We start from the raw sequence: 109,308 nt of genomic DNA on the forward strand, positions 1-109,308 counted from the left end.
CGTAATTCCCAAAATGTTGAATTATCCCTTTAAAGAGAGACATGAAATTCCCCATTTGATAAAAAATGAATCTGCTCTCACTAAATTATCATAAATAAAAAACAACTTGTGCCACTTTCTGACCTTTTACCCACCACTGACACTAGCTGTGTCCAACGTTCATGGACTGCAAGTACAATGAAAAGTTACGTAAATATGAACATGTGATAGGAGTATACAAATCAATAGTTACGACTCTAAGCTTTCCATTTATTTCTAAGAACATCCTGTAGTAAAAATAATGCATGTACAGTGCAGAGAATATAACTGAAACCTTAAAAATGTGGTGTCTCAGAGCAATCTGGCAGTATAAAATGTCATAAATGCCTAAACAACTCCACCTCCAAATTCACTACAAAGGTCTAATGATCAAAAATAGTCTGTTTGTTTTCATTTAAGACATTTAATGACTCAACCAAATTGACTGATTACACTTTTGTCTGAACTGATAAACTTCTAGTGAACATTTTTACCCTCTAAAAAGGAAATATTGAGCAATAACTCTGCCGTGCTTAGAAAACAGATTCTCAGCACTTGACATGACCTATGACTCAGGGAACGTATTTGAGTGCTCCAGAGAATGGGAAGTCCCCTTTTTCTGATAAAAAAAAAAAAAAGTACATTTACACCTAAACCACCACAGGGTTTCTCACCAGTTTACTTACCGTTAGTGTTCGGAGGAGATAGATATTTTTGTCTGTAATGCACTGATGTTCAAAGGTACCATGTGTAAATATTTGATATGGAAATAATAATTTATGTTCTATGAGTAAGTTATTGCATTTTTATTGTTCCGTTACAACTTCCAGACTGCATGAGTCACACATCTGGATGTTCAGGTTCAAATAAACACATGTGGGTACAGTTTTGGAAACGAAACGTGACAGCTATGATCTGGTCACAGACTGTGAAATACTGTTGTACGATCAGTGTTTTTGATGTATATAAATAGGAAATAATTATTCACCAAAAGAAAGAAAAACATAGATTTTTGTTTGGTGAATTTATTTTTAGGCTATGCAGTTGTTTAAAATATTAGTAACACATTTAAGCCTCTTATATTTTGTCATTATTTACTGGAATCTGAAAATAATATATTATACTGATTGATGCTGCCTATCAGAAAAGTGAAAGGATGAATCAGTGTTATGTCACAATACGTTTTTATTTTACTTCTATGGTACTTTCTGCAAAGAATATCTGAGCACAGTTGTAAACTGACAAATTATAACAGAGAAATTCATCATAATGAATGTTTTTTTTTCTACAGTGTAAAAAAATCAGTAAAATTGTTTAACCAAATGAATCTATTCTTATAAAATGTACGAACTGTAAGATATGTAGAGTAACGGGCAAATTAAAGTGTCTCAAACTATGTGTTCTGGTTGCACTGTTGAATTTAGTGACATCACATTGCTTTATACACATGTTTATGGTATAAAACCTTGGTGGTAGTTGCTATTAATTTTATCTCTTTTTTTTAAACTAGTATTAGGTGAGAAGCATTGTCTCCATGTGGTAACCTTTAACCCTTATGTCACTTATGTCACTCTTCCAGCAATCTTACCATCAGATAGTTTTTTATCAATCTACAGGTCAGGCAATAACAGTTTAAGTAAGACAGCAGTCTTAATTGTCCCACATTGGAAATCTGGATTGTACGATGGCAAAAAAGAGACATGAAAACAAACTCATCCATCACTAAAACTGAATAAAAAAGACAGTAGGTCAGTGAGTCAATCAGTCAATCAGAAAACGTAACAGGCAAAAACAGTGAGTGTGAAGAAGTAAAAAATGAAAACAGACAACTCTGGTGGTTACAAAAATAATAGTTGTCATGCAAATGAATTGATTTTAATTCATACTTGAAAGGAACAGCTGGGTCTACTGCACCTGAACTTCTCACCAGAACTTTTCAAATCCAGGTTACAAAGTGTTGTACAGCAAAACAAGGAATTTAAAAAAGTTAATAAAAAACAAAACATGAAGGAAAAAAATTGTCATCAATCATAATTTGATCATGAAAACAAGTTACCATAAATTAAGAGAAAGTCACAGGATAGAAATGAGTTTTAAGAAAGGATTTAAAGGAGTAAAATGAATGAATATCCACACTTGAGGGGTTCAGACAGCACAAGCTGGACAAGATGATTTGTGTATCTTTGTTTTTTGAATCTTATAATTTGAGATTTGTTCACCAGTACTGACCATTTTCATCAATGTGTTTGTTGTTGACAGTTAAAGGACCAGTATGTAGGATTTAAAGGCATCCAGCAGTGAGGTTGCATACTGAATAGACCTCCATCTCCTTCTCTCCCTCCCCTTCCCCTTCTAAGCAAAGAGGACCCACTCCCTATGTAGGGTTAGGGTTAGGGTTAGGGTTATAATTCATCATATGATAACAAAAAAAGCATAACAATTCTTATTTTCAGGTGATTATTCATTGATTAAAATACACATATGAAAATAATTTTCCATTAATGCCAAGTCCCTTCTGCTAGATGTCACTAAACTCTACAAACTGCACCTTTAAAAAAGAGACTAAAGCAGAACCAGAGATGATTCAATGCGCTCTCATGGTGCCTACACTACTAATCATGCAACGTGTCTTAATTCACTTGACTGTACAGATTCTGGTGTGTTATGCTATTGGCACTTCTTTCTAACTCTGCACCAACAGGTTGTTTTTTTTTCATTTTCAAACTTGTACTCTTCAACCTCAATCGACAAGTGACATCATCTGAGGAAATTTATCACATGTCACACCGTTCAGCCTGCAGACAACAACTTATACAACTTTTCAACACCTGCAAACAGACTTTGATGTGAGAGGAAAAAAACAACAGTTACCCTTTAAGCACACTCAGCACGGATCAATACAGTTGAGACAAGCGGTCAGGAACTTGTAGACTCATTCGTCTTCTTCTGTGGTGTTAAATTGTTAAAGGGATGAGCAGGGTGAGCAGCAGTTTGAAGGGTTAAAACGGGGTCAGCAGACAAGTGGAAAGAGTGCCATCTTTCATGGGTGGGCTGTGTGTGTGTGTGTGTGTTGGGTGTCAGGAGGGACTAATATGGGACAAACAAATTGGTAGGCAGATGCAATGATTGACCTCCCTTTAGTCTAGAGCCGTACCGGGTCCCCTGCCCCTCAGACAATAGCAAAGGAGGATCTTGACATCAGATTAAGGCAGGCTTTTCCTCACGGATGGTCAAAGGTCAAGTGGCCCATTGTCTCCAGGGGCTGTGGACATTAAACAACGTACACGTCCCCCGCCCTCCCCCCCCCCTTTAGAAAAGGGCAGCAATCAAGAGAGGAGGGAGGAGGGCGAGGGGTAAGGAATGTGTGTGATGCTTTCTGAGGGCCTCGCTGTCACTCCCCAAACAACAAGGTGAGATATAAAAAAGGGGCGGCCGGTTTTAAGCAGCTGCTCCGAGGAGCCAGTGGAGGACAAAAGACTGGAATGTACCGTCTCTATAGCGGCGTACGGAGGCGTTTCTGCTCTGTGTCTCACCGTGGCAGATTTGCTGTGAGATGGAGGAAAATATTTGCTGGGGAAACAAAGGCGGGTGTAAATCGAGTGCAGGATTCAGCTGTTGTTATCAGAGGGAAGGGGAATATAACTGGGAGCTCATGTTTTTCTGTTTCCTTGCCTGGGTTTTTCTGTGATGTTAAATGTTACACACATGTTCACAAGGGCAGCAGCAGAAAGCTTAGTCGGGATAAGAAATGACCACAGTGACAGAGATCTGGAACAAAGTATTTTGTGTCTCAGACAATCAGAGCAGAAAAAGAAAAAAAAAAGTTCTCTTGAAGTATTTACCCAACACATGTCACCCTTGTTTGCTTTTAGTCGGAGGCAAAAGTGATGTCCTGTCATCTTGACCTCTGTGTTTGCTCTGGTAAACGCAGCCTGTTGGAGGCTTTAAGGAGGATTTCCTCTGCGTGGAGTCAGATGGCAGCAGGCTCAAAGCCCTCAGACTGACATATGAGGGAAGTGACTTGTTAACTCCTTCTGTTAGTTAAGTAAACTTCTGTGTTTTATCCAGGAAAGTTTTTTAGAAAACAACATTCAGTTACTTTAATGTGAAGCAGGCACAGACCACACTTTAAAATATATATAATTTGATATAGAGTCTAAAACGTTGACTTTTCAACATAAGTCAGGCCTGTTGTGACCTATAGACACATTGGTGCTCACTGAGTTGTGTATCTTTTCTGGTTTCCTTTGTTTTTTTTACTAGTTTTTTTAAGTTTTTAAAACAGAAAACTAATGTGAGTGATAGAGGACAGTCTAAATGTATAACTGCTTGTGTTAAGTGTACAATTTAAACTTTTTACTAACTTGTAAATGCATGTTTTAACATTTTATCAAGATTAACATGATGATTATGATGTTTGTCTTATCGTTTATTGTTGCTCTGTGTATTAGGTTATAGTTAGGGTTTCATTTCCTTATCTTTCATTTCCTTATCTTGCTTGTATGATGGATATACAGTTGATGTATTATTGTACTAATGTTTGGCTGTTTCCCATTGCTCTGCAGGCCTGTACGCTGTCCTCTGAATGCTTATTTTATTGTTTTAGTGTCTTTACGGAACCTTTTTGTCCTCTTGTCTGTCTGTAATTTTTAACCATCACTAAACATCTCGCCAAAGGACCCCAGTTTTAGCCAAGAGGCTAACACTTGCACATTTACAGGGACGTGTACTAAATAAACTGAGGACCCTGAATCACACATCTTGGATGAAATCCTGCGCTGACAGTGATCGACCAAATATTTATTGATTTCAGTGATGATTTAGAAAAAATGTACAATAAAAAATACTTTTTGACCGTAATAAATCTATTAACTTTAAAAACACCAACTCAGATGTAATGAACTGAAATTTTAGAGAAATTCAATGATCTTCCTACTCATGCAAACTGATACAGTTAAGTGAGTAAACAAAGTGATAGAGGAGTAGGAAGATGAAGAGGAAGAGGAGGTCAGAGTAGCTTAATCTCACCTGGCTGATAGGTGTGTCTTCTGAGGATGCGTGCTGCTGGCAAGACACTTTCTCCCTGAATGTCTCTTGGAAAACAGAGTTTAGATTTATAAGACATTAAGTGACACATACTGTGCAGATTCTCGTTTTAACTGTGATGCAAATCCACACTGAAAACTACTATAAAACTAAATCTTAGAGACACATAAATGCTGACCGTGAACTATTTTGTCTGTCAGTGAAACATGAAGATGATTGAATGAAAAAATAAATACATATTGAACTTTCATTTTCTGAGATGCTGAAAAAGCTCATGTCAGAAGACATCCCTGCAGCTGGAACCGCTGTCCATATTTGTGGTAATTAGAATCAGCTGTGAGGAGATTCATTTCTTTTGAGAACAATAGCGTCTATCAACACTACATTAAAAAATAAAATTATTTTAGTTTGGATGCAGGATTTTCAAGTGTTTTTAATTTTCTATCATTTTCCAGAATGAACTCCCTACAAACTGAAAACACACTTATTTTGTAATATTTATTGTGAGAAGGAGTCCCTTTGGCTTTTGCTGACACAGTTCAAGGTTCAAGGTTAATGTTACGGTATTCTCAGGCTGCATTCACACCAAATCCGCCAATGTGTGAAAAACAGCGGCCCTCCTATTGATATGAATGGAGGTAGTGGATTTATGCTGTGTGAGAGGGGGGGGGCACGTACAGCTCAGCAGCTGTCCAGCAAGAAGTGGAAGAAGAACTGGAATCAACTTTTACATGCAAGTGCACATTCTTTGTAACATAAACACTTTATTTGACTGTTTACTTCGCGATCATCACGATGAAAGATAAACAGTTGCTGCTGTGAAAACTTCCCAGAGTAGTAAAATCCTGCCTGTGAGTGTCACAAACCACTAGTCAGAGTTTGGGCCTCTGATAAGTCCTTCAATGCATTAATCTGTAACTCCAATTTGACTTCCTGGATCTTATTTCAATGGCTCACCACTACTTCAAAAATCACGCCGCCACCACCAAAACCCCCTGCGTCGTAGCGCCGGATTGACGGATTTGGTGTGAATCCAGCCTCAAAAAATGCACTGTAGAGGCACACGAGCAATGTATCTAGTCCTCCTGGGATCTGTTAGTGCACACAAATATACAGACGAGATCTATTCATCAGAGGAATTTAAAATAGTCAATAATATAAGACTGAAACTGACACATAATTTAAAGCAGATAGATATTAGATCTTCACATTGCATCATATTAGTAGCTATATTTGAGTTTGAAGCTGTTGGATTGGAAATGTAGTTTGTAGTTTGAATTGTTGAGCTTTCTCACAGGAGAAGCTTTGACATGTGACAATATGAAAAGCTCAGGCATAAATGAGATAAGATTAACAATGGCTGGATTTCATTTAGTTGCGTCAGTTTCAGAGCCTGTGTATGTGGGTTCACTGTCACACTGTCATGACTACTGGGACACTTTAACATAATGAAGCCACCGTTCATGCTATGAGGAACACGTGAACTCTTCCTGCTGTGTGACAAGTCAAAACGTGAATGTGCAGTGTAAAAGGTCTGTGGTGACATTATTTCCTCTTTTCTCCTTTTTTTTTTTAATCAACACCTAATCAAAAAAAGAAGAAGAAAACACAGCCTGGGGTTTTGCAACAGAAGTCACAAAGGACAAATATTATTAAACAAAACTGTTAATAAAGTACATAAATCCAGTGTTCAGATTATCCAGAGTACAAAATCAATTTCAAATACTAAAAGTGAAGGTCTGCAATTGGAAAACAGGTCTATGGTGATGTTATTTTTCTTTTATCAGTAGGAATTTGGTATCATTAACACCACTTGCACTTCCATCAGCAGGACAACTGACACCTGTGCTGGCTGCTGTTGGACTCAGTCACTCACTCTGGTGTTTGGTTGGTTGTCACAGTGTTTTTTTAGTCTCCTCCTGTTTGTCCTGCTCTGTGGGCTGTGACACCCTGCTGAACTGTGGCAAGTGACACAAACTACAGTTTCACATTTAGTAGAGTAAAAAGCCACCTGAGCGGAGATCCGATGCACTAATAGAGGAGGTTTTACTTTATTGTGATGTGACTGACCATGAAGTTGCATTGCCTACATTTGTGTGGAAGGATTTTGTACCAAGCAGAAACAACTTTAACTTAAGGGTGAAACCAAAGTGAAAGTACCTTAAAGCTAGACACCAACTGACTGTTCAAAAGTGTCAATCACTCTCTAGAAATACTGAGTCAATCATATTATATTGGAAGTATTCTCAGCTGTTTGTTCTTTACATCTTCAATTAAAGGTAGAATATGTAGAATGAGCAGAACAACGCCATCTAATGTCTCGAGATCGTAGTCACAACAACCAAAAAGTAATTCCAGCAGTCGGGTTGCCAGGTCCGGTGCCGGATTTTATTTTAGCTCTAACTCTGTAAATATACCACTTTATCCACATGTCTAACCTTTTTAGGCGAGAAAGTATCCCTTTAGATCCACAATGTGACGCTAATTTGTCCAAATAACATCTGTTTAAAGTTTTGTTCCTGCGAATTCGGAGCCACTCAAGTTAGCCGTAGCGAGTAACGCACTTCCGGTCATTTTCACAAAATAAAACACCCGTTGCCTTTTATTATTAAGAAAACCATAACGATAGAGTTGGTGCTTTTATTTTGAAAACAGGAAGCGAACATACCCTCGCTGTAACTGACTTGAAACCACCGAGGTACATTACATTGTAACGCCAGTGGGAGTAGCAGCAATGTCTCTGCGTGTACTGCCTAATCCTAAACACCGATCGGTTTGTGTGTGGTGTCGTCAGAAGCAGAAGAGGCTCACGGTCGTAAACATCTAGTCACGTGTACTCTGAGATGGACGCGCAGGTCAGGAAATGACGTAAACGGACCGTATATGGTTTGTTATTTGTGTTATTACATTACGTGTTGGAGTAAATACATGTACATATTGAGGAAAATATTCCGGTTTTATGGAAACGGATTTCATATTTCACAAGAATGGATACTTGGCGAGCTGTACAGAAAGTCCTGTGTCATAAGATGATCCTTGTGGATAAAGGGAAGACTTTGAAGGTATGTAGGCATTATAGCTTTTCTCACTTAGCTGAGTAGCTAGCCGAGCTAATCGCTAATACTATTACGGCTGTGAGCAGCCATATAAGTCGTGAGTGGTCTTGAATGAATCAGAACAATCTAAGCTTTCCAACATACGGCATGAGTATATATGTTTGAGAGTTGGTGTTTAAAACATTCAGAAGAACGTGTGGCTACCTCCTAACATCCGTCCCGTCCCGTGAACGGAACAGCGTGCGTTAAGAGGTTAATGATCAAATATCAAAATCCGAATAGCGTCAGAAAGTCAACCCACTCTCCACATTTCCATTGCTACCGTTTTGATACTTCATGGTACACAAGCAAATAGCATCTCATATGAAAGCTAAGACCCTGGCGAGTTCAACAGTACCACTATTATTGAGCTAAAAACTCAGTGAACCAGCAGCCAAACAATACAAAGGTCAATAACCACTTATCTACAGCTACTAACAGATATTCTGTCTTACCTTCGAAGTTTTGTGATGAAAAGTTGTACTTGAGAGCAAAAAACGCTGGGAAGTCCAACACGGCCGTGTTTGTTTACAACTCCATTTCACCCAGTGCCTGCCTACAGTAGCTGCACCGGAACAACAGATAACCCTGGCAACCCGCAATTCCGGCCGCTAATTGGCTGGTACAATGTACACAGAACGTGTCAGAACGTCATTGTCGAACTCGTCAAAAAATTTTAAAAATATTAATTCAGACTAAATTTTTTTTTTTATGGAAAAGTAATACTTTCATTCTGTACCCCTCAAAACGCCCCGTGGCTGTATTATTTTTTTTTTAAATGTAGCTTTTAATAAATATTCTACATATTCAACCTTTAATGTGCCATTCTGCTTAATTTCAACAAACTGGTAAAATCAGGTGTTACCAATCATAACACCTCACTACATCCATTATTTATACTGTATCCAGTCTATGGGCTGCAGCCCTTTTACATATATTGAAATATTTTATATGCATTGTTTTTGTGCATTTTTGTTCTTTTTTGCAGCTATTTCTATATTGGTAATGCCTCTCTAGGGTGATATTGTGGATTTAAATGTGTTTTCTGATTGATATGACATCAACAGGATGTAATCAGTGTTGTGCCTTTATATATGTTGTACTTTGTCATGTTGGACATTTTCCTGACGAGGGAAATGTTGGACGAGGTCAAAAATGTTGGTTTTGGGAGCTTTAATCCAGCTTGCTGATTCCTCAAGGATCCAACAAAAACATCTGGCGAAAAAGTCTAATAATACCAGGTACTGTAGAGCTAATTCCACAGTATAACTAATTCTGCTTTTCTAACTCTTGTCATAACTAATTCATGCATTTTTTTTCTTTGAACAAGTTCTTTTAAACTTTTTGCTGCTGTAACATATAATGCTGTCCATCATTCAGCACTTAAATAAAGTAGCATAAGTAGGAAATATATCATTCATCTTAGGTAGCACTTCAGCAAGAAGGGCTCATTTGTTACATGTTGAAAAATGTTACAGACTGGCGTTCAGTAATTTCATAACCCTTTCAGGATCTTGGTCACATTAATCATATCTCTAATGCTTTTACCTTTTTAATCCTAAATTTCCTTTGTGATTTTTCTTAATTTATCCTATTTTGCAGTCTCAACAAAAACTAAATTCCAGCATGCATTTGTATGTATTTATCAGTTCAATCAAATGTAAATGCACCCAAGTTAGGCATCCTAGAATAATAAGAAATAATGCAGTATGTTCAATAGTTTAAAACATACATTGTTTTAAGTATTAAGTATCCAGACAGTAAAACCTGAACTTTTGTCCTTTTTTAAGTTCAAATAAAGAATCAGTTTTCACTTGTTAAAGCAACACAGACGTATTGTGCACTGATCCGATTCTTCCCCATCTGAGAGCTTATATCTGTCCTTTTCTGTCTCTTATTTCCCGTCGCTCTAACCCCACTCTCACCCTGTCTTTATCTGCCTCTCTCTCAGCACATGTACAGTACTCTGGATACACATGTTATGTTTCCGCACTTTGAACAAGATCCTCCAGTTGCATTCCCATACTTGATCTTTTCTGGTCTCTTACAGATTGTGGCCTCGGGTGAAGGTTTCATAAGAGGGCAGCTGGCTCTGATCCACATTTTTTGACATCTTAAAGACTCACATTATCCACAACATCTCATAATGGTAAAGTTTTATAGAGATTGGAAAAATCCTGATACTACTTCTTTTTCGTCTGTGATGCACCTGAAGGGAGGATGAATAGAGCCATGAGGGGTGACGGCTGACTGTATGGAGGGTAAAACAAAGGAGGAAAGAGAAGGTAGAAAAGATGGACATTTTAAAAAAAAATTTAAAAAAAACTATAAAAATGATCATGAAGAAGAGCGTCAGAGAGGAAGAAAGAGAGGAGGCAAAGAGGACAATGGATGAGAGACAACAATTAAAGGAAAAAGTACAGATGAAAGAAAAACTGAAGCAAAGTGAGGAAAGCGATGAAGAGAAAGAGAACAAGAACAAGATGAAGACAGTATGAAAAGGAAAAAGGAAGAGCCTAAAATATTAAGAATCAGAAAGAGAGAAGCATGGAAGCCAGACAATGAAATAAGAGGTTGGGATACAGGAGAGGAGATGAAAGGATGGAAAGATTGGAGGAGAAAGAAAACAGAAACTATGAGCCTTAGAGAGAAGAACGGAAGGAAATCCAACAAATAAACAGAAAAACAATTAAAGAGGAAGGATGTGAAGAGTAACAAGGAGCAGAAAGTGAGAGGGAGCGGATCCTGTCAGTGATGAATGAAGAAAAAAATCTGAATGAATGGATGAACAAATGTGCAGTTAATGCTTTTACATGTATCGCCTCAGAGGAGAACAATTCCTCTCAAAGCTCATGAATGTGAAAAATGATGTGATTTACTAAATACGCTGTCTCCTTCACAGTCACCTCATTTCAAAAGAACACCTTGAAGATGTTGGAGTGATTTTTGACCATCTGAGACAAAAGTTAACAATTGTGAGAGAAACATCAAATCTTTGATCGTCAATCCAAAATGGTGTCGTATCTCACTGTGAAAATAGTCCATCCAGTGCCGATTTGGAGTTTTGGACCAATTCGATGAGATTCACCTGGTTAAATAAAACTTTATTTTTAAAAAAAGAAGTAATAATCAGATTTTTAAGACCAAATTCTAATAATGTGGCTGCTATGACTCACGTAACAATACAAACAAATCAGTCAGAATAAGACATGAAATGACACACAACAGAGGTATTTTGCTGTTGAATTTGAATAGTTTCTAGAGCTGGGATTATAATTTAATCTTTGGCACTTTTAGTTTGTAGTCTCTACTGGTAGTCAGGAGGATATGTGTCAGGTTGATATAAAGGTTCATTCTCAGCCTTGGAAATAATTTGACAAAACAACCCTAACTCAAGGTCCGCTTACACATCGGTGGAGTTTGCTTAGTTGTCAACATGTAGTCATGACTTACATTTATTTTTTTTCACTTGATAATCCACTCAGTGTCAGCTTTGTTACAGTTTCATGATTTCATGGTTAGAAATAAACAATATTAACAATTAAACAGACGTGTTGAAAGATGGATTTGGTTTAAATCAATATAAAAAGCTTGTAGGTGGACCTCAAATATGTCAAGAATGAATTTACATTCTTAAAGGAATTCTTAAAGGGTTCACAACTTTTTAAATCAGTCTTAAAATAAAAGTCAGGTAACCATATGAATATTAAAATAGGTTTTTCTTGCCATAATCATTCCTCCTGTTCATACTGACCATTAGAAAATCCCTTCATAATGTGATGGGAACCAAAATCCACAAAAAATGTGTTTAAAAGCTTATCTGAAGCTAATCTGAAACTTAAGCCATCCATATAAGTGAAATCAAGTCGATATATTTCAACATTGCAGTCTTTATGGTACCAAATTCCCTCTTGTTGTTACTATACTTCCATCAAAGCCCTACAGGGAAACACAAAGAGGGGATTTAATGCATAAAAGACTATAAATGTGGCAGATATCCACTTGATATGACTAACTCAGACTGCTGAAGACTCATATAAGCTTCACATCAAATTTAAATGTACTTTTGCACAAAATGACTGTGTGAACACAGTGTGGGTTTTGGCCCCTATCACTTATACTGAAAGCACATATGAAGGGGGTTTTTAACAGCCAGTATGAGCAGAAGAAATTATTACAGCGAGGAAAACCTCTTTCACTGTTCAAATGGGCACCTGACTTGAAACATTGTGAACCTCGCCTCTAATTGTAGACTTTGTTCAGCCTGATGTGGCCATACTGTGACTGAAGGTCAAGCACATTTGAAAATGAACTTGAAAGAGAGGGTCGACAGAGAAAGTGAGAGGAAGTCTATCAAACACAGAAAAGTGCGTGTGCGTGTGTCTGTGTGTGTGTGTGTGTGTGTGTGTGTGTGTGTGTGTCAGCTCCCTGTCCCTGCAGCAGAGCCCCATCAGTCAGGCCTTTTGGCAGCAGAACAAACCGGGCAGAGTTACTTTTTAGCGGGTGTTCCCCTCTTCTCCTCTCCGCAGCCTTTTACTGTCACACGGGGATCTAAATGATGAGGACACGCAGAACACGCAGATGTTTGCAATATCTCTCTCTAATATGAACTCTCTCATACGGACGCACCTGGCTCTGATTTGTCTGAGATAGAGCATGTAGCGTGTGCACTTGACATCAGTTTTTATGTGTGCAGAAAGATACTTAAAGGAAAGAGAGAAGAGGTGGGAGAGGTGGTGGAGGTGGTGGTAGTGTGGTGATGGTGTGGGGAAGGGGGGTTGTAAGTAAAAACAGAGCAACTGTCGCTCACATGCCCGGCATAGAATGATAATCAGGGACCAGTCTGCTTTTGTACATGAGCAGCTTTGGTTTTGGGTGACAGCGCTGGTAGTGTTGTTTTACAGTCAGTCTGCAGTTGGAAATAAAAACCAGACGAGGCGGGCTCCTCGGCCAAAATCAGTCCCCCCGGTAATTAAAAGTGCCTGCTGAGAGCTCTTTACTACACGCAGCCAGATCACTGATCATCACTGCCCGATCACATCAAAAGGAAATGACACAGGACACAAGGCGAGCCATTAGTGAGTCGATTTCCCCAAAAAGATCACAGGCAGTCATTGGGCGGTTGATTACCTACAGATTGTCTGTTCTTTCTCCACCTTTCCACCCGCAGGGAGAGAAGCACATTTCTTAAAACGCTTCCTTTGTGATTTAATTTGATGCCTCATCATCATGCCTATATTTCAATTATATTTAGTCAATTAAAAGTCTAATTTTTTCTAAATAGCGGCCACTGTAGCCACAAGTGGTAATTTCAGGATAGGGGCACTTTGAATTTGCCTCCCTGTCAGACTACTGACTGTATATACATATGGACGGCATGTTTCCATGTTCAGCCGCTATGTAAAAGTGAAGCCAAAATATCTATTTTCCGGGAGCTGCCATCTTGCTTGTGTGACGTCATTTGGAGCCAGACTCTGTGCGGTAGAGTCAGGCCAAAAGGAAGTTTCAGAGTGGCTATCACAGCTGTCAATCATGACGTTACATCTCTGTTTTATAGCTTCAAAATAACTATTTAAAAACAAATGTATCAGAAAAATAAGCACATGGACAAACATGAGTGTGATAAGAACTACTTAAAATAACAGAAACTATCTTAGTACTTAGATTTTTTTGTTTGGTTCATGTCCGCTCCGCTAACATGGAGAAGGCAGGATTTATTTACTTCAGCCAGCCACCAGGGGGTCATTGAGATGTTTTGGCTTCACTTTTGGGCAGCTGTCATGTTGTCCCTTTTTCTATTTGTTTTGGATCATTTTGAGGGTCGTGTCTAGAACCCTAGATTTGCAAAACTGAGATTTGTACGTTTTGTTCCTTTGTCTTTTTTCCCTGTGCACTTTGTTTATCATTGTACAGTCTAATTATGTTTTATGGCCCGTATTACAGGTCTGGTTAGGTTTATGCACAAAAACACTTGGTTTGGGTTAGGGAAAGATCATGGTTTTGGTTAAAATGATCACTCTCACGAGATATTTCGCAAATCTATGGTTTCCCCCTAGACAAAACCCATTTGGAGGCCGTCCTCCCCATGAGAAACAACAGAATCAGTTGTTTCTGCAAATGCCCCAAAACAACATTTGTTTAGCAGCTGTAGTAATTATGGTTCTTGTCCGACAGGCGAAAATTATCTTTTGCAAGAAAAGAACAATCAAATATGTTCAAAGTTGTTTCCAAACGGCCACTCTCGAATGTGAAGCGTAAAGCCGTCATCATAGAAAGCAGGGAGATACGATAATTGTTTTAATATGGAGATAACAGCGCTCATTTTCAGTGAGTCTTTTCTGGAAGACATTAATTGTGTTGCATTCGGTTATACACATGAGAAGTGACAGAAATTGTTGTGTAACAATTGAAAAAAGAGAGCTGGAGAAAAGTTCAAACGCTGCTTACTTTCTCACATCCGCACACCTGGCCAATCACTACACGGTGCCCCCCCCCCCCCCCCCCCCCCTTTATCTGTAATCCATTGCAAGTCAGAAGTTGATAGTTCCGAGTCAGTATTCCCAATTTCCAATCTAAATGCGTCCCAGTGCATCTGCTCGGAAAAAACATGGAAGCCTGCAGCAAACTGATGTTTGGAGGGCCCTGAACATGCAGAGTTTGATTCCAGCCCAACACAACAGCAGCTGATCTAATAGATTAGCTCACTTTAAAAGAGACGGGAGGAGTAAGTCGCAAAAACTTTTATCAAGTACAAATAGACTGAATGGAAATGCTAAATGCTTCACATTTCACAACGCAGACACAACATAAAGTAAGAAATGGATGAAAAGGTAATCCTGCTTACTGTTCATTGTGTTCATGGTGTGTTTCTGTTGGTCAACTCCAGCTAAATGGATCTGGACCAAGTTTGGAATTCCAACTTGAATGACCACTCCACTGCATTTTTCCGTGTCGCAGATAATTTCTAGTACAATGGAGTAGCATACCACCAGATAAGCACTTCTGATGTGTACTGGCGCCTTTATTTAAGTGATGTCATTACAGAGCCATAAAGTAAATGGCTCGGTTACTCTTTTGTTCATTTATTATTGCACGGATATGTGTGGTGATATTCGTATAGTTAATATAAGCAAATGTTCACCTGAGTGGTAGGTGGTAAGAAAGAGAGAGAGGATGAGTGGGTCGTTGCATTTTTTTGACTGCTGTTTTTGTCTCTGATCACTGTGATTATTTTTGTAGTACGTCAGACAATCCACTTTTTTACAGTCACAAAGAGGTCGAGGTGAGCAAAACATCGGACTTCTCTGTTTCCTTACGTGTTTCCTTAACACTAGGTTATGATCATGAATGTCCCCTAACCCGTAACGAACTACTTATTTTGAGATATACCATGATCTTTCCCTAAACTGTAACCAAGTCGTGTTTGTGCCTTTTACAGTAAGTCACTGACAAACGGTCAATACAGGTCTCAGATCAGAAAACATTTACTGTATATGTTGTTCTGCAGGGCTGGTTGTTTATTTCCAAAGATGCTTTAAAAATATCTTCATCTTTTTAGATATCTCTACTTCATATATCAGCTGATCAGTTCTGTGGATTTAAATGACATTTTTAACAGCTTGGAAGGAAGGAAGGAAGGAAGGAAGGAACTTTTTAAAGTCTGAGAGTCAAACTTTCATCAAGTTTAAACCCTAAAACAAGGAAGAGTACATAGAGATAAAAACACATTTACTGCAGAAGAGCTGTATTTATATAGAATTATATGTATATACGTGTATATTTAAATACCCATGTACCAAGCATCAGTGATATTAGTGAGGTGAGGTGAATGCACAGACTTTACCCAGCCTGACCACATCCTGTTTATCCTTCTGTCGTACCAATAGACTACAAAGCAGCTACTTTCATCAGGCTGTGAATCTCCTCACTCATCTACACCACAATATAAAAATAATATATCTCATTATTTATTAATACATTTATATCATCTGTTTTTGTAAGTAGCATAAAGGAACTACAAACTACATTTTGTTTTTTTTAATGAATCTTGAATCTTATATTTATCAAAATTATCTCATGTTTAATATAAAATCTCTAAATACAGCCTTCAAGCAAAAAATGTCAATATTTCATAATTTCACAAACCACCTCCTCAGCAGAGGTGGAGATTTTTTTATGAAACTGTTCAAAAGTGCAAAATGAAACTCTATTCACTCAATCAATCACTTGATCAGACATTGTTTGTAAAGCACTTCTTATACAAATACAAATTAACACAAAGGTGCTTTACACAAAAAAACAATTACACACCACCATTACAATGACTATGGTGTAGATAAGGATTTAATAAAAACAGGAGCTGAGAAATGTAGCAGAAGACTCCTGAACTACCAGAAACTTTTAGTAAATGTGTAGGTGCAAATTAAAATAACTAATTAATTTAACAAACCTACAAACTTTGAAAACTATACTGTTCTGAGGTGCTGAAGGCTGGACATTTTTTAAACACCTCGTTAAATGAGTTGCAGGTGAAATCAGTGAGACGACACCACCTTCCAACCTCAGCACAATCGCCCTCCTTACTGTAATTTATTCCCCTTAAAGAAATGTGGGGGCGAGTGGCATTTGGGTCGGGGGTTGGGGTGTAGGGGTGGTTGGGGTGGTTGGGGTGGGGGTGAGTCTTTGGGTCAATAAAAATCAAAAAAGCAGTTATTGACTTTGAAGCCCTTTGCCGTTTGAGGGAAACCCAAAACCGGGCCGATTGTGGCGAGCCGGTCTGGTTGAGGCCAGAGAGGAAATGCAGTGTGACACTAACAGGCTGAAGGAGGAAGTGTTGATGGACTGAATTAAACAAGGGGGGAAAGGGGCTGAAGGGGGGTGGTGGGTGGGTTTGTGGGGGCATGACACTAATGTTTTCCATTGACAAGACGGAAAAGCCCCGCTGCTATGCCACACACACACACACACACACACACACATACACACAGACACACACACACAGAGTCATAAATTCATTCATTTATTCACAGAGAACGTCCACACAGACCCGGCAGCTGGGGCACTTTCCCATGCATACTTGCAAGAAATACATACACAAACATTTGGTTTAAACTGAAGCTTGAAGTCTGATTAAAGACTGACTGATCCTTCCAATCAGCATTCACCAAATCGCTGATTCTCAGAGCTGTGCGAAAACGAAACAGAGCTTTTATTGAAGTCCAAAAAATGTCCCTAATTCGCCTGGATCGAAAGGGGAGGAAAAAAATAAAGATTTAAACATATTTCAGGCTACTGTGACTCAGAGGTACACAAGCTGTCTGTTTCCAATTATGGCTTTTAAGCAGTTTGAGGAAATATGTGGTAACTTCAAGAGGAAATATTTTACATGTCATGGATGTAATAGTGGAGCATTGTACTTTGTATAAACTGTTGGATCTGGGTTTTATCTCCACAGAAAAATGCAGCCGTGAAAACAAAGACGGAGTAAACGTGGAGGGAACGTTGATGGGAAAGCAACCAGATGCTGAACTGAACAGAAGCACAAATATGTTTAAATGATGATTTTTCACCCTAAGGCTCCAGTTTTTAATACGTTTACACTGACTTGTAAAATGAGAGCGATAGTAAGAAGAGTGTGCACAGGTCAAAGGTCAAAGTTTCAATAAAAAGATGTAATTACTAACATCAATATGCAAGATGACAGACACTGATAGAAATACACAATACATCTGCACATAGTGTAGAAAACCTGAACCCAACACATTTTTTTCTTTTACATTTTACGAGGAAGTTTTTGGAAATCCTGTTTATGTATCCTGTACCTGTTTATGCATCTTAACTGGATTTTGTTCCTGCCGTGTGTGACAGTTGTATTAGTCTGTTTATGTTTGTATTTGCGGTCGTAAAGATGTTTATGCAGCTCTCTTGGCAAAGGACAGATAGCTAGATCTGCAAAGTATATTAAAGCACTGGGCCTGTGCTCCAGTTATTGTACACTGGAGGCTTGCAGAATAAAGAAATGTGCTTCATTTTCTTCAAACATATGAATGTGTATGTGAATGTATATGTGTGAATATCTGTGAGTGTCTTTAACTAAATGAACTCATAAACAGGCATATGAACTCAACCTAAATCCTTAAATGTGACCTTGTAGAAGCGAATCTAAATGTGGAAATATGCGTGTCTATATTTCTGAAAGCAGACATCAGACATTACCTCAGTAACCCTGCACCATTTTTATCACTGGTTTCCTGCCACGTTTCATTTTATTAAAGTAATAAATTAATTATCGCTCTTTCTGTCATGGTCAACAACCCGGTGTATGAGAATGAAACCCCTCTTTTTTTTAACATAATAAATTGGCACTTTTTTTAGGGCTGAGGTGACATTCAGTCAATTATGTCAATTATGTCTAATGATCACTTTGCACACGTTTTTTCACACTCAGACCTTTAGTAAATCAGGCTCTTATAGTGTAGTAATCAATTAGTCAAACCAGAGAGAATGTATCTTCTTTACTTTCTATTTTGATACATAAAAGATGAATTAAGTGATTTATTAAACATAAACACCAAACATTTTCTATTTCCAGCTTCTCCAGGGTGAGAATGTATTGCTTTATTCTGTTTATATAAGTGTTGACATCACTAATCAACTGGTTAATTGAGAGAATATTTTTAGGATAAATAAAAAAGATAATTAGTAGTTTCAGGTCAATAATGTATTTTTATTTTACTTTTTACTGACGATACAATGAACATTTTTGAGTGAGTAGGTGCTGTTAAAGCGACTCTTACCTTTCTTGCATTTCACACAGCACTTTGAAAAAACTTGAACAGCAACAACCCCTCCTCCCTCCGTCTCCACCTCCTTGAATGCACACTATATATGTAGTGGGTTTTTTTCCCTGTGGGAGCGGCTGGAGGTGGAAGCCGTGGCCCGCTTTCGTTGGTCATCGTCAGTCGCTATTGTCTGTTTACAGCTATCTCCGTGTATCATGGATGTATTATAATGCCATGGATCCACAAAAGACTCTCTTCCGGGTGGGGGTGCGTGCATGATTACGTAATGCGGAAGGGGAAAACAGGCAGGTCACTCATTCGGTCCGAATGAGTTTTCACTGAATATTATGAGAATGGAATAATGTTTTGTTTCTGTGCCTGGTGGCTCTCTCTAACATGTTAGAGTGCTATTACCTTATTAATAGCATTTTAACCTAAACAAAAAAATGTGTAAAAATGTAACAAAGGTAAGGGTAGCTTTAAGTCACATTATCATCTCATATCATATATGGTATACTGTATCCATGTATTGATTCATTTCACTGAACAGACAGTAGTTAATTCTCTCTCTCTCTCTCTCTCTCTCTCTCTCTCTCTCTCTCTCTCTCTCTCTCTCTCTCTCTCTGGATTTATCTCTGTGAGCGCTGTGATGAAAGCATGTTTTGATCCGTAAGCCACCATTCGTATCTGGATTTGGGAGGCACATGGCATGGGAGAGGTCAGCATTTGTGGGCATTAACACCAGAGTCAGACAGACCTCCCACAACGCGTGCATTCATCTAATAAAGCAGGTTTGCTCAAGGTCCTTCACTCTTCGGGCCTTGATAGGGTTGTCAATCAGCTGCACATTACTGGGGGTCCGCCTAGAAGCAGCAAGAGCAGCAGCAGCAGCATTTCTGAGGTGAAATCAGGCAATCAGAAAACTTAAGTACTAACAAAGAATTACAGGATCAGAATCTTTTATTAAGTCTTTTATCCTGCCTCTCTTTTAAGTCATGGCTTTGCTCAGTGTTATTCTTTGCTTTAATTAACAGGATTAAAGTGAACTTTGATCAATATCATTTGAAACAATGTCTTGTTGTTAATCCCTCCAAACTGTCAGATTGTATTACATCTGCTGACAAAAACTTGACCAGAGTGGATTTTAGAGCTGGCCTGGAGTCACACGCTGAGGCTCTCCGGCCAAAAATTCAACGTGTCGAAGGTGTTTTCAAATATTCTTGTTACCTTGCCACCTTGAAGAAGGAAATTTAATCTTTCTACAAACATGAGTTGATGTTTTATGTTTTGGAGAAGATTTTAAAATTAGATTTAAGTTCCAGTCTGTAATATTGAGGTAAAGACATGTAACTGAGTAGTTTTAGTCATACTGTAGATTTAAAATAATAATTTTGTGTGTTTCATAACTTCCAGCTGCAGCAGTGCTGCTATTAAAGCTCAAATTAAGTTGCACTGAGCCCCAGTTTCTGCCTCTCATGTGTTACCATCAATCTTTCTGAAAGAGAAACATTTTTAGTTATTCTGAATGAAAAAGAGTCATTGAGAATGGCCATCAAGATTGGAAATATTCTGTCTGCAGAACATTTTCGTGTCAAACAAAACAAGAATTGATTAGTTGCAGACCAATAAATTACCGCCAACTAATTTCATAATTGATTCATCATTTTGAGTCAGGAAAATAATCAGCAAATTAATAGCTTAATCATAAGCTGCAGCCCTAAAAAAGATCAGCAGGAAGTTAGATAACCTTGTTTGGTCTGTTACTTGAATTTAATGTCAATATATGAGATGTACAAAGTGTGGCTAGTTTTCAACAAACCCTGAAAAAACAAGGTCTACTGTTTCGCTTCCTTTAGTCATCAAGACTTTTATGCAGGGTTGACTGTGATCTCTACAGTAAAACAAACTACAAACATTGTCAGAAAATCTGAAATATATTAGTGTTGGACTGTACATTAAAATACATTTTGGAATGATTTTGGGACTTGTGCCAAGATGTTTTGTGGTGTGGTGACCCTTTTGTTCCCTTTTCACTGTAAAATCAAACACTTAGCTCCTGCTAATTCAACCTAGGAGACAAATTCCCTTGAAAAAGGTAATTACTTGTAACTATTACTAGTACCGCAATTTCAAGTTACCTTCTTACTTTCTTCTTGTTAGGTTTACTTACTTAGTTGATTATGCTTCATTTTGTATAACTTCTTCTTTCAAAGATACAAACCAACTTTACCATCTATATACAACTATATACACCAACTATATTAAAAAATGCACCTTATCTCATTCAAAATTCTTGGTGACACAAAATATTAGTAAATTACTTTGAAATGTAAAGAGTGCAACTTTAATCTTTGATCACATTGATTTAAAGAGAATGAGTAGCAGACTCCAGGTAAGGACTTCAGCATTTTAACCCATAAACAGGACATGGATCATTATGGAAGTGAAGCTTCGAGTTGTTCTTCTGATAAAAGTGTGTTTGTGCGGCTCGGTGGGTCCGAACAAAATGATCATCATCACCCCCCGATGGGATCAGAGCGATCTGGTGGCAGTGACCCCGGCTCCCCTCTTTCACCTTTAGGTGTTGATTGCTTTTAGAGCCCTAAGTCTAGATTGAGGGCTTTTCCCATGGAGATTAGACGATCTGGTTTAAAGCTGTTTCAACAGGTCGCTTGTGAGGGGTCAAAGTTCAATAACATAGTAGTGCCTAATGGTAGCAAATAACGTCAATCACCTTAAACGGACCAGTGGCGAGACTTGTGCCTGACTTTGGGCTGGAATGTGGGGAATCCAGAGGTTAAGCTGGTGCCAAGGAGCGACTGACCGCGCACGTATGCACTCACGCACGTACACACACACACACACACACACACACACACACACACAGACACACAGTTCCTAAACTTGAAGCTGACTGAGCTCACTCACCATCACCTACCATACCAGGCTATCAGTCCTGCAGTGACCTCATTCAAACTGCAAAACAGTCATTTAACTGAATTCATGTGGTCTGAAATTCTCAGAAAGTATTTCTTAAGTTTTACAATTTAAAAAAAAAATTCAGATGAAAAATTCAAGTGTGAGCTAAGAGGATTTAACCTGATAGGACGGAGGTCTTAATCTCTTATGCTCAGTAACCTAGAAGTTCAAGTTTGATTTTTTTATTTTTTTTTATTTTGGTGTCTGAACTTCATCGATCTAAATAGATTTTTGGACTTAACTTGAATTCAGAAAATGAATAATGATAACTGAAACTGAGTAAATTAGCTAGTTTATTTAGCAAACCCAACTACTCTTAACACTAGACACTTTTTAATTTAAAAAAAAATGAACTCTTGAACCTTAAATTTAAAAAAACTACTTAAAATCACATTTTTAGAATAGCATCACTTAAAATTACCTACTGGATATTTCAAGGACAATTTAAATGACATAAATTCAAAACATTTTAATAAAATTCTGTCATGTTCAGTTTCACAGTTACATACTGTATACAGTTGCCCCTCCTCTTCGTGCCGTTCCTCTTCCTCTTCACACGAGGAGTCTGAGGCGCGGTGAATGAGGACTGTGTTGGCACAGACGCCTGCCATTCACATTTACAAACGTGATTTGTTAAGGCTGTCCCAAATTGACTCTGTAATTAATGATCTCGCCTGGGGCACACAAACAAATGACGATGCTGTGTAACCATGACAACAGGGATGACTCATACCCACAGCGAGCTCTCACCTGGCCTGCCATGCTGTCTGTGCCAAATGTAGTTTTTCCTCTGCAAACTTCACAGTTACACGGCCAATTACTACAACACTGTAATGTTTTTGTTTGCTTTTCTGAGGAATCGTGGCTTAATTTTTTATATATTATCATGTTATCTGTAAGAGACCAGCACAAACTAAAAGTAATATTTTAATGAATTCTCCATGGGAAAAACACCCTAAATTGTAATAAAATTACATGTGGCAAGTTGAAAACAGTATTTTTCAGTAGTCCTACTAAGCCAAAACACCAGCTGCTTACAGATAATGTTTTACCATTAATAAAAATACCCAAAATCATGACTTGAGTCTACACCCATGCTAGCAGCTGTGCAGTGCTGAACTCAAGCTAAATGCTAAGATGTATGTCCAGCTGATGTCAAGTCTTTTTATTTAAAACCAAAAAGTTTGGGAGCCTGTCCTGTCATCAACCCTGAGGTGTTCCCCGTCACCTGATCATCACCTGTCAGCACACCTGGCCCTCATTCCCCTTAATTAGCCATTCAGTACATATTGCAGTAAAAACAAGGCTGCATTTGAAACCACTACCTGTATTAGCAGTGTGTATTGATACGGGCAAAATGTAGCATGCAGTACACCAAAAATACCAGGTTGTCTTAATGGTTAGGAAGAAATCTCCAGTATGTATCCAACCAGTCAACCTCACCTACTGAGTCCAAGCGCTGGAATGATCAACAACTGGTTACTTTTGAAATGGTGGACAGCAGCACAGAGATTTTGAGCCAGACTAAAAGCTGTTGTAATTTCGCTGTAGGACAGCTAATGTCATTTTATTAAGTTTTAATGTTTTGGTCACACAGTAACTATTCAGATTCCCAATATGTTTATCCGTCCATTTAACGAATGTTTGGAGATTTGGTCTGGTGTTTTCAGAGATGTGAGGAGCCGATGGCTGAGTGAGACCAGCTGGTCATCTCGACCGTTGCCGTTAGCCGTGCTATTGTTTACTTCCGCTTTCCAAGCCTAGAAACTGGCTAATTCTGGCCTAGCATACTGCAAATTAAATATATTTAAGAGTTTAATTCTGCGTACCACTATGAAAAGCAGTATGCAGTACATACTACTGCAGCCCAGTTGCCAGAATAAAGTGTTGTATGTTTCTGCAAACCACAGATACAATGAATCTCTACGTTTCAATATGTTTAGTATCAACATTCAAAGTAACGTCTATTCGAGCTGACTGTTGGAGGAGGATGGGTCAGGTATGGAAAGTTAGAAAAGCAGCCAAAAGCACTGTTGAAGACCACTGTGAGACGTAGTTGTCTTCCTCTAACACTAATAACTAGGTTTTGTGTCTAAATCTAACCAGATCTTAACCACAGTATCACATCATTGTTAAACTGATAATGGCCAACACCGAAATTTAGACATTCAATCATATCCTAGGTTTGCTGAAATGTACAATGCCAACATTTTACTTGTGATTGGTTTGACTCCCAACATACACATTTTGGAAATTCTGCATACTGCGTTCATCGGTCCAAGCTCTGAAAGCAGCCTAATTCTCTGTTAGATCCTCTGTTGTTCCACTACAGCTGCACTGTTCATCTCTGCCTGTTTCTGATTTTTTTTTTGTTCCCTTTTTTGGACTTGTTTGCCTTTGCTGATGTTTTTGTCTAAACATCAACGACTTAATTTGAATCTTACCTGCTCAGTCTGCGTGTTTCAACTGTTACCGATCTAAAAGAAATCCAAACACACAAATCAGTTGATCAAATATGCTGACAGTGCTCGATGATCTGAAAGCTGGTTATTAACTCATAATCTTTCATTTCTGAACTTCTCTGAGCTACAAGCTGAAGTTTGCACAGCTCTGCCAGCTGCTCTCGGTCCACCTGACTTTCAGTCACTTTTCTGGTTCAGTCTGCACGCTGGAGGGATTTTGACTGGACGCCACAGTTTCAGCCAGTAACAAATGACATCAGCTCATTGTTTTTGAGCGATGGATCAAACTGCACATTTATATGGTTCACCTTGTTAAGTAAAGGCAGAATTGGTGCAGATAACAGCCTGTAAACCATAAAAAAGATGTCAGTCGTCTTCAACGTTTGCTTTGCTGCTTTTCAGACTTCATGTTCAGAGCAGGACTGCCGCCAGGATTTTAGAAATACTGAGATCATGTCTGCACACCCAAAAGCTAAATGAGGCTATAAGTTGTACTTTTATAAAATCTTCATATGTTATTCATTTATTATTTATTCTGTAAACATGCCGTTATATTGTCTATAAATCATTATTGCTAAAATGAAGATTTAAAGCATGTTAATTTGCTTTAAAGCATACATACTATTAGGAATAATAACTGCCAGGAAATTCTCATTCTTATGTCTTACTTGTTTGTTTGTTTGTTTGTTTGTTGTTTTTTGTTATTGTTATTGTCCAAATTTATAACTAATTTATTGTTTGAAATAAAAATGCCAAAAATTTGCTAGTTTAAGCTTCTTAAATGTGTGCTGATTTCATGCTTTTCTGTTTCATAGACGTTGATGTTAATCTGAAGACATCAGTTTGAACAACAACATTTTCTAGACAAAACAACTAACTGGGAAGATAATCAGAAGATCAATTGAGAACTGGGAAACTCAGCAGATTTATCAATAGTGAAAATATTAGTAGCCCCAAATTTAAACAATTTAAAAAAAGAGATCCATCAATAAAATATCCTGCAATAGTTAGTTTGCAATCGTAATATGTAAACTCCCACCAGGTTGCCAAAATCTCCAGAAAAAGACATAACCTCATTGTCCCAAATGCCCCAGCCCCAAGTCAGAGTGTATCATAGTGTACATAATATTTCTGTTTTCATTAATTATTCTCTAATTTTATCCATCTGTCTAAAACTTCCTAAAAACAACTAGTGTCTAATTGGAGATGGATCACTTTCATTAACAAGTGTAATAAACGCAGAATCATTTCTGTACAACATTTGTGCAAACGTGTACAGTATGTTACAATGTGGCACAGCTCAGCGTCCCACACACACACTGTTTGTATGTGCAGGGTTTTGTTTCCATGCCTCCCTCGCAGTGAAAACTCTTCCGCTGGGAACAGCACACTGCAATCAGACCCGGTTTATGGCAGCCAATCTGCCATTCACTGAGCGCCAAGATTGATGACGCCTGTCCTGACTGACTGATACCCAGAGCGGGATGCCAGTGTCCGACATGCACCGCACACTCATAAACCCCAGTCCATCTGGTCGGAGACAAACAAGGAAATGTGTCCATAAATTCTTTGTTGCTTGAGATATTTGAATGTCGGACAAGTGAAGAAGAAAAAGGACCAACATTGTGCTTGGAGTCTGAATGATCAAACTGATGTTTATCTCAAACAGCCGGACACTACTGCACCTCCTTGTATCTTTCAGTCATGCTGCCCTTTTGACCCGCTGACCAGACTACTTACATTAACTAGTCACAATGTATTCTCCCATGAATGCAGCGTTAACCACCACAGGCTCCCATTGACACTCAAACGGAAGTATTTTTACGGCCTCCAAGCACCACTGAACAAGTTTAAAGCAGCTTAATTGCAGCATTGACCTGATTGGCAGCTACATGAATGTGTCTTGGTGGGGAAGAGGCCACAGACTGTTAACTGCAGCGAGGTGCTAAGAAGAAAAAAGGTTAATGAGCTAAACGCTGCTCTACCAGACCAGCTTTCAAGTTGGGATTCATTTCTTTATACAGACTAATAAATGTGTAACTGATAATTATGACGATTCTCTGCTTCGTTCTTCTACAAAGACACAAATTCAACAAGTGTTTTATTCAGGAGCTTCCATATACAGTCTGTGACAAATATATTGCAAACTTTCTACAAGTAAACCCTGAGATTCAAATGCATGTTTGGTACAGTAGTAACAGGAAATGAGGTAATGAGGGCCTCTCTGGGAGTGCACAGCATGGAGAGCGATGCACTGACCCGTGGCAACCCAGACAGGTCCACTGAACTTTAAAGGTGAATTGGATCAGGGCCCCTGCCCGGCCGCTCAGCCAAAAACCTCCTGATGAGGGCTTAGCGGCGGCAGTGAAAGCAACCTAATGAGTGACGAGTAATCAACACTATTACTGAGCCTCGCCAGCGCACCGAAGCTTCAGCCCAGCAGGCTGTAATGTCGTTTACAGCCAAACTACAGGCTGATTTGAGCAGAGAACGACTAATCAAGAGAGGGGAATATTGGTGAATTTAATGGCTTTAGTATAAATCTTTGCCATTGCTTGGCCAAAGGAAAAAAGGCTTTGATTAATGAGCTGAAGTGGATTTTTCGCCCGGGTCTGTAACCATCTGGGGCTCTACCTAAACTGATGACCTCACTGCATTTCACTGGCTGCAGTCCATCCTGCAACATGTCCCTGGCAATCAAAGAGCTGTGCCGATACAAAAGGCGAGTCAAGAGCAAAACCTACAAGGTCACAGTGAAGTAAGACACTAATTAGACGAGTTAGAGTCTGTGCTTTTCTATTTTCTTCTTATTGGTTTAATGGAACATGAAACTTGGTTTGAAGAATGTGTTACAATCCAGACACCAACACTGAAATCAGCATTTCAGTAAATAGTCATTCAACAATTTGACGCCTTTTATTCCCAGAGTTAAACACTGTTTTATCCTACCTGAAGTTATATGGATGCTAACTGTACACACATACTTTAAGAAGAAAATGATTCGACAGTTGATTTATGAGGGTGGATTATTCTTCTCAAATTTAACAGCGAACTCATGCTAAAAACGTTAAGAAATGTGGGATTTTCTCCAAATAACCATAAAGCAAAAAGGTATCACTTGTTGGATTTAGTGGCATCTGGCAGTGAGGTTGCAGATTACAACCAAGTGAATACCCTCCCCCTCCTCTTCTCAGTGTGTAGGACATCTTATGGTGGTCACAAACCAAATTAAAATAGATGACTTGAGCATTTCAGCCTTTATATCATTACTCAAACAGCACGGTTTGAGTAATGATATGGGCTACTGTAGAAATATGGCGGTGCAACTCTGTGGCTCTGTGAAGAGGATCTGCTCCCTATGAAGACAAAGTGCTCATTCTAAACTGCCACAACACAGCAATTCGGATTTCCAAACAGGCATTATTTGGATAAACTGACCACATATTCGGACTGTAAATGGTTACTTAAAATATTAAAACTTTAAAACTTAAAGGGGAGAGCTCATTGCCAGCTCTATATTTTTATTCTGGGACTCCACTAGAGTACATGATTCACAGTTCAGGCCCTCAGTTCAGCCTCTGTCTCTTAACAGGCAGTTTGAGCCCCTGTCTCTGTCACACCCCCTTCCCAATGAGCCCACTCTGTTCTTATTGGCCAGCTTTCTGAGAGAAGCAGCCATAAGAGTGTAGTTTCATTACCGCTGATTTCCTGCTGTAATCTTTCTTATTAATAGCTTTTAAATGACTTAATAATGAAGGGGGGGGGGTTCACAGGAGATGACCAGCACACCATTAACAGGTATATTACTTATTTTACTTTGCATTGCTGTGTAATCTAAAAGCACTCACAGCATACCAGCTCAACCTAAGTCATGGCTCGATGTGACTACCCCAAAAACTTTGGAAAAATGCCATTATGAGAGTGGAACGGAGCAGTGACCTTGTGCACTGTGCTTAGAGCAGATGATTATATAAAGAAATCCACCATGAGCTGATGTTAACTCTAAAAGTACAAAAGCAAATGTAAACCAAGCATTCAGAGCAGTCTGAAACCGGTGCTTTAGGCTCACGTGGAATACTTCTACATATGTTTACCTCATTATTTGGCTACTTTTACCATGGACATCCAACACTCTTACATTGTATATATAACTGAAAATAAGGAAAAGTATAATAGGTCCCCTTTAATAAAGTGATAGTAGCCTTTAGCCTGTCTCAAAATTTCCACCATCACTGATAGTTGGTGCAAAAAGCATTCTGGGATATTTAGCTGTCCCGAGCTTCGGCGGGGCTTCAGCCACCTTCAGCTTCCCATCGGTGTGACTTCATCACTCAGTCAGTGAGTCAGTCAGTGATGGACAGACGTTCGCACTTTTAGGGCTGGTCCCTGTGGTACTGGCAATAACTGAGTGCACAACGCCCCTGCTCATTACTAATATACACTCACTGAGCACTTTATTAGGAACACCTGTGCAACCTGATGCAATCTAATACAACAGTTCTGCCATAAATTCTTCTTTTATGAAGCTTTTACTTTTTTTTTTTGCTCACATTGTCAGAAAGGTGATAATTCTACTTTATGGTCATTATTGAGGCGTTAGTGGGTGGTCTTGGTGTATTGGTGTGCATTACATCGAGAGGTTTTCATAATATTTATCCCACCTTATGTATGTCAATGGGGTGTTCCTAATAAAGTGCTCAGTGAGTGCATAATCAGCTAATGTTGGTCACATAATGGCACCTAAACAAGCTCCATTCACTGAAGAAAGTTATGATAAGCTCCCAGAAAGAGCTAAAAACTGACCCTTGAGATTAGAAAATGTTATAACAGATTTATTTATTTATTTTTTTTAATTGTCACCTTGGTAAAAGCTCTGAGTGCAACACGTGTTGTCTGCACACGTTGTTTTGTGTCCTTACTCTGCATGCTAAAAAGTTGGCTAAACTCTTGTTGTTGTCACATGTTACACATTAAATTTTTACCGGAGGATGACAAACCCAGAAACAGTCCTCCACACACGCAGCTGCAACTGTAATTTCAGGCTCAAGTATGTTCTGTGTATTTTTTTGCAGGCAGGTACTGTCGTCTCCAGGCCGCCTGCACCAAACTAAGTTCAAAAGTTTAAACTCGGGCAGGATCTGTTGTTGGGGAACACTTTAAGCAACTTACGGACTTATGGAGCAATAATCCTTTGTGTGTAACTGATTTAATGAACAAAGTAAAAACAGAGGGTTGATCTTCTAATCCCTCAAATACTACAAGCTACTTGAAATACTAGTGCACTACATTTCTTTCCCTTGATGTTAATCAGGACTGTACATCCACTGATTTTAAGATTCTGACTTATCAATCTTTCAGGGCAGAATAAAACAAAAGCAAACTGCTCAAGGAGGATCTGTAATATATCATACTGCATACTTTTAGATGGAATCTCTGTTAAGTGGTGTGTGGGTTGGTGTGTGTGTGTGTGTGTGTGTGTGTGTGTGTGTGTGTGTGTGTGTGTGTGTGTGCGCTGAATTCTCCGGCATGTGAAAGAGATTGAGTTTCATAAGGAGATCTGGTCGTTAATTTGCCTGTTTATCTCGATTCAGGGCTCTGGACTAAATTTGAGAGTAATATATGATTCTCTCAGACACGTTTTATCTTTGCCGACTTCTTGGTCCACCTCCTCCTTTTTCTCCTGAGCTCCCCCATTCCCTCTCTGCCTCCCCATACCCCAACACATACACACACACACACACACACACACACACACACACACACACACACACACACACACACACACACACACATCCTCCTCCTCCTCTTCCTTGCCAAATACCTTCCAGTCGAAAAACACCCAATTTTGCTGGTTATCTGTCTAATGCATCATCACTCCCACTTCTCACGTTAACTGAGCTGAATCTAATCCATGTCTATCTGCACATTTGCCGCTGCTACCTCCTCTTAAAAGTTTCACAGGTGTTTTTGAAGCAGTTTGTCATATGTGCTTCAACAAAACAAGACACCACTTTGATTCAAGGCATCACTTTGGATCAGGAGGAAGCGTTGATGCTGTGCAGCTGCTGCAGATGTAATGGAGCAAGAAGAGCTGTGCCAGGTCTGGTTTCAGACTGCACTGATGGTTTATGTTGGCCCCTGCACAGGATCCAGAGTTCCCCTCTCAAACCTTATTCACAGAGCATTATTTTTTACTTATTCCTCACTCAGTACCAATTCAGGTATTTGTAACAAAGTGTTACAACCTGGAAAACATTTTATGGGTTTACAAGGGTTTTTTCCCCCTATTATTTACATGAAAGGGCTTCATTCAACCTTTAGTTACTCACAGGTGTGTAGTGCCATCTTGTGGTGGAACTTCATAGTTTAATTACAAATGTGCCCACAGGAAATATATGTGTGGCAATTAATTGATTAATCGCCAACTATTTTGATAATCAACTAAACATTTTGTTGTTGCAGCTCTCAGATGTGAATATTTCCAGGTTTCTTTAGTCCTCTTTGATGGTGAACTAACATCTTAGAGTTGTGGACAAAAAAAGACACATTAGGTTGCATCTTGACTTGATAATCATTAGCTGCAGCTCCAGAATACACTGTATATGTATGTGGACTTTTTTATCTGTTTGAACATGACAATGCACCTGTGCACAAAGGCACGCGTTTGTGGCTCAAGCCATAGAGCAGGTCATCCACTAATTACAGGGTTAGCGATTTGATCTCCCACTCATACTATCTACATGTTGAGGTGTCCTTGTCAAACAAGGCGCTAAACCCCAAATATCTCCCGATGGTCATGGTAGCTTCCTGCTATCGAGTGTGAGTAAATAAGTGAATGAGAGGCAAATTGGAAAGAGCTTTGGATAAAAACACCACTGTATATAAACTGCATCCATTTACTGATGAAGAAATGTTTGTTTTTTTAATTTGGTGAGGAAGATCATGACCTTACTAACACTCCTATGACTGAATAGGAGTAAATTCCTGCAGCCTGTTTCCAAAATCTTGTAGAGAGTCTTCCCAGAAGAATGGAGGCTGTTACTGCAGCAGATTAATACCCAATTTGTAATGTTCATACATCCACATACTTTAAAGTTCATTACCATTATAGAGATAGTAAGAACACAATAGTTTTATTGGTAGATACATGGCAAAAATCAACACAACAGAGCTATTATTACCCACTATAAAAATACATACTGTACATCTGTAGAACATGAAAAAATCCAACACACTATACATGTGACAGTTATCACTATTACATTCACAGAGCACCTTAACATAGCATCAGTTTTAATTTTGACTTCCTACCTTTCAGGCAGACAAGAAAGCATTCATATATTTGTTTAATAAATGGGTTATAACACACTATAATGTAACTATAAGCAGATGTTTGGACATTTTAAGTGTTAATGTGCAGTATATGTGAGCAATGATCATTTATCCAGTAAAGACCTGTTTTATTGTATTATGTTTGTCTGTATTGTCATTCATTATTTGTTTATACAGTTGCATAGTTGGCCAAAGTTAAAGTTATAGTTGTTGACAAACACACTACTGAACACAATTACATTATAGTGATTTATAAACCATTTACATCTACATACTGCTTATGAATAATACATTGGGGGATTAAAGTAAAGTTTTTCCAGTACAGTATGAAGTTAAGTTATTTTTACTAAAAGTTTGATATGTTTGTATGTTAATGATGTAACAAGCATCAGTTGTTTTGAATACTGAAACATAACACAAGAAATTATCAAAATGACATATAAACCCTTTCACAGCATCCACATTTGCAAATAATTAGTCCCCAGGGTTTCATTTTTGGACAGAAAATACATTCAGTGTTACTCCTCTGAGTCCTAAAAAACTGAGAGGCTGAGCATAATTAAATGCACAGCTAACAAGTTTTTAAAGGTGCCATGACATGCTTTGTGATTTTCTGTCATGATGTTAGATGTCTGTCAAACATGGTCAAAGTACCAAATCTTGAGGTGAACGTATGTAAAAGTAAAAAAACTGGGCTTCGTGCAGCTTGAAAGTTACCACTCCCCCCATCAAACTGGTGCCCACAAAAGGGGATGCTTTTTGACTAAATTGTCTCTCTTCTTTCATATCTCCCTGTCTGAAGAAGTGAAACACAGTATGTTACAGTATGTTATTCAAATGTCTAGTCTCTACAACTGTACATTGACGTTATGTAATTGCTGACTCACAGGAAACAGTAGTTTGAGAAAGATAGTGATGAGATATCAACTCAGTCTAAATTTAGTTGAAAAGAACATTTTTTACATGTCGAAGCTACATATGACTCGTGTTTCAACAGCATTTCAGTGTTAAGCAGGTTTTCACCACTGCACATAATACAATAGTCATTCAAATGCTAATAAAATGATGTATATATGTCATTTATTTGCACTTCACAACCAAATTGAGCCCAGTTTTAACCTAAATTTAGACTTCTTTTGCCCATAAATCACAAAATTTATGCTGACTGGGTTTTCTCAATCTAAACTGGTATTTGGTCTTACAGGACAGGTTCCTGGTCTCTATTATGATCCTACGTCATCATACTCATCCTCAGATGATGTTTCGCAGTCAGGGCTCACAGGAGAGTAGATAGGGCCATCATCTTCATCACCTAACAATCAGCCAGTGAAAAATGATCAGCGAAAATGTGAATCTGTGAACATTTTTAATGTTTTTTAGTGTTTTGTGACATTCACCTGAATTCTGCATGTTTGTTTGTTGTCCAGAGTACATCTGGTCATTGCTGAAGAAGAACCTTGGAGGATCAGGGGTACCGCTGACAGCGAATGACTGGCCTGGTCCTGGCTCTGTAATTTTGGAGAGCATTTAGTTTAGTTATTTATGTTAACTTAAATTTTGATCATGGATTTAATCTAAACTGAGAAAGCTTTTTGGTAAACTTGGTTTCTTTCGTATCCTCCTATCGGAAGAACTGAAACATGGAGTTTCCAGTCTGATTCTATTAAACACCCACAGATTGTGGGCAAGCAGTAACACTACTATAACAAGTATTACTAATACTAACTAAAGGGGGAAAATCATACTCAATTTATGTACACTTTAACATCAAAATTATTTTCACTGTGACTTCTAGAAAGTGTCAAATGTATAGCAAACATGTGAATATTCCAGCATCTCTTTGCTTTTCTACCTGTGATATCGTCAGGTTTTGTGTTTTCGTAGCATTCCCCAGATGAGGTGCTGGAGCTATCAAATGAGTCCTCTGTGATCTTCGACACCCGGGCATACGGATCGCTTATTTGACAACCATTATAGTTTGTAAAGGCTCCCATCATTCCATTTGTGGTTTCAGGGCCTGAAAATGTAAAATGAAATACAACGAATGACTAAAAAACAATATCTTGTAAATATATAATATCTAAACTATAAATATATAAATATACTTTACTTTAATTCAAATCTCATTTAAAAACAAATGATGTGTCTTTGTAATAGACATTCAGTACTTAATTCTAATAGTCTTTTAGACCACGGTGAATAAAGTGCATACTTATAGCAAACAGGGAGTAATTTTAGACAAACCCAAAACCCAAGCGTAACCTCACTGAATAATCAAACCTTTTTAGTAGACATACAGTTCAGTCTAATGAGAGTATTACTGTCAGTGTTTGTGATCTGTTGAGCGCGAAGTCTTTGTCCCTATACCACCTTTCTTCAAAAAGTGACTCACCTTCCTCACGTAGGCTGTTAAGACCTGAAGGTGCCATCAAAGAGTTCACGTCCGTTCTGTACCGCTGAGAATCTGCATTCAAAATGATGCACACAAGGTTTTTTTTTTCAATCACAATCCATTCCCTGCAAACATTCATTGCAAACAGCGTTGATCTGCAAACACTGTGAACAAGCACATGGCAGAGCAGCTTCAACCGCAAAATGCAGAGAGACACAGTGAGAAGCAAAGACTGAGACACAGAAGACATAAAGAAATAAATACAAATGGAAATAAAAGAACGTAGCTCACTCCGAAAGGTTGATAAAGGGACAGATGGGTGATTGCTTGGATCATACTGCTCATAGTCTGTATCTACTGATGTGCTGTCAACACTACTAAGCTGGGTCCAAAGATGCCTGGGATTGGAGGGGACTTTTTGAGACAAACACAAAGAAGGAAATGACATGATGAGATGACTGGGTGCCTTTAAGATGCTGCACAATTCTTCAACTTCCTCACTTCTATTAACGTGCTGTATAGAGTATCTATACTGTACAAATACATGCAGTATATAAAGAAAGAAAAAACACAGAACATAAGGCAGCTTGTCTATAAAAAAAAGTTTTGTAACAAAGAATTTAAGTTGATTTACTATGAAAACTGGGTTGTATTAGTATCAGTATATCAGGCACACACTTTCAGCTCATTTTCCCCATATTCTTGGAAATGTTCGAGTACTGACCATCTGTCTGCTGCGGGTTGGCAGTGACCTTGACGAGATTGACAGCGTCGTGGTAATCGTTGTGGCGATTTGCAGAGGAAGAGGAAAATGGTGTGCCGGAGCGTGTCTGCTGTAGTAAGAAAGCTGTGGACATCATAACGATAATATAAAGATTATTACTGCCCTACTTGAGCACTGCTCTCCCTAAATGCAGGCCTAGAATTTCCAGAAGTAGAACAGGAGACAGTCTTTGGCTATCAGTATCCTCCCTTATATATAGTATAGCTCCCTTTCTAAGTTTAAGAGTAGGCTTAAATCTTTCCTCTTTGATGAATTTTATTACGTAGTCATGCTGTTATAGGCCTGGACTGCCAAGGGACTTCCCATGATTCATTGAGCTCCTATTTCCTCCTTCCTCTCTCTATCTGCATGCATTCATGTACCATTAGAGCATGTTACTAACTTGGCTTCTTGGAGTTTTTGGACAGACTGCTGTCCAGCTTGATACCCACTGCTGCTGCTAGCATTATTATTAGTCACATTTATGTTTATATTATTAATGTTCCATGTCTTTTTCTCTCTTTCTCTCCTCTCTCTTTCATTTTCTCTTAACCCAACCCTTCAAGGCAGATGGCCGCCCACACCGACCTTGACCTAATTAGTGGACGACCTGCTCTTCCTCCTGAGCCACAACTGCCCATCATTAATCATTTCAGGAATGCTGTAATTTATGGAAAAGGTGCCTAACTGTGTTTGGCTACTGATGGACATACAGATGTTGGGGTTTTTTTTTGTGGGTTTTTTTTTTGTTTTGTTTTCTAATCATGTAAAAACTAAAAAACTACAAAAGATTTGGGGATGAATTTGGAAGCTTTTGTGCCACACATATGAAGAAAATGTATCAAAAACATTTGAGGTAATGAATAAAGTGTATGCTTTGGTTTGTTTCATGAGAATTTCCGTTCATGAACGGTGCAAGTTATCTGGAGCTGAATCAAAGATAATATGAAATACACAGAGACATCACAACAACTTGTAGTGCTTTTCTAACTATACTATGCTGCAAAAGTAAGAAACTAATAGACAGTTTAAAGTTACATATGAGCCAAACTAAGACAGACTAATATTTTAAAGATTTAGTTGATAGATTTGATCTTACTTTAAAAAGCACCATATGTTTAAAATCAATGCTTAGTGTAGAGATACTAAAAGGGATCTCTTCAGTTAAAATGCTTATTGAAGCAGAATTACTGGATGTAGGTTAGGGTTACGTATGTAGTGAGACATTAGGCGGGCTGAAGTCAGGAAGAACCAACCGTGTCTTCTTCTGTAATGGCAGCAGAGCACCGTGTTTGTGATCAGAAGCACGAAGAGCACCACACACAGAGACATGGAGGTGAGCAGCTCTGGAGACACTAAGAAGAGCTCTACAGGCGGACTGCTGGTTGGTGTAACTTTGGACGGACAGTTCAGAAAAAAATCAAATCATTACATTTCTCTAAAAACTGGTAGCTGATTCAACACTCACAACACTCACATTCATGAAGAGAACCACTGTATAGACCTATTTTGATCTTAAATAAGTCAAGGGATATTTAAAAGTAACATTTATGAATATAATTAGAAATATGTCTTTTTAAAAGGATTTTAAAAAATATCATAAATACCTGTCACTCCAGGGATAATTGTAGTTACATTAGCTGTGGTGAATCCGAGGGAACCTATAGGAAAAAATATTGTTTTTATCACAGTTTATCACCCACACGGAGGGATTGAAGAAGAGATCAGTCATTGACATTTTCACTCATCTATTTGTGCAGAATTAAATTGACACGAATGTCATACATATTTCTACAAACTATGATTCTTTGAACAGCAAAAACACACACACACACACACACACACACACACATATATATATATATATATATATACATATATATATATATATATATATATGAGAAATCGTCAAGAAGGATGACGTCAAGAAATGGAAAGAAACGATTCTCTGAAAGATATCTAATCATGACACAAATCTAAAACTTTTTTGCATTAAAGGGTCGTTTCAGAGAGATTTGCCTTATTCAAATCAAGGGTCTCAAGATAGTGATGTTGTATTGCTGTAAAACCTCCTGAAGCAAGATAGTGATTTCTGTTATTGAGTTGTACAAATAAAACTGACATGATTTCACCATTGCAACACTTTAAATGAACAACAAATCAAAATTAGATTTAGCGTAATTATTTAGGGCACAAATCTCAAATTTTATATCATAATTTTGGCCTTTTTTGTTATTTCTACCTTGGTAGTGTAGACATATGTATGCTGAGAGTTTCAATGGAGTTGGAAATGTGTTTCAGTCTCACAAGTAACTACAAACTTTAATATTTAGGGAAGAGTTTCTCCTTTCTTTCAGGACGTTGTACAGTTTCTAGTTGTACAGCTACCATACAATAAACAAAAGCTGTTTGTGTGAAGAAACCATTAAATACATTTTTGGCTAATTTAAAATTTTGTGTAAGAGTTTGTTGGGTTTTTTTTTTGTTAATTACTTATATCATAACTTTGGCTCATAGAAACTGAATAAGAGCAGCTCTTTGTGTTATATGACTTACTGTAATTTGATATTTTATATAAGAGCTCAAAAAATGCTGGAAACAAAATAAAATGATTGTATTAAAGGTATAAAATGTCACTTATAGCTAATTTTGATTCCTGTTTTCTTCTTTTCCCCATTTTATGAAAGTTAAATATGATAAATTAACCATTTTAGTCAAACTTGCCATTTTCACATGCTGTTCCCACAATTTTACTGTGTCTAAACCAAGTCATCAGGAAGTCAATTCAGAACCTATAACCCATATTACTGATTACAAAAAACACTGTCACTCACCATTGCAGATAAGATAAGATGCTTTCGAGGTGGAGCACACATGTGGTACATTGATGTACTCTTTGCACTGCCACAGGTTCTTGGCTTGTGAGGCGCATAGATAGAACCACAGTGTCCCATTGTTGTGTACTCGAGGAAAATCAAACTGGGTATATTTCAGAGCCGTCCCACACTGCAGCATGGAGCACACCATGGAGGCCATGTCGCTATCCCAGCAGGTATCACACACCGTCCCCCAGCTGCCATTACGATGGATCTCCACTTTACCAGAGCAGCGGTCCAAGCCTCCGGTCAGTCTGACTGCTCTCATCTCTACACACAGAAAATACAAACTATGAAACTATTACAGGAAAATAAAATCAATCAGCATTTTCTGCAGTTCTGGGTTCACAATTTCTAAAGTCCATCTTTAAACAATAGTCAGATGCCCAAATGAACACAGGTTCAAAATAAGCCAAAAATATTTGCATTGACTCAGAAGGAAATAACTCATAAACAATGATCATTACAATGTCAGCTCCTAGTGAATACTGATTATGTCCTCAAATAGATAGATAATAGATAGATATTCAGTTTACTGTCACAGAGGACTTTAAGAAACTAGAAAATATTCACATTTAAGAAGCTGGAATCTGAGAATTTAGAAACACCTTTCTTAAAAAATTACTCCAAACAATTCCTTGATTATCAAATAGTTGATTATCAAACTCAATAGTTGAAAACTAATCGATTAATCGTTGCAGCTCCAGTTTTCTGACTGTGTGAATGAAGTGTTTTATGACCTGAGCATACGACCCCGGCATCCTCTTTGTGTCCACAGTCGGTGTCATTGTGAGTGGCCGGACAGGCCCACAGGTTCCCCTCCTTGCCCGTACAGTTCAGCTCATCCAGGTGGATGGGCCCTCTGCCTGAGGGGAAGGGACCACCCTGTCCCGTTACATTGAGGGCGTAACCACAGCCGAGCTGGGCGCACACCACGTCAGCATCCCTCAGGTCCCACTGGTCATCACACACTGTGCCCCATCTCCCATCTCTCCATAACTCCACCCGTCCTGCACAGCGGTTTGTTCCTCCTGCCAGCCGCACAGCCTGATGGCCTGAGGACGACATCATCCTTTTATCCACCTAATATTAGCTCAAACTAAAAGAGCACCAATAATTAATGCAGGGATGAATAAAAATGCATTAATTGTTGTTCCCCACCTGCATTTGAATACCATTTCTGAGTGGGCTGATAATATGGAGGGACTGATTTATTTACCAGACAGAAGGAGTTAATGTTTTATTGCAGGGTGCAAAATTATTAATTTTTTGTCCACAGGATAAATCACTAGTAATGTTCAAATTTTACCAGCCAATAGTTTACCACAGTTTTTTGGCTGATGCTAATTTTGTCGTCCCTTATTAATATCTTATTATGAGGTGCCATCTTGTTTCAGTGCCTGAATCAAGATAGATTAAGGTCTTTATTATTTTAGTTTTTAATTTTGCTCACATGATGCATATTCCTTAATGTAAAATAAAAGAAGCAGTCATTGTTTGAAATGTAACTCAAAAGTCAAAACCACTGAGAACTCACATAGTTCTTGTATTTATTCCTAATTCCTCTTTTCTTTGAGGTGGAATTTTTTGTGTTGTTTTTTTAAAGGGATTTATGTAATGTATTATCTAGCTCTTTTTTTTTTTTTAAATGAACCCGCACATTGTTTTTGTCAACTCAATATCAGTCAATTAATGTATAACCACTACAACTTGCTCAAGTCATGAGAGCTCTATATATGACACTATATTTGTGTTATTTGTAAAACTGGTGCTATGAGAACACAGGATCAAACACAATACTAGCAAAAATGTTTCATTTATATCACTAAAGCTGCAAACCAAAGACATTAATGCTGATAACTTGTTGTGTTTGGTGTAGATATTTATCTACCCACACAATACCACAAATCAAATATCAAATGTAAAATGAGTGCTGCTGCAGGAGAGAGTTTGGGGGCTTCAGAGTTTGCACACTTTCCATTTTGTGCACAGTTTGCAAGTTTTTAAGTATAGAGCATAAAAGAGGCGACCTTACCACATACAGCCTCAGTGATCACAGTGCAGTCACTTCCCACGCTCTGTGAGCAGTTCTGCAGACGACCATCTTGGTACAAACAGTCATGAAAGCAGGTGGTGTTGGGAGGTGAGCGGGTTGTATTCACATGATAGACACTGCCACAGTCGAGATCCCAACAAACACGTTCAGCTAAATCTGTGGTATATGATAAGAGTGCCACCTTGCCACTGCTGCTGTTTCCTGGCATCCTGAGAGTCCAGCTGCATTTACCAGAGAGCCTGTGTATGAAAGGGTCCCCTGAACACAGACAGAGGCAGAGACAGAAGGATTTATATGAAGCCATTCAAACAATTGTGTGTGAATTTGACATACTTAGCTTAAGATAAATATATATTATGTTCGAGTTTACTGCCCCGTACTTGTTGCCACTTTACTGTTTTTTACCAGAATCAAAGAAAGTTTCCCGTACATGACTGAAAAACATATTTTCATTTTACTCTCCTCCACCTCCAGGTTACAGGTAATCTATCACTTTTTTCTCACCACAGTGTGAGGAGTACAAAGCTGCTGAAAGTACTAAGACATTTTCAGGTGATACTCTGCTGCACAGACATTTAAAAATATAGCTGACAATGCTTCATATTTTTATTACTGTGAACAAAACACACACTGCAAAAAACAGATGTGTCAAAAAACAACACACATGACTCTGTCGATAGCATTTTGACACATGTTGTATCAAACCATATTTCAAATTATATGTCAAACCATATTTTGACACATGTCAAAATATGGGAACAGTGCTGATAAACAACACAAACCCCTGACCTGGATAAGTGACAAACTGCACCTTTTAATGTACACTACTGTGCAATATATTTTTTCTAATCTATACTTATACTAAAAGTGAAATCCACCTATGTGTCTCCCTGTACTTCCATCAAGTATGTTCCAGAGACAAATGAACACAGGACACCAGCACCACACATAATGGAGGGACACAAGAAAAAATAAACATTTACAATAGAGTCAAGAGTGGAGAAGCATGGATTGTAAGTATATAAACTCAAAATTGGAAATTCGATCATTTTGAATTTTACTCAGTGTTCTTTGCCTTGGCAGATTGCAGCTTTGATATTGAGACTGAGAAAACATTTCCGGCCTGATTGGAGTTAAGTGTCTGTGGATTTTGCTTTTCTCTGTCCCCACCAGTTACACACTACATGATGAAAAGCTCATCGCCACTTTCCCTTCCTTGAGTTTTTGCATCAAAGGAAAAAGGGATGGATTTGTAAGTAACTCTGAAAGAACATATTAATTACTCTTAATATGATTATATTAATTACATATTAATTATTATTTCTGTCTCTCTCTCTGTGTTACTTCTTTCTGTGTCTCTGCATCTCTCTCTTTCTCTCTCTCTCTCTCTCTCTCTCTCTGTCTGTGTCCACAGCTCTGATTCTGCATTGGCAATCTGAGGAGCACAACAATTTTTTTGTTGTCGTTGTTTTCGAATTTTAAGAATTACAAACACCTGGTAATGTTTAGCACATTAAGTTGTAATAAAACATTAATTAGTAATTTCTGATTATTTTCAGTTACACATAATAAACACCTAATGTGTTACACATTTTAGTTTAAATTTACCTGACACAATGTATGTGTTAAAATGGCTCACACATTGATTGTGTTAAATCTAACGCAAGATTAACACACTTGCCACGTGTTAAAATCATTTTTAACACATCTCTTTCTGTAATGCATGAAAAGTCAAGTCAAATTTAAAACAACAGGAGTTGACCAAAGTGCTGCACAATAATAAAAAAAAACATAAAAGCAACATAGAAAAAATATGAAGGTGGTGGTAGACGAAACACAAAGAAAAGACAATTCTCATACTAAGTTAAAAGATAAAAATGTGTTTTAAGACAGCATTTAAACCTAGCTATTAAAACCTATTAAAAAATTAGGTGACATTTCATTTAAATGAGGCCTATTGACCATAATTTCTAAATATATATATATAAAACCTGTGGCAATAAGTTGAAATGAAGTTGGCTAAAAAGGTCTAACACAGAATTGGGTGATAATGTATAAACAGTCAAACAAGGTTAATTATGAGGGTTAAAAACAGGCAGTGTGGGGGCCAGCCTAACATGCAGAGGCAACTCGTCCCAGAGTTTGGGGGCAACAACAGAAAAGGCCCGGTCTCTCCTGTGGTTCAACCTCGAACTAGGAGCAACTGGTCAGCATGAAAAGAGTAAAACCAAAAGTGTGTTTCTCTATAGTTTATTTTTTTTCAACAGCTAGTCTGTGGCACTCAACCTCAAGATAATTTGTTCTTACTAATGCTGTAAAACTGGTCACAAATATATATATATATATATATGTGTATATATATATTTGTTTTAGAAGAGGCTCTGTAATTTCCTTTTAACAGTTTGACACACTTAAAATAAACTGCAGTGGCCATGTTCATGATAACGAAGGAAGGAAGGAACATGTCATCATGCATCATGTGTGGCTGGTTGATGTGCTTTTAGAGATCAGTGGACTTCTATGGCAGAGGGTTTCAAACTTTAAATTAACACAAATTAGACCATGGACTCACATCTGATAAGATATTTTGCTGGTTTGCTTATCAGTTGTTTTATTACAGAAATTGTATGAAACCTATGACCTAAATAGTCACATATTCTGTCTTGTGTTACTTATCGATGGAATTAGGTCTTTTCATTGGATTTGCTGACAATATCAAAAATATACAATACTGTGCAAAGGTTTTGGGCACTTTAGATGTTTTAGATTCTTATCCATTATGCAATACCATCAATACAGCGTCTGATTCTGCAGCATGACAACGAACCCAAACACACAGCTGGAGTTATAAAGAACTATCTTCAACAACAAGAAGAACAAGGAGTCCTACAATAGATGTTTTGGCCCCCACTAAGCCCTGATCTCGTCATCACGGAGTCAGTCTAAAATTACATGAAGAGACAGAAGCAGCTGAGATGCCAAAATCCACAGAAGAAGAATTGTAACTGCAACAACGACCTGCCGAGTATCTGAAAAATGATGCATGTTTCTGAGGAGAACTGCTGCTGTTTTAAAGGCAAAGCTGCTCACAACAAATACTGATTTCATTAAGGTTTATTCTGTTTACTGCACTTTCTATGAAGATCATTTTGTGCCAAAATCTTTTGCACAGTATCACACAATATCAGCAGACCTTTCCTTTTAACCTAAAGATCAGGCAGCAATTTGGGCTCGGTAGTCTATTTTAGATCAACATATCTACAGCCACACAAACATTTTGGATACTCGGGTTGATCACAAATATTATTCATGAATTGGAAATCCTCCTGACGTTCATGTTTCTTAAGGGGAAATGCTGAAATGGTCTCAGTCATACGGATAGAAACAGTATAGTATTTAATGACAGTTCCTTGTCTAAATAAATAACTCAGGTCGGAGCAAGTGCTAAAGTGAACATGACCTTTTTCAAACATTGTCTTTGTCAGGGTGTTGGGTATGTTTCATTTACGTAATAGCAGCAATTCAACTGTGTAAAAATACTTACAAAAATACAGTGTAGTTCTTCTATCTATATGAAAATGTTGTATTTTATAAATCGATTGTGTATTTTGTTTGTAAAATCATAATCAGCATAGCTGTCAAATACATGCCGTGGAGCAAAAAGTTTGAAGTAGAAAGTAGTAATATAAAACGTAAACACTCAAGTAGAGAATAAGTACCCTAAAACAAGAGCAGAACTAGCCAATGAATGTAAGGGTGTGTGTCTTTCTATTGATTGTGTATTATAACTTACTTCTGTTTTGCTGTCGTGGGTTGTTTTTTTATTGAACATTTCCAAAAGTTATATTTACTAACTAATATTAACTAATACTTTATGGTACTTTAAGATGTCCTTGTGGTTATTACACATGCCAGATAACCAGAAAATACAGACTATCAGCTTCAGGTTGGGTCTTAGAATAGAGTAGATCTTATTTGTCGTTGCAAGTATACAACAAAACTCTGTTTGAGCAGTATAATGCAGCATAACATTTTTTTTTAAAGATATAAGATATGTACACATAACACTGATACACACACACACACACACACGAGTCAAGCTAATCTCACCCATACCCATGACCAACAGAGGTGGAAAGTAACAAATTAACTTTACTCACGTTACTGTAATTGAGTAACCTATCCCCTTGTCCTCTTTGCACTACACAAGACCCCCTCCACACACACACACACACACACACACACACACACACACACACACACCTTGTTAAAAAAGTAACTAAGTAACATTTACTCAAAGTAAATTTTAAACAAGCTACTTTTTACTTTTACTTGAGTACATTTTTAGACCAGTAATTTTACTTGTACTTAAGTAAAATTTCATCAAAGTAGAATATTTCAGTACTCTTTCCATCTCTGATGACCACATATTCATACTCATACCCATACATACAGCCCCTCTCTCAGGCTCCCCTCATATTTCCTGTCTGTGTTTCCTGTCAACAATATATTACCAACATACGTGCTTAAAGCAACCAATATTTGCCTTTTGACAGCAATGTTTACCTTCATATTCATTTGAATACAAACCTCCCTTACTGAGGGTGCAAGTAAAGCACAAAGCCACACAGACAGCAACAAAGGCCGTTTGCAGAGCAATCCAGAGTCTGCGTAGGAGAATGCTTTGCTGTCTCACAGTTTGATTTGCACCTGCAAAATTCTCTGATATGTTTCACAAGCAGGTCACCCCACATCCTGTGACAAATATTCATACGTAATCTGCATCAGGGGTAAGAGAGGTTCCTGAATAACATATTCATACTGCAGGAAAAGATTAAACTTACTGTTAACTTCCTCTGGTAGTTCTGTGTTATTTCCATCTGATCTCACTGGGACATTCGTTGTTTGAGTAGATGAGTTTTGAGTAGCTGAATCAAAGAAGGCGGAAAAAACCCACATTAACTTCACTTCCAGCAGATGTGTGAGTGTCAGGCCACACACCACATCAAACTAATCTCACACTTGGAGCAGTAACCACTTGACCACCTAATTGTAGTCAATCCACATTTAACGCTTATATATTCTTCTTTTTGCAGAACTCAGCTTTGCTTCCATGTTCTATACACCCTAAGACCTATGACTTAATTTTATTAAAGATTCAAAGCTTTATCTATGAAATGTGAAATTCAACACACATTCCTAGTGTTGAGCTAAAATTTCAAATAATAATTCACTATTAAAAATGATAAATACATCTTTAAAAGTCACAAATCCAAATATGAAGCATAGTCTGTTATCCACATTTCTCCTGTTTCTCTCTTTTCAACTTTTGAATTATTTCTAACCTCCACAAAATGTACATATGTATGAAACATTTGAAATTTTTCATCAAGGTATTTTCCTCAAGTAAAAGTGTCACAAGTCAAAATGACACAATCGTAAACTTCAAACTTATGGAGAGAAAATTTGGCCTGAACAAGCTACTGGAGTACCTTGAAATACAGTGAATGTCCGATACTGTGATAATTTGTTAGGGTTGTAACAAAATATAATATGTAAATAATTTTACACCTTCATTACACACAGTTAGTTAGGGTTAGGGTTTTTGTTGTTGTTGTTGTTGTTTTTTGCATTACTCACTTTTCGTATGATAAATAATGGCTATGAATAGTAAAATATAAGACAGTAACTAAAACATATCATTGTTTAGGCCAAACTGGAGTCAATTTAAGTGAGAACCACTAATATCTACACATTTGAAAAATACATTTAAATATAGTTACAACTGCATATAATCACAAAAACATGTCATCATCTTAGCTGGTGTTATTGAAGCTACGCTGCTGACAGCAAATCTGTTATGAATACTTTGTTCATGGGTATCTTTTAAATTCAATGTTTTGAAGGTTTAAATGTACAAAAAGGTTTACATTACCTTGACAGAGTCGGCTCAGAAGAACAATGAACATGCATTTCATGAGCGTCATGTTGACAGAAAGGGGGAAATAGCTTCACTGGCCTCTGCTCAAAGTTGAAATGTGACTGCCTGCACAATGCTTTCTCTCTTGTTCCCTTGATGTCTGATTGACAGAACTTCCCATTTGCCACCGCAAAGTCTGGGGCTTTCTTACTGTACAGTAACCTCATGTTTCAACCACTTTAATTTTTACTTTTACTTTTAATAGTATAATTTACACTGTGAATTAATTATTTTATTACTTTAGCAAATTGTGATGATAATTTACCTTGCTTTGGCTTTAATTTTCTTTAGACGTATAAAGATGTGTGACTATCATGTACACTTTGCACAGATTTGTAAACCTATTATTAAATGTACTAAATTAACAATATAATATAATTTATATGTAGTAGCTGTATGCCCAAAAGAGTCATGAATTCAAGTCTAAATATGTAATTATAATACATTTCATCTTTTATTTGCTGTGAAATGCTCCATTTACAGTCATTATTATCTTAAAATTACAAATGACTTAGTAGAACTTTTATTATGATTTTTTCTACAGTGTGAATCATATTACATTAGGGTTCAGTTATTTGACTCTAATGATGGGAAATAATAGATGGAGAATAATAATCAATCAAGGAAAAAATAATATCAACATGATATGTGATGGCATGTAAACTGTCTTTTTATCATATTAAAACTAAGATGTAAGGACTGTTTCACTTAGCTCCAGTAAATCAGTCAGGTGATCTGAAGCCACTTTTAACCAGTTGGGGGCGACATTGCCTCAGTTCTAATAGGAGCAACTTTTGGGCACAAAGTTTGGAAGTACAGTATTGATGATGAGGCTACTTGTACACTCATTTTTTAAAATATTGAACATGTTACTGAATACATACATTGCAATATTTTTTATATTTTGTAAATACATCATGATGTGGGCTTAAATGGTGCCATAGTACCAATTAAGCCCATACCAGACTTTTGACTTGTTTCATAAAAATATCTTTATTTTATATTCCAAAATCTTCATGAACTAATGAATACTTTTCCAAATGAGAGCTATATCTTGCTTTATAAGAAACGATCTCCCATGTCAGGATCCGTAAAAAGTGGCTTAATGGGTACACTTACTACAGTTGAAAATATTGATTAGAAAATTAGAAAAGTAATCAAATGCAATCATTTACATTACATTGATTAAATTATTTAAATAGTTGCATTACTTATTACATTATAAACAGGGTAAGTAGTAATCTGTAACCTATTTCCAAAGTAACCTTCCCAACCCTGATTGTAATTACACATTAATTAAAACTTTTAACTTTAATTCTTCAGTTTAGTTGCTAGGTGATGCTCCCATGACGACATTTAGCGTCATCAACACTCGCCCTGACGCCCACCTCCCAGAAAACAAACACAAACGGAAGGAAGCAGGGGAAACGTGAGCTGAGACAGAAATTATAGATCCACAAGTGGAGAAAAAACGGCACTAACATGTGTAATTACACCCTGTGCAGCAGCACATGAGGCTATAAGCTGACGAACTAGCTAAAAGAGTGACCGCGAATTCAACTCCTGAAGAGGAAGAAGAGGAAGAAGCTGCTAACATTCATAGCAGATAAAACTTGGCGCGTTTTGTTTCAGCAGCTTAATTAACTTACTCTGACCAACAAAAATGGACTGTACAGCTGACATGCCTGCTAATGTTGTACGCGACTCTTCAGGTAGTTAGGTTACAACTTTTATTTTTTAATTATAGCTGTGGAAGCATACATATTATGTGACTGTTTTGTTGCTAACAGCTAGCTTCACATTATTGCTGCTAGCTTCTGTTAAGATGGGAAGGAGAATTTACATATGAATACACTGATAACAAAGGAGACTTTTGGAGTTTGCAGGAAATGCGCCACTAATATTATTTATTATTACTACTATTAATGGTAATAAAGAGTCCTGAAAAGTGTAATGTACATTTAGTCAAGTACTGTCAGATGTTATTTTACAGCTGTAGTATGAATTGTATGTAATAAACATTCATAACACGGTAATTAAATAGTCATCGTCTAATTAAATAGTTTGGGTTAGAGAGAATTCTTTGTACTCATTATTTTTAGTAGAAATGAGCTAGTTATTAGTAATTGCATCCACTCGTAACATCTAAACCACTGTGGATGTTTAGATGGTCCAGAGGTCTATGATACTCTATAGCCAGGACTTATTTGGTATGACTCTGGTGGAGAACCTTTGTAGATGGTCATTCAATTAAGTTTTGAACATTTATGACCCAACACATTTTAAAATGTCATGTCATGTGATTAAAATATTGGCATTCATCCCATTGCATCTCCGACTTGTCAGATAAGAACAGCTCCAGCTCTGACGACTTCATACCTCTCTCGAAGCTCTTGATGAGGCAACACAGCGAGGACAAACAGTCCTGTGAAAACACACGCAGCTCGATCTTCAGCTCCAACATTAATACAAAAAAGGACAAAAGTGGTGTGCACCACAGATATAAACATACTGTCAACAATGCTGCATATATGACATACTTTACCAAGCCAGTTTGACCCAGTTTCAAACTGTAATCTTTGAAATGATAAATGTGCTAAATTTTGCATGCTGATATCTTCTGCAGTTTTAACGTCAGATGATTCCTCAGATGATGAGCCACTGATAAGGATGAAGACAGCATCGGCTAAGAAATCAGAGAAAAAAGACGCATCAACCAGGTCTAATGGCACAAATAAGAAGAATGCAGGTCTGTATGTCACCAACCACATTTAATTTGTTTTGTGTTGAATTATTTCTGAAGTGGACTGCTTTAAAGTGCTATATGTGACTGTTTCAGACTTGAAAACAGATGATAGCTCTGACAATGAGCCTTTGAAAAAGATGGTGGCTTCCAAAACTGCAAAAAAGCCTTCCTCTGTGCCTCCAAAAAAATCTGTTGAAACAAAGAAGAAAGGTAAGATTATTTTCTGTGGATGCACCTGGAGCATTTACAGAAAGCTGTTATTCTCTGGTAAACTAATTCTTGACTTTGCTTTCTTACAGAGGCACCAGATGATGATGCTAGTTCAGACGATGAGCCTCTAACTGAAGTTGCCAAGAAAATAAAGTACCAACGCCAGGCAAAGTCACCTAGAAAAGCTAATCTGGTTACAAAATCCAAAAGGAACGCTGACAGGAAAAAAGGTAGGTGGGAAAAATGTGGAAATCAGAACTCATCTAAAGTGCTTTTCTCGTAGCACTTGTACCAAATATGTATTTTTGTCTTTTTCTAGTTAAATATGCAGAGTCATCCAGTGGCAGCTCAGATTATGAGCCACTGGCAACAAAGAGGAAGAAGAAGATAACTGCTAAAGAGCAAAAGTCTTCTGCAAATACCAGGAATACAAAATCAAAACTTACAGGAAAATCACTAAAAGGTAGGCGGCATGTACAAGTATGATGGACAGAGTGACCAGTGTATTTAAAAATTAAGTACACTAGCATGAATTGAATTACAAGTATGATAGTTCAATTACTAACCTCTTGGATTTTAAAAGACTCTTCGTCCTCAGACAACAGCTCGGATGATGATGTGCCCTTGGTGAACCTCATTGACAAGCCGAGAAACACGAAGACAACAAAAAGGGCAGCTGTGTCACAAGGACGCGTGTCTAAAAAGAGAGAAGGCATTGTATATTGTATTATATGGTTTCATGTCCATAAGTATTTTTGTACAGTCATGAACCAAAGTAAGGATAAAAACCATCACCATCAAGTATTATTTATTAAGAGATTAACACTCACTCTAAAACACTTTTATTTTTCACCAGAAGGAATCATTTCTAAATCCTTGCTGCTGTGTCTGTTTTTATGCAGGGCCGTCAGATGAAAGCTCGGACGACGAACCTTTGATTAATCTTGTGAAAAAGACCAACACAAAAACAAGGGGTTCAACCCCAAAGAAGAGGGCCACACCTGCCAAACAGCCAAGAAAGAAGACTTCAGCTGGTAAAGTTTGCAGAAATTAAAATGCAAAACATAACACCTGTAGTAGAAGTGCCGCTCAGCAAAACAGCTCACAAATTGAAGTAGTGGAGCTCAGAGTCATCTAAGAGTCATTGCTTAAAAAAGCTGAAATTGATTGTGTTGCATTGCTGGAAGCTGAACAGTACTGATATTCAACCAAGTCTAATGTTGCTGCAGGTGTAATCGAACCTACAACCTCATGTTTGCAGTAGAAATGCAATGCACTGAGCTAACATGTGACACAGCAAACAGCAAGCAAGACCACATTTTCATGCTTAGACTTTTCTTGAATAAAAAATAATGTGGCAGCTCTGACATTTTAATAATATTAAAAACAAAAACACTTTTATTTTTCACCAGAAGGAAACATTTTTACATCCTTGCTGCTGTCACTGTTTTTATGCAGGGACGTCAGATGAAAGCTCGGATGATGAACCTTTGATCAATCTTGTTAAAAAGACTCGCACAGACAAACGGCCCAATACACAACGAAGGGGCTCAACCCCGAAGAAGAGGGCCACACCAGCCAAACAGCCAAGAAAGAAGACTTCAGCTGGTAAAGTTTACAGAAATTAAAATGCAAAACATAACACCAACAGCAGAGGTGCTGCTCAGTAAAACCCCTCACTGGAAAGACAGATATTCTTAAGAAAAGTAGTATGTTTGAAGAATGTATCTTTCAGAAATGTATTTGCTGTTCATGCATTTATGTTTTTTTCAGATTTGTCAAGCAACAGTTCAGATGATGAACCCTTAATCAAAGCAGCTAGACACCCACAAGTGACCAAAATCTTGAGAATAATACTTGAGAGGTGTGATGTTGAAGAAGCCGGGGCAACAGGGAGCCCAAACAAAACCAGAACAGGTACTGATTACATTACCACGACCATGTTGCTGTGAAATCTGAACATAAAAGAGTAACATTATTCTTAATCTGTAATGCAGAAAGATAAATTGCTGAAGAACTCACAAAGGAGGAGTCAGACAGCTTTGAAGGAATCACCAGAAGAAGAAAGAAGAAGCAGATGAAACATAAATCTGCAACAATAAGAAGAAATTTCACCTTTTTTTTTTCCACCTTTCACCTTCTGGACGGGGAAGTTTAAACCACATGGTGGCTCAAAGAAAGATAGAGAGAGAAACTTCCCAAGGTATTTTAAATCCATTAGAGACACCTTCTAAATATCACAGTTAGTGTTCATGTAAACATAAACAGTGAGTTTTATATATGGTACATACATGTTAATTTAAGGGGTTAATATTTATACTCCAGTTTTAGTTTGGGACCAAATTTTGCAAGTTCCTGAAACATTTTATGTCTATATAAAACAGTCTATGATTTTATTTTAAGATTTGTGCCTGTTGTTTGCTTTTATTGTTTCCTGTGTGTTTTTAATTTTTCAAAAGACTAATTTAATGCAGTGATGTTACACAGTGATTTCTGCTTTGAACTGACTGTACACTCAGCATGTCACAGTGACAATCTATTATGTTGGAATAAACTGCTTTCACTATGAAGTTCACGTATCAGTGTCTGTTACTTTCAATCCAGTATGATTTTAACAGTCCAGACTTTCTGTGGGAAACAGGGTGTTTCATGCAGTTAAATTCACTTAAGATGTATCTTTATTCATCCCCTATGGGAGAAATTCAAATTGACATAGCAGTACAGTGGGAAAAAGTAGCAGTGTAAGGATGAAAGTGATCAAATAAAATACAGTAAACTATCTGTGTAAATAAATGTGCAATATGCAAAAGTTCTTGAGATTATATACATGTGTGCAATGTTCCTGGGATTTACATAGTTGAGACAGCATCAGTCTTTTCTAGTGGGAGTTGGAGGTACTGGGAGCTGTGGTGTTGTACAGTCTGATGACTCACTGTTAAATGGATTTACTTGTCACACCAGCAGGAATATGTTGTTACATCCATACATTTTTATTGGGCTGTAAAATACTTCATTTTAGACTTACATTTCTCCAAAAGTACAAAAGGTGTCACATTACAGGATACAACTATGGAAGTTGAAAGTTTTGTGAACATTTTAAAGTTTGAATGGAGTCTTTAGGGTAATGGATGTCTGAGCAGGTGAGTCTTAAAGTGACAAAGCTTCAAAGTTCAAATAGACAGCCATAGACAGCATTTTTATAAAGGTACAAGCAGTGGCGATTTTAGAACCTTTTTAGGGGTGCTTAAAATAAAGATGTTGAAGATGGAAAAGTGGTTTCCTCTTAAATTGAAAATATATGAAAATATGAAAAAAGGGACAATAAACGTTTCTCTTCCACATGTACCCAGACACCACAGGTCAAAGTAAATGTTTTATAACATGAAAAACACATTTAAAGCAGCACATACCATCAAGGCTGCATCAGTACCCCAAGGGTCCCCCAAACACTGCTGTTGGGTAACCTAACTCACATATTTTGTTTTGGACACACTAGGTTTCTGAGAGTGACCATGATTATCAGAAAACTTGCCAAGATCATTGTCATTCATACCATGAAATAAATCACAACATAGCAACACATCATCAGTTTTTTATCAACTCAAACATTTTTAATTTCCATCAGAAATTCATTAAAACCTAATATTCACTACATGGCCTTTTGCAGCAGGACAGTTATTGATAAGACTTTGCACGATAGCACCAGGAGGAATTTGAGTGACAGCAAGCGCAAATCGTGGCAGCGGCAGCTTCCGGTGGCAGCTTCCGGTGGCAACCTCACCTGCCGCGGCAGCTCTCGGTCTTTCAGTGGCAGCTTCCGGTGGCAGCTTCAGTTGCCACAGAGATGCCGCGGCAGCTGAGGCTGTTTGAGGCAGTTGCCAAAGAGCTGCCGCGGCATCGGAGGCTGTGTAGGCAGTTGCCACAGACCTGCCGCGGCATCGGAGGCTGTGTAGGCAGTTGCCACAGACCTGCCGCGGCATCGGAGGCTGTGTAGGCAGTTGCCACAGACCTGCCGCGGCATCGGAGCAACCCGGTATCATGCCAAAGCGTGTAATACACACGCTGGTCACCGGGTTGATCGGAGGCTGTGTAGGCAGTTGCCACAGACCTGCCGCGGCATCTAAAGCTGTTTGAGGCAGCTGCCACAGGATGACGTGACTGTAATGATAGTGTTATAGAAAATTATGATAGTAAAAACAGATTAAAATATTTGTTGATTCTCTGAATGCCAAAATCACCGGAAGAGGAGGGGGTGATTTACTCTGGAGTAAATGATTTACTCCGTAGTAAATCACAGTTGTTAAAGAAAAGAAAGCCCTGAAATTATTTTCTTTATTAGAAACATTTAAATTAATATGAGATTGCCCTGTGGTTTGTTTGTTTGTTTGTTTGTTTGTTTTTTGTATGTATGTATGTATTTTGTATGTATGTGTGTTAGATTACTTGTTTTTCACTTTATGGTATTTTTATATCATATTCTGGTTCAGGCTTTATGTCTCGTCTTGAGCTTGCTCAACCTAAGGCAGAATGTAATGATAATACATGGTTACATAATAACTATATGATAACAATGTTAACACAATGATAACTATTTATCTCAGAACAACAACAAAACAACACTGTGCAGAATTCAAGCAATTCTCATATTATTATTGTTTGGCTTACACATGTACTTGTCCTCTCTAAGAGAGGTTTGTGCAGTAGTTGCTAAATAAGAAATACTGTCCAGCTTTGGCTGCTATCACTTAGCTGCACGCTGTGTACGCCTAATGCAGTGACAACTGTCTGTTAATAAAGCTTACCTTTTGTTTTAGAACGGAGATATGTGTGGATGTACTCTAGATTTAGCCTGTTTAACTTTGTTTTACGTTAAGTTGTTCAACTTAGGGTTAAGAATGTGTGTGTGTGTGTGTGTGTGTGTGTGTGTGTGTGTGTGTGTGTGTGTGAGAGAGAGAGTGTGTGTTTGATTTTCCCTTTTTGTTTCATAGACTGTAGTTTGTTGTGTTGTTCTGTCAGTCTCAACAGCACAGTAATGAATTCACATCGGAAAATATCTGATGTGAACCTGTAAAGAACAATAATAATGTACATTATGTAATCAGCGCACCGTCCGTCAAGTCATTATTGTATCAGGTCAGTCTAATTAATTTCAGATTGTGTACTATGTCTGACAGATTTAATTTCATTTACTTGTAAAAGAGTGAGTTATGTTAGATACTAAGTAGTCATTATCACCTTCCATTTTCCAGACTTGTTTTTCATGAAAACAGACTAATCAGACCTTGATTGTTGATCTTGCGGGCCAAATCGCGTTGTTTTGCTGTGCGCGCATTTCCTATGCAGTACGGTAACGTCATGCTTTGTGGTTGACGTGTGACGTCTTGAGGATCGCTTTAGATACCTTTCTCGCTTTTACCGTATACTGTATAGTATACGTGTGCACCGCAAAACAACGTTTGGGCTGACTTCATGGATATTTCAGAGTGAGGGATGGCTCAACACAAGACCCATATCAAATAGACAATTTGTTTGTTTTACAGATGGTGATTTAGGCTACTTACCCCTGCCGTGGATGACTCATTTTCTTGTGATTAGCAAAATCGATGTAGGACTAAACACTATCACTTAAAGAAAAGTTATCAATTGAATTCTAATAACACAAAAATCATAAACAAAATGAAATATATCAATGAACACAACTGAACAATTTTAGACATCACGAATAACATTTGAGAAATGGTGAACAAATATAGGAATTATATTGGTCTAAAAAAATAAATATATTAATAAATATTTTAATTTCCTTCTACAAATTCCTTTATGATCAACTAGCCTATACATTTCTGAAAATATGATTATTTTAGTAGTCCCTACTTACCTTACCTTTGATGCTCCATATCTGGTAACCATTCAAAACTTATTTTGTCGATAAACTGAAAATGTAGGCCTATCAAAATGCATACCTTTTAAAATATTTACTATGGTAATGAAATGTTTTTCTTTTTATATATATATATATATATATATATATATATATATATGTATATATGTATATATAATTAAGAATGAAGACGCATTATTAAGCATTATTATTAGCATTATTAAGTCGCTATTACCTTGGTATAGGCTACAGTCATTACACAAAACGGAAAGATAAAGACAAATTAATAGTGACAGCCTCCTCCCTTTTCCGGTGATTTTAGCATTCTGACATTCAACAAATATTTTAATCTGTTTTTACTATCGTAATTTTCTATAACACTGTCATTACTGTCACTTCATGCTGTGGCAGCTGCCTCAAACAGCCTCAGATGCCGCGGCAGCTCTGTGGCAGCTGCCTCAAACAGGCTCAGATGCCGCGGCAGCTCTGTGGCAGCTGCCTCAAACAGCCTCAGATGCCACGGCAGCTCTGTGGCAGCTGCCTCAAACAGGCTCAGATGCCGCGGCAGCTCTGTGGCAGCTGAGGTTGCCACCGGAAGCTGTCACAGCCAGCTGCCGCTGATTAAATAAATTTGATTTTTTTGTTTTTAATTGAAAAGTAATTACAAACATACAAGGCATAGAAATGTTATACACAGACACATACATTTTGCCTTAGGTTGAGCAAGCTCAAGACGAGACATAAAGCCTGAACCAGAATATGATATGAAAATAGGTACCATAAAGTGAAAAACAAGTAATCTAACACACATACATACATACATACAAAAAACAAACAAACAAACAAACAAACAAACAAACAAACCCAATAAAGAAAATAATTTCAGGGCTTTCTTTTCTTTAACTAGACTCTGTGATGTACTCCAGAGTTTTAACTCATTCTTTCAATGGGAAACACTTACCAAAGTAGCAGCAAATTTTTATTATCAACAAAAACACACACAATAAAAAAAAGAAACTTCCAAACTTCCAAACAAAAAAAATACAAGTATTAAAATTAAAATTACATGTTAATCTTAAAAATTCGTTAGCTGATGTAATAAAGGTTTAAGGGGAAAAACGACTTCCTCTGCAGAGAGAGAGGAGGGGGGGTGGGGGGGGGTTGCCCCCCCCCCCTCTTCCGGTGATTTTGGCATTCAGAGAATCAACAAATATTTTAATCTGTTTTTACTATCATAATTTTCTATAACACTATCATTACAGTCACTTCATCCTGTGGCAACTGCCTCAAACAGCTTTAGATGCCGCGGCAGGTCTGTGGCAACTGCCTACACAGCCTCCGATCAACCCGGTATCGTGTAATACACACGCTGGTCACTAGGCCTAGTGACCAGACGCTAGATACACACGCTGGTCACTAGGCCTAGTGACCAGCGTGTGTATTACACGCTTTGGCATGATACCGGGTTGCTCCGATGCCGCGGCAGGTCTGTGGCAACTGCCTACACAGCCTCCGATGCCGCGGCAGGTCTGTGGCAACTGCCTACACAGCCTCCGATGCCGCGGCAGCTCTGTGGCAACTGTCTACACAGCCTCCGATGCCGCGGCAGCTCTTTGGCAACTGCCTCAAACAGCCTCAGCTGCCGCGGCATCTCTGTGGCAACTGAAGCTGCCACCGGAAGCTGCCACTGAAAGACCGAGAGCTGCCGCGGCAGCTGAGGTTGCCACCGGAAGCTGCCACCGGAAGCTGCCGCTGCCACGATTTGCGCTTGCCCTTACTGAGGAATTTACCACCGAACACTTCGGGTAACAAAATGGAGAGCGGGAAATCATCAGGCTTTAGATGTAACTGAAGAGGTGATCAATAAAGAGACGGCAGCAGCGGCGGCAGCAGCAGCAGCAGTCAGGTCCTTCAAACAAACCTGCCAGTTCCCACCTCCCAGCGTAAGGCATCGAGATGAAGAAAATCACAAAGGCAAAGCGACCGAGATACGTTTAAGAACAAGCCTCAGCTTCCCTTTAAGGCTGAAAGGGACACATCTGAGTTTTAAACGTTTAAAGTTCACGGATGTTTCTTTCTAACGTCCTGCGTCCAGTGTGTGATGTACATAAGTTGCTCCAGAGCACATAAGACATATCTTCTTCTTCTTCCTAACAAATATACTCACTGGCTGGCAGCAGACCCCAGAAATAATATGTATGAGCTTCATTTTTTTAAGTCAGTTTAGTATTGTGAGATGTGATGTGGGACAAAATCCACAATCTTCCTTTCATGCAAATATTAATTTAGAGGTTTATCTGAAGCTAATATGAGACTTCAAAAGATCCAAATTAGTCAAATTAAGTCAATATCTTTCAGTGTTACAGTTCTTTCAGTGCAGCTGAACAGGAAAACACTGTCCGTTAAAATACTTTTTCAGGTTTCAACCTGTCTCAATGTTTATCTGGAATCCGGATTGTTGTTTTAAGACATGCTGGAAAAATCAAGTGGGGGTCCTCTGCTCACACTTAGTTGCCCACTTCCCTTTAGCTGAACACATCAAACCACAGAAGGAGACGCCCCCCCCTCCATCAAAAGCTAAGCATAAAAGCAGCAGACATGTAAAGTATACAACACATACATACATACATACATATGGCCTGCATAAGTATTTTTGTCGAGAAACAAGAGCACGGAGTGACAGAGAGTGAGAGCAGCTATGCTTGCCAGTATTTAAGTCTTGACTATCAGGTTATCTTTAGATTTTTTGTGATCAGAATATGATCTAATATTTTTGATATAAACTACAGGTTTGTGGTAGCTTCTCATTGAATTAAGATTAAAATTACAGGACAAATGATATCTCCAAATATCAAACTATTTTCTCCTGATCCTGATTATTATATTATTTCAGGATATCAAATGGCAGTAATAATAAAATTATGGTTAATACCACAACTTAGTTTATCCTCTTGCATTTTTGCTATGTTTTATCTCTTTAGGCCAACAACAGTGACTTCCAAATAGTAAAGAGACATTTAAGTCAGGATCAAAAGACAACTTCATATAACTAAAATCATTATAACAGAGGTAATATGAGCCCTATTTGTTGTCTCAAGATAACGACACAAGTTGTCATCAAAAGAGAATGAGTCTAAAACAGCTGCTCCGTCCAAAGTAGACAGACATATTAACCTCCTCCTTCATTAAATGCATCGCAGTAACAGTAACAGTAACGCATGTCTTATAAAACTACAGTGCAGTGCAGTAATTCATATGGCATATTTCAACTACAACAGGGTCCGTTTCTGTTGATTTAAAACATTGTGCTCAGTTAATCCCCGTTGGTTCAAATTAGCAGTTTCACCATCTGCACTGCAGCATATAAGATTACAGAGCAAACAGTGATTTGACATTTTTCTGAGCACACGCACACACACAAACACACTGCAAAAGAACGATGCAGTGGCTTTGTGTTACTCTGTGGATATGAGGTGGAGAAGAGCAGAGACGGGCTCAGTCAAGTCTCAGCAGAGAGGAGGAGGAGGAGGCTGCTGTCAGTACTGAAAGGAGATGACAGAGTTCACTTTGTAGACGTGGTACGAACGGTTCCAAAAAACTCTGGTGAAATAGTTTGTGTAGGGCGAGTAGTTCATCTTTATCTCGTGGCAGAACCTCCCGTGCTTAGAGAAGGAGTAGACCTCTCCTTTGTCATATACGACCTGAATGGGACAAGAGCACACAGATCATGAATTAATATCTCATCTCATTATCACCATGTTCTCAAGAGTGAGGCATCTTTATGACTTTTGATCTATATTAATATTAAGTCTCTTTATTGTAATTAGCCTTCTGTAGAAATAAGAAGAGCATTTGCATGTCTGTCTGTGTCGTAACTGAAACTGAAATCCATTGAGGCTTTTACTCATTAAAGTAAAGCATTTCTCTCATGCTAAGAGAAGAGCAACTCACATGTCCATTGGAGATGTCCAGCAGGTCTTTGATCCTGCAGCCCTTATTGAGAGTGAGCTCATTACATATCGACTCTTCAATAATCACATAGTTTGTCTTCTGAGCGGTCAGAATCTTGTAGATGTCCTCCGCAGATCTCATTGCATACACCTGGTAAGTCTGTAAGAGGAGAAAACAGATATTAAAAAGAAACATCTATATTTAAACACAGATTAAAGCTAGAGTGCAGGACTTTTGTCTCCCCCCTCTGGCAGTGTGAGTAGAGGTGACGACACAGGCGTGCAATATGCTCTCATGTGCACCCTGAAAGACAGGCTCACAGAGAGAGCCGGTAAACACAGATATATTTTGGTGGTCCATTGGCCCACTGGGATTTGTCCCTGTATGCCTGATGGTCAGTAACCTACTGTAACCTGCTGTTGTGGCTGTAAAATGGTGGATACATTGTTTTAAATAGCACACAACCTCTACAAAATGACTTGTTTCTCTATCAGAGTTTGATCCATACATTTCGATAATATTTGGAAAGTTCAGAGGACACACATGATTAATAGCCAAATGACTAGCATAGGAATGTTGCGCCTGACATGAGATTTAAAAACTCGTTTGAAAAACTTGTTTGGCAAAGACTTGAATATAATGGATGTTCCACACTGCAGGTTTAACTACTTAATGGTAATAGACATTAAAATCTGTGGGGCCCGGTCATAAATGGTCATACTGTGTCTCTTGTTTTTCCTCCTAATCATAAATGTCTCTCAGCTGTGTAAGGCACTCACATCTTCAGTCCTCCTCAGCAGGCTGATATCTGAGTAAAGAGGTAAACTGGTCACCACCGAACCTGAACACAACTTCACTGTCCCCAGCAGCTGAGGACTGCCTGCAAACACAGCTGCTACTGGAACCTGAGTCCTGAAGAGGAGGATGGGATACATTTGATGTCACAACAAAGACTTTACAGATATGACAGGACAATACAGTGGATGTCAATGCAATCAGACAACTAAGGAATAAGATGTCTCACCTGATCCAGCTGACCAGCTCGACTGTATCAGGGTCATAGAACTCCTGCAGATCAGACAGCTCTGCTATGACTCGAGGACAGTACTGCAAGACAGAAGAGAGCAGACATAATGTGGCTTTAAATATGTGAGATAAAGAGCTTTGCGAGATAAAAAGCTGAATATCTCACCTCTCTCCACAAACTGAAACCAATGATGGTAGGAACGGCTGTGCTCAGGATCAGAGACTGGAGGGAAAAAGAGAAGCAGAAGAACAAAAACAGTATAAACAAGAACCATGATGATTTCACTTTTGGTTACATTATTCTGCTACTTTGAGGTACAGTGATGAAGATATGAATCACTTCTATTTTTATAAACTCATAATATATAACCCAATTAAGATAGTAAATAGCAAACATAAGGCAAATTTGACTACTTATTTGTCAATATGTTTAAATAGCTCATTTACCAGTGGACACTCACCAGTACAACAGGGTGTATGGTCCTCAGTTTGAGCCACTTGAACACAGTCATCCAGATGTCTGGAGAACACACACCAAAAGCTGTAAACATGCAGACGTACGGGGTCCATAAGTACTTCATCCTGCAGAATGAAAGAATACAGTCAGTTAAAGAATGAGTCTTTTAAAGACGACATATTTTAAAAATCTAACAACAAACATACCCATCAAACAGCAAAGCCAGGCCTCCAAAAAGCAATGTGTGAAAAACATGATAGATGACCTCAGGCTGCTCTCCTATTCTTCCATCTTCTAGTCGGAGGTTAGTTTTCATTGGCTGGCCACTGCAAGGACAGTTAAACGTTTAAAAGGGCTGAATGTTTATTTACTTCAGCTTCCAACACAAAAACCATTATCACCCTTTCATGCGAGTCACAAGCATCTAACCTGAGTCTTCTGTAAATGGTCTGCAGGGTGGACAGCAGGCACACTGAGAGCACCAGGAGGTAGAAGGGAAGGACTGAGGCCTGGGTGAGTCGTAGAAATAAGTCCTGATTCGGTGTCTGGAAACTCTCTTGGCACAGGAGGAAGTTGGTAATGAAGTCACTAACATAGAAAAAAAGATATATTGCTATTAGATTACTTTAGATTAGATTACAGAGGCGGAAAATTGTATATTCATCAATATGGCTACTGTTCAAAACCACAGAGGATACAACATGCTGCCCAAGTTCAGCCTGCATTGTATTGTATGTACATAATCTGAGCCTAAACTTTAATGTAATTTCTGTCACTCACGTTGTTGTGTTGAGACCAAATTTTACTTCAAGGAACTTCAATATGAAGTCACTTTCAGTTACAGGTAGAAGTTTCTGTAGATGGAAAAAACAATAATTAATATCCAGTAACGTAATATATACCACTGAGTGCGTTTTACCTATGTCCGTGTAGCTTTACCTTAACTAAATAACTGAAGGTAATCCCTGTGGTGAAGACGAGGTGGAAATGTAGGAAGAGCTTCATTACTCTGGCCACAAGAGGTCCCTTCTTCATTTTTTGCTGAAATAAGAAACATGAAACAGCACTGAAATAGTGTTCCTCTGATTGAGACCGATATTTAAATGATATGATAGAGAGAAATGTTGAGAAACCTAGTACTTAAGAAGGTTTCATTCAACCAGCCGAGATTCAATGCAAGTAAAAACAATAACCGTAACATTGTAATTTGACTGTGGGGGAGCAGCTAACTCTACCTGGAAGTACCTCGCGAGCACTGAGCCAATCAGTAGGCTGAGCAGAGGTGAGCTGAGTAGGGTCTGATTCTGAAACTGAAACAAGTAGGCCAGGAACAAAGAGCTGACGTACACCTTGTGAATGTCAGCCATCTGTCCACCAAAGAGAGAGAGAGGGAGAGGGAGAGGGAGAGACAGAGAGAAAGAGGAAGGAGAAAGAAAAACATATTTATGGAAATTGTAGGCAAAACTAAAACTGTATAAATAGGTGTAAATAGCAGTTTAATACTATTAATTATTTAATATTTTAAGCTCACTATCACTAAAAAGATACAGAATTGATCCTTCTCATTCCTGTCTTACATTTATTAACATGTTTCCATCTTACCTTACGTGGTGGCACAAGATCAAAAGAGTCAAGCAGGAAAAGGCAGAGGCCTTGGATGAAGAGCACATAGTGGCTGTGTTCCCAGACCAGGAGGAAGGTGAAGGTGGTGGCACTCATGGTAAGATAGCAAAACATCTACAGAGAAGTCAAGTTTTTCTTTTAGAAGTGTGAAAATGCAGTGTTAAATAAAGCTTTTTATTAAAGATAACTTCAAAAATAAGCATGATGAGAGGCTCACCTCGGTGGCAGAGCTGATGTTGTTTCTCAGGAATCCAGTCAAAGCTGCCACCTGACAAGAAAAGTATGGCAGAGCCCAGTTGTCCCGAAAAGGTATAGCATGGTCCAATTTGGTTGTATCTGTTCTGATGGAGAAATAAGCCACAGAAGAACCGTACAGTAGTGAACTTGAGATTCAGGAGGCATTTTTAAGCTTCACCACCCAGACTTTTCTTTACTTTTAAAGTCTGCTTTCACGTTTCCTAGTTACTTTACCAAAGTATGAGGTGTGTGTGACCAAACTCCTCTCACCTGTTGATAACATACCACGCCACGGCCAACATGCCAGCCACCCAGGTGCCACTCATCACCCAGCTACACACAAAGAGGGCTGTGACGTAGACCGCCTGGAGGCCAAAAACCGCTCCAATATAGAAATAGATTGGCTCAACAAAATCCTGAGGGCAGAGGAAGACAAAATATCAGCTGAGACCAATGATTTGTGAGTAAAAACATCAAAAGCTAATAGATTTTCTTTTCTTTTCAGTGCTACAAGAACAGTATATAAAAGCAAACACAATGTGTGCCTTCTCACCTGGCTGTCTGTAACTCTATATATAAAGCTTGTGATGAGCTCTGGGTACAGAAACAGACGCTCCACCACATTGATAGTCTGTCCTGAAACAGTCCTGTTATCTATCATCAGTTCATAAAAACCTGAAAAAAAGTAACCGCATAGGAAAGTCAATTGGAGAAGAAGAGAGTGAAATTGTGTCCATTTTGATGTCATTTTCAATTAGATGTTTATTAAAAGAGAAGCATAAATAATAAACGCACCTCTTTCAAAAGACGATGCTGACACCATGTGCTTGTAGTAATAATAATAGAGCCCACTGCCTCCTTGGAAGGTGATTTCACGCTCCAGATCCTGAGACAAAACACGTCAAATGTTTAAAGTGGATAATGACATCGATCCACTGAGCTGATCCAACCACCTAGATAAGAGTCACCCCCACCTGTCTAGTGGAAAACCAGAACTTCCTGTCATGGTACGCAGACAGATAGCCCGCATAAAGCATACCACAAGCCACTGCTGCCAGACACCCGAAGAACACCCTCACCACACGCTGCAGAAACGCCGCTGAGGAGCAGAAACATGCCAGTTAAGATCACTCATGTACACTTGGTGATATTTTAGTTCATGTTGGGCTTCAGTGATCTACATTTTCTAACATTTGTAGACCAAACAAATAGAAAAGAATTGACAGATGAATCAGAATCAATTTATTGTCACTTCTAAATATACTCTTAGCATATGAGGAAGCAAGATGCTTCTCTCAAACAGATCATTCATTTCCACATAAATATAAAAGGACATATTTACAACATACAAACATACAATCATAAATAAAGTGCCAATGTGTTTAATATTGGTTTAATTCAATGGTTCTGTTGCCTATTTGACAGTCAAGGTGACAGTCCTAGGAAAAAAGATCACGTCACTGACACTTACAGTATGGTGACATTGGGCACAGTGTTGAAAGTATACAGGAAGGAAATCAACTTACATGTAGACGAGCTTTTGCATTTTTTGACAGATGGCTCGTTTTTGCTCGATCCTTCTTCCTCTTTAGGTTGAGCATCCTCCTCTTTTTCACCTTCATCTTTCAGCTGCTTCTCATCTGCCTCACCGCTCGCCACAGTCCCCTGATCATCCTCCGTGTTCACACCTGCTCGACAGACAAACCCTGCCTGTATCAGATGCTTTCTAAAGTCCTAACATCTCTTTGGAAAAAAAGTTTGCACACAAAGTACTGAATGTTTCTGCACAGGGAAGCTAGCAGCATTGTTTAGCTAACAGCTAATCTAGCCAAACTTACCTGTGGTGTGTAGCTCATCTGATTCCTCATTCTCCTCTTTATTCCCCTCCACGGTTTCTGTTTTCCGACATCTTAACTCAGTCATGACGAGATAAAATTAATCCAAAAGTGAGATGTGATGACACAGCAGCATGCTAGCTGACGAGCAGTTAGCTAACCCCAAGCTGCTTTTAAGTCAACACACTGCGAGTTAAAACCGGCAGGTGACAAGTTGAGTTACCTCTCCTCTTAAAAAGTAAGTACCGGTGTTGTAAACAGTGTTCAGGGTGCTGGTATCTCCGCCGGAGGGCTGAACTCGGCACCGCTGCCGGGGACGTGACGCTAGCGGTCCTGCGTTGAAATCCTTCCCCGCAGATGTGTGTCTCCTCTGGCCCCGCCCCCCGGTAAACACGGCGACGGGAGCGCGCGTTCGGAGAAAGACATTAAAAAAACTCGCGCACGATGCTGCTGTGCTAGTACCTATGGCTAGTGCCCAGGGGCGATTCTAGGATCAAACCAGCGCCATAGAGATGGCTCTGTGGCTCTGGATCAGACCTGTAGGATTCAGCTCCTAATGAGAATTTGACCCTGCAAGTGTTCAAACCCCCTTCTCAATTTCTCATTTCACTGGATAACGTCAATTACGACAAGCAATATTAATACATAGTAGTGTGGTGTATAATAATGGTTTAGAATAAACAATCACAGATTTCTACAGAGGACTCCAAGATAATTAATGAACCCTGAGGGAAAGACAATATAAATGACAGAACTTAACTAAGTACATTAAAGCTGTTAAAATAAAAACCTTTTGAACCTGTAGCAAAATTGTTTGTCCCACCTCTAACAGACAGGCTTGCAAAAAAATAATTAAAGTTGTATAATACAATAGTAATTTATTTATTTTTTAGTAGTGCTGGGATCAAATTTAGAGGTGCTTAAAAGCTTGTTATATTATCCATTGTGTCAAATCTTCATCTGAAAAGTAACTTAAGCTGTCAATTAAATGTAGTGGAGAAGAAAGTACAATATTTCCCTCTGAAATGTAGTGGAGTGGATGTTTAAGGTAGAAAGAAATGGAAATACTGTAGTAATGAACAAACTACTTAAGTACAATACCTGAGTAAATCTAGACTTAATTAGTTACTTCTACTTATAATTAACTCAAACTGATACGCACATAAATGATGTTACTTTGGTAATTTAATAGGTTACAGATTAGTAGTTATGCTATTTAAAATGTAATAAGTAAAGTAACTATTTCAATTACTTAATCAAAGTAATGTAAATTATTACATTTGATTTAGACTACTTGTTCTAAGTATACCAATTAAGCACCAAAAACTAAATTCAAGTGTTTTTCATGGATACTGATATGATGTATAAGGGAGATAATTTCTTATAAAGCAAGATCTATCTAAAAAAATGTATTAATTAGTTCATGAAGATTTTGGAATATAAATGAAAAACGTTTTATGAAAAAGTCAAAAGTCTGGCATGGGCTTAATTGGTAAAGCCCTCATCATGATTTATTTACAAAATATAAAAAATATTGATTTCAAAGACTTAAAAATAGCAATATATGCATTCAGTAACATGTTGAATTTGAGGAGAAAAAACCCTCCTGACCAAAATCTTAAAGGTCTGACTTCAGATGTAACCATAGACTGTATATATGGATGTAACCTCCTTTGTAATCATCAACATTTTCAAAAGTAACTATAATTTAATTTCATTGCTACTGTACTGCTACTGCAACTTAAATGTAACTAGTTACTACCCAACACTGTTAACATGTTATAGTATATGTATAATATGTATATTATTATATGTTATAATCTGACGTTCACAGAGTATAAATATGCGTAAATGTGACGCCGCTGTGTGTCTCCTTGGTGACGGAACGGAACCGGAAGTGCGGAGCGGAGTCGTAAACGCGCAGAATGAAATATGTGAGAGTCAAACAGTGTGTGTAGCTCCAGCAGCACTTTGTCAGATTTTGGCGTACATTTAGCACTTATATATCTTTTGCTTGTTTCATTGTTGGCCTCTTAAGGTAAGACTATCCGACCTTTAGTTTGCGGGTCCGGGCTGTAGCGTTGAGCAGGTTAGCAGGAAAATTAGCCCAAACACAACAGAGAGAGGGTGGAAGAGGGGGGAGCTAAAGAAGGACAGATAAAATAAAGCTCTCCTCCAGCTCACATGCAATTAAACTATCTTTGATTATTAGCTAACTTATCTATCTACTTTCACTAACTTATTTAGTCAGCTCTGCGTATATTATAGATTTAAAGCGCCTCTATAATCACTTGCTTTACTATAACTGCATGTAAACAATGTGTGTCTATAGAATGTACATTAAACGTTATATGCTTCAAATAAGAAATGTGAACAACAAATGTATGTGAAGTGGTGGAAAGTAACCAAGTACATTTATTCAAGTTAAATTTAGTAAATGTATTTTGTTACAGATCTTATTTTTTTAAAATCTGTCTTTCTTTATGCAGCTAAGAAATGTTTTGTATTGCTTTTGTCAATGTTAATGACCCATCACCCATCAACCCATCAACCATCATGAGTCCAACAGGTTTGATGAGGATGAGGATGATGCTGATGATGATGTTGAAGTTCCTAAAATACAGTGTTGTGTCTCTGTTCATCAGGGGAAGATGAGTGCGGAGGCGGCGGACCGAGTCGCTGCTGTGACCAGCGGTCGGCCCAGCACACCACTCCAAACTTCCTGGTTTGAGTTCCTCCTGGATGGCTCCCTTCTGGAGAAACACCTGGAGAAGTCAAACCCTGGTATAATCTTTATTAGACTGTACAATGCCCTTACAGTGGCATCTTTATTACCTGTTTAATGACCAGAGTGAAGAAAATATCAAGCATAGATGTATACCACAGATTTTCCCCCTTAATAAATATATTTTAACTGGCTTAAAATGACACTAAATGATCCCTGACATGTGTGTTGGCTCATATAAAGTATATGTGTGTGTTTCCACAGACCCGACACCAGTGCAGCTGATCATCCAGTTCCTGGAGCAGGCATCCAAACCCTCAGTGAATGAGCAGAATCAGGTGCAGCCTCCAGCAGACAACCGCAGGAACCGCACCCTGAAGTTGCTGGCACTGAAAGTAGCCGCACACATGAAATGGGATCTGGATTTACTTGAGAAAGGGTAAGTGTGTGTGTGTCTTAATGGTGATTAGGAAGGATAAAAGCTAAATTACTTTACTACAAAGTTGGAGATGTAAAGTTGAAAATGTCTTACAGTCTGTTGCCTCACTGTATTTGATGATCTATCCTTCTTCCCTGCCAGCTTGACCATTCCAGTATTAAATATGTTACTGAACGAGCTCCTCTGTGTGAGCAAAGTGCCACCAGGGGTGAAACATGTGGACCTGGATCTGTCCACTCTGCCTCCCACCACGGCCATGGCTGTTATCATCTACAATCGCTGGTGAGTGAACCATTAGGACATAAAACTGTGGGGACAAATGGACCAGCTACTGTAGTTCATTGCATGTCATCCAGCATTCTGACAGGAAAAAGCTTAAATATAATAATTACACAAATCTTTTTTATATTTTGACCAGTATAAGAATGATTGTGATGCACACTGTTTGTTGATATCTGATTCTTGTGCAACATTCAAATGATGGAAAATAAACTCCACATGCAACAAACTTCTGGATCGTGATTCCCATCAAAGTAAATTCCTTACAACGTAGAATACTGATTCACCAGGATGAAACATTTAATCTTTGCTGCTTATTATTATTTTGATTAACTTGGCTGTTCAAGCATCAGTTAAGTACATAAATTGTAAGAAATATATAAAATCAGTATGGCACAACAAAGAAGTTTGAGTCTTTATATCTGTTTTTTCTTGTGTCTTTCACAGGGCCATCAGAACCATCGTGCTGAGCAGCTTTCCAGAGAAACAGACCAAACCAGGGCCTCACCAAATGAACATGTAAATTCTGCTAATTTTTCCACGTCATATTTCAAACAAGCTTAAGTTGTTGACAGAGCAAATAGAAGATTTGCTTGTGCTTTGCTGAAACTTTGTGGAAATGGCAACGTCCAAAATCCACAGCAAGGCTTTAGTGACTTATTTCTCCTTTGGTCTGCTTTAGGTTGAGTGTTGTGCAGCAGGAGAAAGAGATGACCGACAACATCCTTACTGTGGTGAGTGAACATGTTTTTGAAACCTATAGTGGAATTAGATTAATTTCAGTACACTTAATAACCTTAATTTTGTAAACACTGAACAACATTTCATCAAATCAGTGAGATTATCAGAGATTGTCTTTGTGCTTCCCTTACACTGGTACTTTCTTTTTGACATGATTTTATTCCCTCAGTTGAAGGAGCAGGCCACCGACTCCATCAGTGTCCTGGAGGGAGCTCTGCAGCTGAAGAAAGATTTCTACGTTCACACCCTGAGGACTCTGGATCTGCTGGCTGCTGATGCAGCTGCCAACGGAGAGACCGAGTCCTCGACCGCAGGGCTTCGCATCAGTGCTGATGAGTTACACTGTCAGGTTGGTGGCCTGCTTAGTTCTGTCTTACTTAGATTTTTCTATTTTTTTTATTTTTAGGCGTAGGTCATACGGTTATTCCAGGTAAGTGTGTGTAAATACAGCTCTTAAATTTGGCATTTTAAATCGGTTGAAACTGTTAGTTATCCTGTGTTTGATTTTCACAATGTAGTCCGAGTTGAAAATAATTGCACTGTAATAGGATATGGTAAGCTGAAACTAATATTTGTCCAATTTTCATGGTGTGTTTTTAGGTTCATTATGATTTGGGAGCTATTTTCTTCCAGCAAGGCTGCACAGACCAGCCAGCATTTGAAAAAGCAAGGGATCACTTCAGACAGACAAAGGAACTGTTAAAGAAGGTAGACGCATTGAATAATGTTGTTCTTTGTAACCTTTTAATGTTCAGATTTATCTTGTTTTAATTTAGTCAACTATTCCCATACAGATTTTAAGAAACTGAAAAATAAGGAGTTTAAGAAATCCTCAGTTTCAGAGTTATTCCTGTTTGTCTTTCAGCTGGACTCAACTGTACACGTTCACCTGGATGAGAAGCGTCTGGCCGGCTACTGGAACGCCTGCAAAGCTTTGACTGGAGACTGTGACTCCTCCGACTACCAGACCACTACCTATGACCAGATCAACAGTCTGATCAGGGCGCACAGCTACCAGGTCAGAGCGGACCCTGCACTGACATTAAAACTCTGAAAATGTAAAAATACATCTGGGACTACAATGTGAAGAGATAAACGATGGTGCAAATACACTGGAATTCTTCTATTCACCGTAACATACAGTATATGCTTTAGTCACATTTAAGGCTAGAGGTCATTAATCGATTAGTTGTTTAACAGAAAATAATTTGGCAACTGTTAAGATAATCAAAGAAATGTTTCAGTGATTCTTTTTTTAATTTTTTTTGGACACAATGAATGATTAACTAATTGTGGAAATAATGTTCATATTAATTGAATGAAAATAATCATTATTTGCCCTAATAAGGAATAATGTGACATTTAGTAAGACTTCATCTATAAACTGAAGATCATTGATTACAAACAGTTACTTAAATGTAGATATTTAATAATTATATGTAGTATTTTTTTATATGATGTAGAACTTGTGAATAAATTCAACTTCCTCTCTTTAAGGCTGTCATTGAAGCCTTCATCAAAGACAACGTGACCCAAATTTTGCCAAACAACTTCAGACGCTCGGTTCTCAGGGAGTTCCTGTACAAAGTCCAACAAGGGTGAGACGATTCACTAACATAACTTTGACTGTTTATAAGTCTATATATGTGTAATTACCATCTATACATGTTATTACCTGCATAGGCTGTCTCTGAAAAACAAATTATTAGTTAATCATTTAAATCAATATGTCTCATCAAATAATTAATCACCTTGGCAACAACCACTGTAGTCAGTAGAGTTATTTAAGAACCACAACAACCTGTGTCTGTGCAGAGAAACGGGCCTGGATGAGGTTTGCCACAAGCTGTGTGTTTGCAATGCTGTCCGAGATGCTCTAGAAGGAGACGTCCTCTGTGTGCGTTTCCAGCAGGTGCTTCTTAGGCCCAGTAAACGTATGGTGGACTTTATTTTAGAGGTAAGCTCAACAATCCTGAAATAAAAATAACCTTCTTGTTAAGATTAGGGCTTTGACAAAAGTTGTTTTTGATCTCAATTAAGAACAGACATGATGTGTAAAAAATATTTTTCATATGGAGTAAGCTAATCTGAAGTTTGAGGAGTTAAACATGTAACAAAGACTGACCTTAATTTGCCAGGTGATGGTAACATTTCACATTACTGCAAACTGAATTTGATATTTTGTTGTCTTGCAGGTGTGCACACGATCGTTGGAAAAGGAGCGTCCATCAGAAACAGCCAGAAGAAACATGGCCAGTTTTATGAAGTGAGTGACATACGGCAGAGTCTGAGTCACTTTATTTGCCACATACAACAAGCGGATGAAGAGCTAAGCAGACATTTCATGTGGTGACGTTACACACTGGTGCACTAGATACAGGAACATTGAAACCTGAATTAAGTTCATTAGAATTTAAGAAATCACAGCTTAGCATAGTGCTCTCTGCAGATCACTGTGCTGTATCTTCTGTACATTCTTTGGTAGTTTTCATTAAACAGCTTTTATTTGACACTGAACAGCTGATGTGTATCAATCACTGTTTTTAATTGAGACGATTCTCGTTGTGCAGGACTTTGTGTGAAAGACTGGAGGATCTGTCTCTGGTGTTTGTGGTGTCCTCTCATAAGCTCTTCATGGAGCTGCTGAAGGAGGAGGAGAGGAAGGTCCTGGTGGAGCAGATGAGGAAGAGATCAGCCACCATCAACCTCAGCGCCAAGCCTCTGCCCTCCTTCTATGACATTCCAGGTACAGTTTGTGTTTGGACACTCCCAGTAGCACATTTCAGCATGTGGACTTCTCTTTGTGATTTCATGCATTTTCCCTTCAAAGCTTCAGCGAGTGTGAGCATTGGGCAGCTCGAGCAACAGCTCATCCTCTCCCTGGAGCCACGCAGGATCAGGCAGATCCTCATCGAACTCCACGGCATGGCCGAACGACCCTTCTGGAGGGTCAACAGTAAGGTCAGAGGTCGACAAACTGATAGTGGAAGAGAAATAAACTCTCATGCTAATATTGAGGATATTCAGTATTTTGTATTCTACTTTTATACTTTAGATATTAAATGATATAGGAATTAGATATATTATATCTTAATAAGGGTGCCACTTTAGTTTTACTTAAATGCCCCTATTCAGAATTTCTAAGCAGTTTACATGAACATTTCCAACAAGACATTTTATATTATTACAGCAGTTTTACTTTATTTACTTTATCCATTATCATTATCATCATCATTATTATCATTATATAAACATTTAATAAAAGTTTATGCACTGCTTATCAATGCTAAAAGGGGGACTTAAAATGAAATGTCACCAAAAAATGTACTTTATTGTCAGATAAAATGAAAAAAACATACTGACACAATTAAAACATCATTTTCCTCCTGTGTGTGTGTGTGTGTGTGTAGTGGGAGGTTCCTCCAGACTACATTAACGTTATCCTTGGCATTAAAGACAACCTGACCAAGGACCTGGTGTACATCCTCATGGCCAAAGGCCTCCATTGCATATCAATAAAGGTATGATGACATGATCAGCATTCAAAACCTATTTAAAAATTGCATTTCATGGTAAGGGGAATTTTCTTCATCACAGTTATGCATCTAAATGTAAATGTTGAACAGTTTACTTTTGGTAAAGGTTGTTTTGTTTTTTTTCTTGCCACTGTTGCTCATGTGGGAATGTTGGGTCTCTTTTAAAGTTAAAACCTGAAGAGTTCGGTTTAGAACCTGTTCTATGTGTAAAGTGCCTTGAGATAGCTCTGTTGTGATTTGGCGCTATACAAATAAAGATTGATTGAGGTTTTGATGTCTGCTTTGACTTGTTGTGGAGCCAGTGCCTTGAATCAGTTTGTGAATATCACAGAAAAGACATAATAATGTTTTTCTGTCATCTCAGGACTTTGTCCATGCACGGCAGCTTTTCTCTGCCTGCCTGGAGCTGGTTACCGAGTTCTCCCCGAAGCTGAGGCAGGTGATGCTGAATGAGATGCTGCTGCTGGAGGTCCGTGCACACGAGACGATGGCGGCCGAGGGCAGCAAGGAGCGACCGCCCCCCGACCTGGTCAGCAGAGTCAGGGGATACCTGGAGATGAGGATTCATGGTGAGTGGAAGGAGACAGTGTGGGGTCATTACCCGGTCTGTATTTGCCCGTAATTTGTTCAAACCCTTTGGTGTTGCATGTCAAATTTCATCCCAAGAAGTGAGAAACTTCTGGATGCTCTGTTACGTTGTCAATTTCTATCTTGGTATATATTTATAGACTCAGACACAGAGGGATAATTTGTTCATTTTGGATATTTAGAGCACACAAAAAATGTGGTATGGGATCTATACATAATATTTTACTTTTGCAAAAGTCGAAGCAAGTCAGTATATAAAAGCTGTCCCTAATATTTTACATTTCACTTAACAGCCTAAAGCAGTTTAAACAGTATCAGCTCAGTGGCCTTGTTTTTTTGTCTCCAGATCTGCCTCTTCGTCAGGTGGTTGGTGAGGAGTGTGTCGCCTTCATGTTGAACTGGAGGGAGAATGACTACCTGACTCTACAGGTGCCACCGTCTTTGGTCATGAACAACCCGTACATCAAGGTAACATATCTCTGTTTTTCATCACTTTCAAGACCATTGCTGCCAAAATCTGTCAGGTTACTGGTCCAGGAAACATTTTTGTATGTTACAAAATAGTTGTCTCATTATTCTTTTATGGGGAATTTCTGTTACCTTTCATAAAGTGGTTGCTAGTCTTCCCTGGGTCCACAGGAAGCAGAAATGTTCTTTGATATAGTTGACTTACTTAACTGACAAACCACAGTATCTAAATTCCCTCGATTATCAACACACAAAGGCAAACATGGTTTAAAATGAACTTCGTGAACTCAAAGTGTTCACCTTAATATCCCTTTTTAAGTAGTTTACAAGTTACAAAAACATATTTACATCACATTATTTAAGCCCTATGATTGTTTTGAATGAAGTATTGTCAATTTTATTCCAAACATATTTGATACCTTTTGAAAACCTTGAGAGCTCCATTTTCAAAGTAAAGCTGTGGGTTCAAATACAAAGATTGAAGGATGGTGAGTCTGACATGGTTGACACAGTTACGACTTCTGTGGTTTTCATTTATAAAACTTGTCTCCACGTTTCCAGATCGGGCAGCTCCTGGCTTCCACATGCAAAGAGCTCCCAGGTCCTAAAGAGTGCCGACGCACTGCCAAGGAGCTCTGGGAGGTTGTGGTGCAGATCTGCAGCATGTCCATCCAACACAAGAGGAACAACGACGGTCGAGTGGGACTCATTAAACAGAGAGAGTCCTCTATGGGCATCATGTACAGGTACAGATATGTATACTAGTGCTTGTTTTCATGCTGCTTTTATAGTTTTAACATGTTTCAGAGCTGAATTAAAACTTTAAGCTCAAGGTGCAGTGTACAGTGTGAAAGAGTAATGCTAATTCTGGTATGTTTTTTGTCTAATCCGTTCAGGAGTAAATTCATCACTTTCATCAAGAAACTCAGAGTAAGTACACAATTAAGCCAGACAAAAACCTACTGAGGAAACAGATACAACAATTAGTCGAATGACAAATCAATCACCAACTAAAATTAACGAACGATTAATCAATTTGAGTATTTTTTTAGTGAAAAAAACGCGATCCTCTGGTGCAGCTGTGTGAATATTTTCACACTTTAGTCCTCTGTGATAGTAAATGAAAAATGTATGGGTAGTTGACTGTTTGTTGGAACAAAACGAGACATCAAGACGGGGATTAGTGATTAACATCTTTCAACATTTTACATTTTATAGACCAAACAATTCATTGTGTAATTGAAAAAATAATACAGATAAGTATCTGATACAAATAATTATTAGTTGCAGCCTTAGAAGTAGTGTGTCATTGAATGAGGTGTTTTTGATATGAAAGTAACAATTTCCATGTCTTTACAGGAGCCACTGGTACTGACAACCCTCATCTCACTGTTTGTGAGGCTCCACAGCATCGTGCGGGTACGTCTCAACTTTGACCTATTCAATTGTTGGATTTTGAACAGCATACTATAGTAACAGTGATCGCACACTGTAGAGTCTAAAATCATTCTCCACTAACCTCTTAGCAAAAGTAACCAATGTTTTCTTCTTCTTCAGGATGATATTGTGAATGAAGTGACAGCAGAACATCTCTCCATCTGGCCATCTTCTCTCGCCAAGTAAGGGCAAATTTTCTACATATTAATTGTAGCTATTTTACACATCAACTTAAACCATTAGATGTAATAATAATGATAATGATGACGATGATGATGTGTGTCCACCAGTATACAGGCAGTGGATGTGGAAGCCGTGGCTGTGACGGTCAAAGAGCTGGTGTCCTACGCTCTCACCCTGAACCCCAACAACCAGTCATGGCTCATCACACAGGCTGACATCTACTTTGGTACAAAGCATCAGAAGTGTTTGAAAGTCTTTTTAGGCTTTATTGATTGGTTTTTCTCCTGTGCCGCCTGCAGTCAGAAAGTATCCCATCAGTGAGGTTTCTGCAAACCTGGGTGTACCGGTCAAACAATGATGGGAAACCAGTTACATTTATTCACTTAAACACATTTTTCTAGTACATCTCAGCTGTGTGTATGACAATAATTTCTAGTAATATTATTAAACAATTGACTTGGACTCTGAAAATTGATGGATGACTTAACCAATTACAAAAATAATTGAACTTTTTTGATGAAATTGACTCTTGACCATGATGAAGTGATGAATTTACAAGTCAGTTTCATTTATATAAAATAAATTGGCCTTTACTGTAGCTAGCACTAACAGTGTTTGCAGGTCTGACATTGTTGACTAAAACTCAACAAAAAAGGATTAAACAGCAGCTTCCTGCAGCTCAGTTCACCGTTGCACCAGTCTCACCAGTAGTTCATAGACCTGGAAGCAGCTACAACAATTCAGGGAACATTTAAAAACACAATAAACCAGATGTTTTCTCTCTCTCTGTAGTGACCAACCAGTACTCTGCTGCACTGAACCTCTACCTCCAGGCTGGAGCCGTGTGCTCCGACTTTTTCACCAAAGCCGTACCACCTGATGTTTACACTGACCAGGTAGATCACGCAGAGAGGCCGCTCACAGTACTGATAAAACTTTACACCCAGTGCCTCTTCCATACCAACTTAAAATAAACTAACTACAGTTTATAAGGTTAAATATTAAATATATTGTGAATAGATTATAATCATAAAACATCAAATGATAGAAACTGAGTGGTGAGTTGATGATCCAGTCCTCTGTTTTACATGAAAGTAAATGAATGCCTGAATATCACTGACTGTTTTTTGCAGGTCCTGAAGAGGATGATCAAGTGCTGTTCGATGATGAACTGCCACACACAGGTCAGAGGTCAAACTTTTAACATTTGATTTCATAAATTTAATTCTTAAAGTGCTATTTTCAGTGTTTTTAAAATAGTCTCTCTCTCTTGTTCCCATCAGGTTGCTGTTCTCTGCCAGTTTCTCAGAGAAGTCGACTACATGACGGCATTCAAGGCTCTTCAAGAGCAGAACAGGTACGATTAAATCACATGACGCATTGATCAGTAACCGCTAATAAAGAGCACTTTTTGTTAACATCTGTAATATCTTGTTTCAGTCATGACTCCATGGACTCATTCTACGACTACATCTGGGACGTCACCATCCTGGAATACCTCACACGTATCCTTGCTGTTAATTACCCGTAAAAGGAGCAAAAACAAAACCACATCGGTCATCTTTTGGATAAATAAAAGTTTTGTTTTACTTCATTTTTCATAAACTTCAGTTAGTCTTAACAAGTCTTCATATTTTCTACAGTATTTACTTGTTCTCCCTTGACTGTTATATCAGATATTCACCACAAGAGGGGCGAGACTGAAAAACGACAAATAGCGGTGAGTAGTTCAAGTGCAGCAGTAAATATCTGGTTTATTTGACAAAACTTTGATTAAATATGGTTAAAATGTGTTTTTTTGTGATGTCAAGTCAAAAAAATGATCTAGGTCAATATTTGCCTAAATTTGGTTGAAAGGTTAAGTTTTTATACACAACAGAAGTTCAATATATATATATTTCAATGTATACAGCAGGTGAAACCTACTTTATACTGAAATATAGCAGATTAAATGCTGTTGGACCAGTCACCTAGAAATCCAAAAATATAAACAGTAACCCAATTTTCAACTACAATGTCAACCATAGTCTATATTTTTTTCCTCCAACATGTTTCCCTCAGATAAAGGCAATTGGACAGACTGAATTGAACACCAGTAACCCAGAGGAAGTGCTGCAGCTGGCTGCACAGAAAAGGAAGAAGAGATTCCTGCAGGCGATGGCCAAACTGTATTTCTAAAAGAAAAAGGATCATCAGTCAGACTGTTGGGGGGAGGGGCTTTGGGAATGTATATTTTATTTTGCGGTAAAAGTACAATACATTTCTAAATAAATAGTTGTTGATTTGTACACTTGTAATCATTTGTAATGAATTCTTAGCAAGAGTAAAATCACTGACCATCCATTGCCCTGAGTCACAAAATGCCTTGCTTAAAATAGCATGGAACAGATAACTAAACATGAATGAACTAGAAGAGTTTGCACTTTATTCAGCCAGTGTTGAATAAAAAAAACTTTCAGAGTTCACGAAGCGCAGACTCCTGCAGAACATTGTTTCAAAGTTATCTTTCACTATAAGACATCGAGAATGTTCTTGACAAGTGAAATAGCTGCAGTATAGTCATAAATATATTTATTTCATACCCTGAAGCATTTAAAATTACCTGTTAGCTATGCACATATTTAATATGCACAAAAGTCAACAATTGCACATCACATTCAGTAATGAAATATTTACTGGAAATCATTAATGTTACAGCAAACTTAAAAAAAACTTTTTTTAAAAAACATTTTTCTTTTCTGTATCAAAAAGCACCCACTTATTTAAAAAAAGCTAAAACTTTTTGGACAAAAAGCTTTGGCAAAAATGTAAGATTTAAAAAAAAAAAAAAAAATACAGGCGTGTTCCTGGATATCAGTCCTCACATCAGCAGGATCGGGATCCCCGCAACCGGCGGGAAATAAGCTGCCGTCAGACTCTGTACTCCTGTTAACAGTGGTCTCTTTTCCTGCTGGCTGTAAATAAGAGTCTATCTGTGAGAAATTAACCCTATGTCGACTTCTTTCACACTTTCATCTTATTGTAGTTCAGTAAGGGCAGAGTGTCTTCTCTGTGCTGTTGGGAGGAGTGGGGAACTGGCTGTTCGCCTCCTTTTGATTGACTGCCCCCTAAAAGAAAGAAGAAAAAGTGTCAGGAAAAACAATGTGGACAACAGTGCAGAATTTATTTATTTATATAGGGATACAGCTCACTAAAAAGCCTGTCAATAAAAGGTTGTGCATGCAAAGTTCAGTTTCCTGCTCTTAGCCGACGAGGGCACAGCTCTGCACAAAAACCTGTTTCATATTATCTTCTAACAGGAAATAAATGTTTTACCCACTTCAACACCCTCAGTTTCTGTACACCCAAAATACCAAACAAAGGAAGACATTTTTATTCTTTTGAGCTTATTGAAACCAAATAACACTTACCACCATAGTCAATGAATACCAAGCAGTAAAGCCAATTTAAGTATGATTCAAGCCAGATAACTACCATACTGAGATACACAGTTAAGAGTTTCTGTAAAGCCCAAACATGTTACTGAGCCTATTATAAACTAGATTAGTATGTACTACAGTAGATACTCAACGTTAAAACTATTTACATAGCTACATCTTTTATTAGGCTTTTGAAAGCTTGTCAGTGTCACATAATCAATATCATCCATAATACCTTAAACTTAATATCAAATCTGAACAGTCAGAACAAGAAAGTACTAACCAGCATGGTCATGTAGTCTGTGTGCGTCTGGATGTTGTGTCTGTCTTCTGATTTTATTGTAGCAAAATCCCTCAGCTCTGCTCTGCCACACCGGCTCACCAACTCCGCAGAGGGCGCCATCCAGTTGACACATGGCTGGATGTCTTCTTTCGACAGACCTGAGAACAGTTAAAAACACAGAGAAAGCTCAGTTTGGAAATCGTACATGGCCGTGATCACATACACTGAAAAACTCTGCTTTTCTTGATGTCGTACTGCATGTTTTAATCCAAAATTTGGATAAGCAATACTGACTGAAAAACCAATATCTGATTTCTTGATTAACTTAGATAAATACTATAATAGACACAAGAACCTCTGCTCCAGATATCAGGCTTAACAAATCTGGTGTTTTATATATGAGACTTTCCGAATTTACACACACATATATTTCTATTAATGTCATTGATCTCAATTCTTACCTGAAAGCTTTTCAACTGTTTCCTGCTGAATGAAGTGGCACAGGACCGAAGCGGCCAACACTCGATACTGGAAGTCCAGTGAGTTAATGTTGAGGATACACAGATCTAAAAGCTAGAGAAAAAAAAAAGAAACAAGAAAAACAGATATATGAACACAAGTCACAAGCCAAATTGGATGGATGTGCTTAGGTCTTTTCTTTCTTAACAAATAAGATTATAGGAACGTGAAGAAGAAGTGACTCATTACCAAAAAGGGGAAAAGTACTGAGACAGTTGTGTTATTTCATAAGAGGATGTTTCATTGACACAGCAGAGAAAGTTTCAGTACTTGATGACAAGGTTTTGCAACAGCATGAAATCAAAACAACAGCTCTGAAAGAAAACCCTTTGCGGGTGAGGTTTTATGAGGTTTCATTTTTGTTATGACAATGTAAAAACAAGTGCTGACTCAACTCTAGCACATGCTGAGGAATGTGTCTGTGTGTATACTTAAAAAAGTTAAATTCCATCCAAACACTCACTCGTGTCATTTGTACATAAGCGTCCTGAGGAAACTGCGACTCGAGCAGGTCAGAGTCGGAGTTCATTGATGCCATCTGGAAGTAAAGCTTGAGCCACGACACCGCTGTTTCAGGACAGAGGTTCCAACATAACGCCTGGAAAACAAAGTAGAAATATTAAAAAGGTCTTCTCATTGATGAATAATGAAAAATACTGAGACAAAATACTCATAATAGGAAATACCTTTAAAATTATTAACTCCATTTGAAGAATCTCGTGTTCATAGTAGGTACCAGCGGTCACGTAGGCCATCTGTGAGAGTTTAGGAGGACAGGCTTCCTACAAGGAAAGAAAATACTACTATAACTGACTAGAACTAACATATGCTTCAGATATTTACTGTGTACTGCTGCCATTAAGCAGCATTAAGATGCGTACTATTTCTGACCTGGGCCTCTTTAAGTCCAGGCTAAAAACCTTTTTAGGATAGTAGTATGACACTTTTATCTTATTCGATTTTGTTGTATTTTATTGCTTTCACTGTTATTTTATTGTTTAATTGTTTTTACTTATTCCTCTCTTTATTTATTACCTGCTGTAAAGCACTTTGGTACACCGAAAGGACTGTTGTGAAGGGCTGTATAAATAAAGTACATTTACATTTAAGCAAAAACAATATTAAAACCTCAAGATCTAAACCAACTGTTGTGTTATATGCAATATCTCACAAGTATACTGATATCTGCTGTTGAAGTGAAAGTCTCATTACCCTCCACTGCGCTGAAAAAATTAATTCCTTCACTTTTCTTCCTTACCTCCATTTTTGCTGCTATGAATAGACAAGTTATCCCGATGAGCTGCAGCATGCCCTTTTCAATGTTGTTCTGTGTCAGCATGAACCGGTCGAAGTAGTCCTGTGCCAGGTAGAAGGTCTGCCGGTGCAGAGTGTACACCTCGCTCACCTAAGAAAAAACATTGACAATACATGTTTTGTACATGTTTTTAAAATGTTTTTTAATAAGGAATCTAAACTTAAGAGATTGCATGATTTAACATTTCAAGCTGCAACAGCTAGTCAATAAAAATGTATCAATTAATTGTGTCATTTTTCAAGCAAAAATGCCCCGTTTACTTTAGTTCCAGTTAGTCAAATGCGACAATTTGCCACTTTTATTGTCATATATGACAATAAATCTAATATGTTTCATGTATATTAAGGTTTTGAGGTAAAGCAAGCAAACTGAAGACTTCAAAGTTGGCTGAGAAATTGTGAATTTTTTTAAACATTCAATTGTCTAAAATGAATAAAATAATCAGATTGACTGATAATGAAAATAATCTTTAGTTGCAGCCTTAATGATGTTTATATACAATTTAAATTCTTAAATATATAGAATATCTCAAACATGTACTGATATATGTCAAACACAACATAATAGTTCATTTGGTTGTAGGAGCCAATAAAATCATTATGCACCACTACCAGAAAGTTGCATCAGCATTTCATCAGCAGCACCCAAAAAACTGACAGATGAATGCTGAACTTAAAGCAAACATTATTAATTAAGCATGTGAGAGATATATGTGTACTGTAGATTAAAAATTACCTCAATTAACCAGTCGAGGAGGATGGATCTCATTCTGGGTTGTATTCTTGGATGCTTCAGCATGAAGTTCTTGCTGTGTCTGTAATTCTGCTCCTTGACGACCATCTTCACCCACACGTCTTCTGAAGATCCTCGTCTGTAACATCCAGAGAAGCTTTTACATTAAAACTGTCTCACTGTTGGTCTCAACACAAGTCAAACCGTGGCTGAATAATGTGTGTGATAATCACCCAAAATGAGGAAGAGGAGACGGCTGCACCAAAGATTCTCTGGAAGTGAGAACTATATAGCCGGACTCAAAGTCATCTCTCAGTGCCTTCTCAGGGGTCTCAATGAGAGTACAAGGCCTGGATGCATCTTCATGTACCAGCTGGTTCTGAAAACGGAAGTGAGAAAAACTCAGCACCAGGTTACGACAAACAAACAGCTAAGAATAGCAAGCTGTAGGCCTACTGTAACTGTACCTTCTCGCACTGCAGCTTTGACAGAGGCTGCACCTTTTTTCTGTTGCACTGCTGAAAAGAAAAAAGTCATGAATTGCATGTCAGACTACCTGGAAAATATTTGCCTACACAAAGTCACACAATTTGCCTGCACTTCAATGAATGATCTGTTTATAATAATACAAATTTAATAAATAAATAAAAAAGGGCTCCTACCTTTGCTTTGGATTTCTGCCCTGGAGAATTTTCAGATCTTTTCTGCAGGCGACTACTGCAGAGAAACAGATTATTTCAAAATGAAACCAGAAATATGATGTAAAACAGCTCATCAACGAATACAAAGTCAGTAAGTTGGGTATACACTTATAATTGATACTTGAAAGTTCATTACCTTCGTCTTGTCATGGCTGTGGCTGCTTTTGTCTGTAACCAAAAAAAATAAAATCAAACAAATATGCAGAAAATAGTTAATATTTGCTCAACAAATAAGCAAGAGGTTAGCTTTTATATGGAAATGGCGAAACCACCACCGGCTGCAGCTGTATCGGATTGCACAAAGCAAGCTTTCTACGAAAAGCCACAAAGACAGCCGATAAACCCGCCTATTTTTTTATGAATATGTATCATGCAGCTGTTGCAGATTGCACAATAACGCGCGAATATTATTAATGAGCGCGTAAACTGACCACGCTCTGCTGCCTCCATCCACTAAAAACCTCCCAAACATTTGAGACGTTCAATATCACACATTTCAAGCTTTAAGGTACTGTAGTTGCATGACAGAAAAAAAACCCACAAAGCAGCACAGAGTCACTGAAAGCCTCCCAGTGCTCCCTTTAATGCAGCTACCACACAAAAGGCTCAGGGAGGACATTTTGTAACAACTACTACCACAGACTCAATCTTTGAATTTCACCACAGTTAAGTCAATGAACAGTCGCGTTATCATCAACTATTAAACAATGCATTCGTTACAAGTTAGTTGATCATTTCTGTATTATGATCAGAAGCCTTATCGTCCAACTTTACCCCCGTCACCAAACCAGGAACAACAGAAAGGACACTGAACTTCCTGAAGCAGCTCCAAACGCTCAAAGTTACTAATTAAAGCTCACAACATGCAAACTCTGGTTCCCTCCTTGCTTCTTTATTGAAGCCATAACTCTCATACAACTCACACTACTTCTAGCTAGCAATAGTGAGCTAAACCGGCTAAACACAATGATATAAAATGAGCTTTCATTAAACTCACCGATAAAATAAAGAGCAACTTGCAGCTTAACGTGGACCTTCAAGCGACAAACTACTAATTAAGAAACGACTTGGAAAAGGTTGAGAGTTTGAAGTGAACTGAAATACTGAGCTAAAAGAGAAGCTATCTCCAGGAGCAGCAGTCTGTGCAGCTTACCGAGTTCCTGCGGCTTAAGGTAATATTTGTATTTGGCGCTGGCGCCATCAAATGATCGCTATGTGGCATATTGCGCATGTGTGTAAATACACCCAACCCTAAATTATTTAAATGCATTTTTTAAATCCAGGAAAAACGCTTAACCCAAATCTGATAAACTGTAATTATGTTGGTGTTGTTTTTCAGTATCTTTATACTCTCTTTGCATCGGTTTTAAATACCTCGACGCTTCAAAGAGTTTTTTTTTTAAACTAAACTTGCTACTAAAAGAAGAAAGAGTCGTTTTATGAGGGAGAATGTTTCTATTATAGGTATAATGTTGCCTTTGAATGGTATTGAGTATTTATTACATCATAAAAACACATTAAAATAAGTCTAATCTTGCATCAACTTTTCTGTCTCTGTCGTGGTTTTTATACGGCTCGGCAGGTGGTGGGCAGGGCTACAGATCTGGACAGCCAACAGGAGAGAGGCAGATCTGGTACAGCCAATAGGAGAGAGAGTTGAGATGAGCGCGTGCTCCAGGAACGGCATGTAAACAAAGCAGGGAGCTGTCAGGACTGTGACGTCACATCACAGATTGTGTGACAGCTGACTTTCTGTAGAGAAACGCTGATATGACTCTTATCTGTACTTTGAAAAAAATGTACTGTTTGGGTTCACTGAATATGACAACACTATTTAGTTTTATTTAAATGATTTGTTTACTATTTGACCAAATTCACAAATCCTTTTTTTATTTCTGAATGAACAAACGTAATGTGGCATAAATGTCACAATTATAGACAGAAAAGGGAAACTTTTTTAAAAAAAACTCATATAAAAGTAAAACATAATTATGGCAGTTGACAGCTCAGTTTTATTACACACATGATAAATACTCAAGCACTGTAATGTCTGACTAACAAGACATGATCATCTACCTGTACTAACAGAAATATGAGGACCTACACATATAAAGCTTCATTAGTCAACATAAAGTGAAGAAAGTGAGGACATTGTTGTGCTGTTCCCCAACCCCAAACCTCAGGAACTTACAGAATTACTCAGGAACTACTACAAGACAAATATGGAGGTTTTTTTCTCCTCCTTTGGTTGGTTGGCTGTTATTTGGTTTCTAACCATCCTCAGCATTGTCCAATGACATAATTTTCTGTTGTCCTGATCACATCCCTGAGAAAGTAAGGGGGGCAACTTGGTGTCTTCTCATCACACTCAGTCCTGCGGGGAATTCAACTTCTCACGCACATCAACTATTCTTTTTTTTTTTTGCCGTCTTAAATCAAATAACCGCTCTAAATCAAAAGTGCTAAATCACAGAAATACTCAAACATATCTAACCTTTCCTGCATATTATGTCACCAGTTGTACCAACGCATTAATCACATATAGAACAATACAAAATCATTACAGTTGTAAAAAACATCGGTAGGTAACTCTACAAAGAAAATGTTTTAAATATCACTGCAATATAATCTCTTAAGAGTTCCTTGGAGATTAAATCATATGCAACTGAGTTCACGATTAGACGATTTACCAATGTTTCATGCACCATATTTTCTCAAAATGAAGTGTTTCTGACCATCACAGAAGTGCTAAGTACATCATTCATTAAACAAATTTAACAACATCCTGCTTTCCAGCACAGCCGACCCAGGCAGAGCTGCACAGGTAATATCCATTATTCATGTCTTGCTACATTTTGTTTTTTTTGCATCTTGTCACCAACAAAGAACATTGGATTTTTGATTTAAATATAAAGTGTTTAACTTATCTTGTATGAAATATTTAGAGCCAGGCCCTGGAGAGCCCTTCTTGACCCCACTATTAGAAAGCAAGTAATGGCATCTTGCTGATCAGACACATTACAGTTCAGTGAAACATCATGTCAAGTGGAGCCATTATGGAGTCACAGCCCGGGTTCATGAATGCATGATGCATTGCTCTGTGCAACCCGTGTGTGTCCATGCTGGTGTTTTTGAGTGCTCTGGGACTGTAAGAGTTTACATAGCAGCCATCTTGCTGGCCTCTCTGACTCCGCTTAGGTAGGCTCCAGTCACAGTCTGAGGGAAGTGTCTGTTGGTGGCCTGGTAGCAAAGAAAAAACAGTAAGAATAAATCAGTAAAAAATAAAAGCATTCACAGGAATACAGTCTGCAATGTTAAGGACAAAACATAAACCAACTGTTCAAATCAGTGCTTAAAAAAGTGATTATTTTGTAGTCAATAACTCTTATGTGTGTATCTGAAGTGTCATATATTTGATTCTTCTGTGCTGTTGACTTTCGTTGTTGTCCAACAACTATTAAAACATGACTGAGGGCACACAGGTGGTCGAGTGGTTAGAGCGCATGCCACATACGCAGCCGACCCCGGTCCAAATCCTCTCTCTCCTGCTTCCTGTCTGTCTACTGTTAAATAAAAGGCGTCTGTGCTGAAATCTTAAAAAAAAAAAAAAAAAAAAAAAAAAAAACATGACTGAGCCACACCACTGCACTGGGTGACATGTTCCTTCACCACAAAGGGCATGTTAGTTTGTTTAGAAATGTCTCCAAAGACTAATGACTAATGTTAGTGCTGGGCAATATAGACAAAATCAAATATCACAATATTATTAAACAAGTACTTGGATATTGCGACAATATTGTAGGGATGAATATTGGTGCTTCCAAAAAATATTTACACAATGAGATTTTGTTATAAATACTCATCAGTAATTTGGATATAATGACTAAGGGAGTAAAGGTAAACAATAGAAGTGCTATGTCTAGTAACAATATCGATACAATATCAATATATTGGCCAGGTCAAGATCACATTTTCAGTCTCCAGATAGTAGTTTTGTGTAAGGCAGACGCCACCGAGCATGTGTAGGAATTAGGTTCAGGGTAATCAATAAAGAGCCTCAACTCTACATCAGCTTTTGGTTCACTGTGAAGACTGTTCGTTATCTGCCAAACTAGCCAGTCAGTTACTACTGGTTACTTGGTTTGGTTCTGCACATGAAATTTGTTGACAATAAGAAGAATATAGAAATTTGCCAGCATCATTCTTTAAAGTAATGAGTAAATCAGTAATGGATATGATACAGTAGACATTTAGTCTATGTCCAGGATCATAGTTTCTGTGCTAAATGGATCCTGGAAGTCATTTCAGAAAAAATTCAAATTCTTGTCCACTGAAAATAATGGGTTTTTTTACAGAAACAGTCTTCCTGTTCTGAATAAACTAAAGAGCACACACCTGCAGAAACCCAAACTCTACAGAAGACATTTTCACATGTCACAGTAGGAAAAGCATCGTTACCTCGCCAGCAAAGAACACTTTTCCCTGCACGTCTTCAGCGAGGATGTCGTAGGCCTCTCCGCTGCCTCCTGTTTTCACAAAGCTGTAGGACATCTGGGACCACATGTCTTTGCTCCAATGTGTAACAAAAGAATGAAGTGGCTCTGGGACCTCCTGTCAAAAACAGGAAGCAACATCAAAAATGAAACAAAAAAAAACCCAAACATGCACGCACACTCACAATATATCACAAGTAAAACTATAAAACTGTGTATGAACGTAATTGATGTGTTTGGTGCTTATAGAGAATGAGCTGTGTATTTCAAAAGGATCTCAACATTCAGTCAAGCATCCCTCAGTATTAAATAACAATCACCATTACAACTCTACAGAAATGTGTCACCACTTCCCATTATTGGTCAGAGTCATATGTCAACTTCATTGCTTTTTAGATTCAGAGGAATGTGACTTAATTTAGTTGCTGCTCCTGGGACATTTTGGTGTTTTTTTGGTGTGCCTTAGTAAGTTAATTTCAGAGTCAGTTAATTCTTACATGTCGTATAAATCCTGTAATCATCAGTTATCTTGAATAAAAGTGTCTGTATTTATCCAAAAAGTGACAGTGCAGGTGTGTTATCAGCTCTGTGACAGCATTACCTGTTCTTTGAAGAGCTCACGCAGGACATTCATGCACTCGTCTACCACATCCTTGTCCTCCATGTCCCGGAGAGAAGGAACGGCATCACCAGTGATAACAGACATTAGGACAGCCTGCTTTCCCTACACACACATACACACACAGTATTAGGTACATTATCATAGATATCAATGTGCATGTAATCAAGGGAATTTCCAGGTTCTTCTTTAAAGTCACTCTTCCACTTTTTTTTAATATTTTTGTGTCTTCTTGTGTGGTTGCTGGTTGCTACTCTCTTGCAATCCATCACCAATAGTTTACGTGGATCTTTAAGTAGGACAGGTGTCATTTCAGTTGAATTATACATGTGTAACTTTTTTAGCTGTAAAAAAAGTTGTTCTTTATTCTTAGTCTTGTGGGTAGAAGGAGAAAAACCAACCTGTGGATTCATGTCATAGAAGACACTGAACATGCCTCGCTTGTCAGGAGCCGGCGGGATGTGGCCAAAATAGTCCGCCCCTTGGATTTTGTTGTCCCAGAATCTGGAGGGGAACTGAAGAGCGATCTGTAGGAAGTTTTAAAAATGATACTTTAGCAATATAAGGAGAGAACTTACTCTAATCAGCAGCAGCAGCAGCAGGGCATTATGATTACTAGATTTTTTTTTACCTAAAAAGTGACTGATATAAAAGAAACGCTTTACAGATATGAATTTACTGATGTCTTCACTGTGACTTAAACACACATTTCTTTGCTTTTACATGCATTACCTTTTCTATGATGCCTGTTCCTAGACTGTGAATCGCTTTCAGTTTCCTCTCAGGAAGTGGGGGGTTGAACTGAATTAAGTTCTTCTGAAGTAGAGTCAACGGGACAGTAACAAGAACCTAGAAGAAGAAAAGAAAGAGAAGAAGAAAAACTGAATAATATTACAGGCTCAAGATGATATCTGTAAGTAAGTCTGACAGAACTCATAATAAGTGGTTTTACAATACAGATAATATTCTCAAAAATGAACTAAATTGAGGTCCAAATATAAGTATTGGAGATTATATATCAACATGAGGAACAGTCAATGATAGGGAACTCCTCTTTTTTTTTTAAAGAATCAACCCCAGCTGCATCATCACCCCTCTATTAAACACACATTTACCTTTTGCGCTGTCCACTGGGAACCATTGGAGGAAGTAACTTTGATAACGTCACCTGAGTAGTCAATGGTCTTAACCTAAAACAAAAATGCACATTTGATTTTTTACTTTCAGCTTCATCTATGTCATATACACCTTCATGTAGTAGAGATACGAGTAGCAGCTACAATTAAAAGGTTGAATTTCACACCTGACACTTTGTGCGGATGTCGAGGCCCTCGGCCAGTTTGTGGAGTATAGAACAGTAGCCCTTGGTGAGTAAAGTGTGGTCTCCTGAGAACTGGGCAAAAAATTCATTGTGGTCCCAGGATCTGGCAGATACCTACAGATAAAACATATATATACACCCCGAGAACATTTTTTAATCATGATTATCCAGAAGAAACAATATTAACCATCCAAACAACACACAGACAAATGTCAACATTTTCTGTGATAAAGGATTTCCTGATTCTACATGGCACAGGTCCAGATTTAGGGATGTTTGCAAAAAGAAATAATCCAGCATGAAATTTGAATGCATCAAAACATCTGAAATTCAGGTTTGACTTCTTCAGACCTGGTCTAGCGTGCTTCCGCAGGCGTACTCCAGGTTGCTGAGATGAAACTGAAGTACTTTCTCCTCCAGCTCACTGAACTGGATCCCAGACTCCTGAAGAAAGTTCTTTTTAACTTCTTGGACCTTTTCTATAAAGATAAAATACATAAAAATAAAAATAAAAACTTGTTGATAATAGACAGGAAATTTCCAGTATGACAGTTGCAGTAAAAGTGAAAATAAACACTCCCTCTGTGCATTTTTCTACTCTAATAATCCCCAGTTGAGAAACTATGCATTGGTTTAAGTGACTTTGAATGAATGTCAGAGAACCACACACACATTATATGGACATATCATGCTGTGTTTGGTGATAACAGTGAAGTACCTCCGAGCGGTGTGTCCTGGTTCTGGGATTTGTCCTTCCTCCATTCTGACACCACATCCAGGATGGCGTTGAAATGGAAGTCCATGCGCTTGTCGATGGCCGGATCAGTGACCTGTCCTCCCTCCTGAAATAAGTCACACCGCTCTCCCAATTTATGCATCTTGATTCCCATCTGCAGCAGAAGAGTGAAGACACAATTCAGAAAAAACACAGATGGCCAGAGTCACATTCTTCCTTTTCATATTTTTCAGCATGTAAGAATTTTACTCCACCTGTTCACACATCAGAGCGATGGGGTTGTTTATGCAGCCATTTACAATCTGAGCTCCTCGACCTACAGTGACGCCCAGAGAGGTGTCATCCCACACACGACCTCCAATTCTCTCCCTCGCCTCAAGCACCACCACCTGTAAACAAATGAAAACAGAGCATGTGAGGGGGCAGCTCTGTGTCCGGCAAACAGAGTAAAATAACAGGTGTATGAAGATGTACGACAGCTACCTGAGTGCCAAAGTTTTGCAACTGCCGTGCAGCAGCCAGCCCTGCAGCTCCGGCACCAATGATGACAACGTTCTTCTGCAAAAATGATCAAATATAAGATATAAGCCTGACCAAATAAAGGATTAAAAAAAATTGCTGTCTTAAAGTTTCATGATCAAATGAAGATGAGGACACTCACAGAGCGATATCTTTCAGGGAGCAGAGGACGTTTGACAGCCAGCACACCTGTGTTGATCAGACCCTTCCTGGTCATGAAGTGGAGCACCCGGTCCATCTCCTGCACACAGCGCACACGCACCAATCCCCGGACAATGATGTGCTGTGCACACTTCTGAGACGTCAGCACCTCCTTAAAGGTAAAAGAAGATTTCAATATTCGTTGCTTTAATTTCTTGCTGATTTTTGTCATAATAAACATAAGAGGAAATGGTAGAGAAATACAACAAGCTATTTCTATTCCTGGTACAGGTCTGCACTGTACCTTGCAGTTCTTGTGCCACGAGGCCAGGATAAGGTTGCGCAGAGCCAGATACATGGTGGGATCACGGGAAAATTCTGGAAACTCGTAAAGCTCATCTAGCTCCATCATATCCGGTCTCACACACAGTGCCTTGCCACACTCATTAGGCTGGTAAAAGGGCTGAAAGTACGGACACAGACCTGGAACTAAGGGAAAGAGTTAAGATTAATACATCACATCAGCATGTGTTTTGGACTGATATCCCTGAATGGGTTAATTAGTCCCACATCTCTCAATATATGGAGTAATTATCTGTCTTTATTCTCTGATACATGGCAGCAAAATATTCTTGTCTACAGATTTGTGTTGTTACTGCTGAATGTGTTTGAGTACATTTTTAGTGCACTGGATTGTAGTTCTGCCATTTCTCCCACAGTGACGCCCTTACTTTGTGGCTGGACGGCTCTGCAGTGATCTGCCCTCAGATCAGTTAGAGACACGTTGCTGGGAGAGCCTGATGGACTCATTCCAACGCAGTCAGGATAGTAAGCAGCGAGGAAAGGGCTGGCCGGGCTTTCTTTAAACAACGGCGGCAAAATCAGCATCGAATGCCACCAGCTGTCAGTTACCTCAGCCACTCTCTATGGGAATTAAATATGATTAAAGAGAGAGATGAACAATTAAATCACATTGGTTGCAGACTTTGCTTAAATGCAGTTTGTTAGGACTGCTTGTATCCCAAAACAGATCATAGCATGCAGCACCAGCTTACCAAGTCCTCTGGTTGGGAGCACTGGTCTGGTCCCTCACTCTGTTAGCAAACACAAACTATTATCATCACAAAAAAAATCAAAAAAGGGCACTTCATGAGTGGTTGGTTGATTATTTTTCTACTTCCTGTTTACCTTGATGTTACTGAACTTCATTCCACAGCGATATGTTGCTGCTAGGGAAGCAGTAAGTTGGATTTCCTTCGTCAGCTGACGCCACTTCCTACAGTCCGGTTTGGTACATTGAACCTGAATGAGAACATTTCAAAATGAACATTTCTGTATTTGTGACATCGAGAACTTAAAATATCCACCTGCAGCTGTTTAACAGGAACCTGAAAAGCTGCCTGTTCTTACCCAGAAAGGCAGCTGTTGATCTGCCATGAACGCTTTGAGACTGGGCTCACTTTTTCCATTACTAGTCCACACCTTCTTCCACGCAGCAAAAGTCTCATAGCCGTCTTTGTGACTAGCATTGGAAAAAAGAAAAAATGATCATAGATACATGAATTACTCAGGAGGAAAAGAGTGGGCATGCTGCAAGCATTTCAATATCTATAAATGTACAATATATAAAAACAATACTGTTTTGAGGTTGTGTGCAAGGTGGCTCTGGTAATATTTCTTTTACCTTCTGTAGTAGTGATCAAAACACTCGTTGCAAAAATGCTCGCCACATGACAGATGGTACCAGCGAGATGTGTAACCGTTTTTAGCACACCTGAGAAGAGACAGATGAGTCAAAACACACTGATAATGACCATCACATTCATCTGTATCTACAAAGAAGTGATAAAAGTAAGGTTGTGATTTCTGAATACTACCTTTCAGATGCACTTGCGAAACAAACAGGGTACGTAGCAGAACATCCAGCCTTCTCACACTTCCGGTACTTCTTCTCGCACTGGTCATCTTCCTCCTCTGTGTCTGTAGCTTTTCTTTTGCTCTAGAAACCAGAGGAGAGGGTCATTGCCAAACTAAACCTAATTTATAGAGTACTTTATAAATATATTTTATTTATAGGGATGCACCGATCCAATATGCCAGAAATGGTATCAGTAATGACCCAAAACTCAATAAATGCATTTTCTTTGTAAAGGTCAAATTTGGTGTTTCCACTACGAGTTACATTCATTCAGTCACGGCGGGCCCCTGACTCAGTTTGTAATGCTACAGCAATTCTTGGCCTCATCATAGCTTATATTAAAATTATTCCAGTATGAAGAATAATACAGATTTTAAACCTGGTATTGGATTGGTACTCTGAATTTGCAGATACTTTGAGTTGGGGTATCCGAATTGGTGGCAGGAGAGAAAAAGTTGGATCTGTGCATCTCTGATTTAAACACAACACAGTTAATTCAATGTGTTGTACAGTGCTGACAGACACTGAGCAAAAAAGAGAAGAGAAGATGGAAAAATAAAGTAAAAATCATATGTTTATGATCTCACACACAGAGACATCAAACTAAAACAGAGACAGAGAGAGCAAATAACTCCCGGCCAAAGGTTGGGTTTATATGAATATCTAATATATGAGGTTTATATATGAAGCATATCATCTTATGTTAGTATTCTAACTCATTGTACTCTGAAATTACTTACAAAAGGCCCCGAAAGCGCTTAAAAAGTAAGTATACTTCTACTTCAGAGGAATTGGTTTGGCAAAGATGTGAAGTGTGCAAGGAGTGATGAGATTAATACTGAATGATTAAAAATGTGACAGGTTACTTTATTTGAATTCAGTAGGTTTTTTTTAGGGAAAGAGGGGTAGACAAATAATACATGAGGTATGGCTGTGCTCAGCAGGGAGACAGCTTGGACATGCTGCAGGTTACCTGTCCAGGTGGAGGGTTGTTGGTTCGCTTCACACGGACATTAATTTGCCTTCCTGAGGAGCGCAGGGTCTGTCCGTCCCCCGGTGACTCCCCGGAGCTCCTCTTCTTGGCTCTCCGGGCACCAGAGGCATTCCCAGAATAGTCTAAACATCAGTGACCACATTATATATCTCTAACAGTGGACAAATGCAGTGCAGCTCGGTTGTCAAATGGGGCCTTTGTTGTGACTGGTGGCTCTTTATAATAGACAACATTATGCTCAAATGCAACTAAAACAACAGAGCTAACTACAGACTGGTAAAAGTAAATGACACGCAGGTGCATTAGCAGGTGAAAACAGACACAAATTGGACAAATGCACACAGCAGAGGGGCTGTTTAAACACTGTGAGCCTGTCACATTTAGCATGCAAGTGTTAGCGAGCAGCTGCAGCGTAATGAGCACTGACCTGCATCCGAGAGCATGGCACTCCGCGGCGTTTCTTTAAATACCGCGATTTATGGACGTTTTGACGAGTTTGTTTGACGGTTTTGTAATAATAAAACCCGTCTCTCTTTTATTGTTGTGGTGGTGGGGAGGGGATCAATGCGTTGTTGTTGCCAGAATACCACTTCCTGTGTTTGAAGAGGAAATGGGTGCTGTATTTCCCCTAGGACGGCAAAATTTTGACCCGCCCTACTCAGCTGCTGATTGGCTTACCCTGATAAATCCTACACTCACTCTAACCAATAAAACTCCTCAGGGTTAAATCTCACCAATCCAACCAACGAAAGGCAAGGAGTACTAGCCAATCAAAGCCAGAGTAGGGCGGCTCATAACTTCGCCATCCTAGGAAAAAAATTGATTAGTTATAAGGTTTGAGCTGAGCTGCTCTTCGTACTACACAGTAACCATAGCAACGGTTGTACGCCGGCAACATAAAAGGAGTAAAGAGGGAGATCATCGATACTTTTAGACGATTTTCACGGATATTTGACACGAAGAAGAACTTTAATTAAGGTTAAGTTTTCTTTTGGGATAGCTAGTTGTCATTACCTTACAAATATACCGCAGTAAAATAGTAAACTTGGGACTTATTTGTGATGTTTTAAACGATGTAGATGACCTAAAAGTGACATATCTACCACTGCGGCAGTTGAAGCAAGAAGTTTTTCTCGAAAATTTGCAAAATGGATTCAGGTAAAGTTGTGCACAGAGGAAAACCAGACATCCATGCAATCAGATCAAGAGCATCAGGCAAGACTCAGCATATTCAGGAGGTAAAGAGTTTGTTTTTTAAGTCACATACTTATTATACTGCTGTGGTGTCTCCTGATTTAGTATAATTAATGAGGATGCAGGCAGCTAATCTTCTTTGTTTTACAACTTTTTTGAGAGATTCAGCAAGTAATCAGCACCTTTGCATACAACTTGTGTCTAAAAATACACCAGGAGGAACTAAAGGCTGTAATATTAAAAAAAGAAATACATTAAGATATTGAAGAAGTGTATTGTTTGATATGGAGAAGAAAGACTGGGACTGGGCACTCCTAATTTACCTTTTTTATTTGCCACATTTACACACATCTACTATGTATTTCTTATGAATTGTTTGATATGGACACATTCTTGATTTATGAATACAGAATTTGGTCATAAATAGTAAATTAATTAAATAAAGCTGAGAGCAGAGATTCCTGTCATATTCAGTGAATCCAAATAATACATTTATCCAAAGTAACATAAAGTGTTCAGCAATAAATCATGACATTTTACTTACTCTTACTTTTAAGATAATATAGGATATTCCTTTATTTGTGCAGGCAAGACCAAAATAAATGTCTTTGTGTTGTGATGTTTCTCTGAGTTGGATAAAAGCCTGTGAAGCATCTTCAAAAATATCTATTCATGCTTTATTAGTCAAACAAAACTCATTCAGCAATAGCCAAACTCTTTCCTAACATATATGGGTGGCAGTAAGGATCAAATGTCATGCTTGAAAGTATTTTCAGTCATATGTCAAAATTGTCAATTATATAAAGTGTATTTTATAATGAGCATATTTATACCATAGACTTTATAAGAAATTCTTTATACCTATCATTTATATTGTAAACAAGTTACAGTTTGAACTTTTATTAAAACAGACAAAAGTCATGATGTCTAGTTTTACCATTAAAAAATACAATTTCACTGCACCGTATACATTCTATATAATTATAAATATTTTACAACAACCAGCTAACCTATTAAATACATACTTAATGAAGTATTATGAAGAAGAAACTACACTGAAACTAAGAAATATGCATTTTTAGAACAAGCAAGTCATTTCTGTACTGCTCTTAGTACTGAGGATGAGTTAAATGCAGAGACTGAATTTCACTGTACAACTGTATATGTGACAAATAAAGTACCTACCTACCTAACATAAATTATTCTTAGGCTTGTTTACTCCTTAATTTATTTATTTTAACTCCATTTAGAAACAATAGTGGATATAGGTGTTAAGTTAAAAAAACTATGATCCTGTGGAGTATCTTTTATTAATATTAACCACAGTAATGTCAGGACAGACACATGTGACTTTAACAGGAGCCTCGGCTGTGTTTTCTCAACAGGTCAGTGCTAAAAGTCTTGAACTCAACAAGGTGATTCGTCTTCTTGAAGATCCTTTAACAGTAAGTTACATCTTTAATATCATCAGACCTTTATTGTATGTTCACTTTTAAGTTTAATCTATTTTAACCTTGTTTTTCACTCCAACTTTGAATAAACCTTTTCTCTTATCCCCTCTTATTTTACTTATTTAGTTAATTTCATGTATTTAATTATTTATTTTTACTTCTTTTATTTCAGTTTTTAAACATTTTTATCATTTTTAATTTAATTAAATTAATTAAATGTTCATCTTTAATTAGATCTTTGTTTTCATTCCTTTTCTTTATGTTGTCACTTGTTCTGTCTCATTATCAGCTTATCAATCAACTAACTCTAAAGCACTTTGAACTATGCTTGTCTGTATGAAAGGTGCTATATAAATAAAGTTTGATTATGTTAATGTGTAATTATGCTTTTTCTTCAAGACAAACCTAAAGGAGCGACATCTTTTTGTACTGAAGAAACTACTGAAGAGAAGCCAAAATGGATTTGTATCTTTTCTTGTGAATTTAGTCGACCAAAATAAGCTGATAGCGCATACCCCACCCCCCCACCCCCTTCCCCCCTCCCCCTTTTTACCAAATAATGTCTCTCTGGTGTCACACACTGCAGCAGATTGTCAGATTTTCCTTATTACTGTCCCCTGGTGCTGTGATGGAAATAGATTCTGCACTTATGCAAACCTGAACACACAGCCAAACTCCCAGGGCTCTAATTTACTGCTGGATTGCTGAGTCTGTCAGCATTTTCCCCCCGCTCAGAAATAACCTCAGTCATCATGATGGCTCTCTGCCTCATCACTCCCCCTTCCCTCTCTGTGCTTTATCTCTTTAAGAGCAAACTCCAAAATGTTTAAACTTCTTAAACTTTTTCAAGCTGTTGAGGGAGCTCGCCGGCATCGCCAAAATCCTCAACATCTGTGCTGAGAAAGTGAATGATCATCCTCAATATGTGCCCGTTTTATGTGAGGCACTTCAAATTTGTAGGTAAGGGATTCAAATATTTCAATTATGCAAAGAAAATCCTTTTTTTTTTCTTGTGACATCATCTGAATAGTATTGTGTTGCTCTGCTTTCATCTCAGGTTTCCCTTCCTGAAGGAGAAGGCGTCTGATGAGCTGAACTACGCTCAGGACGTCACAGAGTTCCTCGGTCACATGGGTACACAAATCACTCACTAAAGGGTTGTTCATTTACTTTAACCCTTAAATACTATTCACAAGATTCCCTCATAATTAGTCTTCTGATCATTAATACATTGATGATTAATCCTTAGAGTTTATTCTTCAGTTTTTACACTTTTTTGTTAATGGAGAAAAAATATTTACATTTTTTTCAATTTATTGCGGTGTGGGTTTTGTCATATGTAGAATAAAATTAAGTCTTAAGTTTTCTTTTTTTCTAACGGAAGCCAATGTTGCTTCTATTTCTAGTTTTATTTTTTATTTTTGTTATACTTTTAAAATAAGTTTTTCATTTTTTAAGCAGACGTTGCTTTGAGAAGTGACTCTGACAGATGTCTTTGTGTTGGCAGGGCGTCTGATGAGGGTGTCAGATGTTGACGTGAGGCAGCAGTTAGTTGAATCTGTGAAATCATTCTACAGCTGTGTGGCTCCTAAACAGCTGCTCGATGGTACGGACCATCCCACCAAACCAAAGCCTTGGACTTTCCACTCTAACGACCGATTTTCTAGACTTTCACTAAGTGAGGCTCTCTCTCTCATGGCTTCTGTGGTGTTGTAGCTCAGATTCTCTTTTCTATTCTTTTTCGTTTGTTTTCTTGTTTTCTTTTCCTTTCTTTTTGCACTGGTTCCAGCAATCCACCATCAGTTAAGCTCAAATTTTTATATCTTTTGTATTTATTTTCTTTCATTGAAAACTCTTATTCTTCTTATCTCGTGGTCTAAGTTTGAGTAATAATTCAATTAACTTTTTTCTTTCCTTTTATTACTGTTGTATCACTTTCAGTTATCTGTGTTCTTGTTCCCCTCGTTTCCTCTTAAGAGGCACTTTGGTTCATTCTTACTGGGTTTGTATCTTTATTTTCTTCTTGTGTTGTCTTTTATTTGTTTTATTTTCTTCTTACAGTTAACATTTTCTATTTTGCTATATATCTTATCTCTACACTCTCTTTCTGCAGGGCTCCAGCCGACCTCTCCGGGCTACAGGCTGCAGCTGCTGGAGCGTAGTGACCTGACTCAGACGCTGCTCCTCTCCATGGCCGCTGTGGAGAACCAGCCTGCCATCAAGCTGCAGCTCCTGCAGACACTTCAGATCCTCTCCAGCTCCTCCGGTCAGTAACTGTTTTTATTCTGGATCCACGGAGGAGAAGGAAGGAGGGGGTCAGTCAGACATGTCAATCCAACAGATGACCTCCTTCATTAGATAAAGTAGCTGGCCCTCAAGAGCATAAATCATCTCATTATCAAATAACAATCAGGCACACAATCAAAATAGTGATTTTAAGTGTCCTTGTGTCAATGTCAGCAGGTCAATGGGTTGTTTTTTGTTTTGTTTTTTACATTAATCACATCTCTTTAAATCTATTTCATTTTACAAACAGATATGAACTGTGCGTTAATGCTGAGAGCACAGGGAGCAGAGACCATCTGTCTCCACATGAACGAACAGGACCCGTCCGGTCAGGTCTTGTTCCGCTCCTCAGAGATCCTCTGGAACCTGCTGGAGAGAGGCAGCAAGGACGAGGTCACGGCTCAGCTCAGCACCATCGAGTGTGTCGTGTATGTGTCTCACGTGGTTTTAAGATGATTTCAAATGTGGCTGATGAAAGTAATGTGGTAGCTTAAGTCTAAAATAAGGACATCATGCTTGTATGTAGACCTCTTAAACTCAGATTTAAGGTGAGCACAGAGAAACTTTCCTCCTTCAGAAGAGAAATGTCAAAACAGCCTTCTGGTGTTGAACTCTGCACATACATCAGTGAAGCTCAAACTTCCAAATGAAATAAGAAAAAGATACACATTTTTAAGGGAGGGGGACTTTAAATTCCAATTTTCTTTCATTAATTTCTCAAATGAAATAAATTAAATGCCAATTATTCCCTTTTTTGGAAACTAATTCTGACATTTATGTGATCTTAAAATGTACATTTCCTTATTTTTATTAATAAGCATTTCCAAAACATATTAATGTATAAACTTTAAAGGAGTACACCGCCAACTTTGTACACAGAGTTCTGTTTACTTGTCATAAAGAGTACTACTTAGCCTGAAAACACTGACAAATATATACAGTATGTATAAAATATATATGATGTCATCAGGGTTATCTTGGATTGGGCTGCGATAAAGCCTGAGATGTAAAGTGGAGGTTTAAAGAAGTGGGTCGTTTTAAAGGCAGGGAGGGTCTAATGAAAGTTGCAGTCAAGTTGCATTATGGGAATTGTAGGATCCATTGTTTTTGGAGCTTGATCCATATTTGGGACTAAAAATCCAGATGACTTATGCTCTGCTGCATCAATTTCAATCATTCTTTAAAGAAAATGTGCCACTTGTGAGACCCCCAACACTAAATCACTGGATTATCCCTTTAAGATCTTTCTTCAGTCAAGAACAAATGACCTTCCATCCTTTAAAGACATTGTTTAATCATCCTGTGCTCTCATTTTGAACAAATGGATATTAAATCTCTCACTTCATTTGTTCATTTGTATCTCAGCTCTCTGAAAGAAGCGTTTTTTCACCAGCTGCTGAACAGTTTCCGACATTCTGACGTCCAACTCAGAAACGATCTGCTTGTGATCACAACTCTCATTGCCGAAAATCCCAACCCTCTGCTCATTGTGAGTACAGGGCTGGGAATAAAATGATGAAATATTAATATAATCTTACAAATGTATAATGGAAACATTGTGTAAATAATATTTTCTATTATATAATTTCCCAGGATGTTATTAACTGTGTAAAATGTGTCTACAGTTTGTTTGACATCATGTTTGTGATTTTCAGGAGAGCTTATTTGCCAAACAGCTCATGCCTTTCATCACATTTCCAGAGTGTAAGACGACTCTTTCCTCATATATTTTAGTTTAGTTTTTACATTTGAATTATTACGAATACTATAACAGAAGCTTTCATGATAACAACTTTTCTTCATATATTTTTCAGTGAAAAGTCCCAACTCTTTAGTCCACAACTTTAAGCTCACCTACAATAATGAAGACTTGAAGATGAAGAAGTTACTTTTGAATCTGTTGGTTTTAATGTCAAGGGACATCGCCGCTCTTCAGGTCGGTCACAGTGATTATTTGAATGTTTGTAAATGAATACACTAAATGTGGCATTTCCTAAACACTATATTGTTTCCTCTCCTAGCTTTATAAAGAGGAAGGAGTAATGCTGGCTCTGCTGACACTCATAAAGCCACCTGCTGCCTCCTCTGAGCGCAGGCCAGGTTTGCTTCACTGGTCCTCTGGCCAGCAGGAGGAGCTCCAACTGCAGGCGCTGGCTGTTCTCGCCACCGTTGCTCCTCTAATGGTGGACGATTATGTGTTGTATCAGGGTAACGCGTGTATGCTGCTCCTGCTGGACTGGTGTGTCGGGCAAGGTGAGAGAGCAGTGACACAAGAGGAGAGACGAATGGGAGGGTAAAAACCTGTATCTGAAAGGTCAAAGGTCGAACAGCAACAGTGTTGTGTTCAACATCAACAATGACTGCCTACTGAGTCCCTCCTGACACTGTGGATCATGTGAAGCCCAAAAAAAACAAAAAATAGATAGAATTTATTCTTTAATAAACAATTAAAGAGTAAATTATTATCCTTCCTCCTTTATTTCAGATGCTTACTTTGGTCACGGTCACAGCTTTCATGGCACTGGAGGGAGAGGCAGTAAGAAGGCTCACATGCGGCACTGCATCAGAGTGTTGAGAGCTGTGACGTCTCTCGGTGACGAGTCAGTCAACCAGGATCTGTGTGATCAAGGAACCATCAACCAGCTGCTGGGTAACTTTAATGAAAACTTGACTTACTGACTGTGTGTGATGTTCAGAATCAGCAGAAACTCATCATTTGACTTCATACTGTAAGTGTACACAATTTAATCAGACCGGTTTGCTTTTCTCAGCGATTTTGATGCAGATGGAAGTGAGGCCTGACGAGGAGGATGCCGTCACCCTGGGGATAAAGTCAGATATTCAGCTGATCCTTTCAGTGCTGTGTGAGACCGACATGCACAGAAAGGTACAGAGAAGCTGAGATAATGACCCTGATAGCCTATACTGTAACAATTTATCTTCATCAACATATATGAATAAGTGCATCCTTTTTCTTTAGAGCTGCAGGTATTAAACTGTTAAACTTACTTGTTATTAATCCTTTGATTCATTTATTCAGTTTGGACCTCTGAATACGATTACAATCTCCTTTCTGAATGTACGTGTATCTCAGACAGAAGCCGTCTCATCTCATGTTCAGATCAGTCTCTAAACATACAGCGTCTGTGTTGAACAGGAGCTGTTTGGATCAGAGGGAGTTGAGATGGTCGTTCACTTCCTGAAGAAAGGCTCCAACAAGTTTTACAGCGGCCTGGGACACAACAAGCTCATCCTATCCACTGTGGACTGTGTGTGGTCAGTTGAGCTAAACCACAATTTACTTAGATTAGATTAACTGTCTGACAGATTGATTTTGGACAGCAATTGAATTAATCCCTAATCGAATTAATAAGAACACCCATGGCCCAAAACACATGAATGTAAGAGCTCTGTGCATGATTCAATTAATCTGTGGTTGTTCACAGGCAGACAAGCACTCACACTGCAGAGAAAGGTTCAGTCAGAATGTTTTGTGTCCCATCAGGTCCTGTATTGTCGGCTGCTACACCACAGAGGATTTCTTTTTGGCTAAGGAGGGGTTGTTTCTTCTGCTCGACTTACTCAGTGTAAGCAACTGATTTCCACCGACTGAAAATCACGTGAAGTCACAGTTTTGGTTTAAAAAGTGTCATACTTTATCCTCTCTCTCTCTCTCTCTCTCTCTCTCTCTCTCTCTCTCTCTCAGTCGAGCCCCAGATGTGTGCACAGCATCGTCCTCGCCACCATACTGGAATTATGCGACAACACAAACACTGTGTCTCACATCCTGAGCTGGAGGAACGGCGACGGTCAGACGGCTCCAGGACTCCTGCTGCAGCTGTGGAGGGAGGAGGAGGCAGAGCTGGGTGTCAGTCGAAGCCGAAACGGAGAGATCACAGGTCAGTCTGCAGCTAAAGATTTTACTGCCAAGAACAAGATCGTGAGGAACTTTTTCTGCTTGGAAGTACATTAACATTTTCTGTTTTGGGCACTAATACTTACTACAGAGCATCAGATCAAGTAAAGAGATTATTGCTGTGTTTAATGTAACATCAGTGCATGAGAGTAAATGCACATTTGATAATAAGCAAACTTTTCAGGCTGTAGCAGGTGGAGGACAAAGTGTTCACCTTAGTGGATTGGACCCAACACACATTAGAAAAAAACATCAAATTATAGATTACCTGTAGGATGGATGTATTTAGAAACAGTAAATAAAGACCAAAGGAAACTCGATCCAGAGCTTGTCATCACTGATCAACTCTGTCAAAATCTAAAAGTTTGAAAGCTTTTCTTCCCCTCTCTTCTCATATCTTCCAGTCATAATCTTTCCTCTTTTTCCACCTCTGACCTTAAGATCCAAAAAGGCCGACCCTCAGTCCTCACCAGCAGGAGGAATCCCAGCTGTCTTTTCCTGCTAGTGTGGCAAGTGCGTCAGTGCTGGAGATGACAGAGAACCTGCGGTCAAAGATTTACTCTATCTTCTGCAAACTTGGTAAAGCTTTGCCTGAAGAATCAGACCAGACTGTGTTCAAACTTTGAACACAAAGTATAAATAATTTTATATCAAATTTTCAAATAGATCTGCTGTCAAATTTGATCATTTGTTACTTTTGCAGGTTTTCAGGATCTTCCCGGGTTGAGGACAAAAGATTATGTGACCTTGAGCATTGTCAAAAGATATCTGGACTTCAAGGTAAAAATGTAGCTGTTCATTGAGTAAAAAGCTTGTCAGTGTTGAAATTAGATTTTTTTTGTGTCGAGATGGAAAATACTCTACTTTGGTGCCTCTCAGTGGAAGTATGACAAAAAGACCCAAGGACACAGAGATAAATAACAGACTCATCAGAATAATCACAAAAATGCTGTGGAAGTAAAATGAGTCAAATACAGATACAACAGATCCAAATATGGGACCAAAATGTTCATGGTGGCAGATTTAAACTCTAAAATCCTCAACCAATCATTTACAAATGTCATCAAATTGGAAAGACGTCACAGTTTCAGATGATTAAAAAAAAAAAAACTGGAACATCCAACATGTGGTGTGGCTGTAGGTCGGAGAGATGTGGGACGAGATCAGCAGGGAACTGAGCGTGGACGGCGTGAGGCCAGTCACCCCTGATGAGGAGGCTCTGAGCAGCATGTGTAAGATCACAGAGGACACGGCAACGAGGGTGGCAGCGGAGCAAAGCAGCATCCTGGAGCAACTAGAGAAGACAGAAATCAGCGAGGAGGAGCTCATGTACACAGAGGTGCTGAGATTTTAGTGCTGTTTCTGGGTTCTTTCTACTTTTTATCTACCAGATCAGATCAGTGGATATTTTCAATGACAGTAGTTTAAACTAGATTTAAATTGATTAATATAGGCTGTTTTTGTGTCTTTGTAACTCAGATCAAGTCTCACTGGAAGCAAAGGGAGCTCACAGCTAAGTCATGGGACCATTACGTCGCCAAGACCTCAAACTACGAGATCCTGAAGGTTTACTCTTCTTCTTACATCCTCAGATATATAAACCAAATCATCCTCCCCTCAGAGAATTTGAAGAATTTTAACAACTGTCATTTTTATTGTGTCTTTTGTTATATACAGGAAGTAAAAGCACAGAGGGAGAAATATATTGAGTCCTCCAGAAACAAGTCAAAGCATAAAGACGCTGCCCTTCATCCTGCAGAGGTTTTCTCACAAACACATTCATCTACTTTCACAGATTTTATGAGTGTTATCCTGCACACAGTCAGTCAGCTGGCAACGGGAAAAAAAAAGAACATTTTGACTTTTATTGACCCTTTAGTGACCAACAGTATATTCAGCACAGCTCTGTTACAAAACACAATGTTGTGGACTTACAGTTGAAACTGATGTAAACAGTCAATTTGCACAATGAGAAGGAGAAAACGATTTAATTAAAGCAGAGATACAATAGAAATATCAAGTAAAGACGTCACATTTGATTTTATTGCTGATGATTTGATGTTTTTATTCTGCAGTTTTCAGAAGTTGGGAGTCATTAGTAGATTAGTCGAGTAACCGATTAGTCAATGAATGAATCGCCAACTAGTTCGAAATTAGTTTTACACTTGGTGAACTAATTATAATTGTAAAAGTAATCATATAATCAGCAGTATGGTGCAATCCTCGTATAGCTGCAATTATATCAAACGTATCTACAAATTAGCTCACATCAAAGACAAATGCAGAAGAATAATGACACATACATTGATTTTATTGATGAATGATTATTGATTATTATTGATGTTCTGGTGTTGCTGTGGGTTCCAGCAATTCATCGGGCAGGTTTTAGCTGTGGAGAGCACGGATGCTGAGGGGCCTGCAGGAGTGAAGCTGACTCTGGCCAGAACTCACATCAAGACATCAGCTGAGGAAGAAATACAACCCACAACACGAGCGCCTGAATACTTCAGCACCGTGTCTGTAAAAGACTGACGGCAGGAAAGATACATGAATGAAGTCCCTTTATTTAATGAATGTACCTTTATTTTATATATTTATACTGAATGAACATCAGTAAGATACCAAACTTTATCCTGGATGTACATGTTTATTATGAATTGTTGTTTATTTCTTATAGACAATATATTTACAGTGTCTGTAGATGCAGACATGCAGACATGAGGTCAGTAGATGTGCACAATCAGCACCTTGTAGTCTAGCACAAACACACACACACACACACACACACACACACACCACAGCTGCAGTACACTAGTTGCCTTAACATGTTTTATTCAAATCTCTGATGCAAAGAACAGTTAGAATGTATTTACTTATAGTGAACAAATGAAATAGCAGAAAAGTAATGTGTATTTTATTTCAGATGAGGTTTTAATACAAGAAAAGTTTAAATATATATTATTTTATTTGTAAGCAAATATGCACCCCTGCTTCACGTTTTCACCTCTATTTTTCACAATATTCTCATTAAACATATAATCACAAAGGCTAAAGTCGTTTCCATCATTAATATGTTCCTTTTATATAACCAACACAAGCAGAGAGGTCCTGAACAGTCACTGTAGCATCACGATAACTGAGGCCTTACGTAACATCAGAGTTACAACTACACTAAATTACTTGGAGGTCTAATCGTGTCCAGTAGAGGATAAAGGTCCTCATCAAAGCTTGTACAGTATTTGGCAGCCGCGTGTCTCACAGAGTCCATTTAGGATAGTTATAAAGTAGTTTTCTCCTCAGTGTTTTTGGGTTACATAATTCACTGCAGCACATTAACACACTTGTTCCTTCAAGCGTGCAACATGCTGCAAAGAGCCACTTCTTCTTCTTCTCTCTCTGCTCACAACACATTTTGCTGGCTGGATGACCAAATCATCTCTGACAGGCAGGCCGGGTGCTTTTCATGCACCATTGTGAATGAATGTGAGTGTGTGTGTATGTATGTGTATGTGTGTGTGTGTGTATATATATGTGAGTTGAGCCCGTTGAGCCCATCAGACGGGACTGGGATGTTCACACTGTACAATAGAGCCAGGGGACACACAGGAGCCTCTTCAGTCAGTGTTTGTTCAGGCTGCTGAGCGGCTTCACATGCTGTTGGTCTGCGGCCGCTGAGCTGCTGCAGCCGTCGATGAAGGCGAGCGTCCTGCTGCTGCTGCTTTTGGATCTGATGTTGATCGACTCCTGTTGACTTCAAACTGTGAGACACACTTTGTTTTAAATTCAGTCTAGTTGTCCTAGAAACTCCTCGGTTCAATTGTACTTATAAGTTATTTCTATTTTTTTAAACATTTCATAAAATAAATCATCATTTTAAGACTTCAACAGTGAAACCAGATATCATTCTTTCATCAACTTTAGCATCATTTGTACCAAATTGTAACAAGTTAAAGTCCCAGAGTTGTGTTTTGTTTTAAAATATAATTATGATTTTGATATGAGGTGGAAAAACAAATATAACAGATCAACAGTATTTAAATGTATTTTAGTCGTCACAGTGGCTTCAACACATAAAATTCAGCTGTCAGAAAATGATGTCAGAGTATTTAGGATGAAAAACTGTTATTATCTGTATTTATTGTGTCTCTAAAAGCAGAGTACTTAAAACACTGATAATGTAGTTCTCTTTAATGTAGCTTAATTGTTCCTGATTATATTTTTCAAGACAACTACTTTCCATCCTGGTTGCCAAATTATTTGAAGTTTAAATTAACAAGTTCTTAACTAATCTAATCTCCTCTTTTCATTGTTAAATTATGACCTCTTCATAACTTCAAAAATCATTCAAATAAAAAGCAGACGGCTCATTAAAGTATTCAACTTGTGACGAAGGTTAAAAATAGGTACATGCTTGTTTTGTCTGTTTTTCCAGAGACACATTTAACCAGATTAGAGAAGTGAACCTACAAATAGATCAGAGCTGAAATCTTGAACAGTGTAGGTTGTTTTTCTCCCTCTGCAGGAAGGTGGTCGGCTCGTCTGAGAAGCTCAAGAAGCAGAAATGATCATCAGACTGGGGAGACTGACGCCAGGATACTTCAGACTCCTGCAGGTCGGTGTCTGCTCGTCACTCTCACTGATACCACCATTTATTTATTTATTATATCACAAGTCTTCCTCTCTCACAGAAAGAATATATATCCCCTGATTTTGCATTGATACTCAACAAATATTGTATGGAGACACTTTAGATTGAAGAATTACATAAACATACAACATATAAATTATTAAATATTTTACAAAAGAGCTGACGGAGGTTACCTCAGGAGGTTACATTATATAACCTGCTCAGAGTCAGGCTGCACGTAAGAGGCTCACATGAAATAGAAGTGTTATGAAAATGATGATTTATCACATTCATTCAAATATTTTAAACTTTTATCTCACTTTATTTATTCATCAGCAACAGAAAAATAACTGAGGTTGCAGTTCTTGTCATTTCACTGCTTTATAAAGTGTTGCATTTTAAAAACATTCAGCTGGCATCATTATTTTAGTTTTAGACTTTTTTACCATTGTGATGAAAACTGGTGCAGTCACAGTTTGTTGCTCATACCTTCAGGTCAGATCTTTGTTGATGTGTCGTTTTCTGCCATCGTCTCTTTTTAAAATGACCAGTAGGGGACGCCAAAGTCAACATGGCTTCAAGATTAGAAAAGCTGTATGAAGCTGAATGGTCCTTTTCTTTTCATACTGAAGTGAATGAAACAGGGACAGACTGAAGACGGTCAGAAACAGTGTCTTAATGTTGAAGATGAACAGAGACGAGTCTGATGTGACTTCACAAAAAGAGAAAACAACATGCAGTTGAGGCAAATTCATTTATATAGCACATTTCAACAACAACAAGGAAATTCAAAGTGCTTTATATAAAACATAAAATTAGGACAGAATAGAAAAGAAAAAAAACACATTTAAACATGATTAAAAGTGTTGAATTGGAAATTAAATTAAGCTAAAATAGATAAAGACTCATAGAGAGTTACTATAAATCTTCATACTGAACTCAGCAAAATTATTCAGTTTAAGCACAAAAAATCATAATGCTCATCTCTCATGACTTCTTGACTTAAGGATATGGCACTTAATTAAAAACAAAATGTACTTAAAGTATCAAAAGTAAAAGTACTCATTATGCAAAATGGCCCAATGTATAGCACTATAATTAAAGTTAAGGTCTAGCTAATTCTAACACCTTTTATACTGTTGAACATCTATAACATAACTAATCTATAACAACGCAAATATAACAAACTCACCATGTAAATATTGTTTAGGAAATTAACTAGCTGTGAAATAAATCTGATGAAATGAAAAGTAAAAAATATTCCCTTCTGAAATGTAGTGGAGTAGGAATAGAAAGTAGAAAGTAGAACATAATGAAAATACAATTACCTCAAAATTGTTTCCAGGAAAATAAATCTCATGATTGACTGTTGCTGGGCAAGTGATGATCGGTTAGCAGGTCACAATGCACTGTGTGAGCATGAGGAGTCGCCACGGCCCCCTGGGGGTACTAACCCAGCCTTGAATGTACACAGTGTACTAACAGAAGTGTGATTTGAGACACAGCGGAAGAAAGACGCCACACACAGAAATGTACACCATCACAATAATTACCCAAAAACCCTACACTTAGTGCTTTCAGTATTAAAAAAGACCCTTGTTGTGTGTCCTCCTGTCTCCAGAGGCAGGTCTCAGGTGAGGTCCGGATGCAGCCGCAGAACAGCCTCATCGATCCCATCGCCATGACAATGGCCACAGTGGGGACGTGCGTGTCTCTGTACAGCGCCAGGCAGATGGCAGAGAGGGTCCACCTGAAACAACCAAACGTCTGAGGTCAAATACTCGGCAGCAGCAGTCAGAGCAGCTCTGAGGGCGACAGATTGTTTGTTTGTTTGTTTGTTTGTTTGTTTGTTTGTTTGTGGATGTCGGAGATGATCGTTGTCTGACGAGGTTCAGAGAGAGTTTGTGTGTTTGTCGTGTTGCTCGAAGGAAAAATCTGAAGTGTCCAAGAAGGAAAATGTGAGTCATTGTTGAGTTCCCAGCAGGAAGTCTAACACCTTTTTTTCCAATTCATTTTCTCAATGACCAGATTTATAAGCAAATACTGGTTCAGCAAGTCTCCAGCTTTAAGAAGGTGTGTTTAATCAATGATTGTATTCTTACTGCTATAAATGAACATATCAGACACTCTGTTCACAAGCTTTATAGTTTGACCTGTGTCACCTGTACAGTATTTCAGTGTTAGGCTCATTTTCAGACACTGTAACAAACCATTCAAAAGTGGTCTGTGTGATATTAATAATCACAGAAAGACTAATATAATATATCTCACCATATATCAGTTTACTGTACTCGTGCACACACTTCTCCTGCAGTATTTCTAAGTATTTCAGTTCTGTTGTAAGTTTTTAGCACCTTAATGTCTTGAACTCTGATTGTAAATCCTGAAGTAGCATCACAATAATTGGGTATTTATTTGTTTTTCATCAGAGCATCAGCTGTTTGCTAAATTATAACTTTTATTTCATGTTTACACTAGAAAATGTCGCAGTAACACATTTGGTGATCAGATGTAATTCTCTAATAAAATACCTTCAATGTTTTTAACGTTTGTGTGCAGACTGAGTGAATGCTGACGTTTTCAAAGTGCTCCTCGCAGCGTTACAGCAGCTCTGTGTCTGTCGGCCTTCATCCATGTGGAAAAGTTAGGTGGGAAACAGAAAGCGTCGGGCGACTGCACAGTCTGTATGGAGCGATTCATGTGAATGATACTCAGACGTGGGAAGTTTTTACTCTGACATGAATGAGATGCCGCAGTCAAACTAAACATGGTCTTTATCATCAGCAGGAACATTCACTAAATAGTCTGACTAAATGTTTATAGCAGCAGTATGTCACAGTTTATTTGAGTTTAAAGTCTTACTCTAAGGCTGTTTTAAAGTGTTGATGGTATAATTGTAAAAAAAAAAAAAAAAAAAGCAGCAGTATGAGGCTCTAAGTAGGATTTCAATTCAACGCAATGCTTTTATTGTCATTGTACACTAATATAACAAAATTGTGTGTCCCTTGTGGCTAATAACAAACAATAAACATAAAACAACATACAATGAGATACATAAAAGACGCTATGGATAAAAAAAGATATATAAAATATGGATGGATATAGGAGGAAGTAATAAATATAGGAGGAAGTAATGAATATAGGAGGTAGTAATAAATATAGGACTGTCAGGTTCAGGCAACCTAAAACATTCAAATATCAGACAGAGGAAGACAAGACACAGGGTTAGAGTTTTTACTTGCAAGGAGACACGGAGAGATATGCTCAGTACACATCTCCTTCCGCTCTGGAGCATATCCCTCGAACCCTCACTTTTTATTTCATTAAGGCGTTCCCTAGTTACATAATCGTTGTTGCTCTAAAGGATGAGGTCACACAGCAACAACGTGATCCAAACTTAACATCTATGCATAAAAACATATCAGATAAGACTGGTTCCACTTTCTCGTGAAGTTGAGCAGCTCACGACGACAGCTCAAGCTTCTGCAAGTCATCAGCCTCCAGTCAAGTCAAGTCAAGTCAAGTCAAGTTTATTTATAAAGCACATTTAAAAACAACCTCAGTTGAACCAAAGTGCTGTACAGATATTAAAATACAATATAATCACACACAATATAATAATAAATAAAAACAATAAATGAATAGTAACAGCTCAGTTTAAAAAAAAAAAAAAAGGTATAAATATAGTATAAATATAGGCGCAGAAATAAATAGGAGAAGTAGTTTAATTGCACATGCCAGCACATCTGAGGTGCATACACAGGATGCACAGTTAATGAGTTTATAATTTGAATGGCATATGGGTAAAAACTGTTCAGGAGGCTGGAAGTGTGAGATTTCACAGACCTTTGATAAACCTCCAAATTTGCATTTAACTACAATCAGTTAAATGGAAAAAATTAAACCTGCACTAAGAAGTATCTGAATATTACTAAGGGAGATATGTAATATATAGATAGGTAGATAAATTGGAGGCTCGTCC

At 38.2% G+C, this 109,308-nt stretch overlaps 7 protein-coding genes across 10 annotated transcripts; 3 read left to right on the forward strand and 4 right to left on the reverse strand.

Moving 5' to 3' along the window:
* Nucleotides 1–32,898: 32,898 nt before the first annotated feature.
* Nucleotides 32,899–45,825, reverse strand: LOC128374299 (T-cell differentiation antigen CD6-like). Of its 2 annotated transcripts, XM_053334582.1 has the most exons (13): nucleotides 45,736–45,825; nucleotides 44,645–44,728; nucleotides 39,780–40,058; nucleotides 38,485–38,799; nucleotides 37,703–38,014; nucleotides 36,476–36,529; nucleotides 36,125–36,262; nucleotides 34,830–34,952; nucleotides 34,397–34,519; nucleotides 34,106–34,177; nucleotides 33,566–33,730; nucleotides 33,111–33,221; nucleotides 32,899–33,025 (listed from the first exon to the last, which is right to left on the reverse strand). In XM_053334582.1, exons 1-13 carry the CDS (start codon nucleotides 45,785–45,787, stop codon nucleotides 32,937–32,939), a joined length of 1,917 nt encoding a protein of 638 aa, XP_053190557.1. In that variant the 5' UTR covers nucleotides 45,788–45,825; the 3' UTR covers nucleotides 32,899–32,936. The 2 variants fall into 2 exon arrangements, with proteins under 2 accessions (XP_053190557.1, XP_053190558.1); XM_053334583.1 differs by lacking the exon at nucleotides 34,397–34,519.
* A 1,339-nt stretch (nucleotides 45,826–47,164) lies between these two features.
* Nucleotides 47,165–50,813, forward strand: LOC128374082 (nucleolar and coiled-body phosphoprotein 1-like). 3 transcript variants are annotated; one of them, XM_053334327.1, is made up of 11 exons: nucleotides 47,165–47,492; nucleotides 48,127–48,267; nucleotides 48,407–48,529; nucleotides 48,620–48,736; nucleotides 48,826–48,966; nucleotides 49,056–49,199; nucleotides 49,320–49,453; nucleotides 49,639–49,770; nucleotides 50,195–50,344; nucleotides 50,510–50,653; nucleotides 50,734–50,813. In XM_053334327.1, the coding sequence occupies exons 1-8, from the start codon at nucleotides 47,444–47,446 to the stop codon at nucleotides 49,672–49,674; spliced, it is 885 nt and encodes a 294-aa protein (XP_053190302.1). In that variant the 5' UTR covers nucleotides 47,165–47,443; the 3' UTR covers nucleotides 49,675–49,770; nucleotides 50,195–50,344; nucleotides 50,510–50,653; nucleotides 50,734–50,813. The 3 variants fall into 3 exon arrangements, with proteins under 3 accessions (XP_053190302.1, XP_053190300.1, XP_053190301.1); XM_053334325.1 differs by lacking the exons at nucleotides 50,195–50,344; nucleotides 50,510–50,653; nucleotides 50,734–50,813 and having other exon boundaries at nucleotides 49,320–49,765; XM_053334326.1 differs by lacking the exons at nucleotides 50,195–50,344; nucleotides 50,510–50,653; nucleotides 50,734–50,813 and having other exon boundaries at nucleotides 49,335–49,765.
* Nucleotides 50,814–57,328: 6,515 nt separating this feature from the next.
* On the reverse strand, nucleotides 57,329–64,042 carry LOC128374080 (probable C-mannosyltransferase DPY19L4). The gene is made up of 19 exons (XM_053334322.1): nucleotides 63,750–64,042; nucleotides 63,438–63,599; nucleotides 62,886–63,010; nucleotides 62,707–62,797; nucleotides 62,465–62,586; nucleotides 62,182–62,327; nucleotides 61,892–62,015; nucleotides 61,654–61,788; nucleotides 61,287–61,418; nucleotides 60,991–61,092; nucleotides 60,832–60,905; nucleotides 60,481–60,639; nucleotides 60,258–60,377; nucleotides 60,056–60,176; nucleotides 59,761–59,817; nucleotides 59,593–59,675; nucleotides 59,348–59,480; nucleotides 58,569–58,727; nucleotides 57,329–58,318 (listed from the first exon to the last, which is right to left on the reverse strand). The coding sequence occupies exons 1-19, from the start codon at nucleotides 63,832–63,834 to the stop codon at nucleotides 58,154–58,156; spliced, it is 2,295 nt and encodes a 764-aa protein (XP_053190297.1). The 5' UTR covers nucleotides 63,835–64,042; the 3' UTR covers nucleotides 57,329–58,153.
* A 1,657-nt stretch (nucleotides 64,043–65,699) lies between these two features.
* Nucleotides 65,700–76,342, forward strand: ints8 (integrator complex subunit 8). The gene is made up of 28 exons (XM_053334017.1): nucleotides 65,700–65,784; nucleotides 66,392–66,530; nucleotides 66,736–66,910; nucleotides 67,052–67,192; nucleotides 67,637–67,708; nucleotides 67,872–67,923; nucleotides 68,100–68,279; nucleotides 68,531–68,638; nucleotides 68,796–68,948; nucleotides 69,428–69,528; nucleotides 69,746–69,887; nucleotides 70,126–70,196; nucleotides 70,501–70,676; nucleotides 70,761–70,891; nucleotides 71,341–71,451; nucleotides 71,831–72,035; nucleotides 72,401–72,522; nucleotides 73,084–73,268; nucleotides 73,419–73,452; nucleotides 73,882–73,941; nucleotides 74,080–74,141; nucleotides 74,250–74,368; nucleotides 74,935–75,038; nucleotides 75,276–75,326; nucleotides 75,426–75,499; nucleotides 75,583–75,647; nucleotides 75,819–75,862; nucleotides 76,204–76,342. Exons 2-28 carry the CDS (start codon nucleotides 66,398–66,400, stop codon nucleotides 76,318–76,320), a joined length of 2,988 nt encoding a protein of 995 aa, XP_053189992.1. The 5' UTR covers nucleotides 65,700–65,784; nucleotides 66,392–66,397; the 3' UTR covers nucleotides 76,321–76,342.
* A 641-nt stretch (nucleotides 76,343–76,983) lies between these two features.
* On the reverse strand, nucleotides 76,984–81,315 carry LOC128373817 (G1/S-specific cyclin-E2-like). The gene is made up of 11 exons (XM_053334019.1): nucleotides 81,248–81,315; nucleotides 81,073–81,127; nucleotides 80,878–80,928; nucleotides 80,644–80,789; nucleotides 80,414–80,549; nucleotides 79,622–79,768; nucleotides 79,050–79,145; nucleotides 78,827–78,961; nucleotides 78,306–78,417; nucleotides 77,845–78,002; nucleotides 76,984–77,249 (listed from the first exon to the last, which is right to left on the reverse strand). The coding sequence occupies exons 1-11, from the start codon at nucleotides 81,259–81,261 to the stop codon at nucleotides 77,169–77,171; spliced, it is 1,131 nt and encodes a 376-aa protein (XP_053189994.1). The 5' UTR covers nucleotides 81,262–81,315; the 3' UTR covers nucleotides 76,984–77,168.
* Nucleotides 81,316–83,100: 1,785 nt separating this feature from the next.
* Nucleotides 83,101–92,428, reverse strand: LOC128374004 (lysine-specific histone demethylase 2). Its single transcript, XM_053334217.1, has 21 exons — nucleotides 92,280–92,428; nucleotides 91,832–91,974; nucleotides 90,818–90,939; nucleotides 90,625–90,714; nucleotides 90,351–90,462; nucleotides 90,129–90,242; nucleotides 89,996–90,034; nucleotides 89,672–89,864; nucleotides 89,245–89,429; nucleotides 88,942–89,112; nucleotides 88,764–88,838; nucleotides 88,535–88,669; nucleotides 88,263–88,434; nucleotides 87,896–88,023; nucleotides 87,527–87,658; nucleotides 87,339–87,413; nucleotides 86,956–87,072; nucleotides 86,625–86,750; nucleotides 86,206–86,328; nucleotides 85,570–85,722; nucleotides 83,101–84,351 (listed from the first exon to the last, which is right to left on the reverse strand). Exons 1-21 carry the CDS (start codon nucleotides 92,293–92,295, stop codon nucleotides 84,268–84,270), a joined length of 2,505 nt encoding a protein of 834 aa, XP_053190192.1. The 5' UTR covers nucleotides 92,296–92,428; the 3' UTR covers nucleotides 83,101–84,267.
* Nucleotides 92,429–93,000: 572 nt separating this feature from the next.
* Nucleotides 93,001–103,231, forward strand: LOC128373881 (cilia- and flagella-associated protein 69-like). Its single transcript, XM_053334075.1, has 23 exons — nucleotides 93,001–93,090; nucleotides 94,432–94,491; nucleotides 94,897–94,962; nucleotides 95,348–95,457; nucleotides 95,555–95,631; nucleotides 96,005–96,103; nucleotides 96,611–96,763; nucleotides 97,034–97,211; nucleotides 98,149–98,272; nucleotides 98,439–98,487; nucleotides 98,598–98,719; nucleotides 98,805–99,036; nucleotides 99,269–99,433; nucleotides 99,555–99,670; nucleotides 99,941–100,059; nucleotides 100,289–100,370; nucleotides 100,490–100,682; nucleotides 101,141–101,278; nucleotides 101,403–101,479; nucleotides 101,841–102,038; nucleotides 102,179–102,265; nucleotides 102,377–102,460; nucleotides 103,067–103,231. The coding sequence occupies exons 1-23, from the start codon at nucleotides 93,001–93,003 to the stop codon at nucleotides 103,229–103,231; spliced, it is 2,784 nt and encodes a 927-aa protein (XP_053190050.1).
* The last annotated feature ends 6,077 nt before the right edge of the window (nucleotides 103,232–109,308 follow it).

The sequence above is a fragment of the Scomber japonicus genome, chromosome 15 (genome assembly GCF_027409825.1).
Source record: "Scomber japonicus isolate fScoJap1 chromosome 15, fScoJap1.pri, whole genome shotgun sequence".
Lineage (NCBI taxonomy): Eukaryota > Metazoa > Chordata > Actinopteri > Scombriformes > Scombridae > Scomber > Scomber japonicus.

Excerpts from the sequence above, each read along its gene's own strand:
- LOC128374299 (XM_053334582.1), bottom strand. The coding sequence starts at position 45,787 with ATGACGCTCATGAAATGCATGTTCATTGTTCTTCTGAGCCGACTCTGT. Across the intron at positions 34,178-34,396 it reads CCCTTTATCAACCTTTCGGA|ATTCTCAGCGGTACAGAACG; the intron begins GTGAGCTACGTT and ends TTTTGAATGCAG. Across the intron at positions 33,222-33,565 it reads AAAACCTGACGATATCACAG|AGCCAGGACCAGGCCAGTCA; the intron begins GTAGAAAAGCAA and ends CCAAAATTACAG.
- LOC128374082 (XM_053334325.1), top strand. The coding sequence starts at position 47,444 with ATGGACTGTACAGCTGACATGCCTGCTAATGTTGTACGCGACTCTTCA. Across the intron at positions 48,530-48,619 it reads CACAAATAAGAAGAATGCAG|ACTTGAAAACAGATGATAGC; the intron begins GTCTGTATGTCA and ends TGACTGTTTCAG. Across the intron at positions 48,967-49,055 it reads GAACGCTGACAGGAAAAAAG|TTAAATATGCAGAGTCATCC; the intron begins GTAGGTGGGAAA and ends GTCTTTTTCTAG.
- LOC128374080 (XM_053334322.1), bottom strand. The coding sequence starts at position 63,834 with ATGACTGAGTTAAGATGTCGGAAAACAGAAACCGTGGAGGGGAATAAA. Across the intron at positions 60,640-60,831 it reads TTTGGTCTCAACACAACAAC|TGACTTCATTACCAACTTCC; the intron begins GTGAGTGACAGA and ends TTTCTATGTTAG. Across the intron at positions 59,481-59,592 it reads GAGCTGGTCAGCTGGATCAG|GACTCAGGTTCCAGTAGCAG; the intron begins GTGAGACATCTT and ends CCTCCTCTTCAG.
- ints8 (XM_053334017.1), top strand. The coding sequence starts at position 66,398 with ATGAGTGCGGAGGCGGCGGACCGAGTCGCTGCTGTGACCAGCGGTCGG. Across the intron at positions 71,452-71,830 it reads TCCATTGCATATCAATAAAG|GACTTTGTCCATGCACGGCA; the intron begins GTATGATGACAT and ends CTGTCATCTCAG. Across the intron at positions 74,369-74,934 it reads ACAGGCTGACATCTACTTTG|TGACCAACCAGTACTCTGCT; the intron begins GTACAAAGCATC and ends CTCTCTCTGTAG.
- LOC128373817 (XM_053334019.1), bottom strand. Across the intron at positions 78,418-78,826 it reads CTTATGTACAAATGACACGA|CTTTTAGATCTGTGTATCCT; the intron begins GTGAGTGTTTGG and ends TTTTTTCTCTAG. Across the intron at positions 78,003-78,305 it reads AACAGTTGAAAAGCTTTCAG|GTCTGTCGAAAGAAGACATC; the intron begins GTAAGAATTGAG and ends AACTGTTCTCAG.
- LOC128374004 (XM_053334217.1), bottom strand. Across the intron at positions 90,940-91,831 it reads ACAACCCTCCACCTGGACAG|AGCAAAAGAAAAGCTACAGA; the intron begins GTAACCTGCAGC and ends TCTGGTTTCTAG. Across the intron at positions 88,435-88,534 it reads TCGCTCTGATGTGTGAACAG|ATGGGAATCAAGATGCATAA; the intron begins GTGGAGTAAAAT and ends CTTCTGCTGCAG.
- LOC128373881 (XM_053334075.1), top strand. The coding sequence starts at position 93,001 with ATGGATTCAGGTAAAGTTGTGCACAGAGGAAAACCAGACATCCATGCA. Across the intron at positions 94,963-95,347 it reads AGAGAAGCCAAAATGGATTT|CTGTTGAGGGAGCTCGCCGG; the intron begins GTATCTTTTCTT and ends AACTTTTTCAAG. Across the intron at positions 95,458-95,554 it reads GAGGCACTTCAAATTTGTAG|GTTTCCCTTCCTGAAGGAGA; the intron begins GTAAGGGATTCA and ends CTTTCATCTCAG.